This window comes from Planococcus citri, chromosome 2 (assembly GCF_950023065.1).
Source record: "Planococcus citri chromosome 2, ihPlaCitr1.1, whole genome shotgun sequence".
Taxonomy (NCBI): domain Eukaryota; kingdom Metazoa; phylum Arthropoda; class Insecta; order Hemiptera; family Pseudococcidae; genus Planococcus; species Planococcus citri.
In genome coordinates, this window is record NC_088678.1 from 41,826,678 (window position 1) to 41,941,581 (window position 114,904).

General features: G+C 33.6%; 7 protein-coding genes and 2 long non-coding RNA genes across 9 annotated transcripts; 4 read left to right on the plus strand and 5 right to left on the minus strand.

Annotated features, from left to right (window-relative positions):
- Positions 1-4,780: 4,780 nt before the first annotated feature.
- Positions 4,781-17,394, plus strand: LOC135835819 (uncharacterized). Its single transcript, XM_065350252.1, has 6 exons — positions 4,781-5,475; positions 12,506-12,846; positions 14,602-14,797; positions 16,066-16,244; positions 16,445-16,711; positions 16,856-17,394. Exons 1-6 carry the CDS (start codon positions 4,923-4,925, stop codon positions 17,012-17,014), a joined length of 1,695 nt encoding a protein of 564 aa, XP_065206324.1. The 5' UTR covers positions 4,781-4,922; the 3' UTR covers positions 17,015-17,394.
- A 6,566-nt stretch (positions 17,395-23,960) lies between these two features.
- Positions 23,961-31,094, plus strand: LOC135835822 (cytochrome P450 307a1-like). Its single transcript, XM_065350254.1, has 4 exons — positions 23,961-24,405; positions 24,680-25,474; positions 25,719-26,039; positions 31,054-31,094. The coding sequence occupies exons 1-4, from the start codon at positions 24,021-24,023 to the stop codon at positions 31,092-31,094; spliced, it is 1,542 nt and encodes a 513-aa protein (XP_065206326.1). The 5' UTR covers positions 23,961-24,020.
- On the minus strand, positions 26,737-29,190 carry LOC135835823 (tubulin gamma-2 chain-like). The gene is made up of 11 exons (XM_065350255.1): positions 29,021-29,190; positions 28,834-28,946; positions 28,673-28,762; positions 28,456-28,602; positions 28,249-28,385; positions 27,981-28,175; positions 27,794-27,905; positions 27,586-27,717; positions 27,326-27,508; positions 27,066-27,251; positions 26,737-26,990 (listed from the first exon to the last, which is right to left on the minus strand). The coding sequence occupies exons 1-11, from the start codon at positions 29,067-29,069 to the stop codon at positions 26,970-26,972; spliced, it is 1,365 nt and encodes a 454-aa protein (XP_065206327.1). The 5' UTR covers positions 29,070-29,190; the 3' UTR covers positions 26,737-26,969.
- On the minus strand, positions 29,665-32,824 carry LOC135835821 (uncharacterized). The gene is made up of 4 exons (XM_065350253.1): positions 32,507-32,824; positions 32,228-32,386; positions 31,733-32,071; positions 29,665-31,634 (listed from the first exon to the last, which is right to left on the minus strand). Exons 1-4 carry the CDS (start codon positions 32,607-32,609, stop codon positions 29,797-29,799), a joined length of 2,439 nt encoding a protein of 812 aa, XP_065206325.1. The 5' UTR covers positions 32,610-32,824; the 3' UTR covers positions 29,665-29,796.
- Positions 32,825-32,863: 39 nt separating this feature from the next.
- On the minus strand, positions 32,864-34,501 carry LOC135833775 (uncharacterized). Its single transcript, XR_010556544.1, has 3 exons — positions 34,057-34,501; positions 33,048-33,147; positions 32,864-32,922 (listed from the first exon to the last, which is right to left on the minus strand). It is a non-coding gene; the product is annotated as an uncharacterized LOC135833775 (long non-coding RNA).
- A 3,360-nt stretch (positions 34,502-37,861) lies between these two features.
- Positions 37,862-39,308, minus strand: LOC135835824 (uncharacterized). Its single transcript, XR_010556956.1, has 2 exons — positions 39,133-39,308; positions 37,862-38,825 (listed from the first exon to the last, which is right to left on the minus strand). It is a non-coding gene; the product is annotated as an uncharacterized LOC135835824 (long non-coding RNA).
- Positions 39,309-39,538: 230 nt separating this feature from the next.
- LOC135835825 (oocyte zinc finger protein XlCOF26-like) lies at positions 39,539-41,597 on the plus strand. Its single transcript, XM_065350257.1, has 2 exons — positions 39,539-39,691; positions 39,843-41,597. The coding sequence occupies exon 2, from the start codon at positions 39,882-39,884 to the stop codon at positions 40,854-40,856; it is 975 nt and encodes a 324-aa protein (XP_065206329.1). The 5' UTR covers positions 39,539-39,691; positions 39,843-39,881; the 3' UTR covers positions 40,857-41,597.
- Positions 41,598-47,609: 6,012 nt separating this feature from the next.
- Positions 47,610-98,493, plus strand: LOC135835826 (inhibin beta chain-like). The gene is made up of 4 exons (XM_065350258.1): positions 47,610-49,311; positions 58,201-58,578; positions 91,829-92,049; positions 95,503-98,493. Exons 1-4 carry the CDS (start codon positions 49,026-49,028, stop codon positions 96,112-96,114), a joined length of 1,497 nt encoding a protein of 498 aa, XP_065206330.1. The 5' UTR covers positions 47,610-49,025; the 3' UTR covers positions 96,115-98,493.
- A 1,209-nt stretch (positions 98,494-99,702) lies between these two features.
- Positions 99,703-102,150, minus strand: LOC135835827 (stearoyl-CoA desaturase 5-like). The gene has a single exon (XM_065350259.1). It carries the CDS (start codon positions 101,032-101,034, stop codon positions 99,943-99,945), a length of 1,092 nt encoding a protein of 363 aa, XP_065206331.1. The 5' UTR covers positions 101,035-102,150; the 3' UTR covers positions 99,703-99,942.
- Positions 102,151-114,904: the final 12,754 nt, after the last annotated feature.

The window sequence follows — 114,904 nt, forward strand, 5'->3', positions numbered from 1 at the left end:
CACTGGACACAGCCCAAATACACCTGAAAAAATGGAAGAAGGAGTGGAAACGACTGTTCTACCAGGAACGGTTCCTTTTTCAGAATACCCTTCAACGTCAAACCCTAGTACGCCACAGGCACCGATAAACACGACGCAAGGATCCACAGGATCATCGCCGAATAAGTCGCAAAATGCAGCAAACTTCCTTACTAGTACGCCGAAACCTCAACGCCAACAAGGCGAAGCGAATAGCAACAAAGATAGCGCAAACGCTACAATCAACCACGAAGATGCTGACATGCCAGAGAGCTAATACGATACAATCGTAAACACGACTTAGACACAGTCTAATACATAAAATCTGGTGAAAAATAACAACTACGTACGACTCAGAAAAGATAGAAATTTTGGCCATTTCTGAAATAATAATTTCAACTTCCAAATTGTAGGTACCTATCCGAATAAAAGTAGATACTGATAAATTCAAAAAAGGTTTGAACCTAGGGACCAATTTCACCAGAATTTTCATTAAAAAATCTTCCACTCGAAGTCTTATTTATTTTTTATAGTTGTGAACTTTGTTTAATTTTTCAAAATCGAGTGGACTAACGTAAAATTTCAAAAAATGAGTCGAACTACTTTCTTATCTATTCGCACAGCGGAAGAAATCGACATTTTGTAATAACTACCCACAGGGTACCTTATTAATCAACTTTCTCAACAGCAATCGTCGAAATATCATCGTAGTCGCCACTGACTTGGCATCATCGCAACCAAGGCGAGGTAACATTCCGCCAACGTTTTATTTCAACGTCGTTATCTGTATTCGAAGAAGTCAACTTTAACATCCGACGATAATCATCTGTATTTTGGTTCGATAATTCGATTTACTCCGCTACGTTGCATTTTTCGATTGATATATTGTGCTGATTGTTATAATTTGATTACATGTAAGTTTATTCGGTCACAGACTGATTAATTTTTATTTATCTATAATTTTGTTTTCGAAAGGACTGATTAGATTTAGTTTTATTTTGTAAGATTTGACAAATTTGTTTTTACGATGCGTATTTTTGGACAGTTGTTTTATTTTTAAGATTTGTATTCTTGACGCATCGATACAGTCCTATTTCTATGTATTTTGTAAAATGTTTTATTTTTAGAAGTTCTAAGTTTTTTGTAATTTTTTCACACTCGAGTTTCGACACGACTCACTACCACAGGTAGACGACAAGTACCTTCAACTTTGATGCACAGCATCCAACTTTCGGTTCGCTTGTTCGATTCTTGTCTCGTCTATCCTTTTCGATTTGGGAGTTTGAAAAAATTAGTAGAATAGGGAAAAAGTCTTTATTTTTGTATTCTGTCGCTAGATAGTACATACTTACCCGATGTTTTCAACTTCGTGTATTCTGTCCTTATTCGCTGCTCGTATCTTCGGATGCGACAGCGGGTGGTGCAGGGTCGCGAAGGGGAGCTTCGGGGGTATTGCTACGTGCACAGTGGGCTAAAATTGGATTTACTCTGCCTCGAATTTCCCGCAGTGGAACACCACGAGGGGCAGAGACTGCTCCCACAGGGACCAGCCTTACAGCTTCGACATATCTTTCTCTCTCTGATCCGTGCTTTCCACGACTGGTTATACTCATTGAGTAAAGCCACGAAGGGGCATATGATAGAGGGGAGATATGCCGGACCTGTAAGGGTTATATAGGATTAAGTATATGTGTTGGTAACACTGATCACGCGTCGCGACACAGGGCTACAAGCCCACGGAGCGGCGCTGCGGCCGATTGTTATATTGTTGAGGTACGTAGTGATCGGACGTGTCGACGCGGTATAATCTCGGTGGTGTATTATAGCCATAATTGGCAAGAAAGCGTATTATATTAGTTTTAATTGTGTTTAATTATAAGTGATTAGTGTTAAGTGTAAAGTATCGTGTTGATACTAAAAACCTTCTTCAAAGGTATTTAATTGTGTTTATTCTTTTACGTTTAATACAAAGTGTCTTACACGTGACTACATTTTACTTATTGTGTGATATAATTGGTATAGCCTCCAGCCGGGGTAAGTAATATTCTTTGAGTATTCAGCTTATGCAAGTATCATCTAGTGGTACTTAATATCATTATATTTACATTTTCTTTAAAAATTGTGCGGACTTGAACTTTTATCGTTTATGAATTTTCCAAGTAACGAAAAATGAAATTCAACATTTAAAAGCTTGCCAAGGCGAATTTTGGTTCGAAGTGCCTACATGTTTTAGTGTGGATAGAAAAAAAAACAATATTGAGAGAATTAAAAAAAATATAGGGTCATTCCACGTCAATTGGAACAAGAAGTGGTAGGGGGGTTCGGCGATTTTTTTGAAATTTTTCCTGTGGAAAGACCTACCATAGGGATGACCAATGGCGCAAATCGCAGCCCTCTAGCCCATATTTAAAGGCAGCCAGGGGGTGTCAAAGTTTTCAGTGAACCAAAAATACATATCATCCGTTTCAGCAGTGGATTACCTACTCGATAACCGCGATACCTATACCAAAATGGAACATTTTCACACAGTTAGGGGTTTTGAAAGGCTTTTTGGTGATAGTTTTCACATCGTTCCGACTCTCAAAACTTTTCATGCTGAACAACATATTAAAAAATTGGGATGGTAACATGTTGCAAAGTTGATTTAAAAAAATTTAAAGTTCGCGAAAAAATGCGATTTTTTGATTTAAAACATGAAAAAAAATTTTGATAGGTGAAGTTGACCCATTTGACCCCTATTCTTACGTATCTGTTGAAAAAGTTGAAAAAACCCTTTCACTCGATGAAATGAACTCCTCACAAAAAAATCAAAATTCGAAAAAATTCAAAAAATGAACGATTTTTTTGTTGTTGTCAGAGTAATTTTTATCAACTTTTTCATGAAATACGTCAGAAAGAAGTCAAAATAAGACAACTGCGTAAAAAACTTTTTTTGATGTTTGAAATTGAAAATTGAATTTTTTCGAATTTTGATTTTTTGTGAGGAGTTCATTTCATCGAGTGAAAGGGTTTTTTCAACTTTTTCAACAGATACGTAAAAATAGGGGTCAAATGGGTCAACTTCACCTATCATAAACTTTTTTTCATGTTTAAATCAAAAAATCGCATTTTTTCGAAAACTTTAAATTTTTTAAAATCAACTTTGCAACATGTTACCATCCCAATTTTTTTGTACGAAAAAAAGTGGCAACACTGATTTTTATTATATCACCAAAAAGCCTTTCAAACCCCCTAATTATGGGAAAATGTTTCATTTTGGTAGGTATTGCAGTTATCGAGTAATCCACTGCTGAATAGGATGATATTTTAGGTTCACTAAAAACATTGACACTCCCTGGCTGCATTTAAAAATGCCAAAAATGGGCTAGAGGGCTGCGAGTTGCGCCATTGGTCGTCCCTACGGAAGGTCTTTCCACAGGAAAAATTTCAAAAAAAATCGCCGAACCCCCCCCCACCACTTCTTGGTCTAATTGACGTGGAATGACCCTAAATGAAAAACAAAATCTCAAATGGTGTATAATTGTATATATAGTTAGGTACATATTTTAAAATTTTGTTGCATAGGTATAATTAAAAATTTTAGTTGGGTATTTCTCTCATTCTCCCGCTAAGTAAGAACCAGATGCTAAAAAAAATAATAATAATATCAAAAATATGTACTCGTACTAAACAGAATCACTTGATATCAGTGTGATTTGCTGGAATAATGCCTAAAATTAATGGCAACAAAATGCAAAAAAAAAACATTAAAAATCAAGTATTATGTATACACTCCTGACAGTGACGAGTCCTGACCAAATTTTTGACGCAGAATTTTATTTTTCATTTCCAATTTCTGAAGAATTTTTAACAAAATTAGAAATGCTGGCCAGCTGGCGTATTTTTCTTACTTACTAAAAATAAAATTAACTGGAGACCTAAATTGAGATAGGAAGCTTGAATTTACTTTTTTTTAATAAGGAGTGCAAAAATGTAATAAAGCATTTTGGTAGGTATCTCTTTCTATCTGGTAAAGGGACTAGGGAGACGAAATCATTCGAGACTGAGGACATTTTTTCAAAATTTGAAAACTGAGATGGTTCCAATAGGTCGTGTCTAAAAAATAAATTTCGAATTGAGCACCTTCATACCTATCAATCAAAATGGATGTCTTGTGTCACGAATAGAATATTTTGATCAAATTCAGTGGAGATCTTTATTTTGAGTCAAAAGTTTTCCGGAAAAAATTTCAATTCCGGAAGTGTCCCTGGAGAAGAGATATGGTGCCTCAAAGTTGGACCATTTATGGATAAATCTGTCCGTCGTGATACCCACAAAATCCACAAGGTGCACATCACTCAAGATACAAGGAACGTTCATGGCATCGGAGTGAAGCAAGTTGGTGTTACAAAATGAAAATTGAAAATTAGACGAGTTTCTTGCGTGCCCCCCTTCCCACCGCCTTCTAATTTTAGACCAAGTGATTTTTAAACAGATGGGGATATGAAACCATCCTAATGTGTTTGCGTTACCATCTTCTTCATGCATTATATGGTAAGTATTAGATACCTAGCATAGCACAACACCTGTGTAGTCCTCTTTCCATTCGATAAACCATAAATTTCCAACCTTCCCCATACCCTACCTCAACTAATCATCTATGATCTAGGCACTTTGTCATAAGTTGCAGATCCCAAGACGAAAATTTGTTTCGCTGCTCCGGAAGCCGCCTCATCGCGACACAGTTTCACTCGGACAGGTTTTTCGACTTTGGCTCCACCTCGTGTACCCGAGACGGTGTTTCTTTTAACGCGAGACGCTTTTATTTTGTCGCTATTCTCGAGAGCATTTGCATTGGTAGATCACCTTACACGGAGGGTTGTACCAAACCAGGAGAGGGAAACTGTACCCAGCACCCAGCTGTAATGATAGATCATTCGAAAAGCTCCACAATCAACATATTTCGTCCTTCGAGTTCGAACCGCAGTCCAGTTTCAGTTTTTACCTCACGTCCTTCGAGTTCTTCTTCGGTCTCGTTTACGTACGTAGATATCGCACTTCGAATCATGTATTCGTCTTTATCGATTTTATTTTTCGTGATTTTCTTCTGCTGCGTCGCAAATTCTTCGGCAGAAGCTCCCGATCCTGAAATTGTAATAGAGTCATGGGCCGAGCAAGCTTACAATTGGTTTATCGGGCAGAACTGCAGCCAGATCAATAACACTGTCCAGGAGACTTGCACTTCGATGAAATTAGTCAAGAAAATGAATTATCGTATTTATGGTACTACGCCTGTGTTGGGGCAGAAATTCGCGGCCGTGTATCCTGACGGTGATTCGAAAAATAAAACGTATTTTGATGGCGTTCTTGTCTTGGATCCGTTTCCGGAGGCTAGATTTGGACATCCGATTTTGGTATTCTACGTCAATATTTTCAACAGATCTGCAGGATGCGATGAAACGAAAGGAGTTCTTGTCGGTGAGTTGAGTTTTACTGGTACCTAATACGTATTTTAATGGTGTTGCTTAGACTATTAAATAGGTAGGTTGATTTATTTCAAATTATGTAAATAGGTATGTACTTACTAAATTGCTGAAATTATATGAAAAATGGTAGCAACAAAATAACAAAAATTGAAATACTATCCAGCTGATTTTTGACAGACTTTTAAGATTAGGTACATGTTATGATAAAATATACTTATTATCTTGAGGGGACATTCCCTTTCCTAAATTTAAACATATTCCATATAGGTACCTATACTTACTCTTTTTTTTTCTGAAAAACATGATTTGTATTTTCAGCTCCCAGCTAACGACCTATCATATGTAGAATATTTTTTTCATGCGCGTTAAGTCCCCCTCCACATCTCCTCCTGTATCTACTTCGTATAAGACTCACCGTTAAGCCTACTTACACGTGTGTTTGCTTGGCTGCCTGCGCCTGAATTTTTCCAATAAAATGTGAACATGAGTCTTCTTGATTTCTCTAACTCGAATGTGAATTTTTTTAATTTTTCCAACTTGTACCCTTCTATTTTTCAAAGAATTCAACAACAAAAAGATCTTATCACTAATCAAATTCATTCAAAGATCATCTTCCATCCCGCAGTCTCTCGCTCGACAAATCGTCACTTCATTATCATTTTTAAATTTTAACGTAGTTTTAACGTGTGCAGCTTTACAATTGTTCTGATTCTTACTCGGAGAGCAAACATTTTCTCAAAACGTAAAAATATTCAAAAAAAATCTCAATTTTTTGTGAAATTTGATCACAAATAAGTAGGTAGTTGGGAACTAAAGGTATTTTTGTGTTTTGTTTTTCAATTTAATTTTTAATTTGTAATTTTTCGAATTTTATGTACCTATAGATGTGGTCAAAAAATTATAGTGGTCGTTTATTTTTGCTTTTTTAGTGTCTATACTTTAAGATTCTGTTCCTCCAGATCTGTTCCATTGCGATCTCAATAAAAATTGCAGAAGTAGAAAAAGGGAAACGAAGGGGCTTTCGAAGTCCCATCAAAGACATAATTGTAAAATTTAATTACCTATTTAAAAAACAAGTGTTATTAATTTAGTATATTCGGCAAAATTTTATGTTCAGACGCAGAGAGAAAAAAAATGTCATGTGTTTCTTTTGTTCAGTGGATACTTTTATTGATCTAGGTACTTGGAGTTGGAATGAAAAAGTTGAAAGTTTGAATAAATTCAATGCGGTTTTTGACGACTACGAAGGAATTTGTTGATAATACAATTTTCTTTTCAAATGAAATAAATTTGGTTTTCCTCGTACAAAACTAGTGTTCCTTTTTCATCGAATCCCTCCAATTTTTATCAAAATTTGCCAAATATTTTCGAAGAAATTACATTTTAAAGTACCTAGGTAGTTAAAAACGAATTATAATCGTTCAATAATTTGTGGCCCTGCTTTTTAAAATGATTTATCCTTTTTATCTCAATTTCTTGATGAAATATGTCAAATAGGTAAATGTTATTGGTGGCTCCTTGTAGCCAGCCCCAAACATGGATTTGGTGGTACCTTTTTTAAAAATTATTCACTAAATTAATGAAGTGAGAAGAGAGGAAGAGTCAGCAGAATACCTACCTTTAAAAATAATCTCAAGTTTTGGGCTATAGAACTTTGAAAAAAATAAACTTGCGTCGCCTAAATAATTATTGAATAAATTATTATTTTTAGCTCCTTCAATTTCTTGATTTATGTAAAAGAATTTTAAATCCTCTTCTGAAATGACTGAATTGCATGTTGAACTTCCAAGTGCCCTGTTGGACTATCCTAGAAAACCTCATTTCTGGATTCTGGTCGCATTTGAATTATAATCACGTCTAGACACTCAGTTTTTTGGAATTTGTGAGCATTATGACTTTTTTTGGAAGCTCATTTAAAAAAAAAACCTTAAAGTCTGAAAATGTACGAATGGACAATTACAAGTCTATAGGAATTTTACCTTACTTCTACGAGATCATAAGTATATTCCAACTTCCAACGCGTTTTGAGAATCTTTTTCGACGTGGATAACAAAAAATAATGGATTTCTTTTTGGGCGCAAATTTTCCCAATGAAATGCTCTAAAATTTCAAAATGTGCCATTGGGCAGTTGTATCTCCAGGACCTTTTTAGCTACGTCACATTCTAAAACTACCGATGAATATTTTACAATACTTTTTGAAAAATTAAGGCCTCCTCAAAAATACCTATTTCTTCACTTATGTCAAAATTTTGCCTCTATAACCGCGATTTATTTTAGATTTGTCTATATAAATCAAAACTCAGTGGATGTGGGTAGAAGTTAGGGGTAGGTAGGTATACGTATTAACTAAAATTGTAGAAATGGAGAGTGTAAAATTTCCCAAAATAGTTAAGTATACTTAAGTCAATTTTTCAGCTCATATACATATTTTTTGAACCATATATAGGGAGAAAACAATTTTTTCTCGCAACATGGTCTCTTTCCACATGACGAGTCAAATTTAATTAGCCATTCCTTTTGTTATTCGAAACGAAGAACTTCAGATTATTCTATTTAAAAAAAAAAAAAAAAGTTTTCGTAAATATTGTCGAGGAAAAAAATTTCAACCATTCACCCCTGTTCCCCTTTAAAAAATCCGAAAAGATGATTTTTATCGAACAAATTGCTCGTAATTTCAAATACACCTATATGCTCAATGAATTTATATTCACCCCCTCCTTCTCACCGACACCCCTCACTTTGCCTCTCGAGTAAAAACACTCACCAAAATCGTGTCCATTAAACGGCGCAGTCTCAGTCATCACCATCAGCAAGCGATACACATAAAGCAGCAGAAAAAACAACGTATCAGAGACAAGAGAGAGAGAGAGAAAGAGTGAGAAAAAAAACTCGTCACCTAAAAAAATAGCTGCGAACAAGAACAGTGTCCAGCTTCTGTGTACGATTTTCGAGCTTGGCAATCATATCTGTAACATTAGTATAGTAGCGCATCTAACGATTTCAAATTACGGTGCGATTCTCTTTCAAGTTTGCCGCCGATTTGTCTCGGTACAGGTGTTGGTGAGACGAGCGATGAGCCTAAAGGTGCCACGAGCCAAGTTACTTTGATGTTCGCCGACGTTGTTTGAAGCGATGCCGACCAACGACAACTGGTATATAGCTTCTCTCTCTTCGCCGCTCGCGATTGAGACGTCATTATAAAGTCTTGCGTTCGTTTTACTTTGTGAGAGAATATTAGGCCGTGGCTGTGGGGGACAGGTAAACATTAAAAAGTTTGAAAAGGAAAAGAAAGTGCCGGTCTCTTTGGCGGTCGCTTTACAAAAAGACGAGTAAAAAACGCGTAAAAGATAAAATGCCGGTTCTTGTGGAAAACTCAACTCCTCGCTACTCGCTACGATCGCTTATTTCCTGTTTTCGATCTTTTTTAAAAGCTATTTTAGTCGGCGATGAGGCGCTGAGTCGAGAAAATGGCCGTTTTTTTCGGACCGATCACTCGGGCAGTGCGAATGGTTTATGGGTGTTGTAAAGTGTACTGTATACGCAGCATTTCGTCGTCTTCAAGGTTTTGGAGTAGGACTGGCGACGAAGATGATGGGGTTTGGGGTGATCGTCAGTCAGGTATTATGGACATTGCGAGTGACTCGACCAACTTAACGTTTTACGTGTCGATGAAGTTGCATAAGTAGAGTGCCGAAAATACTCGTAATGTGGGCAGATTTAGCGTTGCTTAAAATAGACAGTGTAGATACCTGTTGTTGTTGTTGTTTTTTTTTTTGGTACATAAAAGAAACTAAGAAATGGTCTTCTTGAATCCTGAACTTGATTCATCATTTTTATGAAGGAGAGGAGAGGATTTTAATGAATATGATTCAAATAGAAGCCTCCCCAACCACCCCAATCCAAAAACATTTCAAATAAAATTGGGTTTGACCTTATGAAATACAGACTTATGGTTATTAGCTACAAAATAGTCAGAAGCATACCTCGCAGATCCACATAAAAATGAACCCTGCCTATGAACCCAACACTTGTTTTTTCTGGAGCATGCCTCATCGGGAAATCTACATGGGACAAGTGTTCTGTTTTGGTGAAAAAGTTCTATAAAAAAAAAAAAAAAAAATGGTCCATTTCCATAATGATGAGAGTTATCGGCAATTGAATGAATTTTTTATTTATTTTTTTTCAATTTTTCAAAAGTTGAAATTTTGTGTTCTTTGAAATTGAATTTTACTTTAACTTTTTGGAGTATATACTTATACAAAAATGTTATTTTGTGAAATTCTGTACCTCAAAAAATTGAAGGAGCCAGGGACAATAAGTTGCACTAATGACTATGCAAATTGCAAGATACAGCATTAAAAATCTGTATGCTTATGGCTTCATCAATTTTAAAGATGGGATGATTTGAAAAAAAAATCAGTATAATTTGCCTTAAAAACTGTGCGAAGAATTAGAGTCAATAATTTAGTGTCTGAAAATTCAGAGACCTCTGCACAGTTTGTAGTTTTCAGATTAGGTATCTACATAAGTACCTATAAAAGAATTAAGGTACAAAAGAATTTAATTCTGGGAGGTGTATTCCCACCTCCCCTCCCAAGGGTTGGTCGTGTGGACTTTTTTTTGGAAAGGGAATTCAAAAAAAATGTTGGGGTACGTAATGTCAAAAGAATGTGGAAAGAATTAAAGCTCTGACTCTGACTCAAACTCCGATTTTTGAAAAAAAAATCCTGATGATGATTGAATCATATTATAATTAAGTATTAATTTCATAATTTGGAAGTTTAAAAATTTTTTTTAGTGGTTGATAATCATTTACACATAAAAATGCTTATTAGAACTATATTTATGTTCTGTAGAAGAAATGGAAAAATTTCAAAAACTGTTGTCTCTTCAAAAAACAACTTTTTTCAAATTTCAATTTCAAATTTGAAAATTTGAAACCCTTATGAATGAATTAAAAGTTTAAATTGGTGATCCAAAATTTTTCTCAGCATTTTGACATTATTCCATAACTTTAGTTTTTACATCCTTTTAAAATGATTAAAAGATGATCCACCTAATTCTGTTTTTTGTTTTCTTTTTTCTGACTACAAAAACAATTTACCTATCTGAAGTTTTAATTTGAACATTTTAAAACGAGAGTTGTACGTAGAGACTTCAATATATGTTTCGTCTGATCAAATTTGACCAGAACTGGATCTTATCAGATCAAAGTTTTGATCGAATAATCAGATCCTAGAGGATTAGATCTGGACATTCCGCAGATCTAATTAGATTTGACCAGATCCAATAATTTTCTCTTGCGATAAAATTGATGAACGTGGTCAAAATTCAGGTTGGACAGCTTAGTTGCATGAACATCTTTAACTGGCCATTTTTGGCGGGAAAAATCGTAAAAGCTCAAGTTTTTCCATCAATACCTATAAGAAAATTTGAAAAAATGTAAAAATATGTTGATAGGTACTTACATTTAGGTGAGGTACCTACATAAAATATAATTTTTTCATAATTACACCTCTGAAGGAACTTACCCAAAATACTGTTGAGAAACTAAAAACATTAATTTTGCAAGAAAGAAATGTTTGAAGAAATTTCCAAAAATTTTCATAAAAACCTTCGGTAGAGTTTAACTTAACAATTATGTACGTTTGAAAAAAATTAAATTAAAAATTGTTGAAGATACAAATTTTAAACAAAAATTAAAATTTCATCCTTTTAGAGGGGTTAGAGGATGAGGTGGCGATTTAAAAATGTTTTCACTAGAATTTTGGACCATTTGCCTTCGTTAGTGTTGTTTCTCCTGTACAGCTAGGAGATTGCATGCATCATACATTTGTCCAAATTATACAAATGCATCTTTTGGGTTCAAATATACCATTGTGTTGATAATTTTTCAAAAATATAGATGTCACCTTACTTTTAAAAAAAAATACAATGAAAACAGCATGAAAACTCGGAAAATATATGGCATTTTAATAAGCTCATTTTCTGCAAAACGGGTTAAAAACGAGAAAATTTCTAAGAAAAGCATTGTCGAGCGAAGATGTTTGTATCATATTCATTGATCATTTACAACAATCGAAATTTATCGTTGAAAATTTTGATAAATTTTGTACTTTTTTTAAAAAATTGACAAACTACAAAAAAATTTGGTACCTATGTATTTTCGAGCTGATTTTTGTAGGCATTATCGAGAATAACATTTCACCTGAATGAAATACCTAAAAAACACTCATAATTTTTTTTTACCTACTGACCAATCCATCTACTTCCTCTCTTAAATTTTTCATTTAAAAAATCGGTTAGGTATTAAACTTACATCTAGGTGCTAAAATTTGAATTTTTTCGAACCTATTCCACAATACACTTAACATCTGATTTTCTGAAATCGTTGAACGCGGTTGTAGTTACATTTAGATATCCTTCTAAAAACTTATTCTGCGCATAAATCGGAGGTAATTTCAGTGAAAAGAAAAAACACGAGAATGAAACAAAAAAAAAATAGTATATTTCCCATTTTCGAGTAAAATTACTGTGAATAATTATCTTATAGTGTGTAGTGTCGGAGTGGTCGTGTACCATTCACGGGCGAATAAATTACACAGCGCCTTTTGGTGGGAGGAGATTCCTTAATTGTTAAACCTGTAATCGATTCTTTGATGTTCGCCGACTCAAGTTCTCTTTGATCTTCGCCGCTCATATCGTTCGGTAGCTAATCCTATTTGAAATGACAGCTCCTGTTTTTTGATGTCCCGCAAAGAACAACCCTTTTATTGTTCATTTGGTAAAAAAAAACCTTCTTTTCGACAAAAGAAAAATAACGGTTATTTTGGAAACTCATTTAGGTACTTATATGGGCAATTTTGGTTTTCAGTTTGCTGTATACCTATACTTACCTATACGAGTAAATAAATACGCGATTGTCATCATCTTCTTAGCTTGTACCTATTTACAAGTATATCTATTCTTTTAAAAGTATTAGCCTAATTTCAAATGAAAATGTCTTCATTATCATTACAGATGATCAATATTGCCTGCAATTCTGGACGAGAAATCAATGCAATCGTACCGCACCTAAACGTGGAATTAGATACAAAGCAGGTGCAATTCTTGGACCAAATTGCGGTGAAATAGTGTTTTTACCAATGGTGCATTTGCAATCCGAACCAGCCATTCAAGCTAATAATAAATTACGATGTTTTTCAAACTTGAAAGAATTTAATCGACGTTGCCCTGATTTACGTGCCCACGATAGATCGATTCGAGTCGCGTGTCATCCGCTCTTAAATAACGATAAAAATTGCGGATTTTACGATAACACGTTCGATGGCAGATGCTCGACGTCTCAGACGTGTGATCACGTAAGTTTTTAAATATTTTTTGTTTCATCTAGAAAAAACATTTGTTTTGCTTGACCTGCGTATAAGCTAAGCCTGAGCTGTACAAAAAGATGTGTTAGTAGTATGTAGATGTACCTATGTTACATACGTATTTATAATTTTCCAGAGGCTTCAGGAGGGTTTAAAATCACCCCCCCCCTCCCTAATCATTTACGAAAATTTAAAATAGAAAAAAAATAAAATTTTAGCTTTCTACGTAGGTACCTCAATTTGATAAAATTTGCTGTTTATTTTCATGAGAATAGGTCTTTAAATTTTTTTAAAATCTCCAAAAATTAAATTTTCTGTTTTTGGCCAAGGGTGGTGTATTTTTGAATGTTTTTTTAATTTTTCTATGCCCAATTCAGGAAATCGAAAATATTCTATCCATCAGCAAAGTCAATTGATTAAATAAAAAAAAAAAAAAAAAAAAAGATAAAAGAATAATAATTTCTTTATGAACATACTCTTGCCCCTTCAACTCTCAGATAAGGCAAACATATTAACACGGGCTACAAAAATATCCTAGAAGTGGCAGGTTTGCGGGACAAAAAAGTGAATGACCGACTTTTCATACAGCCAACAAATTGATAGAAAACTAACATTTTGAATGTTTTTCAATGGCACAACGGGGAGGGGGCTGGGGTTTTGGAAACCGAATCCACATTTTTTCAAATTGATGTGGAATTTTTAAAAGCTTGATACTTTTTTTGAAGGCTCCTAAAAAATTGTAAAGCCCGAATCCAACCATAATTTAAAATTGTTTCAAACCATAAGATGCGACCCATCGAAATGAATTTAAATTTCACGACAAAATCAAAAAATGTTCACGAGTTTGCTTTTGGATCAGGCTTTTAAAAAATTTAAACCATGAACCATAGTACAAATTTTGAACTTTTTTAACGAAAATTTTAAATCTTGTAAGTCCAATACTTTTGAATTTTCTTTTAAAAACCAACATACGACCTATTGAAGTAGATTAAAATTTCACTATGAAAATGAAAATGTAGATAATTGATTTTTTATTCTGTGCTCTTCCAGAAAATTTAAACTCAAAAATATCTCTAGAGCTCGAAGTTTCTTAGAATGGGGGGGGGGGGGGTAAGTAGGTAGGTACTAGGTACCTCAATTTCACAAAAATGTTTAATTTTTTTGGGAGGAGAAAGAAAGTAGTTGTGCAATTTTTTTTACTTTCACTATTCTTACCTATTGATTTTTTTTTAAATTGCCATATTATTGAATTGAAATTTATTATTGGTCCACTTTAATGTATGATCTGAGATTTCTACATTGGAATCTAGTTTTAGTCTCAATTCGGTCATTCTCATTGTACGTATATGTATATGTAGATGTACATTCCCTGGTGGTGGATTTTTAGAGATAGTTACATATATTTGAATTCTCTTCATGGCATAACTTAGGTCTACTAAGTAATTTTCAATATAGGTTAATCACTGTGTACAGGGTGCCCAGAAATATCGAGTACCCTTAAAAAAGTTTTCTACTAAAATACTTTGGTTAGTCACAGTGAATGATAATAATGATAGCACATGATTGGTTGTTGGACTGGAGAGATAACATTCCACCAATCATATGCATCTATTTCACGTTGCCAACCTATATTTTTAATGAAAAACTTTCTTAGGGGTACTCGATATTTCTGGGCACCCTGTATGTACATTGTACTTACCTACTTACCTACCCACCTTATACTCAAAACACTACTTTTTTCACCAGGCTGTGCTCCTATCCGGCGGATGGAATCGACAATTCAGCGATGTATCGACCTGGAACAACGTCCAGAACGTTAAAAACCTACTCATGTCTCACGGATTTTTGGATAACAACATCGGAATATTTTTCGCAAACGGACCCAAACATTCGGGTAGAAAACACAGCCCGAATCGCTATAACAGCGACGAAGACAGCGATGGTAAATATTGTGTTTATCGGCTACTACATACCTATTTAACAAATTACTTTGTTTTTACTTTCATTCAATGACGTCAGTGAGGACTTCCTTCACATTATGGGATGTAAAAATACCACTGCATACCTGAGATTGAATCTAGGCAGCCTATCTGGTCTATTTTTAGATTGTGATTGTAATAAAATAGGTAACCACATTCGTCATAAATCTGATGATCGCAATATTTTATGTATTCTATTTTCATCTCACTTTCGATCGAAACTTGAATCAACTCTCAAAAATTTAGAAGGCAACAGAAAAAAATTGCAAGGGCGAGGGCAAAAAATTTGTATATTTATTATACTTTTCGAAGTTGAATTTGAATGAAGGGTGAATAAAGATTCACTAAAAAATCGTTTGAGTATTATTCGCCGAGGAAAAATTGCATCCACTAAATCATTTTGAAATTTCGTCGGTTTCCAATACAAGGGTGATATGTCCATTTTTTTCGTTTCTGAGGTTTTTAACGTTTCAGGTACGGTTATAGTAGGTCTTTGAGTAGGTACTCATCAAAAAACAAAAAGGTGGTTTGTCATGAACCACTTTTTTTTGTTTTTTTGATGAATACCTACTTGAAGACCTACTATAACCGTACCCAAAATGTTGAAAACATGAGAAAAAAATGATGGACATATCACCCTTGTATTGGAAATCGACGATTTGACGATACAATATTTCTTCGAAAAAATCCAAAAATAATTTTGAGCAAATAAAATAGGTACCTACCTATTTTATATTTTTGTTAAATAAAAAAATTGTTCCATAGATCAAGTTTTGCTGTTTTCTGAGTAGTGAGCAAAAAAAAGATTGAATATTGACTGTAAAATATAAAATATTGAAATCAACCACCTCTGTAATTTTTACTCTCCTCGCTCCCCTTCACTCCAGTTTATTCAGGATTAAGGAAACCTAAGCTGAATCTTGAAAGTAAAAGATGAAAAATTCAAATTCACTGCATAAGTATAAAATTTATACCCACACTTTAATTTGTCAAAACTCTGTGATTTTTTTTCAATTTTAAAAGTTGAATTAAATACCTACCTAATATATTTTTTTTAAAAATATGTATTAGTTTATACGTTCATTTTTTAATGGTCTACCTATCTTTGAAAAAAAATAATGTTCCACAATTTCTAGTGCAATATTTATGTTTAATAATTCTGTTTCCTTCATAGTTATTTAGTCACTGCAGTTTATAGTTTTAATTGGAATATTATGGTATTCTTTTACAGAAAGCGAAGAAATAGAAACCGAGAGATATTTTTCGTCATCATTGAAAGATAGACTGAGAAATCACATTAAGATTCTTTGTGATACCGAATACTGCGCTGATACATTGTTGATTTATTTGAATAGTCCAACTAGATCAGATGGTTCGTCATTATTATGGGATTACTTCGATGATGGAATGGTATGTATACCTACTTATTAAAAAAAATTAGCATCATTTAGGTTACATTAGTGAGTTAGCCTATTTCAAAACCACGAAGCAAAAGGGGATGATAAAACGATCGATAGATTACAAAAATTAATACATCTTGAATATATTTGTATGTACATGGAGTCAACTAACTACAACATGTTTCTAAAATCAACACAATTTTTTTACAGTATGCAGAAGAAGAATTATACACGCCTAAAGAACTATTCAGAGATATCTACAGGTGTAAAGCAAACAGAGTTGTAATCCTTGCCGATCAAAATTATGGAAATGCGCTGGTAACTGCAGCCGAAGCCAGATTTATTCATTTGCAGAATGTAATGATCTTCACTTCTTATGATGACTATAATCGTAATGCTGAAAAGAGCAAAGATCCATTAACCGAACAATTACTCAGAGAGAAATATTTTGACGTTTGCTTGAACGATTTCAGAAATGTAAGTACCTACCTATACCTACCTAATACCTATAAATGCTAGAAGCCTGACTTATATTGACCAACAGAGATGAATTCAACTTTATTATCATGATTATTACAATGGCAAACGATCAATTTTTATAGAATAATTTACGTTTTTCAGGTGTTCTATAAATCGCACAAATCATCTCAATTTATCGGATACAAAATGAATTTATTGAATTCGACTCTGGTAGGCGCTCCTTGTACTGCAAAAGCAACATCTCTGAATGATCCAGAAGCAAGAAAATACCGAGGATGCAGTCTAGCTCCGCTGGTCTGACTAATTTCATTTTTTTATAAATAAAAAATAAAGTCTTACTAACGGTCATCGAGTGATTGATTGATTGTTCCGTTATTATGACAAAATGTACAGTGTGCGAGTTACCGTATATATAATAAGAATTTATGCAAAACGTATTGTCTATTTTGGGTCTGCGATCTGTGTACCCATTTTATTAATTTTGTATTAGCCTAAGTAATTTTTTAACGTTTCAATAACGATGAATATTATATGATACAATTTATGAAACCAATGATAATTCTACGAAATCATAATCCTTTTACATTAATAAGGTTATTATAATAATAGACATTCCTAGTTGTAAATAATAATGTACATTAGCATTTTGTAAGTTGAAGATTAAAATTTTTTTGAACATACTGTGCACTGTGTGCTTGCTATAACGTTTCAATAATACTGAATGGCGATCTCGTAGACACATATATCATGACCTGTCATTTTTTTTTCTTTTGAGAAAATGAAGTGGAAGCAGGAAGCGTTGTAGGTAATATCAGTGATATGACGCTCTGTGTCTCCAACATAGATATAAAGGTGACCTTTAAATGCATTTTAAATAAGTTCTTTTATCGTGTCATCGTAAACGCCGAGTTTTCATACAGTTTTTATTCATTTTTTTTTCTTTTTTTCATGAAATTATTTACAAATCCGTTAAAATATGCTCATTCTAAGATGGTTGGTATATTACGTACACGCGTGTGGAATTAATTACGTATTTTTTTTGTCTTACTTTAAATAAATGTTTGAAAAGATAATGCAGTCGTTTGAAGATAGGTAGGTACATATTTAAATGTGCGAATACCAATGATGCAGTTTTATTTTTATTTTCTGCTTTCAATAGATTATAAACGTCAAGTCGTGTCAGAAAATAATTTTTTGGAAAAAAATTCACTTTTTTGTTTTGATAAAACGAATTAAAATGTAAAAATGCAACAAGATGCATAAATTATTTCATAAGTACCTAATAATAATATGGATAATAACAGCTCCATAAATCTTGAATGTCAATTTTGGAAATTGAAGGCTTAAAATGTGAAAATAACATTTGTTTCTAGAATAGGTTCCTACCTAACTAAATTTTATAAATTACCTACTTCTAATGTTGTCTTTAAAACTAATATTCTCTCAAAGGCTCTTTTTCCAAGCATGAGGTATCATTTTAGTATTATCAACAATGAAATAATGTAGGTACTGGCAGCCCAGAAAATTTTCTACAAAGTGTTGTCATTCCTCATCTTTTTGCCATTATTGTTTATGTTTTATATCAATTTTCATAGGTGGGTAATTTTTTGATTAATTTCAGGGTTATTGAAAGAGGACCTAAAAATACACCTCTGGCCAAAATTTCAGGTACTGAAATTCCTTTGTCAATTTTTGGCGAATTTCAGAAAATTAGAATTTTGGTCAAAAATGAAGAAAATTCAAAATTTTAGTAAATTGGCCTAGAAAGCTGAAATTTGGTTTGTAGGTACTCTATTTTTGACTTCCTGAGTTGATTAGTAATAGTTTCCAGCTGTTTTGGAGCTTCCAGCAGATTTTTGGATAATCCAGAAGTAGAGTGAAAATGAAATTCAGCATCTATGAACTCGTACTTTACTACTTTTGTGACTCATTCGATCACTTTAAGCACATCTTTTCAAAATATTTCGGTGCAGATTCAAATACAAAATTTTGTCCAGGTATTTTGGGGGGAAAATGAGAAAATCAAAATCCGCAGGAGGCTCCAGAACAGTTTGAAACCATCATCGATCGACCGAGGAGATTGAAAATGAGGTACAAACCATATATCAGCCTTTTTCGTTTACGTATTTGCCAACAAGGATTTCTTAATTTTTTTCAAAAATAATTATCATCAAAAAAATTTGGATTTGAACTTGAACAAAAATTTTTTGAAAATATGGACCTAAATCGATCGAAAGGGTCACAAAAGTGGTAAATACGAGTTTATAGGAGCTGATTTTTCATTTTCATCTTAGGTAGGTACCTACTTACAGCGTTTTTTCAAAAACTAAAGAATCCGAAAATCTGTTGGAAGCTCTTGAACGGTCCAATAACATCAATAGCCATAAATCTTTCGTTTGTTTTTTTTTTCAAAAATGATAACTGGGGAAAATTTTGGATTTGAACCAGCATAAAATCATCCAAATCAAATGGTGAATTCGAGTTCGAGTTGATAGGGGTGCTAAATTTCATTTTCAATGCAGCATTTTTTCAAAAACTGGAGAGAATTCAAAAATCCGCTGGAGGCTGCAGAACGGTTCAAAACCATCAACAATTCATTCGGGTGGTCAAAATTAGGGTACAAACCCAACTTCAGCTTTCTAGGTCAATTTGGTGAAATTTTGATTTTTTTATTTTTGACAAGTAGGTAGGTACGTACCTATTTGAATTTTTAAAAATCCGCCTAAAATCGAAAAATGAATTTCAGAAATTTTAGCTGCATGGTAGCACATTTTGGTTACTTTATGGATTCTTCTTTGTCTGGTTCAAAAAGTTTTGTGCTGGTTTGGATATTTTCCTTGTTGGGCAAACAATTCGGAAGGTACCAAAGGAATACGATTAGTGCAGATAGGTAGGTAGTTGGTTATTTTATTTCCAGATAAAAATCGTCAGGCCTTCTTACTTTTTTCAGATCTCGATTTTTTTCCCTGATGATGAATGAACAGGTAATTACTTACCTATTGACAACAAATATCAATGATTTTTCCAGTTGGAAAATTATAACCGAATGAAATAACATTATGAATCAACTGTAGGTAACAACCATGGTGGATAAAATGCATTAAGTAATGCATAATACATCAATATCGAGTGCATTCGCAGACATTCAAAGAATTATACAATGTAACAACTGACATTGCAATAAAAATAAAAACCATTTCAATTGCAGTTCTATTTTTAGAACTACCTAATACCATTTTTCTTAACGTGTTTTAAAAGTGACTTTATAAAAATAGTTCAGTCTGCCGGTCTGTATAAGAGGAAACCATTTTAACGGTTTACATAGATTATATTTTTTGGTAACTCGACGACGTCTCGAATTCTAAATACTTGGGTACCTTATATCAGATCAAATTATAATGTATTAGCAGGCAGACCATTGAAAAAGATGGCCACTTTGAGAGAATTTGCATTAGACAAGATCTATTGCCGAAAATTGTTACGTAAATGCACATCTCTGAGCGACATTGTAACATTGTATGGGAAAATATGAAATATCACTTTACACAGCTGTTAGTGGATTAAAATTTCAAACACGAGTATGTATATGGCTAGGTGATCTGTAATCTGTATCTATTTACATTTTGAATATGCTCGCCAAATTGATGATGAATCAGTGTAGGTATAATCTGGTGCAGAGAACATTTGCATGGACGTATAATAGGTACTCGTACTTTGGCATACGGGTACGCACGATGGTGATACTGATATACGTACGTATGAATGTAGATGTATGTATGTACCTTAATCTACCGGCAATGAATATGCTGAGGTCGCAGAAAGCAAAATGAAAAAATAAGCGAATCTGCTGCTAGGTAGGTATAGTAGAGGTACATAAAGTATACTTATGCAAAGGTAATTTATAACATCAAACAAAATGGAAAACAATACTCGAGTGCTCACTTTTATTCTATAAAAATATTCGATTTAACATAAAAACAAAACCGCGAAACAGCACGCAGCATGGGATGGGATAGGATGAGATGGGCTGGGATGATTTTCAAATCCGCATGCAAACACCCATATTACACATTTATACTTACGTTGGTGTTGTAGATAAATGCTAATTCTTGACGTCAAAGATATTTAAATTTTTTTGCCACTCTCCAGACACCCTGGAAACCTTGTTAATTCCTTATTTTAAAAAATTTCATTAACGTGTCAACAATATTTCAAAGATCAAGTTCAAAGGTTGTCATGGCGATGCTACGTTTATTTGAATTTTTTAGGCGTTTCTCCTCGTATATCTGATATCCATTTATAAGATAAGTACCTACCTACACTTGCAAATGCAACAAACGATGCATCATAAATGCACAAAATAGGAGTTACTAATGTCTGTAAATAGACGTCATTGAATAGTCAGATATTTGACTACGTGCAGAATATTTTTTTTTTCTTATTTTTTAACGGATAAATGTTTACAAACGTAATACACTCGAACGTCACTATAACCGATATTCAAGCATTCCTAAATTTTTTTAGTCTGGATGATTTTCTTTCACATTGTACTTTGGAGAAGAAATGAATGGAGGAGAGAAGAGATTTCGAAAGTGTTCTCGTTCTCGAGTAATTCAGCAAAGTTTATGAGAATCCTAATTCATAGAAATATCAATTAGGACAATTAGGTATGAGCGGTATAAAAAAGGAGAGGGATGGTTAGATGGTTTGAATGCAAAAGGTTTCGAAGATGCTGAAATTGATATTTAAATGAGTTCTTCTCTCAAGGACACGTAAAGATAAAAGCGGAGAAAAAAACATTTGGAATTTTGAAGACAAAGAAGGAGACTATCCAGAAAAACTTAGACCCTTCTGCCCCACGAAGACTGAGCCATCGGTCCTCAAAAAAGAGTCATTTTTTTAAACGTGATTTTTTGCCCCTCTTGTGTAGTCTCATGTGTAGGTATAAAATGAGATAGGTAATCGATACCACTTCTAGTCCTGTAGGGCTGTACTTGGCACTTGAAGATTGGCGGATTCCAAAATCCACGATTTCTCATCAACTTTACATACATTACTTTTTCAACCACTAGAAGTTCCGTTTGACAAAAAACCAACACCAGATTCGTACTAAGCAGATTAAAATAGGTCCTTGATAAACCCTTCTTTCTCGAATCTCCATTATTTTGATCAAATCCTAAGATTCAATTGATTTTTTTCATTATACCTCCTTGTGTCGGAGCTTAGGCTACTTTATTTACAGAAATGCATACATACATAAATCGTCTATGTATGAATACAACACAATAAAGTTTGTAACTGTGGAATAGGATTGTTTTAATTTCATTCCTTTCTACATACTAATGTGTATAGGTGTACTAGCTGCAGGGATGCGATGATACCGTATCGATACGGTATCGATACTTCTGAAAATATCATGATACGTATCGATAAATATCATGATACTTTTGTTTGTTTATTTTAGCTTAAAAAGTTGGCTGAAATGCCAAAAATTTCACAGATAAAAAAAAGCCAAAAACCAAAAAAATTCAAAAGCTCAGTATCAAGTTTGGATCGATACGTATCGATACAATACTGATCCGATACATATCGATAAGTATCATGATATATCGGGTATCATCGCATCCCTGACTAGCTGTAGCTAGGCTGAGAATAGAGTATACTGATTGAGCTACCCAGGCAATTTATCTATGTATTAGAAGAATTATCTCCCCTCTAAGGGAATAATTTTAAGACTCAATTGCACATCAGTCATTATTGTAATTTTCACTCTAGATCAGTTAGGGCACGTTCCCCCTATATCAACTTGTTCATTTTTTCCACGATTTTTTGAAATTTTCACCCCCCCCCGCCTTGAAATATGGGAGTTTTTTGAGAAAAAAATTCCACGTGCACTCTTGCCTATAGTGACTGTTTTTTGTGAACATTTTAAAAATTCCGGACTACCCCCTCCCCCCATTTCACTCAAGGTGGGGGGGAAGAGACATTTTTTGAGATGGTTTTACATCAAAACTGTTATTTTGGGTGAATTTCGCCCTAATTTGAAGAGAGTGCGAATTTCATCATCTTACCGTTAAAGGCTCTTTTTGACAAACTTGTAAATTCCAGAAAAAAATGAATGAAAACTATAGCAGGTTCTTGGGAAAATATTGCCTTCTAGCGAGTTTCCAAATTTCTGCAAACATTTCAAATCGCTTTAGGAGTACCTATCCAAAAATGAACGTTGCTAGGCTCCACCAAAATTCGAAAAAAATCGTTCGTTATTTAGCTTCATTGATTTTTTTCACTTTTTCTAGAATTTACAAATTGGCTAAAAATTCACTTTTGAAGTCGCACTCCTGGAATATCATAGTAACCACCTGAAATGGTCAAGAGGGTGCTCATTTGCCCAATAAGCACCGGGGCCAAAGTTGTAAGTTCCAAAGTTCATTTTTGAGTGATTTGAAATTTCTGGAGAAAATTGAAAATTTGGCGGAGGCTCCAGAATGGCTCAAAATTAGTACCTACCTAGTTGTTGACGTGTGAGAGTTGAATGGAAGGAGAATTATTCCCATTGGTTCACTTTGCTCGAAAAAATTTATATTTCATGAAAAAGTTTAGAAAATCGTCCTTGAACAATGTTTTTAAATTTATCAAGTTTTCAAAAATTCGTAAAAAGAATCCAAAAAGAACGTCACTTTAGAACTTGGAATTTTCGGTTACGAGAGTTACAGTGCATGATCTTTCAATCTGCCATGGTTTTGTTCAAATTGAAGAGTGCCAGTTCAAAATATTCTCTCGGAAGTGATGTTCGTCTCAGAGTTACAAAATGCAACGCTTAGAAATAGAGAGATAGGTACCTATCTACTAGTTGAAGTGGTAACCTATCCAGTCGATTTCATTTAATGAACTGTATAGGTACCTATAAAATAAATGTTTAGGAAAAGTTTTGTTTCCAAAAAAATCACAATTTTTTCGGCAAATTCGGAAGTACACGTCTTCTGACGCACGAGCACACTTCCTTATAAATAAATCCATTTCTAAGAAATTATGTATAGAAAGAGGTTACTCGAAATAATCTTCTTGCTCTATATTATAAATGTAAACGATACGAAGATGACGAAATGCTGGATGGGAGTATCTTATTTGGTAGTGAAATAGCTATAGCAATTCCACGATGTTATCTGAAGAATATAAATATATGCTGAAATATATTGGCGAAGGCATTTGGTGAATATATCCGGGAGTGTTACACCGTTTAGCCCTTTCATTCATAAATTTTTTTAGTCAAGTGCCTTCGCGAATTAACCGCCTACCTATTAAAAATATGTATTCGTTATTAGCTTTTACATCGACCACTTGGTTTCTCATAATTATTCTATGCGTAATGATCGGTTTGTTCGTTTTATTGGAAAATCGCGAAGTTAATCACGACGAGTGTGGCGAAGGCAAAGAATTAGATGGACCTGTTCCTTTGCCGGTAATCGGCTCTTTGCATTTACTGGCCGGATATAGTGTACCGTACAAAGCTTTTCGTATATTGGGCAACATTTATGGAGACGTATTTCGCATTAAATTGGGATCTGTGCCTTGTGTAGTGGTCAATGGATTGGATAATATAAGAGAAGTACTGATGGCCAAAGGAGATCATTTCGATGGAAGACCGAATTTTGCCAGATATAATTTAATTTTTGATGGAGATAAACGTAATTGTGAGTACAATTTAACTACCTATCTATCTATCTATATTAGCTACCTATCTTCTTTTTGTAATTGATTTTTTTCGGTTAAATTTTGCTTACCTACCTTCCTTACCTACCTACACAAAAAATTTAAAATCTTGTCAATCAATGCGTATTTAAATATTGTTTCGATCATTTTATCCAAAATCAGATGAATTTTACTTCCCGGTCAACTACTTTGATGATAATTCATTTCAAATTTCTGAAAAAAAATCCTAATGTATTATTTATTTTTTTCACACAGCTTTGGCCTTCTGCGACTGGTCAGAATTGCAAAAAACCAGAAGAGAATTGCTACGAATCCATACATTTCCTCAATCATTTTCAGCAAAATTCCAGCAACTCGACAAGTTCATAAGTTCTGAAACGAACTCGTTATTTGAACATTTATCAACTTACGACGGAAATCCAGTCGCATTCAAACCACTTCTGCTGCACACTTGCGCCAATATATTCATGTTGCACTTTTGCAGCAACAGATTCAAATACGGAAATGAACAATTTTCTCAAATGATACGTTACATTGATCAAATTTTTTACGAAGTGAATCAAGGATACGCGGGAGACTTCATGCCGTGGATGTTGCCATTCTATCAAAAACACTTCAACACTATTCACAAATGGACCAAGGAAATACGAAAATTCACCATGGAAATCGTCAACGAAAGATATGCGACTTGGCAATCTGGCAGATCCAGTGAAAGCTTCGATTACATTGATACCTTGATTGAATCTATTATAAAGGAAGATGATAAAGAAATGAATCTTGAAATAGCCATGTTTTCGTTGGAGGATATCATTTCGGGACACGCGGCTATTGCCAATTTTTTAATGAAAGTTTTAGCTTATATTGCTGTCAGACCACATGTCCAAGCCAAAATAAGAGATGAAATACGAAAAGTGACCAAAGGAAGTAGAGATGTTAGGTTATCAGATCGAAGGCGGATGCCATATACAGAAGCAGTGATATTAGAAACTATTAGATTAATAGCATCACCAATCGTTCCACACGTTGCTAGTCAAGACAGCTCTATTGCAGGTTGGTACATTGAATACTTTATCTTTATTTTAATATTTAATTAGAAGTCGAAAAACTTTTTAAATAATCATTATTTTATAGATAATAAACAAATAGGTTAAATATATAGAGTACCTACACTTGAATACCCTGTAGGTCTAGGTACCTTCCTATTTTGATTTAAAGAATTCGATTACGCTTAGTAAACAAATTTTCAATGCTGTTGCCAAATATCAAACTTGACCAATCTTTTTTTCTTCAACAGGATTCAAAGTAAAGAAAGGAACAATGATTTTCCTGAATAATTACGACTTGAATTACGGACCAGAACTATGGGAAAACCCGGAACAATTTTCACCCGAAAGATTTCTGAGCAAAGAAGGCCTTTTAGTCAAACCAGACCATTTTTTTCCATTCAGCACCGGCAGAAGATCATGCATGGGATACAAAATGGTTCAATATTTATCATTTTCCATTACCGCGTTAATTTTACAAAAATACCAAATCGAACCAGTCAAAGGTCTTTCTTACGATGTTCCAATAGGAGATTTAGCTTTACCGTATGAAACCTACAAATTTAGATTTATTAGCGACGTTGTAACTGCGTAATTTAACGAGCATAATTTTAATCGGTGTATCGGCCACTGATTAAAAATGTTTAAAATCTCATTTTCCAAGTATTTTATATACTTACTTACTTATTGTTAAAGTGAAAATGTGATAAAATTTAAATGCCAAAAAATTAATTTTTAGGAATATTCTTGAAATCCTGGCGTAGTAACGTTTCAAGTTCCTATTTTTTTTCTTCGTTGTTTTGTGATTTTTTTTTATAGTTTTTAATAACTGTACGATAAATTGTTAAGAAAATACGCATCTCTTTAGTTTTTAAGATAACGACTGATAATTGTAAGCGAAATGTAGTTTAAATATTTTCAAAATCGAATTCCTTCTGAGAAATACTATCGATCTGCGTTAATCATAATTTTAACCTAGTGATTCTACGATGTCATATTCGCGTCCTTTTTATAAAACGATTTTGTAATTTAATACTTGGCGAATAGTGAATTAGTGATTGTTAGTTTGTTTTGTTCCTTGTTAATTTAACATTATGTATTGTAAATTATTTTATATATTTTTTTTACTATTCTTCAGTTTTATTGTTAATATTGATCTTCTAATAAATGTTTTTTTAAAAATAAAATTTTAGAAAATAATGTTTTATAATTTGTATGAAATTAATTTTTAATCATTGATGGATTTTTATTTCAATAACTTTCGATAAATACGAGAAAACATTTAATGTTTCATCTAATCCATAGATTAAAAAAATAAGAACACGCACACAATAGCTATAAAACATTTTTAGGGAAATTTGTTCTCGAATATTAAAGCGTAATAATGAAAAAACTAAGAATAAAATATTAAAACGACAATTTAAATAGGTTAACGACTAAAAAATATAGAATTTATCGCAATCTTTCGAAAATAGATCGTCTTCAAGAGACAAAACGATGAATTATTTGGCACTGTCTGGTTTCTGAAAATTAAACGAAAAAATTAGCCTGATTTTTCATTCATTAAATAATTCTAATTCTCATCGAAGTATACGTACAAATTCCCAAGAACAATAATCTTTCGTGGTGGCTGCAACGTATTCATCGATTAGCTCTTGTACCACTTCTCTAGAATTATCGAGTTCGTCTAAATTATCTTGGAACATGGCCTCTTTTCGGAATTGTTCTAAGAAAGCTTCACGTTTCCTCAACTTATCATACTGTTCCAGCGCTCGTTGGAAGAGCTACAAAGTAAAATATTGTTAGAAATTTACGATGGAAGATATTCATCATGTTGCAAATTGCATGGCATACTAACCGATGATATATTAGTATTGTTTGCTAACATTAAACCAGAAACACGATGAGCTGTCTGAATATAAGGTGATTTTTTAGATAATACGACTTGTATACTGGCCGGACCCCAAGGTATCCATTGGACTAATTTTCTCTCCCCGATTCTCTTTAAAGCGTTGCTTACTTGAGATGGATCAGCGTCACCCTACAAGTATATTACATTATAGATGCAGAATATCTTGGAAAATACATGAGGGGGAGAAACAACGAACTATTACTAACTTGTATGATATTCAATATGGATAAGTAGCAATGAGCGGTGTTTCTTTCGTGTGCTGTTGATACCATCATGTTTTTCGGTTGCAGCAAACGTTTCATGACGTCAAACACGGTTGTTCTCCTGATGGATGACGCCTGTTAGAGAATCATATCATTAATATCACAACTGTTTACGAATTACGAATATCAAAAATATCGAATATGATCGTACTTCGTGATCATTGGTAAGTGGAGTATATCCAGTCATTAAGAAATGCAATCTTGGAGTTGGAATTAATGGAGCGATCAGTTCAACGAGATCATTATTCATGTAAGATGGAAATCTACGAAAGATATATCGAATTAAAAATTCCGATTTATAATGCAAAAACGACTTACAGGAGTATGCTTTTACTAACCTCAGCATTGCTGTTGATACAGACATTATAGTAGAAACTAGAGCATTTATTTGAGTTAAAGACGGTTTCTGAATACGCAAACGATCTGATGCTATTCTGTTCAAAGCTGTGTTATCTAATACGACAACACAATCTGCACATACAGTCAGTCTTTTGAGCGTCAACAAGGAATTGTAAGGATGAACGACTACATCGCTGAAAAAGTGAACGAAATACGAATTAAAATTCATCTTCAAGTACCCTAATTACTATGAAATGATTTAGTTACCTCATTTCATCTTGATTAGGAAAAACGCTATAAGTTTCAATCAACTTTTTCGGATATCTGTCAGTCAGTCTTTCTAACAAATAAGAGCCAACGCCTGAACCGGTACCACCAGATATCGAATGGCATAACATGAAACCCTGCAAAAATAAATATTTTTGAAAAATTGATCGATTTAAAAAAATGTTGATCTAATTGAATGCGACTAACTTCAAGACTATCACTTCCATCTGCTTCTCTATCGATAATATCGAATATTTCTTCTTGCAAAGTTTCTCCTTGATGATAACCAGAAGCCCAGTTATTACCAGCTCCTCCACCATCTTTAGATAAGTAGATATTTTCTGAATTGTACAACTGAAATTTACAAAATTTAGCATTACGTGAAAAAGAAACAACACCGAGGGAGATATTGTATGAAGACCACCTTGGAGTACGGCGAGTGTATGATGTGATTGATGACTCGAGGTTCCAAATCTAATAATATTGCGCGAGGGATATAATGCTCGTCATCAGCCTAGAAAAACCATTATCAGATTACTTTAATTCTAAATTCCAAACGGAAACACAATAAAATCAAACATTTACCTGATAGAAAAATACATCTTTACGATCGACACCATCGGTTGCGAATGGTTCCAATATACCTTCTGGATTTATACCATGCTCTTCACATAATTTTTTCCAGAATTCGAAACCAACTGCAATAATAACGGAGAATCAATATCAAATTTATTGGCGGTATAGCATAGCACCATGAGAATAAGAAACATACTTTGGTTGCCGCATTGGCCCAGCTGCAAAGTTATCATTTCACACGGCATCTTGGTGGTTTACGAGTCCAAATTCCGGATGAAATAATTACAAGTTATTATATTAAATTAATACTACAACTTGACGAAATTAAGAAAAGAACCTCATTTCTATGTAACGGCGGGAATAAATTATCACATCAATGCTTGCTGTAGAAAATTTACTATCTACTTCCCTGAATTTCTGAAGCTGTCAGACGAAGAATCGAGTTCCCTGACTAAGCAATGACTGAAGGCAGGATGGCTCTGGTTTTTTTTTTCATCGGTGACGTCACTGTTTCACGCTCTTTTTGCTTTATGACATCACTGCTCTTTCTGTGATGGTTTTTTTTTATCTTTTTCTGCTGTTTGGTGTTTGAAATTGAAAATCTACGTTATTGTAGTTTTGTATTTTTTTTGTTTTTTTTTTTTCGTAAATATTGAAGCAGTAAACTAAATATTAATAAGACTAACGATTAAAAAATTGGAACAACTCAGCACACTGGAAAATCGAATCAAGACTAAAATAAACGATCTAAAAGTGGAACAACTTAGCACACTAGTAATCGAATTAGACAAACATGAACGATTAAAAAATTGGAACAACTCAGCACACTGGAAAATCAAATTAAGACTAAAATAAACGATTCCAAAAGTGGAACAACTTAGCACACTAGTAATCGAATTAAACAAACATGAACGATTAAAAAATTAGAACAGCTTAGCACACTGGAAATCAAATTATTACGTACATAATTTTTTAGTTATCACTAGTGGTAGTGGAGTTGTGATAAACATGATCTAATTCATTGTGCACATGAACTACTTCATCTGTTCCTTGTTGAAAACCTTTTTGGATTAGTTCTCTTGCTGCAGTAGAGATTCGAGGAAACTTCTGTTTTGGCTTTGCTGTACTTTTTCGAGTTGGATAGAAGGTCTGCTTTTCTATTTTACCAGATTCAACACGCTTTTTAGCAAACGAATAGTCAGAATATGTGTTATACAAAGAAATTATTCTATCTTGTAATTTTATCATTTCTTCTCCCTTGTCAACGGGTAAATTGCGAATTATCAAGCCTTGTATCAATTCATTCTTCAAATGAATTTCATTTTTTATTTCGGCATCTGTTCTTAAACAAGAAGACTCCACCTGAACATCAGCTTCTAATTCTGCTTGAAATGGACCAATATTACGTTGTGATGAAGTAAGTTCAAGGTCTGGTTCAGTAAGTTCAAAATCGAGTTGAGATGGAGTGATGACAATTTCTTCAACTTCAATGACTTGATCTTCGTCTACTGCAGGTAGAGTGAAAAATTTTGCTGCACAGGCATGAATATGTTTACAGATATTGTAATCCACTGCATTATTGTAACATGAGCAAGTGAACATATGAACGCATATATTACAAGATTTACATATTCTTTGACAGCAAGCTGAAATAACATTTGTTATTCGATGAACTACGTATTTATTCTTGACAATCCAAGTATTTTCGTTGTTGTGGATCCGTATATCATCAATATTAGCACTGTTCTGGTGACTTTGAATGATTTTTGAAATATTTTTGTAAGGAGTTTTCTTCGTTTTTTTAATCACTCTTTGATAGTGTTTATCTCTAACAACAGACATTAACGCATAAAGCAGTTTATCAATGCGAGAACATTTTACTCCTCCGAGGTAATCATATTTCAAAGCTCTATGAAAAGCTTCAAGATTCATATTCGTTTGAATAGGTACATGTTTTCGAAAACATCTTGCCCATGAATGCATGTTGTTGTAATAAGCTCTTCGTATATAAGCGGCAAAAGCTACGGTGTCCGGATCATTCTCCAACTGCTTGATAAAGTTTTCGAATTCGTTTTTAAAATTTTCAGGGTCCAACTCCTCAGCAATTGCGGATAGATCTTTCATTACTTCTTTGCGTTTTTCTTTCTTTATTTTAGTTTTGTTAGTAGTCCAATTTTTGTGAACGTGCCATAAGCAAAGTAACTTTTGTTTAGGTTTTCCCATAACTTTGACCCAGGCATTATAGAAAGCTGAAGCATCATCACTCATGAATAATTCTGTACTGATATCTCCTACTTCACTTTTCAGAGATTCAAAAAAAATCTTGAAAAAGTCTTCATCTTCTCGGTTAGAAATAGCGAATGCCACAGGTATTCCTTCGTCCCATTCATCCAACACAATAATTGTATACAATTGAAATTTGTAACCATTTGTTCCGTGGGTACCATCTATACAAATTGCTTTATGGCCAAATTTTGTAAGCATTCTTCTTTGAAATTTTGAGCAGAAAACCAATGTGAAATCTTCATCTTTCAATACATCTGACGATTCTCCTTGCTTCTTATAGAAAAGAATGGGGTTACCTTCTTCCATCTTTTGCATTTTCAAACAAAATAGTTCAACGCTTTGAAAATCAATGCTGTGCTTTTGAAGCGGATTATTGATATCAAAACTTGTAGCTATATTTCGGATATCTTTTTTCGTTGTTAGATGCAGTCGAGTTAGCTTTTCATCTTCTTCAAAATTATCTGACGAACTATTACGAATATTTGCCAGTATGTGAGTAGCTGGAACACCAAGATTTAATTTTCCTGCACAGAAAAAGCAAGGTAACTTTTGAATCAAACTTGAAACAAACCAATGATTTTGTGAACTTTCAACTTTGAATACGAAAATGTGTAAAATTTACCTGCAATAGTATAACGATCATCAGAATGCAAACGCATTCGCTGTACTTCACATTCATGGCCAATGTGAGTTTTGTAAAATTCTACTATTAAATTGCCATCTTGTTTACGAATCAGTTTGAAGTGAGCTGGACTAGTAAAATTCAACTTATTTGTTCCGAGATTTTTAGTTTTCTTCTTAGTTGAAACAAATCCAGCCTTACGATGTAACCGAAAATTGAATGAACGATGGCAATGATACCAGCTTACTGAGTCACCGCTTTTCTGCTTCTTTGCTTGAAAATCTTTCACGAATTGAGACGCTGTTTCAGTTTCCTTACTTTTTTTCCAGGCTTCAAAACCTGACAAAAAGATATCGAAATGAATAATTTTATTGAATGAGATCAATACATATGATTTTTATTTTTCAACAGAATGTATCAATATATGTTTTCTCGTCACAATTTTACTGAAGAAAGACTGAATTGTAGAATATAGAAGTTAAAATGTTGACAAACCTTCTTCATTAGAGAATCTTTCTGTTTCTTTCTCAATGTTAATTTCATGGGCATCTCTGAGGTGTTCAAAATATTGACGAAAAAAATTGAATCGCTTATTGCAACATGCACAAATAATTCTGCTTTCCTTTTTCTTGTAGTTTTTATTAGCTCGATTACCTAAGAAAAATATTTTATTTATTATTTGACAATTGTTTCAGTTTATTAATTTCTAATCGTAATTTCATATGAGAACCATATGAGAACTATACGAGAGCAAGAGAAAAGAGTATTTTTTACCAGAGGAAACAGCGAGGTGCTGCTTCTTTATATGTTTCACTAAGCTATTTTTGAAGTGGTATTGTGAGCCGCAATCAGCACAGGAGAAAAAAACACGTTCCATCTCGATTTTCAAACATGTGAGATAAATTAATTACAGGTGTATGAGCACAGATCAGGTAAACAAGAACTAAGAAGATAACACAGGTGAAAAAAGTTTATGTCGTTATAGATAACAAGTCGAATAGCAACAACAGCAAAAAGAGCGTGAAACAGTGACGTCACCGATGAAAAAAAAAACCAGAGCCATCCTGCCTTCAGTCATTGCTCCTGACAAAGCTAAAGACAAAAATAAAGAACGAAATAGCCCGTTTGCAACTTGATAGGTCGACAAGTAGGTCGATACATTCGATGACGAAAGTACAAGATAAAACCATCTGAAAAAACGTTTTATTAAAAGAACACATAATAAATGGAAATGCAAAGAAGCAAATATACGAAATAGGTAAATTGAATGGTTATAAAAATAGGTGACAAATCATCACGAAACCTTTAAAATTACCTTTTAAAAGTAAAATGTACGTTGGAAAACTTTACGTATTTTCTACACGAGCCGCTTTTCCTCCGAACTACGATACTCGATAATTTCCATCAGTCTGAAACTAAAATAAAACGAAAGTCAAACCTACTGGTTTGAGTAATCACGAATATTCAAAACCTATCTAAATAAGCTCCTAAGAAGATATCCTATTTGGAAATATGAAATATAAAATAATTATGAACCTAAAAGACTTCCTAAATATTAAGATGAGAAATATGAATAAATTCATCGAATATGTAGAATTGAGTGCTCGGAGGATAACTAGATAGATTCTAACCTACCCAATTCACTCCTAAGCTTCTCAACTCGTCAATATGAATTAAGAATGAGGTAAAAGTACTTAGAGGATAACTAGATAGGTACGTACCTTCCCAGTTCACTCAAAGACTCTTCAATAAGATAAATATAAACCTAGAACGAAATAAAAAAGTACTCAGAAGATAACTAGGTAGGTACGTACCTACCCAGTTCATTCCAAGACTTGAATAACGAATGAAATATAATGAAATAAGACCCTAAATGACTACCTATCTATTAAGACGACGATATTCGAAGAAAGTAGAATAAAATTGGTACTTAGAGGATAACTAAGTAGGTACGTACCTTCCCAGTTCACTCCAAGAGACCTTACGAAATATTTACAAACAAATGAAAATTGAATAAAGTTCTCGGAGGATAACGAAGTAGGTACTAGCCTACTAAGTTCACTCCAAGGCCTTTGTTAGGTACTTTAAGGATAACGAGGTAGGTATGTACCTTCCCAGTTCATCCCAAGACCTTACGAAGATAAATATGACGAAATAATAAATTGTTTAAGATAACTAAGACAAGACACCTACCTACCTAGCTATATCGAATATGAGCATCAAAAATTGCCACTGCACATAGAATATAATATAAAAGCGAAGCAAAGCGAATACAAATAATGAAAATAAAATGGAATAAAAAATATGAATATTCTGAGACTTACGGATTGAAATATAATACCAACGTCACCATCATACTTCTCGCGAACCAACGAACATTATTCACAATTAGGAAAAATTAAATATAACCTTATTTCGCGATTAAATATTTGCAATTCGATTATTAAACAGTCGAAACCATCGCGAGTAATAAAATCGCAAATTCGCGTAATTAAAGATTAAATTAAAATGGTTGAAGTTAAAATCGCGTCGCAGAGAAATAAGCAATATTTGAAAGAGACGTTTTAAAGAATGATGTTTCCTTTACGAAATACGACGAATGAATATGAATAACAAAGGCAACAGCCACAGGCGAGAGAGAATCGAGAGCATTTCACTCGGTGGTGAAATTCAACAATTCCCCTACCTCTCTGTGCCTTATAAGTTTTAGTCTTACGATTTACGAAGACAAAGAATTAGCTGAGCTAGATGGTTTGTTGGGGGGTTGGAGATTCTTCTATTATTTGTTGAATCTCGCAACGCAAACGAACTCGTATTTGGAATAAAAAATAAAAACCTTATTATGACGTCATTCGCGCTGAACGAATGTTCGAGCGAACGACTGATTCAAAAGAATCGATGCTCTGTGATTTTTCACAGAGTCGAAATTTGTGAACTGTCGTTTCACAATTTTCGACACTTGCAATTTATTTATTTTTAAATTTTGCATCGAGTTGGACGAATAAAAATTATGCTGGATAGTGAATAGAAAAAAAATGATAAGGAAACGGAAACGAAATAACCTTAGAAAATAACGAAACTGTAACGAAACGTGAAAGTGAAACCAAAAACCGAAACGTACCCACCGAGACATTTTTTATTTTTTCTATGCACAATGCACAATCACATTGAACATTTTTTGCACATTGTACACAGTCACAAAAATTCATGAACATTTTTTTGTACTTGTACATACAAACAATTATTTTTAAAATTTATATGTTTTTGAAAATGTCGTTTGTTTTAAAATCGAACCCCTTTGAAAACTTGTAAAGTTGTAAACACCTTGTTTTCCATTTTTTTTTTTTTTTGAAAATTGCAATAATTCGCACTTCGCAGTAGAGTAGTAGGTAGGGATGGCATGCTCAAATGCGCGCAACAGCACGATGAGCATTTGCTCAAATGCGCGAGAACGCATTTTAGTAATTTGCTCGAGCACGAGCATTTTCAAGGAAAAAATAAGGTAATTTTCAAAAATTTCGGATATTTATTACTCATTTTCGATATTTTTGCCTGTTTTTTGGTAAATTTAATGCATTTTTCAACTTTTTGATCTTCATTGTGATTTGTGTATTAGATTACACTTATTTTATGTAATGACTTTCTACTAATGTGTATCAAGTAAGGGGATGCGTAATAGTAAAATATGCTCGCGTGCTCGAGCAAATGCGCGCATATGCGCGCATGCGCGCACGCAAAACAACATGCGCGAGCATTTCCCATCCCTAGTAGTAGGTAGTTGGAAATGCTGGAGTTGATTTTAGTTAGGTTGACTTGAATATCAGATTTTTTTGAATTGAAAAATCTAAAAATGATAATTACCTACTACTACTGGTACTACTGTACTACACTATACGAGTAATTTAATTACGTATCTAATCATTATCGAATATTAGGTAAAAAATTAAAAATGCAATTTCTCGAAGTTTCGTCCTCGCTTCGTTTCCCTCATCCCATCTCTCACTACGTTAGGTCAGGCTCAGGCACTGGAATCTTGATACCCACCTATCTAGGTACAGAAGACTTCCGCTTATCCGGACTAATTGGGGAATTTGGTTGTCCGGATAAGCAAAAATCCGGATAATACGGATTAATGTTATTTTGGTTAATTTGGTTGAATTTTTGAAAGAAAATGGCTGTTTTTTGATGATAATGGTGTATTTTTGCAATTTTTAATAAAAAAATGCAAGGGATGAATTTTATTTCTTCAAAAAATAGAGAAAAACAAATTAAAAACAAAGATGACAATTTTTTTTACTAAGTACTTGTAAGTAATTCGTGTATGCTTGTCCGGATAATCGAATAGTCCGGATAATAAGGAGAATTTTTTTTCGTCCGGATAATACGGCTGTCCGGATAAGCGGAAGCCGGATAAGCGGAAGCCGGATAAGCGGAAGTCTACTGTACTTTTTTTCAATGGAAAGTTTTTGAAAAAATCAAAAATGGTAGAAAATGAATACACCTACTTAGATTTATGAATAATTACGATTATGAATAAGGTATTTCATTTTAAAGTTTTGAGAGCCAATTTTTTAGAAAAGAGTGCACTTTCAACTCGAACGCTAGGGGGGTTCGAAACATCCTACAGCAATCTAACTACCTACAGAAAGCTTCATGGCTTCAGCTTCAGGACAACAGAAGTTACAGAAAACGAGAAAAATATACTGCATCATTGACAGTATTCAACTGACAGCTAAGAAAATTTATAGGTGACGAATAGGAATAATTGTACAGTCTAAAATTACAAACCGGAGAGTAGAACAGAACCCAAATTGCGAGAACCAAGAACTGTCTCTTGTCTTGCCTAGCTCTTCCCTCCCCCATAAAATCTTTAAAAATGTTAAACACTCCGACTCAAAAACGCACTGTTTTTCAAAAAAAAAAATTGGCTTTGAAAACTTGAAAATGAAATTCATAATCATTAATCATAATGTTATCTAGGTAAATATTTTATTTTCTTCTAGTCTCATTTTTTTTAAAAACCTATATTTTAAAAAAATATGTAGACGCGACGACGCGACGCGAGTAACGACAGTCGACAAGAGAGGACGAAATTTTGAAAAATGGTTCAAGGAGGGGCCGTATTCATAAACGTTCAATAGAGTGGGAGTAGGGATCACTTGGCTAAGTGGTGAATTTTGAAGAAATTTTTCCAGGTGTGGTGTGATTGAATTTTTGAAAAAATGTTTATTATTAAATTGAAAGATTGGACTCCGAACGTCCGAAGTATCGATTTATTAATTTAGAAAAGAAAAATATAAAATTTTTATTCGTTTACTTACGATAAAAAATTGAAAATTGAATCAAGTGATCTCTCAGTAACGTCTAACGTCTACATGGCCCCAAGTGGTACATAAGACATTACATACTACATAGGTACATAATTATTATAAATTTAAATCTCCAATTATTGAATAATTAGCGTTATTTTTAAATTTTTTCAAAATAATTTGAAATTTTGCCATGGATGGAGTTACCTACGGTTTAAAAAAATCAAAAATCCCAACTAGGAACTGCAAAAATTGTAATTTTCTAATTTTCAAAAAAAAAATGAATAAAATTTAAAATATGTAAATTAAAAGTTTTTCTTTATTAAAAACTTATAAAAAGAGGTGGTGTTGATGTTGAGTTGATTCCTTTGCGGCTCTGCTAGGTGGTGAATTTTAGTTTTGACAACAGTCAACAACAGTCAAGTTTCATCACTTTCAAGCTTCGTCATTCGTGTTTCATGTCATGTTCATGTTTGAATTTTGAACTTTTGAACTTTTCAAAAGATTCACATCACAATTTGTTTGATGATATGAAAAACAAAAAAAAAATGAAACTGAATCTGAAAGGGCAGGGCATCGTTACATTGTTATTTGTTTTATGTTTTCGTTAATTCGTTATTATTTCGTTTCTGCTATCGTTATCGCATTTAAGCATTCCTTACATACATTTCAGCAACGCTAAATTTTTCTCCACTCCGATTGGCTCTCGCGTTCTCGCACGATCCCACCCACCGAACTCTTATCATCGTTATCATTTTTGAACTTGGAAAATTTTTTAAGTTTCATGCGAACCTGTATCATGCTTTCAATACACAGACAATTTACGATCTAAATGACCATATTTTATTATGCAAAAGGTACAAAAACAAAAAAAATTATCGAATACATATGCCTTAGTGGCTTAGCTTAGATTAATCAACAAAATGAAATATTTTATAGTTATAATGCTTTTGGTAGCTTTTGGTTTTGCTCTCATTACAGTAAACAGTAACTTCATTCACTTAGGTACGAAATTTCATAAAATAATGACTCAGATTTACAACATAAACTAAATAATCACCAAAGTGACCAAAATCAACAAATAAAATATATTCCTTTATCGCGCATCGAATTTCGCATACAGCAACAACATTGGAAACGATAACACTATTGGGCGGTAAATCATCAGTTTTAATTTTGTGGCTGAAATATAATGGGCTCCATTTCTGCATTGTCTATTTCCGATGTAATTTGCGATAATCTGAAGGGTTTACAATGCTGCAGTTTCGATGTGAGCTTGAAAATTTTTGTAAGTTCAAAAATGGCAATGATGATAAGGAGTTCGGCGGGTGTCGGGTGAGATCGTGCATGAACGCGAGAGCCAATCAGAGTGGAGAAAAATTTAGCGTTGCTGAAATGTATGTAAGGAAACTAGACGTTAAAGTGCACTAGTTTTTTTTTCCGGTGCAAAAACTCGGAAGCCGTCGGGTATTGCCGGCGGTACTTCGTTCAACTTGTATTTATCATTTGATCGTCAGTTCGTCATCTTTCTGTTCTTCCCAGTTCCCGAAGGCTCCCAATGTTTTGTCAGTGTGATGATTTTATTATTTTTATTTGATGATAATCTTCCCGACACTAGTTTTTCAAATTCAAATTTTTGATGTCAAGTATTTTTCGGTTTCTTGATCCAAAACTAAAGCCTAATACTAATGATGTTCGTATGAACTTACTTGATAGTTGATGTGGATTGAAAAACCACTGTCACTACGTACAGAGGCGAAGATTATTGGCAAAATCACCGCGAACTGAGAAAGAAAATATGAAAAAACAGTAAACAAGTTGAATTAAGTAGATTATTACGTATTTCCGAGCTTTTGACAATTGTTTTTCAACTCATATATACCAAATTTGCGTACATAGTATGTTTCGTGGAGTATGATCAGTTCAGTTGATGAACGATAGTTATGTTTATGTATCAACACTATCAGGCTTAACTTTATTAAAAAAACACCTTGAAATGATGATAATTGATCCATATAACGATTAATATTATGGAAAATTCTGAATAAGTAATCATATTATGTAGTACATAATGTTATTTTATATTTTCACCTTTATAAAGCAGAACAGAGTTGGAGAGTTATCAGTTATCACACTAGAGAAATAGAACAAGTTGAACGAAGTACCGCCGACAATACCCGACGGCTTCCGAGTTTTTGCACCGGAAAAAAAAACTAGTGCACTTTAACGTCTAGTTGTAAGGAATGCTTAAATAGGTTTGTTCGTTTTTATTACTCGGTCTAACCGGGTCTACACTTTCCTTACTCTCCTTACTCCGCTCTCCACTTTTTACCCCTGATTTAACCAAAGACCTATAACAGGTCTCTGGATTTAACCTTACCCGGGTGAGAAACCTGGTTAAAAACGAACAAACCTAATGCATCGTTATCGATTTCCATCCAGTACCATCCAGAAAAGAAAAAACACCATGATATCTTTATTCTTATCAAAAAATTTGTTTATTTACGTTTTTTTCATTTTTATTTTTTTGAAAAAAATTTCGAAACTAAGAATAAGAAATGAGAATGCTGTTAAAGGATTATGTTATTAATTTCTAGTGAAACTTGATACATATTTGTGGTCGTTTCTGTTGACTCTTCATCAGGGAAAGGTAAGAAAACATTTTAGCGACTTTCAACTGAACTAAGAAAGTTATTCGTATTATCATACACTCATACCTTCAAACTTCCAGATACACAATTAAATGCAATAAAAATTGCTTTAAACAACATGTTTCCTAATTGAATTTATTTTTCTTTTAGATCCATATTACCTGAAAGGAAAGTCACACTACCTTTGCCATGAATTTCCGAAGTCAAGACAAGAAAAAAATCAGTACCATTCGCAGACAAGGAAAACTATGTTCTAATTGCTTTCAGTCATCTGTGTACTCGTTTTGCATTCATTGCGATCCCAATTCAATCAAATGCAGCGCCTGCTCTACAGAATTTGACAGTATCGAAAATTTTATTCATCACATAGATGAAATTCACTCAGATTTGGCTCATAAAAAATATCAAAAAAATATTGACAACAAACAAACAAGTTTACGTTTATGTATGACGATTAAAAAAAAGAAAAAATTGCTATTCATCTGTTCGACATGCAAATCTTTGTTTTCAACCGTTAAAGAATTGAAGATACACGTCGCCAGGGTACATTTAAAGAAGACCTTTCAATGCGCTCATTGCGAGAGAAAATTTGTCAACAAAATAACTTTGAGAAAACACGTTTTAGATCATCTTATCGAACCTTCGTTCACATGTAACATATGTAATTCAAATTTTAAAACTTTTTATACGCTGAAAAATCACATTCTTAGTCATGTAGGTAACAATAATTACAAGTGTTCCTTATGTGACAAAAAGTTCAACCATGTGCATAGTTTAATAAGACATGTTAAACAGCACTCAGCTACGAAATGCTTTTCTTGCGCAGAATGTGGTAAATCATTTTCGTTCAATTTTTCTCTAACGAGACATCTAAACACTCATTTTCAAAAACAACTGTATTCCTGCGATCTCTGTGGTAAGAAGTATAAATGGAAAACTGATTTGACTAAGCATATCGCAAGTCATCATTCTGAAAATCAATTTCGGTGTAAAATTTGTGATAAAACATTTTCCGTACGATCGTGTTTTACTCAGCACCAGCTTAAGCATAATGCTGCGAAACTGTACCATTGTTATTGTGGAAAATCGTTTAAATATCAATCTTGTTTGTCTCGACATAAAGCGTTCCACAGGAAGCAGCTGAAGCAAGCTCAGACTAATTAGATTATTAAATTTTTTTTTCAATTCGTCGTGATTTTTTTTTTGGTGTTATGTAGTATTATTCTGTGATTTCCTTTTAAGTTAATTTTTGTATTTTTTTTGTAATTTTATTTTTCATGACGCAGATTTTTGACGATTTTATTTAATGTTGTATCTAACACTGATACGAATCTACTTATTGATTTTGTAAAACTTCACAATTTTTTAATTTTATTATTGTAGTAGGTACCTACATTTTATGTATTTATTCTCACAATTTGAAGTTTTTATCATTTTATTTCTATGTTTAAAAAAATGTTGACAATAAAAACTTATCTGACGTATCCAGTTCAGATATTATTTTACAATGTAAACATACCTTTTATACTTTTTTCAACCACAAACATAATATGAATCGACTTGAGAAAAATTTCGATAAATACCTAGTTAGGTGATGTGGTCAATTTTTTTTATTCATGTACAGCTCAATAAAAATTAAAGCGGGTGTTTTTCTCAAGATATGAAAATAAGTATAACTCCTTGAGCGTTTGCTAATAATAAAATTCAAGAGATCACGCCAAGTTTTTTACGCTCCGAGAAATTTATTAAAGAATTATTTCACCATGTAAGTAATTGATTGTTTTTTAACCAAGTAGTTATAGCTGATTTATTAAACTGTCGCAGGTAATTTTTACATGATTTATCGTAGTTTTATTTTGTACATGTAAACTGGTTTAAGTGAAAATCGTTTCAAGGAGTTACGTTCGATAGTGAAGTACAAAAAAGTGCATTTTATGAAGCTAATGAGATTTGAATAAATTTTGCTGACGTATATATTTAATAGATGTGTTCTAATTAGCAATCGATGTAGAAGTCATATTTGGAAAGATTATAGGTACGCTTATGTTAGTACCTAATAAATAACACTATACTATGTCGATAGCTCGATACGTTTATTGTTTATCCGTATTTAAACTTCTTCATTAATCTGGCCGATAAATAAATCCCTGAAATTTTAAAGGTAGGTATAATTTAAAAACAAAGTATGCGAATAATGAAGGTTTTGGTGTGGTTGGTATTTTATTGCTTCATTATTTTGAATCCAGCTCGTAATTAGAATTTCTTTGCTATTTGGATACGATTTATGATAACACTTGAAATTGACAGCTTCGGCGTTTGCCTAAATAATATGTTTGAGCTGTCATCTGGAGGAAGGGAAGAGTTATTATTACGAGCAATCTTAATGTAGGCTATTAGGCGAACGATATGAGCAATCGTATGTTCATTAGCCATGAAATCAGTAACGTTTTTATCTAAATTCCACGACTTGGGCAAAATTTTTGAAAATTATGTGGGTCAATTTGCTTATGATAAATAAAAGAACTAAAATTAGAATTTTTTTCAGAAAAATCAGAAAAACATATGTACTGACTAAAAACCCAGCTACATACTATAGGAATCCAGATCGCAATTTTTATGCAAAATTTATATCGTTATTTTCAACAGGTATTTTCGAAACCACCTAACCCATTAGTTTTAAATTTATCCCTAGGGAAAATTCGCAATATAGAATTAATGAAAATTTACTTAATTCTATAATAAGATACCGGTCTAACTTATAATATTTGAGGCGATGGTATGCCCACACAGCGCATTATAGTGGCGTCTTACATATCAACATATCATACTACCTAGCTTATTATGTAAGGTAAATAACAAAAAAAGGACATGTGCAAGATGTAATTCTGTAACCTTAATACATTCTTTGCAACTAATAACATTTTACTAATAGGTACGAATTTTAAAAATAACATCTCTTTCGAACGTGTACAATAATAAAATACCTACCAAAAAAAAACCCTCACATTCTAACACTACCTAGGTATATCTACCTTACGTGTGTGGACCTTTACTCTTGTACATACCTACTTATAGATACATCCATCGAAAGGACAACATAATAATTTAGCTGGAACTTATCCAACTGCAGTAAAACATTATTAATATCGTGTAATCGACATTCTGCATAGTTGCAGAGGACCTCACACAAGGTTTTTATTCTTTCTCTTTACATCAGTGTGGCCGTTAGGTTTTTTTTTAGTGATTTCCAATACCACAATGCTAATCTAGTTCTAGTTTTATCAGTTTTCAAAAGGTGCCTTAATTTATTTTCATCGTAATGTACTCGAAGAAAGTGTCGTATATGACGCAAGCTCGCCGCAAGATATTCACGTATGTTCTAGAAAGTTAAAATGTCATTCAGAGGCATCTGTTCGCTGTTTATGACCGAAACCATATAGGCTACAGTTGCCTATAGTAATTGAATTTTTTGTTAACGCTTCGAGAATTAAATCACCTAAGGTCATCTTGCAATTTAACCGTTACACTTCGCGTATCTCCATACAATAAATTATACAAATGCAAAAAATAAAAGATGTCGCGGCGCTGTTGCTATATCTCGAATTTAATAAGTCACATCCATAGTGTACATTGGATGGAAAATTTTATATGCTGCTTGTCTTCATCGCGTAAAAGTAGGTGTTTATTGAGACAAAACAAGTGTCTTATAGACATTTTATACTCGCCGAGTATGTTATTGTGTATCTCTGTGAAGACGTACATTTAGAATATGCTTTACTTTAAACACTTCGGCGTTGACCGTTTTTTACTTTTATGCTAATAAGGTCTTATACCTATGTAAGGTAATGTGTAGTTAACGAGATCTGGTTTACCAATAATGTATTCATGAATGTTGGCGCCTTTATTTTGATTTACTACTAGTCTAAGAATTAATTACTTTTCGATTTAATGTTATTGTCGCCTTTTATATTTATGTTGGCTAAACGGACACGCCTCAATATTCAAGGTTGAAATTTGTATAAAAATTGATCGTTCTCATGGTATACTTAGTTTCTTTTAATCACGTACAAACTATATACTCATTTTAAACAGGTGGTGAAATTAGCTTTGAAAGTATGCGGAACGAGAAGTATACCAACGAAAGTTTCTTTTTTTTCACTACAGCTTTTGATTTATTGAATCGAAGATGATTTATTTATCCATCTTAAAAGCATCTATCAACGGATCAACTGATCAAGTATGCTTACGGTAGGTATGAAAAATTCACCCAAAGCCATGTACTTCAGCGATGAGATTTTCAATTTCTGTAAAAATTACGAACTACCTACCTATTCTATTATTTGCAGTAAACGAGATCGAGAATTGTTTTCAAAAATGATTTTTGAAATTAAAGCTCAATAAAAAAAATTTAAAAAAATATGTCATCTTTTTGGAAGTGTCACAGATGTCGCAAGTTCTGCAGCCCAGCTGGGCAGCTGCACTGCTGCAGGCCCTTTACCCCCTCCTACCTTCATTGCCTGACATGGCTACTGTTTAATGTTTGTAAACACGTGCTCCTCTTATCACTAAATGATTGATAATCGGGGAGTTTTGAATTTTTTTTCAAGTTTTGGAATAATTTTGGAATTTTTTCATTTGGAAGAAGAGCTCATGCAGTCAACGGAAGATTAGATTACCACTTGGCAGAATCAACATTTGAAACTTTTCGGTACGGTAATGGTCACAAAAGAGGATGAGAGGAGTAGGTATATATTTCTTTTCAATGAAGCCATTGAGAGCCATTCGGCGTTAACATCTCGTGGCGGCGCCACCATCGACTTGCTGAAAGGGGGACTTTTTGCAGAGAATCACATTCATTCGCATCTCGACAAGTCGTGTGTGCGCGAGTGTAAGCGTGCGTGAGTATGGAAATGTCCCCCTTTCAGCATGATAACATGTGTTTCATGCATTTCACCGCCAGAGTGCAACACATGTTCGTTGACTCCGAATTAGTAGGAACAGGAATACATAATACATTATTGGGGTCACTTGACGAATTTTTCATCGATGAAATTGCAATGTAGGTACATGTATTTCCTCCATCACCATTCACCATCACAAAAGTAATCAACGCATTCACTCACGATATACTTAATTTTATGTCGATTCATCTAGTGCACAATCGATGAGTTGGTCAATAACCCGACGATATGGATTATTGCAATCACACCGATGTTTTGTCTGCGTTCGTTACTTGGAAACTGGAAGTACCTTCTACAATAGATCTGAGCCGAACGAGTAAATACAGCAAGTAAGTACGTTTTTTGATTGTGCTAAATTCCTCTTCATGATTTCTAGAATTATGAAATGTATTATTAATTCAGAGCTTCGAAGAAATTGCAGTCCATTTGTAAACAAATGAATTCATTCTTAAGAGATGGACGAATGAAGTTACAGAACTTAGGTAATAGGTACCCAGTCACATTTCCAGGAATTCTGTAGGTATAAAAATATGAAGTGTCGGCAGTGTCGCGACTCTTAAGATTTTATGAAATCATACCTCGTTGGTAAAGCAGAAGAATTTGATATAAATTGGTGCTCATACGGCGCCTACGTTACTTACTACCTACCATATCCCTCAAGAAAATTATCTGAAATGTAGTATCAAGTATAAAGCAGTAGTGTTTTTATTTTAATAGGTGAAGAATTTCTCCGCATGAGTCCGACATGGTGTAAGATATATCTCGTCTAATCAACGTGAGTAATGAATAATGATTTAGAAGAAAGAGGTATCTTTTATGATTTTATCGGGTACACTATTGTCCGAGTTGTTTTTTTCCGGCACCGCTTTGCTACTCCGAACGGAATACTGCACAAACTACACGCTCTTCTCATTTGGTAGGTATAACTAGATGCTTTTAAAAATATGAAATAATAACAATACAGTTTCGTAATAAACAGTATGTAATATGTATGTAGTAGGTAGGTATACACTTACCAAAATGTTACAGTAGGAAAAAAAATGTGAATTTCATATCGTTAATCTCAAGAACTGATGCTCGTGCTTCGTGGTATTTGGTTTCAAGTTCAGCTTGATTTTAGGTTACATTGAGTGGCTTCTACATGTATTTGAGTAGCAAATATTTCAATGTTGAACTAGTTATGAATGATATGACTGTTGGAAAATATTTTAAACGAGTGGAAAGTTTTAAACTTGGCTGTCAATCTTCTTTGGTCAGTTGAATAACTCCATTTATTCTTATCCACTTGATCAGTCCTAAAAATATTTTTAATATATGTGTGCGGTTACTTAGCGAATACCTTTAACCTAATCCAGATTAAACTTCGGAGAAAATGACTATATTTTTAATGTTATCATACCTACTTATATAGTGGCTGGTTTCATAGGAACGTATAGTTATTTTCGTGGAAAATTCAGTCTTATTGCTGTTTTACTACCTGGCGCTATTTTAAAAGCAGCTCATCCGAGCTAATCTGCATTCGATTCCGTATTTGAGTGAAATTTGATTAACCGAGCTAGGTCGATATTTATCGCACATTCTATTTTTTTATTATAAAAATCTGTTGATAATTTCAAGCCAAAATCTGTAACATTTTTGAAAAACAATGATAATAAATTTGGTTAATTGTAACCTACTTTAAAGTTGGTATGTACCTATTAAAGTGGCACTGCTTTTGAAAGTCACATTCACATATTTGAGACAATAAAGAATAATCCACTCAAACTTTAGGGTAAAAACTTCATCGCATTATTTAACGTTATATTTCGTTTACTTTCGTTTTTTAACAAGTTCCATTACAACGATCGTGCCGCTCGTATTTGGCAAATTATTACAAGAATTGAAAGCAAAACGCAATACAATTTTATGGTTGCATTTTTCCATTCCACTTTTTAAAAAGTTTCTCAACGCAATAATACTTAGAAGAAAATATTACTCCAGCCAAACGTACGATAGTGTGTGGTAAAAACCACTAAGAAAAATTTTAATAACTTACATGCATAATTTTCAGACTAATTATCCAACGATTTTTTTCTCTTTTTTATGTAAGTATCTGTATTCTGTACTTTCGAACCCCAATATTATGTAAGCTTGGAAAACTTTTAAACTCGGTGATGATAACTATTTTAAAAAATTTTATTGGCCCTTGTCTATACTTCGCAAGGTCATGATAGGAAAAAAAATCAAAAGCGTACTGGAGATTGGCGCCATCGCAGATTTCTCTGTACTTGGAAATTCCCTTAGTAATTGTTCATTTTAGAATTTATTCGTGAATTACCCTGTATGTACTGATTATATCTGTTATTGTTTTAATGGGATGATTGTTGGGTAAATTTTGACTATAGATTGGTTAAATGAAGCAGGTGCTTGATTTTTGTCATGAGAGTTCATTTTTAGTTAGTAGGTAGGTCACGGAGTCAAGATGATGGCCGGTGTTGTGAAAAATTTCAACGGTCGACTCTCAGCTAAATTTTGGCTATGGGAGTTTCGGACTTTGTTTTTTTTTTTTTAAAGGCGAGTCTCACCCAAATCGAAGGCAATCACCTCGAAAACACTCCCTTGTAAGAATTTTTTTTTTCAAAGGCAGTTTCAAATTATTCGGCGGAGTGGGCATCATTTTTAGCCTCAAAATTAATTTAAAAAATATCACAGTTCAAATCTCTCGCAAGAAAAATTGAATGGATTTTTTTTTTTCAGTTTTCTAGTTCGAATCACATTTACCAGACGAATCCAGTTCTGCTCGATGAATATCAATCTCCAATTTCCATCGAATTTCATCAACAAGTTGGACAATTTGGAAGAGAAATGTCATCCTACATCCAGCCGTCGATATTTTTCATACAGACAATTTTGCTGCACATACGAGTACAACACATATCGAGTGAACCAACGAATTTCAATAAGAGTACCTATAGACATATACGTACTACGTAGGTATGTACCTATGAAGCAGCAACAGTTTGAACAATTTGTAAAAAGAACGAGTAATTACCACGAGGACTGGTGGAATGCGGCGTATTCAACCATAAAATACCCCAGCTTAACCTGCATTTAAAAAAACATAGACAAATGGTACAGTAATGGTTTTGATCGAGCTACGAATACAATACACGCGATATTCCTCATCCTCATCATACTCTCGTGCGCTACAATCGCTCATATACGAGTTGCCAGTCGCTGGATCGGATATGGAACAATGGAAAATATATTGTTCGCTATTCTCCGTATACAGCCAACGAACCAACGAACCAACGAACCATCCAACCAGTCGTCATTGGCGAAAATAAAAAATTAATAAATTTAAACGATAAAGCAGCGCAACGTCGGTCGCCAACATTTGTCCATTTTATATGTTAAACAATTCGCACTCGCAGAAGGGTTAATTAACGAAACAAACTGCTTTTTAATTGTCCGAAAAGTCAATTATACAAAACCACGTGGTGGTACGAATAATGCGAGAAACAATGCATCTTCAGCATCCTAGCCACACATACCAGCTGATTGTTGGTAGGACAGAGCATGCGCCTCGGCGATTCCACTATGTGTGTACCCGCGGTGATTGTGTCGGCTTTTATAATGCCGATATGTGATAGTAACTGATTATCCATGCTTCGGTATGTTCAAATATCCCATACAGTTACTTATACTATTATTTCGCGATCAGCATATGTCGACGAGCCGGTTAAATTGTACAGTATTTTTCGATATTTAATCATCCGATAGATATTTTTTTGTCGTTAATTTTTTTCTTCAATTTTTAGTGATTCGTGGTCATCGTCGTCGGTATATGGGAAAATTTTTCTGTGATATTTTGCGATATCTTGTATACTTGCCGCGAACGTCTCTCAATACGCGTGTTAATTATACCTATTAGAAAAATATTAATCATCGTCTGGTTCGAGTATAGATACATGGTCAATTCAACTCTTCAGTATATCAGTACCTATTTATGTAGTACATATACCTAATGTACTCGTATTTTCGATAATCGCGACTGAATTTTTGTAATTCCGTTCGCGAGGTGCGGAAATGTTCTATACCCACGACCGGAAACATCGAATACGAGATTCGCGGTGTTATTATAATTGATTGGTTCATTATTGGAACGTGTACACCTATACAGCTGTATCCATCCCAAGTGTAGGAACCTACTTGAAATCGAACTCATAATTATGTAAAAACGTAATCGACTTGCGATAATGATTACGTTGCATTTTTGGACATTCCGATACCCCGTTACGTACAAACATCGGGGCAAGAAGAAACCTGATTCCTTTGTAAGTTGAAGGAATTATAGAAGAAAAAATCAGGTTGAATGCATTATTAAAAAGGCATGAAGAAAAAATTCTGGGGGTTCCAAAGCTATTGGAAATGGTACGGATTAGCAATGACATTATTAGTGACAATTATTAACGCCGATAATTACGCGCATCATTTTCGTAATCATCACAACAATCAACGTAGCAAGAAATCGTCGCGTAGTAGCGATACGGATATTAGTCAGTCGGTATCAGCTAATATATCCATGGACGATTATACTATTGGATCTCAATTAGAAAGAGTACCTCCGATTCCGAATACTACCGAGTACCACTTCGAAAGAACCACCGAAAAGTATTGTAAGTATATTTTGAGTGTTTGCCTTAGGTACATATACAGGTACGAGTGCTTTAGATAGATATGCATATGGTTTAATTATACGTGTGCTTTTTTAAATGGCGTGTATAGCCAACGTCCACTGGTTAAATTGTTAAAAGATCGTTGTTTGAGACCAATTTTCCTGATGTTTGAATACCTGCTTCTTTACTTTAATATTACAGCATGGTTCTCAATAAACTCATGAACATACCTAAATAATTCTCAGAACCTATAGTACAATACAAATGAATATTTGAGTATGTTTTAAAGGCCATAAAATGCATAGTCTGACGTAATTTTACTATTTTGAAAAAGAGATGAAGTTGCATGAGAACATTATCAAATGGCTAGAATGAGTGATATTCAAAAATTTTAAGCCTCAGTATCACAAATACAGTACGTATCTAAACCTAAACAGAGTGTCTTATCAAATATCTGCCAAAAGTAGGATTTGAGTACCTACGTCCTACGTACGTATTTGGGTGGTATGTATAGTGAGCAAAACACTCAATTTTCTTGATGGGACAAATCTTTGTTACGAATATGTAGAAAACATTTAATTATGAATGTAGAATGTAAAAAAAAAAATTTAGCACATGCACATAATAGGAACGAAAGTTTTTGAGCAAGGCCAAATAAGCTGCAGGTGAATTCAAATCAATGTTTCAAAAATTGCAGTTCTTTTACAAATACATATTTATTTCAAAAATGAAGAAGGTATACCTATTTAAGAAAAAAAAGCTATCAACACAAACGATTGAAAATCCACTTCTCTACAACTTTGGTTCCTTCCAGTTTTATACTGATACTCGTCGTTTGTCTCCCTCTCCGCCCTCTCACCTGGAACGCCTAAAATGTTGATACTTAGTACATTTTCTCAATATTGCCTCAAGATTTAAAAAAATAATAATTGATGGAAAATGTTCATAAATTTTAATTTAAAATTTTTTTTTCTAATATCCAAACAGCATCATTTCAAAATCTATTATTCAGTGCTGTAGATATTCTTTCACAAAATATTATTTTGCTAAAAAAATTTGAAGCGACCCCTGGTAAGGTCGGCTGACTAATATGAAAAATATCACTTAGATTTTGACTACCTACTCTTACTATGCATTTGATGAACATTTTTATTTCTTACACTTACTTCAGTTTATACCATAATTGTGTGTCTTGATTGAAAATGCAAGTAGTACTTATACGTTTTTGGGGACACCCTGTATGTTTAAGAGCATGAATTATGCGAATTCAGCTTCAATTATTTCAATTTTTTCAACTCAAAATGAAGTTCAACAGCAAGTTATTCTCTCAAGCAGAGATGATTCAAACGTTTGGGGGGGGGGGAATTTGAAACGAAAAATCCGTATAAGAGTTCAAAAAATTAAATGATGTGTTTTGAACCAGAAATTAGCATTTTCCCAATTGATTTGGTTTCATTTTCAGAATTTCTCGAGTTGAGTATTCTCTGAAAATGTTGAAAATTAGAACATTTTTGCATGAACTTGAAATCAGTCACAGCGAAGCGAGGGCAAAAGCTTCGGAAAATTCATAATGCAAAAAAGTAAAATTAAGTACATTATAATACTTTTAATTCAATCTGTCTTTTAAAATTTTAAAAATCCGTATAAAAGTTGCTGGAAATTTCATAATGCTTAAAAGAAATTAGTACGAATGGAAAGATGACAAAAATGTCGAAAATTCATAATTTAACCCTACAAAAGTGTTTTTGATCCGAAAAGTCAATTTTTCAACTCTTGATATTTTTACAAATTAGAATAAAATATTTCCAAATCAAGATATTGTAATGATTCGTGAAAAAATATAGCAATTGATCCCAAGCGAAGGTGGGGGGGGGACAGATTTTGAAAATTCACAATTCAAATAGTAAAAGGAAAATATTATTGATGTTCAAAAATTAATTCCCCACGTCGTCGTCTCATGGAATTAGGTAGGTACATAGAGACTTGGTTGAAAAAGGAAGAAAGTATGTTGTAATTCTTTCCTGTTTCAGAATAGTAGAATCCATGTAAAAGTTGTACATTAATTTACGATTAGCTAGGAAGTAAATCATTTTTTTAGCTATAATTTTTCAAACAAAATGAAAACTTGGAAAATTGAGAAGAAAATGTCTAACAATAAGGATAGGTATATGTAGTTGTACGGCTTAGCCAACGCTTTTGGAATATACAGGGTGTCCATTTGGATACAACCACGATACCACTAAGAGAAAACTTTCTGTGAAGGTGTTGCCTGCCCTCTAAATTAGAGGTGCAAAATACGTTTTAAAAATCTTCGAGCCAAAATCCAATTTTGAACATGTGGGTCGGTTGTACCTACTTCATAAAATGAACGAAATTACCTCGTATCACGTCTTTTTGCCTAATTTGCAAATTGAAGGGGTTACAAATGAATTTTAATTTCAAAAATTCGTAACGAAGAAAAAATGGCAGAAATGAATCTTCGTCGAAAAATGAACAAATTTTGTTATGATCATTTTTTATAACTTACTCCAAAACTTAAAATGGTTTTGAAACTCAAAAATTTTCGATTTGCTAAAAATTTTATTGAGTATATTATTACCAATTTTTCAATTCCAAAAACTTTTTAAATTTTAGAGTAAGAAAAAAATGTTTATAACAAAATTTGTTAATTTTTCGTCGTACTTACCTACTATCCATTTCAGCCATTATTTTCTTTATCGCGATTTTTTGAAATTAAAATCCATTCGGAGCCCTTTCAACCGTTTTTTTATACATATTTTTTTGTGGTTCTAAATGAATTTTGAATTAATTCTTGTGATGGTGATTTTTAATTAATTTTTTTGGAATAGGTACCCAATCAAACTTTTTTATGATTGAATTTAGTTTTTGTTTTTTGATTGTTTTCTTAGGCTATAATTTTAAATGAATCTTTATTCGGTGATTTTTAGGATAAATTTTTTGACAGTGATTCAGAATTTGCATTTTTTTTCATTAGCTTTAGATTTTTTTTGGTGATTTCTGATTGAGTAATTGACTTTTGCTCCTTGATTTCAGATAAATTTTTTCAATGTTGATTTTTTTGTATTAAAAAAAAACACAAAAAAAACACTGCAATAAATTCTTACCCATCTACTTCATATAAGGGTGTCAATCAAAGTTATATATTAATCGTTGCAAAGAAGTTAAATTCCAACTTCTAATGTGCCTACATGTACACGTAAATCAGTGAAATCAAAGACATCTGAAGCGACTGGACATTTGAAAAGTACACTGATTCGTGTATTCGTGTTCATTCAAAGAATGATAAATTACTACTTACTTGTATTTTTTAATGTTCACCCACCCAAAAATTTGCTATGCCAACACAATAGTTTACGTTTTTCATAATTACAATGGGAAATTCGACAGAAAAATATGCACCGACCCGTAATGTAACCCAATCAACTCGCGAAAGAAAAACACAATCGAATATATACGCAATGCGGGTCATTCATGTAATAACGTGATAAGTAAAGTTTATGTATGTACGATTAAATAGGGAAGAACTTGCACATTTAAATAATGAAATGAGAACTTCGAAAAATTTTCAACGTTTCAATTCCTCACGTAATAAATACATTGTGGTAGCTTTATCGTATTTATGGATTGTACATATTATACATTGTGATGTAGATGTGCATTTTTTATCGTCTTACGGTCCTTTTGTTTCATTTCCGCGTGTTTTTGGTTTGGTTTTAATCGAGATTAATGTTTTAATTATGATTGATTTTTCAATTCGTACCTATTTTTTTTACGGGAACAGTTTTTGTCAAAATATCTGCAAAAAGTTTCAAAAAAAAAAAAAAAATCGTCACATACTTATATACTTTTTAAAAGATGATTTCTCTGTTTTCTTTTTGATTTGAACTTATCCTAGTGCGGGTGAACTTTGAATACTGGAATTCCCACTTCATGTTTTTGAAAACATTTTAAAACGTTGTATCCCTTTCTGCTCCTTCGATAAAATTGTAGGTAGGTAAGTATGTTTAGAGGGTGACATTTTGAAAAAATATTGACCATGACCATTAAGTCAAAATGCAGATTTTTCTAATCTCTTCTCCAGCTGCAGGTATATATTGAAAAAAAAAAACTTTACCCATATCCTTTTTAATGCACCTTGACTAATAACTTCCTTTTCATAGGTAAGTATTATACGCATAAAAAAATATATTTCTCTAAAAAGAAAAACTTGTAGAAGATCCAGCTTTAAAAATGAATATAGTGCAAGATATTTGGGGAATAACGAATAAGAAATTCGCCAAGTCGTTGGAAAAGTTTATATTTATGAACTAGCCATTTAAAGCGAATAATTTTCATGCTGATAATGCGGAAATGGTAAAAATGATAAATACTCAGTAAATAGGTAGATGATCCGAGACATCCTGATAAATTTCTGTAACGCTTAATACGAGAGTTGAATTATGTAAAAATTTACGAATGCAGGGGCGAAGTGTAAAGGGTATACAAAAGTATAAACAGTCCTTGTACCTTTTGACCTTTAATTTTTCCTTAAATTGTTACGTATAGATAAGTGTGTTACAAACTTGAAATTTATGAAGGTCATCAAAAGCTCTTTGTGTAATTTCAGTCTGGACGCGCTATAAGAAGAGGGCACTATAACGATCTTACAAACTACACTTGAGAACTACATCCTTACCGAAATTTATTAAAATAAAATTTCAATTAGAAACTCCCCTCGACTATTATGCACTTCTAAACAGTTGTCAGACGAATTTAAACGGCAGAAAAAATACGCCAGACGTTTTATTCAGTCTGGTTAAAAGTTTCATTTACGTAGCTGTGATTGATACCATAAAAGTTTAACCGATCTTTTGTACGCGATTTCTTTTATTGTGTTGGCAATTTTGGGTTGGAAAAATGTGTTCGAACGAAATACAAATTTAAACAGCATTTAGATACTTTTGTATTTATATACTGGTGGCGATTCAAATTTGAGAGCGAGAGCGTCCTTTTTTTGCCCCCTTTTTTTTCTGCACAAAAAGCTTCTTTTTATCGTTAAAACTTTTCATTGAAGAAAAACTTCAACTTATTTCGCATTGTATGAAAATCTTTTATTTAATTCTCGCCCATGTATTTGAGATTGACCATAAAAAGTTTACGGTTTGTCGAGAGTATATAGTAACTGATAAGGTCTCGTATAATTTCGATGCTTCATTGTACAAGCACGAAAATGCCGGTACCGTAGTAGTAAAAAATTATCCGACTCGAGTAATAGAGTAGAAAAACTTTGTGTGCTTTCATTTACAATCACCGATCGTTCTAAGCGCTTTGATCGTATGAGGTACATTTATCTTGAGAAATAGTTCGCGGTTCTCAAGAGTGTTTTGGTAATTTAGTCAACATTTTTTTTCCTGGAGGGATGGGACCTTTCAAAGGGGGGGGGGAGAGGTTGGGAAAATACCCATAAAATTATTTTTTTCGTTGTAAATCAATTTGGTCAAAATTGGAGGAAGATGCTGTTTTCTAAGTCCGTTTCTCTCTGCTTTGCTTGGTCCTGATTCAACTCTCAAACTAAAAAAAAAAAAAAAAAATTAGTTGAATTTCCATAGCTTATTTAGTTCAAGTGTTATCGAATTTCAGAATAAAAAAAGGGACATTCATGATTCAAATCACCGCGAAAGCAGTGAAAATGGTGGCGATTTGACTCACTCTAATGAAATGGTGGTCATTTTTAGAATTTCAAAATCGATTTTGGATCTCAGATGACCATAAATTTCAAACAGTTTGGTGCAGTTTGTGAGCGGAACATTCCAGAGCATAAAATAACAAATTTTCACTGGGTGGCAATAGCCACATAATTTTTCAACATCAAGCAATGCTTTTATGCACTGGAACATTCACTCGTGTGCCAAATGGTATCATGTAGATTGAGCTAAAAGTGTGAATATCCTGTGTTGTGAGGGCACTGTCGATTACCATCTCATTCACCAATGACCAAATGTTGAAAACTTCACTTAAGGCGATTTGCTTACCTTACCCTTTTGAAGTTTATTCATTTTATGTATAATTTTCACCTTACTGTTTACTTTACGTGAGCTCATATGAGCTCATATTTGAATTGGAGTCGTTTTAATATCTAAATTTAAAAAAAAGTGTTCACCTACCTATTTTTAAAAAAGAGAACTGTGGGAAAAGGAGAAAAATTTGATAGGGGGCTGACAATTTTACAAGTCGTATTTTATACTTTAGTTATAACATCTTTTTAAAAAAACGAATCCCAAAAAATACCATATCAAGACATTTTAATTTTTTCCCAAAATTCAACAATTTATTGAAATTCTTACATTTTCAGTTTAAAAAAATTGAAAAATCAGAAACTTTGGTAAAGGTAAGAGTTGAACCCCCCCCCCCCTCCTCATTCCTCTAGAAATGAAGGTGGAATTCTGGTAGTATTTAAATTTTATCCTTGTCTTTAATACTCAAAAAACGTCGTTCCTGGTCACATTTCTGCGAAAATCATGTTTTGAGAGTTGAGGCTCACTTTAGACGTGAGTAAGAAAAATTAAAATAGCATTTTTAGGAGCCCAATTTTTCAAAAAATTGCTATAAACTCTTGAAAACTGGGATTGGCCAACTGCTACTCTCAATATCTTGCATACTTATGATCATTATTATTCTACGTACCTACCTACATACGTATAATATGGCGTTTTGAGGGCCACAAATGTCCCTTATTGTGGTCTCAATTTTTCAGAAAATAGAATTCTGAGAATTTCTGATTCATGGAGAGCTTTTTCGACGTGAGTAAGAAAAAACATATTTTTAAAGGACCCAATTCTCCAAGACGAGATTTAAAATCTAGAATGTGGGATTGGGAGATTGAAGTCTTGGGATCGTTTGAGGATCATATCGAAAAAAAAAATGCAAATGAATAAGTTTAGTGATATTTTGTCAGACTTTTATTTTTATATGAAATTAAATCAACGCAAGCAAAAAACGTATCCATGATTTGAAACTTTCTTTGAAGTGGAGACGTTATCCCCATTTTTCATTTCTTTTCTAACATTCTTACATTTTAAGGCCCACTTTCAACATGAGTGAAATTGTACTTTTTCAAGGCTCATAATTTTGGAAAAAAGGTGAGAAGCTCATTGCAAAAATAGCCCTTGTCACTTTGAAAAAAAATGTGAGAGGTTCTTTTCTCCACTGCATTGTATGGATGCATCAGTGTGATAGCCCTCTAAAAGTTTTTCTAAGAGTAACAATCACTTTGAATACACTAGGTATACCAATTCATCAGGACTTTACAGTGGTTTTTTGTCTTGCTTGTTTTTTATTTTCATTCTGGACAAGAGCTATTTTTGCAATGAGCTCCTCAGTTATAAGATCTCAAAAAATCCGAATGTACAATCTTAAAGTATACTTTTGATGCGAGAGAGAAAAAAAGACACTTTTCCAAGTACATACGAATTCGAGCTCTGAAAATTCATTTTTTTTTATTAACGTTAAACGAAAAATGATTAATAAAAAAACATGGTTATTGTTTTTTTTTTACATTTTATTATACGATTATTGAACATAACAGAGTTTTAAAAATAAATCGAAATCGATCGCAGAACAAAATATGAAAATAGGCCAAGCCTTTACTGAGAAAGAAGTTTCGATTGCACTAGTCGATCTCGTCGCATGTTCTTTAGCTAAAAGTTGAATGAAAATCGCGAAAAAGGCGCCTTATTTTGATAGTCAATTGACCAAAAAATTGTAGTCCTTATACATAGCTAATCCAATTTTATGAAAATTCTTATAAAAATTTGAGGACCCTCAAAAATTGATACTTTTTTCTCACTCGTGTTCAAAGTGAGCCTCAAAATTAGTGCCGGATCGCAGATGATCAGAACCAATAAAATATTACCTACAAATCTTCTAACTGTTGAATCACGTGTATTTTTACAAAAAATTTGAACCTTCAAAAACACTATTTTTCTGACAGTGTGAGGTTCAAAATGAAATCGTGGTTGAAATATGACTAGTTAATGCAAGTTTTAATGGGCCATTTTGGAAAATTCAAAATGCTGCCTTAATAAATACGCAGTCCTTTTCCAAGCATCTACCTCCCCCCTTCTTCTCACCCAAATGGGAAAATAGATAAACTAGCACGTTCATCGAAATGACTTCAAAACGTCCGCTAAAAAAATCTCGAGACATGCCCTTTGAAAACCTTTAAAATTTCTTTCGTTCGCCAACACGTTCTCAAGAGCGAGCTGCGGAGTCTTTATTAGGTAAATGTATGTAAAAAAAAAAGAAAGAAAGAAAAAAATCATTAATAAAACTTTAGCAATAAAATAATTGATCCGAATACAAACACCCTTTTTTCAAATAAAAACAGTCGACGCTGTTCTTAATCTTAACCAACGGCCTTGTCGAGCGACGGAAAGATTTTAATACAAATCATTATCTTTGAGCTTGGCGAAAGTTGTTAATTTGTAAAGAGGAAAATCTCTATCGTACCGAATACCGATACTTGACCTTCCATCATTTAAACATTAAACGCATCCTGAAACTTGAGTTAGGTGCCTATTTTTTTTTCGGTTTTCTGCTCGATATACTTGTACGCGTATTTACGAATACATACATAACCTAGGTATTCAACAACTCGGATGTACCCATAAATTTACGATCGTCAATTTGCAAGTCTAATGACGATCAATTATAACTCGTAGTCAGGTATACTATCCTATGCGAAAAACACGTGGAAAATTTTAAAAGCTCTGGGTACTTTTTGTATGTACATAGATATAGTATATGTAGTATAGCATGTACCAATGTATTTACTTATAGTTTCCTATTGTAATAGAAATAGGTATTGTAGATTGTGTGTTTTTGTTTCAGATAGAGGCAGCAAATGTCCCAATTTAAGGAGATATCATCATCGTAGGCATAATCCGAATCAATATGATCATAATCACCATCATCAACGAAGTAATAAGAAAAGAAAAAGTCGCGATAAAAGGCACGATGTCAATTTAGATAGCCAAAGAATAGAAATCATCAAGCAACAAATATTAACTAAATTAGGTTTATCGAGTACGCCAAACGTTACGGCGGCTCGCTCAACTAAATTTTTATTAGATGCCTTATCGTTAGAACCAAGTCCTTTACTGATGGATGAAGGTAGTACGGCTGTCAGTAGGACGACTACGACGCTGGATTCTGAACCCGATGATTTCTACGGTCGAACGTCCGAAATTATTGGATTCGCCGAACCAGGTTTGTGTTTAAAAGTTTCATTATACAATATTATCAAATTATTATAACGTACATTACATTTCATTTTTTGAAAATTCGTACTTCGAATAGACCAAAATCGCCCTTGAAATATCTTTTTGAATCGACCCAGCCGCGCGAAAAATTACCAAAAACCATTAAAATCATCGAAAAGTATACATATAGCTACTCCGGTCACATTAAAGCAGATTAGTTTCGACCTTTTTTTTTTCACGATACGTTTCGAATGTGGAGTTGCGAAGCGTTTTCGAAAATTGTCAAATATCTGTTGGAGCGTATGAAAAACGATGATAGTTGAACAGCATAGCAACATTTTATTAAGGGCAGCTCTCTCTATTTCAACTTATCAGAAGAATTGCTTGAATAAATTTATGAGAGTTTTTAAAACTAGATTACAATTTCAGGGGAGAAAAAGTTTTTCTCAAAAATTATATGAAAATGGCTAGCAAAAAAAACAACAACAACAACACACACTTCTCTTATCGACCATCTCCGAGCCATTTAGAAATAAAGTATTATTTGATCGATTCGAACGTATAGATCGAGATTCTTGAAAGTCAAAATTTTATTCGATGTTATAATACGCGATGTCTGTGTGTTTTATACTCGTATTTAGTTTTATTGCCTTACATTTGGCGATGCTGCAGTCTACGTTACACGAGTTGTAAAAGTGTTGCCAATTTTGAGACTTGTAGGGGTATAAGAAGATGAGGCATTTGAGAATTGATTGAACGATGAAGATATCGCGTTATTGGTTGCCTATTCGAGTGACATCGGTGATTGAATATTGTGGCAACATTTTCAAATTATGGAAGATTTAGATATGTGTAGTTGATTTGGATGGAATAAAAAAGCAACGAATTTTGGCGCTCTAGTCTTGGATTTTTTCGAGTATAAAATTGTACATTTATGTAGAATGTTTCATATCGACGGCAACCAAAATTTCAGTCACAGGGATTGATTTTTTGAGAATTTAGAAATGAATAGGTAGAGGTATACTTAGTGTTGTTTTGATTTAAAAACACCATTTTTGCATAAAAATGACATTCTGCGAAAAACGTGAGTACCATTTTAAGCAGAAAATGTTATTTTTTGAACAAACGAAGTAGTTTTTTGCAGAATATGTTATTTCTGAAGCTAAATAGTAACTCTTTTGCATTGAGTATAGAAAAACATTTTTGAGTAAAAATTTTGAGCAAAAAATACCATTCTGAACAAGAAATGCTATTTTGAGCAAAAATGATTTAAATGACTTTTTTTGAGCAAAAAATGTCATTCTTAGACGTATGATCTCTGAGCAAAAATATTATTTTTGATCTGAAAGACAATGTATTTTTGATGATATTTTGAGTAAATTATCACATTTTGAGTAGAAATTTATTTTGAACAAAATGACTACTTTTGAGCCTAGAAAAGTTTGGAAAATTGATAAAAAATTGTTTTCTAGTTTTTCATAATAAGTATCTACCTACCTACCTACTTACCATCATTTGCTATTGATTTAAAAATGTATACTTACAGGCTGCTGAAAATTCAATTTCTATTTCCTTTGAAAATGCCCAACTCAAAAATTTACTGTAAAAGAAAATTCCAGCCAGACAATTAATTGATTTGATCCATTTTAAATCTTTTGACTTCTTTAAAATTTTAAATCTTGTCAAAAAATCATACTTGGGTTGGGTCACCTTGCTAAAATTTGCTACAAAATGAAGAAATTGAAAACTCACCGGAGGCTCCAAGTAGGCTGGTAAACACCGAAATTGGTTTTAGCTGAATAAATATCCTCTGGGAAACAATTTTTTTGTCAATGTTTAAAATTTTTAAAAATTTGCCTGCATCGAAAAATCAGTTTGAACTGCTATAAAAAATAGGTCACAATCAAAATTTCATAGAAAATGAAATGCATTGGACTAAAATTTGAATCGAATATCCCACTTCCTTAAAATCTCAAAAAATATATAATCATTATACGTACTTGAATGTTGAAGTCAATAAAAAATTAATTTTTGAGCAGTTCATTGAATTGGATTAGAGGATGCATTTTTTGGGGCCCTAATTAAGAAAAAAAATAGTTATAACTACAATCTCAAAAAGTGAGAATGTGCAGCCTGCTCTAACCCTGGGAATCTTCAATTTTCGTCATTTATTATTCCTACCTCACCAGCACAAAATTTCAGGTCCTGAAGTCCATTTCTGGCAAAAGTTACACATATAGGTAGTCGTTTTTAGTCATTCTGGAGCCTCAAGTATATTTTTGGAAAATTTTCATAAATCACATTTAAATTATTAAAAAAAAATAAGAGGTCACACCGACAGCAATAAATTTTGAAAAAATATGTATACCTAATCAAACCATTTTGAAGCGTTTTTAGAAAGTTATAATTTTCAAAAGAGTAGCTATAGATACTCCAGAACGACTTAAAAACGTCTGCAATTGATTTTATAGGTGGAAAATGTGGTTCATACGAGTACTAAATTCAAGATTTTTGTCATAGGATTATTTAGTTTCTTGAAAGAAGCAATTTTCAAGCTGCTGGAGGCTTTAGAATTCTTCAAAATGACCTCGAATTTGTTTTCAAATTGATTCCAATCGATTTTCGAGTTTGAAAATAGGGTAGTCCTAATGATCAAATTCAACTTTCTATATCTCAATTACTTAGGTAGATGATTTTTTTTCACTTCTGACCCAATTTTGATTTGTATTAATTTTCCAAAATTTGGAAAGTGAGCTTTAATACCTAAAACTTTGCGTCGTGTTTTCGTGGTGCTTTTGCATGCTCTTTCAATCTGGTTTTGTTTGGACCCAAAATTTTTCTGATAAGTATATTTAAAAAATTATTTTTAAAATTATTTTTGAGGAAAACTGTGTTTTTGGAGAGTTTGGCTCTTATTCCTGTGACCCTATCAAGTTTATTTTAGCCATTTTTTAAATTTTTGATTAAAATTTCTTGAGCTTAGAACTCCAAATTCATGCTTTTGAAAATCAACTAAAATTTTTTTCGCATTGTTTGTGAGCTAATTTTCAATTAATCATTTACCTATGTATGTACTTGGATAGATCCGAATTGAAAACTATCTATCTACGTGTTAGGTATATACTAATCAATCAATTTGAATCCCCAAGATTTTTTTTGCAAACATTTTTCATCGCCTGAGTAAATCTTATTACATAATTTATCTATTTGCACACGTTCTGTGTTCTTCTTTTCATATCCTTGTACACGAGGTACAAATCACAACTTACTTAAGAGTAAAATAAATTGCCTACATCATTTGTTTCCAACGCCGACAAATTCTGGCTAAAAGTAGGCAACTTATCTGCCCTTATGTTCTCACATTAAGGCGAATACTTCTACGAAACAATCTACTTCTCGTATCTACTCGTACTACTTACTTGGTTTGCAAAGTAAACGGAAACGCAGTAAGGCAATAAAAGTCACCATTATACTCCTTTCACCAAGTTGGTAAATTGATAAAATAAAAAGGGCGAATTAAATGCGATCTATTTAATCGCGCGATTTGTAAACTTTTATTAACCTGCGTGTAATTTTTCACATCCAAAGAAAACCCTCTACTCGTTCGTCGAATCTCGTACGTAGATAAGCAACCGTTCTGGCAAATTTTTTTGTCAAAGTTGTTTTATTAAGTGCTTTAAATTTTTAAAGTCGCGTTAAAAGTTCGTAACCAACAAGCGGCAAGTGTCGGGTGTTTTTATTTTCGTTTTATTCTCGAGCCGAAATCATTTCCTTCCGATACGTCTTCTCTTTCTTGCCAACGATGAAAAATCAAGTTTAACAAAGTTGTTGGTTTTTAACATTACGTTCAGGAAGTGCATTTTTCACGTCATTTCGATTCTTTCGCGTTTTCGTTTGTTTTGACTTTCGGGTGGGAATTCTCATGGTTTTATGACGCGGATTTTTTTTCTCAAAGTAGGTGTCTGAATTAAAACGACAATTTTTAATTTTAATTTTTCGATTTTGATATTTTTTTGGAAGAGAGGGCCCAGAAGGGTGTTTTTTCATAAATTTAATAATTTTCGATGTACGTAATTAGGACTTGTGGGGTGATAAGTCTTCAAAAATTACGAATTTATTCATTTTGAATTTAGAGAATTTGACAATGTTACTTTATTTGCTTTTGATTCCAAAGTAAAAAGGCTGCTTTCAGGAGAAAAATTTACCAGTTGGAATCTTTATAATAAATTGGACCAAAATAATAATTTAGGCGAAAATTCCTACTCTTTACAATTACTCTGTGGGAAAAATTTTCCTCGTCTCCCTCAAACTAGAGGGAACAAAAATCTAATTATGAAGTACCAAGAATTTTACATTTTTGAAAAAAGGCAAAAAAGTATCCAAAATTAGTACTTTTTTGGGGGAGGAGGAAAAGATTCCCATTTAAGAAAGTCTCAAAAGTTCAAAAATCCTTCCCCCACTTCCCTATCTTGAGCTAAGAATTTACATCCTACGAGATTAAAATTGGCTAATCCATTATTTTCAGAATTTCTTCATGGTTTTAACTTTTAAAAAAATAGATAAATGTAGATGGCCAACTTTAAACGGGTGTAACTTTTTTTATTCACAAGATCCCAGGCCGGGGAAGTTGCAATTTTCGGACTTTGGGCATTTATTCATTTGCGATCTTTTTTTCTGAAGCTGCGTATTCCATTTCAAAATGACACGGGTGAAGTAAAAATGTTAAAATTTACAATTTTCTGACGGGGTTTTGGGACTGAGTTCATTTTCCCACAATTTACATATGAAGCGTGAGCGTCATCTCTCAAGAGATCGAATCGAGTTTTTGACTTTAATGTTGATGAAAATCAAATTTTTTGAAGGAGTGAGCGGAATTCCAGCAGAACTTTCCAAGTTGAATCATTTTCAAACTGAACTTGAAAATTTTTGAAAATTTAAAAATTGATTCAAACACGTTTTTACTTTTTCAATTTTAAAACTGCCAACTAAAATCAGTGATAAAAGGTACACCATGATCCTAGGGCCATCTTTTCAACCACTTTGCGCCTGAATAATTCAATTCTCAGCGTTCTCCACATTAAACAGCAGCTTAAAGCATACCAATCCAAGCTACTTTATGTCCACTCTGGTCTAGTCAACATTTCACACATGTTAGTTTGCGCGCGTATAAATCAACACAGATCAAATTTATAGATCAACTGTGTAACTTCTAATTAATAAGGTATAAAAAATAATGAAAAAGTTACCTACCTTTTCATTTTGAACTCGTATTTGTAGATAAATTGATTTACGCGCCGCTTATAAAGAAGCCCAACATATGGTTGTATTTTCAATGAAATTAATACTGCTAATAGTAACATTTTTAATATTGCTGAAGGAGCTTGTAAACTTAATATTGTATTTTTTTTTCAAATAACCGTTCTAGTTCGAACTGGTTTTAGTTTCGCTTTAAGCGCCGCTACTTTAATGTTGTTCAATTCACGTCGTATAGCATCATAATACTAGTTACATAGGATTATCTATGTGAGAAAACGAATATCTTCTTCAATGTGCATCGAATAAGAACAGAACAGCCCTTAAAAATTTACCCAACTGGGGTAATTTTAACGATTGCTTTTACAATATGCATTTTACATACTTACTTATAGGTATCTCTGCGCAATGAAAATATTACCGCAATTTACGAGCTCTTCTATATGGTTTAAATTTAAATCGGAAACAAACGCGGATAATATTTGATAATAACAAACTATAAAATTTCTTATATCAAAAGTTTATAAACTTACTTAAAAGTTTAATCGTAAAAAGTTAAGATAGCCGTTGCACAAATTAGATAACGATATTTTAATACGAATGTCAATAAAATGATGTTATTATTTATTGATTTCCATTTAAAAACTTCCGCTTAAGTAGGTTATATAGGCTCGAGAATTGAATTTAATATTTCGTATGTTTACTTCTTAGGTTCCATCTGAGCCATTAAAATCGCCTAGATTAAATGTTATAGGCCTACATGTGTGGCAATCGAGTGAGAAACTTTGAATCAATCAATTTAACCAATTTTTACACCCGTGTTAGACAAGATACAGATCGTTAAACTGACGATGAATTCTGTGTTTCGATTTTACTTGTTTTTCCAACTAGAATTCACTATAGAGCGATACTTGTAATAATAGTGTAAAAAGTGCTGACTGGATTGGAATGCTTCTCTATGATTTATTAGAATTGAAAATTGATTCTTGATACGAATTTGGGGTGCTTTTGAACCTGCTCATCGATGTGGATGTGCGACCATTTTTCAGCTTTTTGAGTATATTATCTTTTCTTGCAATTTTTTCATCTGTTGTTTCAACCCCCTCCCCTTCCCCATATTTCCCTAATCGCCAAAGTCCAAAAATGAAGATGGTTAAAAATATTAGTTGACATCAAGTTTTGGAGAACTTCTTTTAAAATTTTTGAACATTTACTTTTAGTACCTACCTACTTCTTAGAGTTCCACTTCAGCTTTTACTGAATTCCATTTGCAAATTCTAAAAAAAATCAAAATATTCTCCTTACTCTATGAAGGAAAAACTGTTCATATTTGGACTCTTCTCACTCAGATTGAAAAATTGAGTAAAAAATGAAAATTACAAGTACCTAGTTTTTTTTGTTTTTTTTATCCGCACCAGGCGGTGGGGGTATTTTATATTTTATTAATAAAGAAAAAAACAATCTTAGACTAAGGGTTACTAGAATAAACATAAATGTCTAAATATAATTATAGCTTCACTCCAAGTCTAAGCAGGGAGGGGGAGGGGAGAGGGGGAGGTGAGACGGATTGTCCACCGCGACCCAAACCCCTAGGCAGTTGCCTAAGGCCCAGTTGTCACTTCCCCGGTTTCATTTTCACGCATACCTGTTCCGATCACAACTGAGCCCCAACCCATCTTGAAGTTTTAAGGGGGAGTGATTTCACCTAGGGGTGATCCCAACAAGTTAGGTCCCCTAGTTATTGCCATGAGGTTTATTTGGATTTTTGTGGTGCAGTCGGTGCACTTGCTTAGGGCTTCTCACCAACTGCCCACAAGAAAAGATTGTTTTCTATGTTATAAGTTTAGTATTTACAAGTATAGATAAGTTAAATATAGTAAAAGTCGCTTATTATTATAACGGTTAATGTTATAAATCACTTTATGTTATTAAAATTGTTTGGTCCCAAACTTTTATATCTTATTGTTACCTTAATGCCAAATCCAAGTATGTCCATCCAAAAAATTATCGTCTTTTTGTGTCACTGATAAGACTCTGGGATGCCCTGAATTGAAAAATTTTCATCCGAGTGCAGTAAAAGTGCAACACAGAAGATGCACGAAGCTAACCGATGTTCAATCCGAACTCAACGAACCCTTCCGAGCATATCCGAACCTTATCAGTGATGCGTAAAATCGTACTTTTTTTGATGGACATAATACTTGGATTTGGCATTAAGGTAACGTTATTACATTGAAATTTCATCAAAGCATCAGATAGTGTTATAAATATTTTAACTGACTTTAATGCGTTTTTTCGCATTTTTATTGAGTTTTTATATCACTTTTTCACCCAGTGTTTGCCTAATTTATTTTTCTGAAATTTTAAACATTTTTTGTGGTCAACATCACTTTTAATACCTACCTTTTTCATAACTTTTCAAAGTTTTAACCTATTTCCCTACTGACAAGAAAAACATGGTTAAACGCTTAAAACTGAGACCACGTTTTTTGGTGCGTTTATACCCGGCGTAATCATGTAAACGCCGCACAGTGGTCCGAAATGAAGAAGTAGCGGCCAAAAATCAAATTTTAAAGCAAAATCCGTAAAATTTCGGATATGGGGTTTTTTTTGGTCGCTGAAGTCGATTTTGGCATTTATTTTACCCCTAATCTCAAAATGGGCCCTCAGAGGGGGACAGGGGTGGTGCAAAATCGATGCAAAATCGAATTTCAGAGCAAAATTCGTAAAATTTTGGATATGGGGGTTTTTTAGGTCGCTGAAGTCGATTTTGGCATTTATTTCACCCCTAACCTCAAAATGAACCCTCAAAGGAGGGAGGGAGCGGTGCAAAACATGAAATTTTGATTAATTCGAGGTGGGCATTGAAATAATGTATTTTTTTTAGATCGCTATAGGATATGGGGGTTTTTTAGGTCGCTGAAGTCGATTTTGGCATTTATTTTACCCCCAACCTCAAAACGAGCCCTCAAAGGGGGGAGGGGGTGGTCTAAAACATGAAATTTTGAAAAATTCGTGATGGTATCGAAATATGTTTTTTTTGGGTGACTAAAGTCAATTTTAGTATTCATATTCCCGTAGTAATTTTTTACTTGAAAATGTTTTTAAAAAAATAAGAAAAACAGCATTTATGCAACTTTACATAGCAATTTTTTCAAATGGGGCAGGTTGGGGCAGCCAATTTTTCAGGGATGTTTTTCTTTACATGCCATAGTACCCCAGGGATGTGATATTTCACCTTGAGCTAGCTTGGGTTTTTTTTTAAAAAAACTTTTACCTTAAAAATAGCAAAAAAAATGAGTTTTTTGTGACGAGCATGCTAGAAACCAAAATATTTTTGAAAAAATGGAATCAACGATTTTTATACTCAAAAATGTCCATATTTTGATATAAACCCATAAAGTTTTGAAAAAAATTAAAATTGACATGTTTTACAGCATTTTGAAGTTAGCAGTTTTTTTGACTATTTTGAGGTACCTCAATTCATTCATTTCTGTAGGCAAGCAAAATAATGGAAAAGTGTTTGAAATCACAGAAAGGGACGTGGAATATAATGTAGAAAACCACTACATATTCGTAATCAACTTTCGAGACTTGTTCAATCTGAGGATTTTTTGAATTTTGGCCGCTACTTCTTCATTTCGGACCACTGTGCGCCGTGCATAATTGCTTTTATGAAAGACTCCCTGGAGTGTGAAATGGCATAAACGCAGTGCGGATGCAGTGGAAAAACGCGGTCTTCTTCAACAAACTGGTTTCAGGTAGAACATTGTGACAGCAGATTTTTAAAAAGCTAGCGGATTTGATAAAATGCGGGTGTAATAGCTGAAAAGTGAGACTAAAACGCGTATTTCTTGTCAATAGGGTTTCAGCATTTTTTTCTCACAATTTTTGCCAAATTTTAGTTCAATGACTACCAATGTATTTAGTATAAAATTGATCATGTAAAAATTTCTGACAAAAAATTCATTTTTTTCCAATCAGTTTGTGTTATAAGTCGCTTACTGTTATTAAATTGGGCTGGGACAAACGTTATAACATTAAGCGACTTTTACTGTATTATAGTAAATTTTAGGATTATCTCAAGATTCAGGTAAATTTGGTCCTGAGTATTTCATGTCTTGAATTTGGCTTGGGGCATAATTTTATTTATAGTTGACAATATTGGTTTTTGACGTCTTATTCAGGTGGTCACGCTAACATGTTTGGTTGGTCCAAACCGCACCCTAATCTAATCTTGGTACTGCGATTTTAGTTATGTTTAGCTTTACGCATTTGGCTGCCAGAGCTTTCGTTGTTTGCACAAAGTCTTCTATCGTTGGCTTGTCCTTGCCTCTTTCTATGATCTCCACTGATTAAGGGAATAGAAGAGATTTTTTTTGTTTAGAATTACTAAAGTAGGGCAAAACTGCTTGTTGGAGTAAATCCTGTTCAATAACCCACTCAATTGATTTAAAAACTCAATAACAATTTTATTACAACAACATTTTTTGGGTAATACAAATGAAAATCTAAAAATTTACTGGAGACTCCATGAAGCCCCATAACCACTATCAATTGATTCGGAAAATCAAAAATAAACCTAATTTCAAATTTTTGTCAAATTTTGAAGTTTTGATTCTTAATTAAGAAATGAACCTTTGAATCTTCAAAAATTCGCCGAAGATCAAAAAATCAAATCCAACATCTAAAATTTTGCCTGATGATGTCTTTTTGGATACTCTTTCAATTTCCTTTGTCGGATCCGAAAATATCTCCTTACTGATTGTAGAATACTTTCCTCGTTGAAATATTCCACGATCGACCTCATTCAGACATTCGTATCGCATTTGAAAAATGGAGACGAGGAAGGAGGTGTAAAAAAAATTCTTAAAAAATTGTCTCGTATGTCGATTAAGGCCTATATGGTTTTCAATGTTTTCAAGGATGTTGAAATTGAACCCGACGACGATATTTTCTTCACACTATGGAGTTGCGAAAACGAGATAAGTAGATTTGTCTAAACATTCTCGTATTGTTATTTTTTCATGGAGAAAAAAACCAGAGCTATTTATCTTTTTTCAGCGACTGGGCCTATTCGAGCAAATTTTTCAAAACTATTTTCCTCGTGTAGCGAATAAACGCGAAACATTTCGAAATTTTTTCGCAAATTTTTTCCGTCTACAACGTCGAGCGTAAAACCTCGACAAAAAATATTTATTTTTATATGCACCGAAATTATAGCCGAAAATGGGCGAATTTCATCCGGCTTGATTTTCGAATTTGAAAAAAAAAACACGCACACACAGGATGGGAAAAAATTCACAAAGCTTTTTAATCCTTCCGCTGGAAAATTTCGTATCTCTATAGCATGTAACGACATTAAACGGGGACAAAATGCATAAATTTCTTCGCAATGATGTACTGTGTTGCCCGGTGACCTGGTTATGTTTGTTGAATCGTTTAAAGGAGACTTGGCTATCCAATGAGGGACAAAGGTCCTGAATTTGCTTCATTTTTTTCGACGAAAATTCAAGTTATTATCTTTGGCGAATAGCCACGAAAATGCAAAAGTTTATTTTGTTGTTTTACTGTATGAATTGTAGCGTTTAGTGAGTGAGTTGTAGTGTTAGCTGTTTCTTCGTTTGATATTTCTTTGGCTTTAATCCTATTTGTTGGAAGAACTTCCGTTAAATTTCAGCTCCGTATGCGAAAGCTATCGGAGAATGCTTAAGCGTTTCTCGCCAATTTATAAATTTACTCGGATTGTTCTCTATATCGAAAAAAGTTTTTCGTGTAGGTATCGAAAGTCTCGTGTTTATTAATCAGCTTGTACGGGAGGAGCTGGTTTGAAAAATTATTTATTAATTTGTTAATTGCTATAGCTGTGCTTTGAGGTGTGTAATGAAAATGATCATTTTATAGTAGAGTCTTTTGCTGAGTTTCTCTGTCTGAGTTTGATAATGAAGATCCTCTCTAGATTGTACTGTATCTATAAGTGTGAATATTTCGCCTCCTAGCGCTAGAAAGAGTGGTTAGGGTGAGAAATTGCATGTTGTAGTCAAATTGGTGTTAAACAATTGCACTTATTAGAAAGATTTTCTACAACGGTTCTTGGTAAATAATTTTTTAATGCTTGAAAATATGTATTTCACCGAGGATAGTCAACGTTTTAGGTTAAATTCTGAAATTTTCCAAAAAAATTGTACGCATGCTCAATATTGAATCAATTTAGCTCCAAATATTCGACATTTGGCAAACCTTTTTCTATTTTTGCGATTATGGCTGCTGAATCGCTAATGTAAGGCGGTGAACCGTAACTGACATTCTATTGAATGGCACATTTTACTGAAAATTTAAACCAAATTCGGCGCTGATAATATATACGTGTAATGGTGGAGTCAGCCATTAAAATGGAACCGCATTGTAACGACTGTGGTAATATCCAGCAAATAAAATGTACAGAGACATTGCATTTCTACCGAATCAAATGGGATGGAATAGTGATGGGAAACACTGTCCTAGCCATTCTGCGCCAAAGGACTAGCTCGATTTGACGTTTCATTTTCTATCAATATTAAGGATTAACTTCGCAGTCGACTTTCTCTTTTGAAGACGCGATTAACATCTCTGTTGTAGATGAATTTGCACACGATAGATTGCCAGACAAATAAGATAAAGTTTTGTCTTAATGTTGTCGGGTTGTAAAATTGTCTTATGTATTTACATAGAAATCATTCATCGTTTTCTAAAATATATACGAGCTCTAAGTACCCCGAAAGATTAACATTCGCTAGTTTTGCAAGTTCCGTTTATTATTTTACTAGAGAGATGATGTGTTCTAGATTATTTTCTCGTTGTTGGCTGGATGGTTTTTTTTTCTCATCTAGTATGTTCGTATGGTTAAAGTTTTGGTTAAGTTTTGTAATTTTATATGTTCCTATTAAAAGTAATTTTTTTTCATCATTTTATTACGTGTCACTGTACGAATAATGTGTACGCAGATACGCCGAGACGTTATGTTGCACAAGTTTATTGCCATACTATGTAGAAACGTTGGTTCAAAGATGACACTTTGTCTTGATTTTCTTGCTGCTGGTGCTGTGCTGTGCTCCGCAGTTTGTCCTATAATCGTATTCGACGAGTTGACCTTCGAATAGTTTATTTTCGCGTTCGACTGTGATGGATAAGCTTACGTAAATTCTCTTTCTTTTATGAGAAAACTTTTTCAACTGTGGTACTCTTCTTTTTTAAATACCTACTTGATTTCATAAAGAGCAATGATACCGCAAGTGTTTGAACTTGTGATTCGTCGTTTATGATCACAATGGACGCAGCAACATAAATTGCACTGATGTAGGTTGGATTGCTGGCTCTGGAATTATTAGGAGGCAGTTCAATTGATTTGTTATGAAAGTCGAAAATTTCATTGTTATTCAGATTGATGGGATCGTATAAGAAAAAGTTGCGTGATTTTGACCGAATTTCGAAGAGATCATTTTGAATTAGAAGTCGTCTAGAAAATATTTCATACTCTGAGGTGTCCCTCCAAAAATACACCTTCGAATCAAATTTTAGGTGTTGGATTTCACTTTTTTGATTTTTGGAAAATTGTGAAATTTTTTTACAAAAAAATCAAAATTTGATAAAACGGAGATAGAAAACTGAAATTTAATTTACTTCCAATTTTTGATCTGCTGGATCGATAAGTAGTGGATTTGAGGCCTTGTGTGAAGTCTTCGGCAGATTTTTAGATTTCATTATTTTTGAAATTTACCAAAAAAAGAGAGAAAAAATGTTATTTGGCGTTTGTACATACAACATAGGAAAATTTAAAAATCTGTTCGAGGCTCTAAAAGACTCGAAACCTTTATCAATCGATTTAAGATGTCAAAACTAGGATGTGAATCAAATATCAATATTATTTGTCGATTTCATGATTGTTTTTTTCGTGAGAACTGGTCCAAACGCTGATTTTTAAAAAATTGCCAAAAATTTAAAAATGAATTACCTACCTACAGCTTCTGTATTATTTTGTGTCCTTTCAAAATGAGTGAAAAAAAATGTATTTTGAGGACCCGGTGCTGCACAATTGCAATTCTTGAAATTTTGTGCAATTTTTTTGAGAAATTTGAGTCATAAAAAACACACTTTTCCTCATTTTTACCGAAGGTGAACCCTTAATTTGCGATAGTACGGAGTAGGGATCAAAATTTTTCTGGCTCTCCAGGAAATCAGGGCCTGTGCAAATTACTCCCCTAGTTAGCCTACGTCTCGTCTCTATTCTCTACAGATTTATGTTAATTGGGTCACGTGATTTTCATGCATTTGTGATTTATTGTGAATGTGAAACTAACAAATTTTTAAAGCTCATATGCATTTCAAGACTGGTTAAATATCGAGAAAATTTGCTTTGCAGGAATCTAGAGTTGATAGATGGTGGATTAAAAAATTCGCAGTTAAATTTCAAAAAGCTCAAGAATTAAATTTTTTACAGAGTCGAGATAGCTGAGCTTTGCATAATACTTTCAATTATGAGAATTTATACGTTTAGGCAATTTTAACAAAAAAATGAGTCTTCCCTGCAACTTTGATAAAAAGAAGTATCTAACTATGGGATACTCGTATTTTCCAATTTTAGCAACCGAAAAGTAAGACTTTTAGGCAAATTATGACAAGAAAAAAACAGGTCATTTTAGGATTCTTTCCTACAATTCTTCGCTACTTTGGCAAAAAAATGTATTTTTTTGGTAGCTTTGATTAAAAACTAATTTTTTTTGCAATTTCGGCAAAAAATGCTGATTTTTTTGCGACAAAAAAAGGAAAACTTTCTAGAAAATTTGACTAAACAAAAGGGTGAGTTTTCTGCTATTTTACCAAAAAACAAGACTTTTTGAAAATTTTGATGAAAACCCCCGTTTTGAGTGCAATTTTGACGAAAACTAGGCATTTTCTACAATTTTTCATGTAATTTTGACAGAAATATAATTTTTTGGTAATTTTGATTAAAAAAAACTGATTTTTTAGCAATTTTTGACAAAAAATCTGGAAATTTTGACCAAAAAAAAAGTTTTTACTGCACTCTATTTTGGGCAAATACAAGGCTTTTGGCAATTTTGACGAAAAAGAACCTGTCATTTTGATAGTTCTGAAAAAAAAACCGTTTGGCAAAAAAACAAGATTTCTTGGGAAATTTGACCAAAAAAAAGTCTTTTCTGGAATTTTGGCAAAAAAAAAACTCTGAACTTTTGCCCATACTTTTGTGCATTCGGGATGAAAGGGTTTGGAGAAGGTTGGATTGGGAAAAATAGGCATGGGGAGAATATCCCGGAACCGTTTACAGGATTTTAACAACACCCTTTCGGACATAAGCGCCCACAAATATGACCAAAATTCAAAAAATTTCAAAAGATGAATGGCATTAATCTCAGACACTATAAGTATGTAGTACTCTCAACATGGTCACATCACATTTTCCAAGTTCAACTCTTTAGTGTCCAAATTTCATAATATGTACTAAGACATTTTTGAACAATTAAGGAAATGTAATGCGACATTATCTTTGCTTATTGGGTACCTACTTCATTCGAGAGACCTGGGTTGGAATAATTTTTTGGGTTCGAGCTAGCCTTCGATGTATCTCATGCAACTATCCAACTTCAAAAAGATCCAATATTGGTGGGGTTTTCCTCAACTTACTCCCAATTTTGTAAACTATGAAAGAAAAGTAAGATTATTGTAAGAAAATTTCAAGTGAACGGATTCAAATGCGTTAGAGAAAAAAGGTACTGTTGACTTGGGCCAATTAGGTATACAGTCCGACCTTGCTAAGTGGCACTTATGTAAGTGGAAAACCTCTATATGTGGAATAAAATTCGTTTCCCTAGAACTTCCCTATCTAAACCTATGTTAAAATAACCTTTATAAATGGAAACGGAACCTACATAAGTGGAATTTTGTTTTGAGAAGCAGAACCTCTGCAACTGAAATGTTACTTTCGTTTTGCCTCTATAAGTGAAATTCTTTTCCTTCTTACCTCAGTGGAATTTTGATTGGAGTAACAGAACCTCTGTAACCGAATGTTACGTTCGTTTTACCTCTATTAGTGAAATTCCTTTCCTTCTTATCTCTAAAGGTGCTGTTATGATAAATGCTTCAGTTGAAGAGATAAGAAGGAAAGGAATTTCACTAATAGAGGTAAAACGAACGTAACATTCAGTTACAGAGGTTCTGTTACTCCAATCAAAATTCCACTGAGGTAAGAAGGAAAAGAATTTCACTTATAGAGGCAAAACGAAAGTAACATTTCAGTTACAGAGGTTCTGCTACTCAAAACAAACAAAACCTCTATTACTGGAATTCCAATTTGTTCATCCTGTATAACTGAAACCTACTTTAATGGAAAACCTATATAAGTGGAAAAAAATCTGTTTCCCTTGGGCTTCCACTTAGCGAGGTCGGACTGTACCATTTGATTTTAAAATTTTCCAATGTTAAATCTTTTTCTTGGAAAAATTACAAAATAAAAATTGGCAAGGTGAAAACTCAACATGCGTGGCACTGGCACCATCATAATCCATAATAAATCGGCCTTATGTTCATCAAAATTCTACCAAAATTTCAACTTCTTCTTGCCAGCGACGACGACGCGACGAGTTAATTTCATTTTTTTCAAATCTCGATGACGAAAAAGAAACTGAACTGCACATACGTCGTACGTCAATTTCCCATTAATAGGCAGTGCAAAAAACGATTCTTTGTACGAAATAAGTCATTTTAATATCGTAATTTAGCCAGCATTATGTTTTGTAAAAATGCCCTGTCTCAGTGAAGCGAGAAATATTCTTATGGAATAAATCATCTATTATGGGTGGAAAGATTTCATTGCAAGTGCATCAATGACCGATTTAAGTAGCGTTAAACTTCTGTATATATTTTCTTATAAAATAACTCACTCGAAATTTGACGTCTTAACGATTTCCTTAATGACTAAGTCTGGAATATTCTGGAATTTTATTTTATGTAAGCGGCCGAATAATGGCTATATTCCGTATAATCTGTACTAAGTATATGCTTCAGTGGATCGGAAGCGGTACTCAGTATCGTTGAAATATTTAAGAACTCTAATATATGTAGTACTCGATTGCTGCTCACTATTCGAGTATGTGTATTGTATATATACTATACTCTTGTAGACTCGAAAAGGAGTAGACTATATGTGTGCACTATATACCAACACATACGTTTTCTCGACTCAAAAGCGGTTTTTAAATTTTTCATTCGATGTTGGAATTATACCAAATTGACAATTTTCACCAAACGGTTTAATTTATAGCGACAGTATGGAAAACTCGGCTGGAATTAATTTCCAGCCAGAGCCTACAACATACATATATTTATAATGTAGATGTATCTATGTACTAAGTCAATTCTATACGACTCGAGGGTGAGTTTTTCAACCCTCTTCTCTCATATGGTTTACAACCGAACAGAACAGTTGGATTTCAAACTGAAAGTTCTTAATTGTTGCGACGTTTTTATCATCCGCCCCGACAAAACTATACGTCCGAGTATCATTTCGACTCGTTAACGCTTATTGCCATATCCAAAACATTTTCAATTTTGATTCTGATTCGCGTCTTTATTCTACATTTTGAGACGCATTCATGCGAACAAGATGCTTATCGTAAATGGCAATATCTTGTCTGCGGTCTTAAATTAGATTAAATTTTTTATTACTCTTAAACGATATCCTAATAAGCGACGCCGACGTCGTGTAGGTGTGTGAAAAAATACATCGACCTTACACCGAAAAAATAAAATTTCACCAGTCTTTTATCGTCTGCTGGGATAATTTTTATTAGAAATAAATAAAATTTTATCGAACAATTCTCAAAATTTCACCAAAATTTCCCGTCGCGTCGTTGCTCGTATTTATTTCATTCTATTTATTTATTTATTTTCTACTTAGCTACGTACGAGGTTCGAAGGTGAATGTACTCGATAGAGGAATTTCATGTGTGTTGAATTGAACTGAAATTTCATTTTCGTCACATTGTTATGGGTATTCTTTCGCGTACCAAACACATCGTTATTATAACTGATGTTTAATTGACTTTCGCTTCATTAATATCGAGTTTGTATCGAATTGACAGTAAAGTTGATATTCTGCCAATAGAGTTTCATTTTTTGAAATTATCGTCCAGACGATCGTAGAAAGTGTGTTGAATGTTGCATGGTCTTTCCCCTTTCTTTTTCCATGTTTTGTCTGGAAAACATTATTATTCAAATATGCAATAAAAAACATAGAAGTTTCAGATGGGGGGAGGGGGCAGGGGTACCGTACCGAAAACCGAGAGACTTGCGTTTATTTATGATTTACGTATTTCTATAATATTGTTACTCGATTGTAAGCATAAAAATTGATAATTGAAGTTCAATGATAGAAGCTGAAAATGGAACTACTCGTATGAACATAATTATACATACGTATTATACTTAACTAGGGAGCTCCTCCCCCTGGCCGCTTCGCGGCCCAACCCCCATCACTTTTCGCCTGAAAAAAATTTTCGCAAAAAAAAATCAAGAAGTATTCATTCCTATTCCTAAAAATTACCTGAAAATCCCATTTTTGCGTGAAAAAATATCAATGGCTAAAAAATGTCTACCATTTTCAACGAAGATTGCGAAAAAGTATAATTTTTTTGTCCAATTATTATGAAAAATTCGTGCTTTCTTCCAAAAATAGTCAGTTTTGCTTTTTCTTTAAAATTGTAAAAATTCTCGGTTGCTTGCAAAAAATTCTAAAAATTTTTATTTTTTCAAAAAAATTGTCCAAAAGTCTTCTCTATTGCTGAAAGTTCTATCTTTTTCGCAGTTGAAAAGTCTCTATTTCCAACGTAGAATTCCCATAAATTTCAAAGTGAAAAATCTCACTTTTTGGAAATAAAATTGCGAAAAGGTGTACTTCATTTCTTATTTTCAAAAATTGCTCATTTTTCTAAAATTATCTAATTTTTGCTTTAAAATTTTTTTTCTTCAAAATTATCTAAAAGCTCAGCTTAGGTAAGTATTTTGCCAGAAATAAATTGCCAAAGTATCTTTTTTTGCCAATAATTCTCACAAAGTTCTTCTTTTTGCTAAAATTGTCAAAATTCTGCTGTTTACTAAAAATTGTAAAAATCATACATAAGTACCCAGTTGTTTTTATCAAATAATTTCGAATTTTTTATGTTTCTTTAAAAAATTGTTCAAATGCTCACTTTTCTGCCAGAAACTCTCAGAAAACCCCTTTTGTTAAAATTGTCAGTCTCGTTTTATTTTTCCTAGAATTGCCTTTTTCGTCAGAAATTGCCAAAATCCTTTTCTACTTTGCTGCCAAAAAATTGTCAAAAGGTCTCGATTTTTCGTCAAAAAGTTTTGAAATAGTTAGGTAAAGGTTATAGAGAGAACCGATAATAAAATATTTCAAACAATTATTTAAATAGGTAGATAAACAAAATCAAATTAAAAGGCCACATCTGCACTTTATTCAAAATTGCAATGTCAGAAATAATCGCGGTGCATATCTCGAGACTGATCTAACTTTAAGTACCTAAATCTGTCTCTGAAGTTTTCTATGGAGTAGGTGAATATGATGCTGAAGATTGATAATTGGCTAAAATTTTAAAAATGTAACTTCTCGTCATGATTAACAGAAGACTGAAACCTACCATTTGAAAATTTGAAAAAATTAAGACCCTTTTCTAGTCTATTTTCGACAAACTAATTTTCAAAATTGACTCTCAACATCCCCCCCCCCCCGAATGGACACAAGAGTCACAAAGTTTGATCAAATCTCATAATTACACAAAGTAAATCATTAAAATCGAGGTGTCTGCCTCTGCATCGATCTCAATTTTTAGAAAAAACATGGCCTGAAATCTCCATAACCAAAATTTTGACTTCTCAGAATGATTTAACGATTTTTGAAGATTTTTCGAAAATCCAAAATTGACCACTTTCGTTGATTTATGCTCGTTTAAAAAAATAATCGTACATATTCAGGTATTTATTAGGTAAAAATTATGAAGATTAGTCCCAAAACTAATACCAACTCCAACGAACCAAATTTACTCATTTTCGCTCATTCTGGAGCCTCCAGTTTCCTGAAGAAGACACAGAAATTAACTTGGACAGCTAAAAATCAAGTTGCGGCTTATTCTCAACCCAACCCCCATACTCGTGAAAAAGTGTAATTTATTGCCAATAATTCCCAAAATTGCCACTTTTTTTTCTTTTTAATAAATTCTCGCAATTGCTAAAGATTTTCACTTTTTTCTAAGAAGCCTCGCGTATTTTTCAAAAATTGCCAAAAAGTACAAATTTTTTGCCAATTGAGTTCGCGGAACACTGAGGGGGACAAGCTGCTCCCTAGACCCCCGAAGTTGATATTTCAGCCTACCGGGGCGATTTTTCGATTTTCACATTGAAATTTTGAAATATCGAAAAATCGCCCTGGAAGGCTGAAATATCAACTTCAGCAGCTGAAAATTTCACCGTGGCCTAGTCTTATCATATGTATTGAAATGTCCAAATAATATTGAAGGTTTTGGTATGCGACCTCTGCCGACTATTTTTGGCCAATTTTGGCATGTGAAAATCGAAAAGTAGCTCTAAAAAATCGAAATATCAACTTCAGCAGCTGAAAATTTCGTGGTAGACTATGTTCGATGTCCTCTATCCAATGGTGCAAGAATCATTAAAATTGGTGCATGTCACTTGGGGCACCTCCCTTGTCAGTACCTATGACTTTGTGTCAAAAAAAAAAAACAAAAAAAATCACACACACATAAAAAAGGTGCAAATTTTTGATTGTTGATTTCCGTATCAACCTTTAAATCATTATTTAGACATTTCTACTGAAATTACAAAGTCATTATTGCAGATTTATTTGCTCAATTGATAATTTCAAGGAGTGAGAGAGGGCGATTCATATTCATTGAATTGGGAAAAAATGAAAAGGTCCTATATCGTAAATAAATATGCCTAGAGCGACAGAAAAGCTTATAGTCCGGCATTGTGCAGTATAAATAGAGGTGTGAGGCAGGGGTATCCCATTTCATCAATACTCTTCAACAATTGGCAGATGAGATCATGATCATGAAAGAAGCGTAAATTGAAAATAACTATGGGTGTGAAAATGAACAGCAAAACAATAAGTGAGATGAGCTATGCTGATGACAATTTAGAAAATTTGAAGTAGAGTGATTTTGATAGCATCCTACGTGTATTTCCCACGTAATAAAACCTTCAAAAAACAAAAATAAATATTCTACTCTATAATTACATGAAAGTTGCAAATTGTGATGAAAATTTTGAAATTTCATCAAGTAGATTTCTCTTGAGCATTAAAGAGTTGAAAATAAACTTTTCAGAGTAGGTAATTCGTACCATATCAAATATAGATTACCATTATTTGACAAAATCGCAGAGCGCATTAAAAATTCGAAAATTCGCATCACCTATTCCATTTACAAAATGCTTTAAAATAATTGTGCTGTGCCGCAATCATCACTGTGCGTAAAAATAAACTAGGTAGGTGATCTATCACATCTGAAAATCTTTTTACAAAAAAGAAAAAAATACTTGTGAAACTCCGAGTCATTTCCCCAAAGTCATTTCACCCTTGCCTAATTTCAAATTTATTACATCAGAGCGTATAGTATACCGAAAAAAATCCTCCCCCTGTTCAATCGAGAATGTCGCTAGAATAAGTATATTTGAAGGAGAAAGTTGAAATCGAATCTATGTAGTAAATACTTAGTATAGTAGGTAACTGCGAGTATACAATACTAGTTACACTAACGTAGATGTATAAGCCTACTATTACAGTCGCGCAATGACCTACAAATACTATCCAGTCAAAATGCATTAAAAAATCGTCGTCGCAGAATGCGTACGTGCACGTATCTTCTCGTAGAAGAGCAAGCAGTCGAGTCGAGCACACGCATCCAGCGAAAATCCGGCTACGGCGGCGTGTCATTGGGAAAAGCATAGAAAGAGTGAGATAGCGAGGAGAAAAAAAAAGTCGCGGATCGTGGTCGGCTTTGCGCCTCGTCGAAGAAAAGTATATGGTACCGGAGACTGGAGCACGGAGGAATCATCTGCAAACGAAAGAGCAGCGTCTACGACGAATCGTTCACCGAAAAAGATTCAACATTACCGTAAAATGTGATCGTAGTAAAGTAAGAAAAGATTTAAGGGCGGCGAAATAAAGATAGTTGATACAATTTGAACTGCATAAAAGAAATAGCGGTTTAGGGAGGGGTCAGTCCGACAGACACTGGAGCCAGAATACATCGATCGCGTCTGTAACTTAAATATCGTATACGTATACGCACACAATCGCAGCAGCGAAAAGTTTATAAGCGAAACTTGGTTAAAGTGCGGTTCTTTTTTCGGCTTTCGGGCTTTCGTTCGTTAAAAAGCAGCCCTTCGTGGTACTCGTCGTACGTATACGTTACGAGTATTTCGTTCCTCTAACGAATTAACTCTGCTCTGCGCCGCTCATCCGGATTCGGCTTTACAAGGTACCACAGTATTTATCGCTTTTATGCGCCATAAACGAGTAATTTTTTTTCTTCGTACGTACGTATTAAGTAAATTTCACGCTGCGTGAATTTTTCCTCTGTTTCTTTATCGCGTAATTCGAGAATGCAACAAAAAATTGGCCATGTCGTAATTTTCATGCTGCACCCGGTACCCTTGGTCGTATCCATGTCTACTGGCGAGCGCTCCGCAGACAACACGAATTAAACCATTTTTACACTCCGCTCACTCGGTCAACTTCTTCGTGCATATTTTTCAGCGCGTTCGCAGTTTTCGGTTTGTCTGCATAAACCACAGATACACAGTCAGCTAGCCAATATATATTATGCACACAGTGCACAACATAGTAACGAGATTCACGTATTTCATTTTATCTAAGGTCAAAACTAGTTCATACAACGTGACAGTGAATTCTACACTATTGTAATTAAGATTAACGACGTTGTCTAAAAAACATGCTCTTTTGCCAAATAACTCTGTTTCTTATTTTTTTCACCCAAAAACTCCAGCGATTTTCTCGCTTATCTACTTACTTCCTTATCAAATCATTAGGGGAAATCGCAAATCGCACTGAAGGCTGCAGAATTGTAAGAAAAACTGATATTAGGGGGGGGGGGTTATGTTAGTTTCAAAACTATTTTTCGTCATTTTTACCCGTACTAAATGCATGCAGAATTGTTTTTCAAAGTTGCCATAATTTCGCTTAAAATGGTTAATTTTGGATTTTCAAAAATTCGTCAAAAATCGAAACGATCAAGTTGGCCAGCTGAAATTTTAGTTATGGGGGTTTCAGACTATGTTCTTTCTAATCAATGTAGAATTTTTAATGAACTCTCTCATTGCCCTACCTCCACACAGGGATGAGGTCCCGACCAGGACCAGGACTCGAACCCCGAAGAAGCCCCGATCATTTCCTTAAAGCCCTGGCCCAAAACCCAGAACGTTTTCCCCTGGGTCATTCGTCATTCCACGTCAATTGGACCAAGAAGTGGTAGGACTGCAGGGCTGGTGGAACGGAACAGAACGGAACAAATAAACGAAACAATAAACAAATCAGGAAAAAATCTTATTGAGAACGGAACAGAACAAAATGAATAAAACCAGAACAGAACAAATAAGATAACGAAGTGCTCTTGAACAGAACAGAACAAAACAGAAAAAAAATGGAACGGAACAGAACAGAACAAATTATGTACCTACAGTATTAGCCAACTCAGCAGGTTGCAATGAGGGGATAGTGTGAATTTCAGCTTTCCAAATTCCATCTTCATTTGGTAAAATTTAGTGGAAATTTTGATTCTCAAAACTCAAAAGGTCAAAAATCTGCTGGAAGGTTGCAGAAAGTACAGAATTGCTCAAAATGGCTGAAAATCATTTTCAATTGATTTGGCGGCCTGGCGGGACAAGATTATCTATAGCACATTCCAAATTTCGGGTTTTCTAGATGAATTTCGTAAAATTTTGATTTTTTTCTCATTTTGGGACCAAATTTGAGTTTAAAAAATTCATCAAAAAATTAGAAACAAAATGCACTTTAGTTCTTGAAATTTTCAGCATTTTTTTGGAAGGTGACGATGGTGTCAAATTTTGCATGTTAATTGTTAATTCGATGATTCGATCTAGCTTTGTCTAGTTCAAAATGTTTCTGCTAGGTGGGATTACCCCCCCCCCTCCTGGAACAGAACAAATGGAACAGAACAAAACAGAATGGAACAAAAAAATGATGAACAAAACGGAACAGAACAGTAAAAATGCAAAGTGATTTGTTCATGAACGGAACGGAACAAAACGATCGTTTTGGTCACCAGCCCTGGGTAGGAGGGTTCAGCGATTTTTTTGAAATTTTTCCTGTGGAAAGACCTTCCGAAGGGATGACCAATGGCGCAAATCGCAGCCCTCTAGCCCATTTTTAAAGGCAGCCAGGGGGTGTCAAAGTTTTCAGTGAACCTAAAATATCATCCATTTCAGCAGTGGATTACTCGATAACCGCGATACCTACCAAAATGGAATATTTTCCCATAGTTAGGGGTTTTGAAAGGTTTTTTGTTAGTTTTTTGGTGATATCATAAAAATCAGTGTTGCCACTTTTTTCGTACAAAAAATTGGCTCAAAGTTTCAAAGCATAGTTTTCACATCGTTCCGACTCTCAAAAATTCTGAAAAAAGTATATTATGGACAACTGTTCATGCTGAACAACATATTAAAAAATTGAGATGGTACCATGTTGCAAAGTTGATTTTAAAAAATTCAAAGTTTGCGAAAAAAATGCGATTTTTTGATTTAAAACATGAAAAAAAGTTTTGATAGGTAAAGTTGACTCATTTGACCCCTATTTTTACGTATCAGTTGAAAAAGTTGAAAACCCCTTTTCTTCGATAAAATGAACTTCTCACGAAAAAATCAAAATTCGAAAAAATTCAAAAATGAACGAATTTTCATTTTTTTGTTGTGAGTGTAATAATTTTTATCAACTTTTTCATGAAATACATCTGATAGAGGTCAAAATAAGACAACTGAATAAATTTAAACTTTTTTTGATGTTTGAAATTGAAAATTTGTTTTTATTTTTGTTTTGTTTTAAAACAATGAACTACCTATGTTTTTCTCGTTTTAAGACAATTGTTTTTTCCTTGTTTTAAACAAAAATTCATTTTTAAAAACTGAAAAAAGTGTTCAAAATTACCATTTCAGTCTGTAGATTCTGAGAGCTATGAACTGGAGGATTAAGCACATCGATAAAATCTCCCTAAAACCAATGTAAATTCAAGTTCTCTGGCCAGTTTGCTTACAAATTAGTCAAAAAAATATCCAAAAATTCGGAATCTGCTCTTAAAATATTTTTTTCCCAACAGAAAATTAAATAAAATTTTATTTTATTCTTCTTTAAAATTGCAATTTCAAGCTCTGAAAAGCCCCGGAAAGCCCTGAACACTTCATTCAAGCCTTGGACACTGAGCCCTGAAACCCAAACCCAGAATTCCCGGCCCCAATCCAAGCCCAAGACCTAATAAATTTTTGATTGAAAGCCCAAGCTCCACAACCCGGAACCCAAAAAAAATCGTTTCAACTTCGAGATGAGCTTTATGCATCGTTTAATTTTTAGTCAGTGGGCTAAAATCTTCAAGGATTTAAAAAAAAAATAAAAATCAACTATTTTAGAGAATGAAGGCAAAAAAAATGGGGAAAAATCAGTGGAGACTACCCCATACTTTTCATTCACTAGCCCCCCCCCCTCTGCATAGATATGTAGAACAGATGCTCTTAGTATTATAAATGCTGTTTTATCAATTTTGAACTATTGTTAACGAAAAGAGAATAATATGAATTTTTTCGGGGATTGTTTCTTATTCTTAACGGAAGCCTTCAATAAACTGGTATGACATTGCATACTTTTTTATCTTTTCTTTTCAATTCTGTCCCTGTCAAGGACTTTGCAGAAAAAAGTGATGCACCTGACTTCACCTACCTTAATTTTCTAACAAGAAAAAATTCGTTTTGCCTTGGAAATGCAGCCTCAGGAATCACTTCATTTTGAAAAAAACAGAGTGCATGATCTCACCTCTGTTATTGTGTTGACAAAATGGAGACGTTCGTTACAAAAATCACCAATGTGGTAAAAATTTGATTTTTGGGACTGCAAATAGTTCATCTTTGATCAAATTTCTCTGTAAAAATGTTGAAAATTACGAGTTTTTTACGAATCTAGGTAAAATGTGTTACTTTCAAAATTAGAAAAAATTGACGAAGACGTGTTTTTTTTTTTGAAAAAATGGTTTCAATAATATTTTTTCCTCGCATTTTCTTTCGAAAACAGTAAGTAAGGTAGCAAAAAATGTTTTGTAAATTTTCACATCGAGGATTTTTCAAACGAACACCTCAATTTCATACTCGTTATCAGTGCCATAAAATGACTTTCTCTATCTGTACTTTCAATTATTCTGGAGTGGTTCAAAGTTGAAATTGCCTCAATTTCCAGCGACCATAAGTTAGGCCCTTCAAATCCCACGCTAGGCAAACACACATACTGGTATTGTCGATGTTCGGGATATATTGCATTGAATCACTTGCTTGCCAGAGAATCTCATTTTTTGATGGGACACCTCTACATTTACTTTTAATAAAATGCAAAATGTTGGCATAGGTATAGATATCATTTCGTGTGCGTTGTGAAGAACAAAATATAACTGCTCTAATTCAAAATCGGTAAAAACATCCCCCTAGGCAATTTCAAAAAATAATAAATACGACAATAGACTATTATTATGCTATTTTTAATGAATTTAGCGTACCAGAGGAATTCCATGAAACTTCAGCGTCATCCATCGGCCCAGTTTATAAACCATCGGAGACACGAATGAAATTTAAAACGAGGTCGCTGAAAAAAGGCGCGAAAACGTGAATTTAGGTTTTGATGTTACGAAGGTGGTCACCTTGAGCGTCTGTGCCGACGAAATTTCACGTATCTAGGGTTCGGTTTGTTCTACTTATTCTCAAAGGGGATGAAAATGACTGTTCGTTTCGCTATTCTGTTTTCATATGTGCTTTCGTTTATGCTGAAATTTCATTTTTAAATTCGCCGTATCATACCCACCCAGGTAATTTAAATTTTACTGATGAAGGTTAAAAATAATTAGTAAGTGGGCCGAAATTGGAAAATATGTTTTTTGAAATTTTACGTCGTCAGATGTATAGGTGTAGGATTCGGTTTGTTCTACTTATCTATTCTCAAAGGAGATGAAAATGATGGTTCGTTTCCACTGAAATTTCATTTCAAATTCGTTTACAATACCTAGATACCCAGGTTGATTAAATTTCATTAATGAAGGTTAAAAATAATATTATGTAAGTAGGTCGAAATAGAAAAATGTGTTTTTGAAATTTCGCCATAGGATGTTTTCCCGAATGAATTTTATGAAAAAATATAACATTTTCTGATGAAATTTATTCTCAATTTATATGGTAATTTGATTTTCATTTTGATAATCGAAACGAAAAATTTAAAATTCCCTTTCAAATATAAATTCGTAATTTTGAAACGAAAATTAGAAATTAGATTACTTGTTTAATTTAAATTAGATATTATAGAGTTGGACCTTCACCTCTTTTTTTTCTTTTAACAAATACGTATGAAATTTTTGGAATCTTTTGTTCGTACGAAAACGAGATAGACCTTGAAAAATGCATTTTTACTGACGCTGAACTTTCGTGAAAATTATACAACGAATGCATCATTGACTAAGATGTGGCTCAGTTCGTTTCTGTTTTAATATCTATCATTAATTGGGTTACTGGTTTAAATTAAAAATGGTCGTTTTTAAAAATATACAAATGAACATTTCCGCTAGAGTTAATTTTATCGCAGTAATTACTTTTTAAAAGAGTACAAATGAGCCGAAAATGTCTTCTATGCAGATGCATTTTATCAATTTAACCGAATGATTTGTAGACACGATGTTTATCTTGGTGCTAGGAAATTGGGAATATGTGTAAACTAAAAAGTTACGTTATTTAGTTATAGTTTCGACTTTCGAATAAATAAAGACCGTTCTATTTATTTGATAAATGTAGATATATAGAAACGAAACCGCGAATATAATATAATATACAGTTTTTCCAGTAATTTAATCCTAATCTTTCGATAAAATTTTCGCCATCGTTTTAGCCGAAATTCTCTAAAAGTTACTCGCACAATGTCGCAAATCTTTAATATTGAGAAATTTTTCGCGGTTTTCAAAATGTTTACGACATGATTATCTTTTCTGATAGAACGTAAAGATTTTGTTGTTGTTTAAACGGATCCTCTTTGCCTGTTTCCGTTTAGGAAACTAGCGAGATTTAATATTTTCACAAGCATCGAGCATGGAATTTTGTCGGACTTTTATTTCACCGGAAAGTACCCCTTTGGAAGATTTTTTTCTAGGTGTTTTTCCTCCATTTCTTTCGTTTTGTTGAAATAAAAATCTAATTTCACGTTGTGTATTTCTCCCTTATACTGACTCGTAATATTCGAATTTATGAATTAATAAATTTATCGTATCCGCTCGAATTGTTTCGGGGATTTTTTTTTGGCTCGAATTTGGAAGTGGAAAAAATTTCGACTGAAACTGGTGTGGAATTAAATTTTGCATTATTTCGCAGGTAAAAAATTCTTTTTGTGTAACTCCTACGTGTGGAAAATTTACTCGTGTAAATATTTATCGAAATTTTCTCATGCAGCAACCTAGATCTACGAGTAGTACCTACGTAAGTTGATAAGTACTTGTAGAAACAACTACGCCAAACGTTAAACAAGAGGAAAAAAATCACCATAGATGTTTCACATGTACAAACACACATGAACAATTTGCTTGCGAATCCATTAAAAATGCAAAACTTTCGCAATTTCAGAGCATTTTACTTGATAGAATTTGAAACTAGGGAAAAAATTTCGTATTTGGTGCTCGTCGAAAATGGACGATAGGAAAAAAATTCCGTACAAAAAGGCAGACAAACGATTCGAGTATTGGTTAAGTTATTTCGCCTTGAATAATGCTCGTCCTTTGCGAAACGATATTTAAATTTTTAAAAATGACCCGAACGAGGTCCGACGACGACGGTGCTGAAATGACGTTTGGAAGTCGCACACATATTAAAGGAAACACATACTTAGTCTTTTTGGTAGGAATAAATCGTCCATGTAGGCGTTTAAATGTGAATCAATCCGTTCAATCGTCGCGCCTTACCAATGAAACGTAGACAAATTTGTATAATTTCTTGGCTTGCGTAAGGTAGATTGCGGTGGAAGGCGATTTCAGCGATGCTCTTCTGCCGGATAATGTATTTTTTGAGAAATAACTCATCTTTGCTCGACTCGTGGACCGGGCGGCGATATTCAATTCGTAAATTGAAAAGCCGGCTGAAATAACGATTCGTACCGGGAAAAAGGGCGTTATACTTGCAAGTCTGGACTCTAACTTGTTTTAAAATTTCGTTCGCGAAGTCGAGTCGAGTCGCGTCGAAACGTAGCCCATCTTATATATTTACTCCGAAGATTGCGTGGAAAATTATCTCGTACTTTTTGCTCGATTGGAAAAGTTCTTTTGTAATGGGTAAATTGTATTCTTATATCACCCCTAATTTTGCGTTTACTAGAACACGTGATCAGACACAGAAATGGTCGGAAAAGCTGATTAGTCTTTTTGAAACGTGCCTATGCAGGATATTAATACTTAAGGAGGACTGATGGATATTTCTTTTAGAAAACCTCAACTCGCTATCAGATTGAGGAAATGCACGTAGGTCGCCTTGATTTTCTTTTTGTGGCCATCTTAAAGCGAGATTCCAGCTTTATTATGTTTGAAATAGAGTACATAATGATATCAGTTCTGGAAATGGTGCACTTAATTTGTTTGCCTCACAAAATGGTTAAAAGGGCGCAATTTTGGGCTAAGAAATTCATCACGTCGTCCGAAAAGTTCTACAATCCTATATCGTATTTTTGAGCAATTATGGGGACAGCCACGTTTAATAATCGTTTATCTGTCGCCTTTTTTCAATTTAGAGGTTTCGATGGAGTTTCAATACGTAGGTACATTATATTATGTAGTGTGATGGTATCTACGTAATAGAAGGACGTCAATTTCACGTGGCTGAAAAAATGATTTCGTTAGCATTTTGGAAAAGTGCTTGCTCGAAGGTTTCCATAATTGTAGTCGTGTTGGTTTGAATTAGGAACATTTTTGGACCAAAATATAGAAAAATGGGAAAATCATTTTAAAAATAAAATAAAAATGTGATCAAATTGCGATAGAGAGCTGACATTTGAATGCTCTATTTTTTTACTTTACAAATCGATCGGTTGCCGTTTCGGGCCATTCTGGAAACTCAAGCACATTTTTGAGTTTTACATTTTTCAAAAAATTCTATAAAAAGGGCTCAAGTATAATTAAGTAGGTATCTAAAAAGTTGGATTAATCGTTTTGCTGATCGTCTACGAAATTTATTTCTGTCAGTTCCAAATTCATTTTGGTACCCACGTTTTTTTTTTTTGTTTTTTTTGAGAACTATGAAATTCAAAAAATTTTCCATACCTTACGCTTCAATTGAATTTTATTTGTTCACGTGAAATGAGTCAATTTGAATTTTCAGAAATTCCTTATATTATGTAATTTGAAGGTGAAATTTGGCATTTGAAATTTTTTTTCTTTTTGTATTCTTGGATGCTCTTTCAATTTTTCTCTGCCCCCCCCCCCCATTCCAAAAAATTCTCTGCTGCTTGATATGCCTCTCTCTTGAGAGGTAAATTTCAAGTTCTATGTAAAATTAGATGTTGATATTTTAGCAATCGATGCAGGCAAAAAAAATTATTTTTATCAAAAAAAACCTCGATTATGCCAAGATCTAAGAAAAGTTGAAAATGTAATATTTTGTTGAATACTTGCAAAAAAATGTAAATTCTTTCTTACTACGTACAAAAGTAATAATTCATTTTTCACGTTGCTTATATTTATTCACACCTTATTGAAATGGGCGAAAATCCCTTGTACGAGTAATAATGTTTCTACATATACCCAGTGGAAAATTAGTGGATCTGATCAGATCAGAGTTTTGATAGGATTACCTATAGGTATTTGTTCAGATTTCATCAGATCGTATCATTTTCCTTTAGATAAGTTTACTTACCTATCTACTTTGTTTTATTTGTCGATAAAAATCAGTTAAATAAAAATACAACCTATTTATAAATAAAATGGAACAATCTGACTAATATCTGAGAAAATTTTTAAAAGTTGTGAAAAATAATGGAAAACATTTTAGTAAAAATGGGATATATACATTTCTCAAATTTTCTGTTGGTTCAATAAAATTTTTAATCGATTGAAATGGTGGAAAATTTTTTATCAATAATGTTCTATTCAACTTGATGATTTTTTTTTATATTTGTTTAGGGAGGGGGAGGGGGTGTTTTCAATTAATAGATTATTACACCCGTCATTCGTAGGTTTATATGTGAAGTTCGCTAGGTTATATGTTTCTTGATGAAGGTGATGAATTTTTCTATTTCAGTATGGAATTGTCTGAAATGAAGGGAGAGCTTTCGTCTATTTCAAATTAAAAATTAAAAAAAAATTAGATGCTGCAGATTTTTCCTCAAAATGGAAAATATTTTGAATAATGATACTTATTGAATAGGATTTGGATGAAAAAAATTGAAAATTAAAAATAAATTGTAAATTAAAAATAAATGACGAGTAATTGATTTAATGCTAGGTACATTGTCATTTTTGCTTCGTAATTTCTCATTTTTATGAATAAAAATTGTCTGTAAAATTGTAAGAAAAATGGGCATTAAAACCTCAATAAACTAATGAAAATGAAACTTGTTTACTTGCCAGAGAATAATTACCTAAACTTTACTGTTGAAAAGAGTTATGGATATGATTTCCCAGGGGAATATGATGGACCGATGGGGTCTGATCAGGTCTGAACATATCTAATTCGATCTGGTCAGATTCAGTTGGATCCGAGGAATGTTCGGATCCGATCAGATCTGATCTGGTCTGATGAAGATTTGATCTATTCAAGTCTGGTCAAATCCAATTTGGCCTCTTTTATTGAATCTGTTCAGGTCTCAAACCTGAGATTTTTTTGATAGAATACATTTTCCTTATTTTCAACCCTATTTGTTGGATTTTCTTTTTAGAGGGAAGCCAGTGTCCCTTTGACTAGTAGGGTAGCCAGGATTTTCTCGATTGCGTAGCAAAACCAGATTTTTAGGCACGAAAAATCAAAATTAGAGGTAATTTTTGAAAACTTTTCGTGACGTATGATGATTTTATAAAAATGAAGGTAAAGTTACTGCTCGAGCGAAGCAAGAGTGAATATTTTTTGAAAAAATGGCTCCAAAAAAACTCACATGAAGGGGGAGGGGAGATGGCCCCATTTGCCCCCATTTGCCCTATTGGCTACGCCACTGCCTTAGACCACCCCAAAAAAATCCCTGATACTTGTATTCGTGGCGATAATTTTTTTTAATCGACAATAAATACCTTTCAATGCAAATTTCAAGCAAGTAAATTGACAAGATTGTTGTACATACAAGTTGCCTATTTTACTGAATTCTTACTTTGGTGAAAAATTTCCAAGGGACAGTTTAGGCAACCTATCCTACTTGACTGTGCATCCAATTGTGTGAATCTGATATATTTAGAACTATTGATTCTATTCTGAAATTGAGAGTAGGTAGGTAGGTACCTAGTGTAGTTATTTTCCAAACTATGGGTCCATAATTATGATGATACTTTTTATTCCTTCTGTAGAGTACCATATTTCACTTCATGATCTTTCGATTTTTGTTATTGTTAAATTTTTAGTTTTCTTCTTGTACACTATGTATTTTTTTTTAAATTTTAGTTTTTAAAATTTTAACATTTCTAAACATTCTCTCTCACTTGATTGATGTACAAATTTGCAAAATTCAAAATTGAACTAAGTACATACATGTAATGTAACCTAAACCTTTTATGGTACCTACCCCTACCCCCCGCTCGGGAGAACATTTTTGCTCCAAAACGAAACGTTTTTATCCAGCCAACGAGATGCAACATTTCGTACTAGCATCGTCGAGAATAAACAGACAGTACAGCAGGCAACCCCTCCATCGGCTCCGTTCCAGACACAGGCACAACGTATAGGCAACTTATTCGACTTGATTGCGTTGCTCGACCAAACAAATATCCCAGGCGTTATTTAGGCAACTTCTTCAACTCGAATGCATTTCAAGTAGTAAATTTCTTCGCGAAAGGCATCGAAAGACGTAAACGTCCGCATTAGCGAATATTATCCCATCAAGCTGCGTGATTTATCGTTATGGTAGTACGATAAATTGAAATACTCGCGAGTAAACTTTGTACATACAAAGGTTATTAGAGAACGCAGACGCAATGTGCATGTGTATTTGCACGATACAGCGTATTATCGAAAAACTGTAAAAATTATTCGTCTAGTTAATAGCGTTAAATGAACATATTACGATTCTCTTTACATTTATGTTCTTATCAATACGTACATTTGTGTTTACCATTTTGGCCCGAAGATTTTAGTACAAAACGCACATAAAATACACGAGAAAAACATAAAAATGGGTGTTGTGTTGCGTTAAAATTACAGACTGTCCGTTATAATAGGGCACACTTTATAGCTTGTAAGTGCGCTTCGAAATAGTTTACACGTTCGACGGAAAAGAAAGTTGGAAAGAATTTTCGAAATTATTTGTTAAAAGCGGTAGCTGGCACATGTAGCCGGCAAAGGGTCCATCCCGATCTATTTCTCTTCGCATCGTCTCGGAGACTTTTTAAATGTACGCTAATGCTTGCCTATCAATTGTTTCCTTGTTTTTTTCGTGTGTATTTTCTCCCCTACGAGTAATAATTTTCTTCGCCCTTGTTTGTTCGCAGGTTACACGTTAAATGGTCAAAAGTTACTAGAATTTTCGTGGTCGCAAGATATGGCCGCTGCTGATCTTAATGTTAAATCCGCCATGTTATGGGTTCGGTTGGAACTGAAACCAGATTCACCACACAGTATTAAACGATTACCGCCGAATTTAAATTTTACATTTTGGGTCTTTCAAGTTATAGCTAGTGGATTAAGAAATGCCACGTATTTAAGTGGTAAGGTATGTTGTAACTTGTAATATATTTCTATAAAATTATCTATCAGTTTTTATATTAATTTTAAACGTAGATACGTTATTATGCTTATACTACCTATTGTGTTAATATGAGATTTAATTCATCAATTTGTTTATTGGACACAAAAATACCCAAACAATGGAATCTGTTTCGCAACGGATCGAAAATGCGTAATAATCATTAGGCTCACCCCCCTCCCACTATTCTAAAGTGTCAGGGCACAAATTTCGACACATATGGTACCCGATCATCGAATGGAAGTCGTGAACAAATTTTGAGCAAATTCGAAAGATTTTTAAATGAAATGACATCACGCTCTCCAACCTCTTAAGGTGACAAGAGGCTTTCATTTCAACTAAAGTTTAACCCCTCTCCCCCTCTCTTGACTCACAAAATGATTGATGGATAAATTATCAAAGCAGGAAGACAATTTCGATAAATGAATCCGGTCGGGGTCGAAAATAAGAGTTTATTTTGTAGCCATGGCAAAGCATTACTTACCCTGTTCGTATTAATTAATAAAAAAATTCTGTTTTGATGGAATATTTACGCATCATTATACATTTGTTTTACGAGGAGCGCATAATGAGCCTATGAGGTTCGGAAAATATGACATACTTTAGTGATAAAATGCCTCATATTACGCGCTTTTTCTCCCTTTAATAGCCGAGCGATGAGTTGCCTCTCTCTATTTAATGCTCGTATTTATGGTTTGTTTCTTATTGTCGCGTATAAAACCATGAAATGGAAATTATTGAGATTTGCATTCGGAATAATAATGGTGCATCGTAGTGTAAATATCTGTCATAAAATATCGAGCCAGAGTGGCCTAAAGGTGTGGTACGAGGAGAGGGGGTAGTCTTTTTTTCGACTCTGAAAGGAGCCGTAATTCTTGTTGCTGCGATTTATCTGCGGTGTATTGGGAAGGATGATAGCGCAGTAGGAGACAATTTCTCTGCAGTATTGAATGAGTTAATTTATTGTAGTCGAATAAAAGAAGTATAATACTCGTAATGTAATACTTTTCTTCGGAGATTTATAAAAAATAAAAATAAATAAAAAGATACACATAAGGAAGGAAATGAAACGAAAATCAAATATTTTCGATCCGAAATCTGTAAAAAAAATCCTATTTTTCCCTTTTCTTAAACTGTATCATTAAAGAAATAGTACCTAATTAGTTCAATTTTTGTCAGATTTTATTCTAGCGAAACCATTTTTATCAGCTATGTAGGGGAAAAAACAAATCAGTAATAAGTAGGCTTTCATGTAAAATGATATAGGTAAATTAAATTTATAGCTCAAATTACATATTTTTAAAAAATTGAAATTTTACCTACTAGGTACAATGATTAAAAATGATTTTTTTTCAACACACTTATACAGTTTTGAAAAGTGTGATAACTTTTATAACCTCATTCGTTTAGTTGCAAAGGAAAAGTTATCCTTTTTATCGTAGATTTAGTAGGTCTTGAGGACGGATCCGATCACGAATGCAAATAATTAAGGAGGAGGAGAGGGTAAGAAATCAGAGTGGATACTTGTATGATTAAAAGCAATAAGTCGCAGTACGCCTGTATTTTGATTAGGGAAGTCGTGAACAAATTTTGAGCAAACTCGAAACGATTTTAAAAATATGGATTGACATAACCCCCTCCCCTGCCTCGCCATTGGTTTGGATTCTCAGATACAGTCGAAAATAATTTTTCTCTGACAAAGGAACCTCTTGAGGTGTTACACTCCGATTTGAACGGGACCGCGCTTTTTGGAAAGAGCATAGTCTAAAACCCCCAAAACCAAATTTTCAGCTGCCCAAGTTCATTTTTCGCTTTTTGGCGAATTTTTGAAAATTCAAAATTGACTGTTTTTGGCGATTTATGTTTTTTTTAAAAGTACGTACTTGATCAGTAAAAAATGGTCAAAATAAGTCCCAAAACTAATATTAATTACCCAAATCCAAATTTTACCATTTCCAGCCACTCTGGAGCCTCCAGCGCGATTTTTCAATTTCTCCAGAATTTTGAATTTGCTTCAGAAGGCGTGAATATGAAGTTGGGCTGCTAAAAATCGAGTTGCATATTACACTCGACCTGTTTAACGAGTTTATCCACATTTGAGCCAATTTTGAGAGTGACATCTCAAAAGTGGCTTTTTGACCAGCTTTTTTCAAAATTAAAAAATCCAAAAAATCAAAAGTTTCCCGTTTGTGAGGAAATTTTTGAAATTCACGCAAATCGCTGTGTTTTGTCCAAAACGAACCACCCAAATCCAAATTTCACAATTTCCAGCCATTCTGGAGCCTCCAGCGCGATTTTCAATTTCTCCAGAATTTTGAATTTGCTCCAAAAGGCGTGAATATGAAGTTGGGCTGCTAAAAATCGAGTTGTATATTACACTCGACCTGTTTAACGAGTTTATCCACATTTGAGCCGATTTTGAGAGTGACATCTCAAAAGTGGCTTTTTGACCAGCTTTTTTCAAAATTAAAAAATCAAAAAAATCGAAAGATGACCGTTTGTGAAGAAATTTTTGAAATTTGTGCGAAACACTGTATTTCTTCAAGAACTAACCCCCGGAGCGCAAATTTTACCATTTCCAGCCTTTTTGGAGCGAGAGTGGCACCTCAAAAAACCACTCTTGAGGTGTCTCTCTCAAAATCGGCTCAGATGTGGATAAACTCGTTAAAAAGGTCGAGTGTAATACACAACTCAATTTTTAGCTGCCCAACTTCATATTTACGCCTTTTGGAGCAAATTCAAAATTCTGGAGAAATTGAAAAATCGCGCTGGAGGCTCCAGAGTGGCTGGAAATGGTAAAATTTGGATTTGGGTAATTAATATTAGTTTTGAGACTTATTTTGACCATTTTTTACAGATCAAGTACGTACTTTAAGAAAAAGCATAAATCGCCAAAAACAGTCAATTTTGAATTTTCAAAAATTCGCCAAAAATCGAAAAATGAACTTGGCCAGCTGAAAATTTGGTTTTGGGGGTTTTAGACTATGCTCTTTCCAAAAATCGAGGTCGCGTTCAAATCGGAGTGTAACACCTCAAGAGGTTCCCTTGTGAGATGTTTTTTTTTGCGACAGACAAAAAAGGTTTAGCAATATTTTCTAGTTTCTTCAGTTTCCAACTTTTTCCTTTGAAATATTGAATTGCAAGATCCTGAAATTTTAGGGATAAGGTTAGATCGTTACATGAGAGAATTTTCTACTTTTCTCAAAAATTATACCTATTTATCAAAAGCTACCTACATTTAAAAAAATTCATTTTGTTGAATTTCAACCATTAGGTACACCCTTTCAATTTTTTAAGATAAAATAGAGAAAAATTGAGTGCATTAAGAGACTAAAAGTCATTTAGATCGGTAATGTACAATTTTGTAACCTATTCATGACATTTTCCTAACAGCAGCATTGTTTTTTCGTTTGTCCGCAGGAATTTGAAGAACATTCAAAACTTTCAGCTTCCTTACCAGTAACAATATCTAGTCTAGGTTGGAAAACATTCGACATCACGAATACAGTTCGCGAATGGTACGCATCACCTCAAAAAGACCGATTGCGACTACTGATAGATTGCACAGGGTGCAGCGATTACATAACACCAGTTCTGTTTGACGATCCGAGACAGGCGAACGAATGGGAAAAGCCATTCCTGATGATACATCCAGATCCAACGGTGACCAGAAGAGTACGCCGTAGAGCGATCGATTGCTCTTTAGCAAAACGCGACCAATGCTGCAAGCAGCAGTTCTATATCAGATTTCGTGATATCGGATGGCACACGTGGATCATCGCACCCAGTGGCTACTATGCCAATTATTGTCGTGGCGACTGCGGCGGATTCCACCGGACGCCGGATACGTTCTTAAATCCGCACTCATTCGCCATGGAAGACTACAAGAAAATCAATCAGTATTCGTTATTTGAACCGTGCTGTGCTCCAGTGAAATTTAAATCAATTTCATTGATCTATATAACCCCCGATAATAATATAATCAAACGAGATTTACCGAAAATGGTCGTAGACGAATGCGGATGTCCATAAACACAGCCTTTGCAGTCTCGCCACTGAACTGGTTTCTGTTTATAAATCGGATCGCGCAATGCGCCGATTTGGTCGAATTACTGAGTCAGCCACGCTGCTCGGCTCCTCCAAATGAATTTTCAACTGCATTGTGAGAGCAGTTTGGTTTGGTGACCTCGACTGAAGTCTGAAATATCGGTATATTATACAGCGAGATGTTAGCTACGCAATATTGTTGTATTTGTGATATTTATTGAGGTAATTCTGTTTTTCAAAAAATTTCATTTTGGAAATTTCTCTCGTACCTATTTACTTTTTTTTTTTTTCTTGAAATACGACGAGGATGACAACCACAGTGCAAATTATCGTGTGTGTATTTTTTCCCCCTTCATTTTGTGAGAATTGTGCATGGAAAATGATCGGTTTATAGTATGTGTGCTTGCCCTTTCTTGTACCGTTTTACTATTTGTTGAAGGTTTTTTGAATTTTACATTTGCATTTATGACTGTTCGGTATGTGGTAAAAATAATACATGTTCCAAGGACTATGCTGCGTTTATGATAATCGTGTGAACTGAAATTTTTTTCACGGCCTTTTCATTGCCGCTCTTAAACCCATTTTCATCTGCAACCAGAAAATTTACTCGTAATTTACTGCATTCTCTTCTTGAAAAGTAATCCCATTAAAACGCATTTATACCCATAACGAAATTGAAAATTTTCCCTTTCTTCGTCATTGTTGTAAATTTATCCGCTTGAAGAGTAATGTGAAATTGCACCGATAGATATTTACTCGAAAGTAAAGCGCAGATGAATTATTGTGGTACGATTTTTTATACCAAACCAATCTACTGTAATTCGCCATTCCCATTCGTGATAACACGTGCTAAACAATTATGTAATTTAATCTCACGTTATTGCTATTTTTGTATATGAATCATTTCTCATCCCACATTCCATATTATTACCTACACACCAAATCCTATATTCCATTACTCCAAGTAATTTTTTGTTTGTTTTCAAATTCATTAGTTAATAATATTGATTGTGAACGACCTAAGAGTAGTAGCAGTTAATAGGTACCAATACCTGCTCATACAGGGTGTGCAAAAATATCACGAATCCCAAAGAAAGTTTTTCATTAAAGTATAGGTTGGCAACGTGAAATAGATGCATTGATTGGTGGAATGTATAACACTTCAGTCCAACAACCAATCATGTGCTAAGCATCATTATCATCATTCGCTGTGACTAACTGAAATATTTAGCAGAAAACTTTTTTAGGGGTTCGCAATATTTCTGCGCACCCTGTATCTTTTTCAAAGCATCGCTTTCACGGCTGGTATTCGTGAAAATTGATAAATAAATGAAAAAACAGCTCGATATCAGTGTATATGTAGTAAAAATTTGTATTTTTTTATAGCTTTAGCAGCAAACTCGTTATCCATTAAGATAAATGCCACTTGTGCTTCATACCTATACCTACCCACCTACCCATCAACCCATCTGCATCTTATCCCAATGGATTTTTTTTAACCAACAAAAAAGTATCAGAATCATACGTAGCTGTATTATAAAAATATGTAAAAGAAATATCAAACGTATCGATTAATAATGTAAATCATCTGAAATTGTAAAAATTCATTTAGAAAGCAATAGTTGTAATTTTTTTCTAGATTATTTTTTATTTACTTTCCTACGTGGAAAACCGTGTTGCTCTACGTTTTAACGTTACCAAATATTTTTTTATACGGTAAACTAGGAACGCTTTTGAATTCTTACGAATTTGTTATTGTACATTGATTTTTTTCTTTTATTTATTTATTTTTTTTTTCATCTGACATATTCCCCGTTGGTCAGTAAAGTAAATTTTGTATTTAATTTACGGGTACGTGTATTATATCGAAATTATACATTCCGATCATTCATACATAAGTGGATAATACGTCACACAATATGTTATTTATTAATAGCGATTTTTTTTGTAACTGTGCGATTTAGAATTAATTAACTAAAATTTCAGTGTGTTTCATGACGTGAATTTATTGTTATAAATACAGAAAAATCATGTTGAAAAAGTTGCGTTTTTTATTTTGAATGCCTTCGATGGGTGGTGTTGATTGGATTAGGATTCAGCGAGAGAGTGGCATAATTTTTTTAGAGTAAATGACAACATGACGTGGATATTTTAAAGGATTAGCGTTTAGATAGTTAAGGATATTTGAAAATTGAAATTTAGAGCTTCATGAGTAAAATTGAAAAGTTTTGGTTTTTCCACTCTATCCTCCACACAGCTTGTTCGGGGGAAATGGCCCAGTTCCAAAACACAGAATTTGAGATTCCGTGTCAACCAAGGCTATTTCCATGAAAATTCAGACCAGCTTTAGGGTTTTAGTGAGCAGTTGAAAATTTTCAAATCGTTTATTTTTGGGTAAATTCTGGGTTTGAAAATGTCTTCTTCTCAATACCAAAAAATTGACCTCATAAAAATGTCAAAATGTGAAAGTTTCATTTTTTATAACTTTTTTACTTTTTTATGGGAGAAAGATCACTTTTTCATCATGTTAGAGGAGGGGATCAAAACTATCTAGTAATGATTTTCTGATAAAATGGATTAGATTCGAGAGTAGAAATGCAAAAATCTGAATATTTTGGATTTTTCATTTTTTTGAGAACGAGGAGATGAGAGGAGAGGAGAGGGATGATTCCCGGAAAGACTTTATTTTACTGAAATTTTCAGAGAACTTTTTTTCCATAATCATCAACAATTTTTGGGTGAGAAAGCAAAAATTTGCGAAATTTTTTTTCACAAGTGGTAAATTAGAGACCAGAGATGAGAGGCTAAAATTGACGTGTGAGTTGATTCAATTTTAAAACCTAGTAAGTACGGAAAAAATTGAAATGTAGTTTTGAAAATCTGGGCACTTAATATTTTTGATTTGTAAGGAAAGGGAAATCTAAGAATTTTTAATTAGAAACATGGAAATTCTTCCAAAATTGTAGGTATTAGAAAATTAAGGAAAATTCTGTTCTGATGTGGGAAGGTAAATAAAATTTCAGGTGCCTATATCCTTGCAGCTAAGAGGATAGGCAAACATACATACATAGACTTGATATGTGTTGCTTAGTTTCATGGTCGAAAATCTTACTCCAACTGTGATCTCCGTCGGCATTTTTGAAGTTGTTGATATAATACTGCCGACATCAGAAAATAAGCTTCCAAGCCTACGATTTTGTACGAATTCAAAAGTTGTGTGACAACGGTGTTCTCACTTTTAAATGGAGTAGAATACGTAAGTATGATTAATCAATACCAAAAAAATTCATTGGTTTTCAATGTAAATTTTAAAATTTGAAACTATATGATAGGAAAGTGATGGTTTAAGCAAAAGCATCCAAAATTTTTCATACAGTCTTTTGAGGCACCCAGCCACAACTTTTCATCGAATTCCTCCTCTAATTTTCCAACAAAAAAAAAAGAGTCAATTACCACCCATCCTACTCTTATAATACCTCTACTTGATTACTTACTTGTAAATATTCTGAATTGTACAACTGAGTACCTACCTAAGTTAATCTAAAGATGACCACGAAAAAAATAATTTACAAATTCAGTAAATCAATAGCACTTTATTTGAAATGATACATTTTATGCCATTTACAAAGTTCAGATCTATTTTACAATACACAAAGTGCCTAGATAAAAAATAATTTCATGGCAAGCAACAGCTCTTCGCAAATTTTGGGTGAATGCTTCTCGTATATCGTGTAGAACATCTTTCTACAGTTCGCCAACATTGTATTACATTCTTAAAAGTTTAATTTTTGAAGCTTCTGCGAATAAACTATTTCAATTTGTCTTCGTCTTCGCCTGATCAGATTTTGAACACCAATGAGAACCATCACCACGATTAAGTATAACAGCCCGAACAAGTTCTTCAGAAGGCTGTTTTAAATCGTAGGCCCATCCAATTTTAGCAAAAACATCGATCAATAACGTTGTTAGACTTATTCTAACTATGTAATTACCATATTCGGAAGCCTTGTAATCTGCAGGAAAAGTATGATGATAATTATGCCATCCTTCACCACCATTTGCCAACGTCATCATAATATTTTCCCTCGCTTCGATAGACCTGTTATAAGGACGATCTCCAAACATATGAGCGAAACTATTAACACCCCATGTGCAATTTAAAGAATAAGCGTAGCGCATAAAGAATTGCGATATAATCGCCCAATACAAATCTTCATTCCAAAAATAGATAGGAACGATGATTGGTAGGAAAAATCCGATAATTGCTCTCAATGTGTGAAAATACTTCTCACCGAATTGAACAACGGGATCAGAAAGTACATCACTCACGTCTATTACTTTTGCTTTTTCTAGAACAGCTGGATGTGGTTTCGTGACCAACCAACCTACGTGTGAGAACCAAAATCCGCGTCTTGGATCGACAGGATCGGCATTCGTATCTGAAAATTTATGATGAATTCGATGATCTTTTACCCAATTTAACATCGAGTACTGTCCCGATACCAAATGAAATATTAAATAGATTATTCTCAGAGGAAGTTTGGCTTTGTAAGTTTTGTGGCACCATAATCTATGTACACCTGCGGAAATTCCAAAATTAGCTACGATTACTAGAAACCAGCCCCAAATGAATGTCGATGTCTTCTTTCTGTATGGAAATGTTATAAAACCGTGTAAGGCTACGAGATGTAATGTTACAAAAAAACAAATTCTTTTCCAATCGATGTCTTGTCTCTTTAAAAAGGGTTGTTTTATCATATCTTCATATTCTTCGATGGCTTTTTCTTTTTCATTGTTTTCTCCATCGACTTTCGCAAGTTCTGGTGAGGGAATTTGCAACTCATTTAAAGCTATAAATTCTTCCATTTGATTTTGAGAACCAACAGTTGTTTCATTTGGATCCATTTGTTTAGTCAATTCGGTATTTTCAACTTAGCACATCACTATTATTACAGTAGGTAGGTACACTTCAACATTGCGAAACTTGTTTCGAGAAGAACACGTCACACGTCGAATTTTTAAAAACTATATAGTTTTTGATTTTTAGGTAGGTACCTATTCTTTAAAAAACACACACACAACACATGAGTATAAAGCAGATGATAGTGTACTGCGAATTCTCTAAGCATAGGTTCAATGAATTTGTCGTAATTATTCAATGAAAATTTTCACCTTATCGTTATCGCCAAGGGCAAAGCTACGCGTATGATCCGAAAGCAATTAAAGTAATTTCTTTCCTATATCGTTGCTAATCGCTATCACAAAATACCTTATGTAATTTCACCACAATTAATTGAAAAAACTGAACAAAGTTTCTGTCACGTAGGTACGTCTCCGTACTTCTCATAACTGATAGCAATGATATCATTGATATCATCATCATTTAAGTTATGGCTGATAAACCATTGAAAAAACAACTGTTGGTCAAGTTCATCAGTTATAATCTAGACCATAACAACTTAATGCTACTTACGTCGATTAGTTAGATTTAATGACGGAACCATTTTTGTTTTTTTTTCAACTCGTTGGACGAGGAAGACTTTTCACACAACCTTTTTTCAGGCGGAGAAGAAATAAAATCATCTAAGGTAATAACTTTAGGGGGGGTAGGTTGATTTTTGAATTTTCTAAAATTGAAATGCAAACTGGAAATACCTATTATAAGTTCTGAGAATCGATTGATCGGTCAATGATTTTGATTTGTCTGTTTGATTGTACTCGTGACCTCAAATCAAGTTCGAAGAGAGGAGATGCAAATTAGAAAATGAAAGTTTAAAGTAAATAAAAACCATAGTTAGTGTCATGGACTCACGTTTTTTTCTGCACCTTATCAAAGATTATGCCCTTGAAATTAATACTTACCTGTGTGGTAATAGTAGTACCTAACCTGTTTTCATTTTTTTTGACCCTCGATTAATTTTTTTCAAACAGAATTTAATCGACTTCCAGCAAATTTAGTTTTCCAAAGGAAAAAAACAAAGCTATAATAACTAATAACTTATACTACCCAGATCGTAGGTGCTCATATTTTGCCAAAAAAAAAAAAAAAATAGTTTGAATAAAACATTCTAAATTTTACGTTTTTTTTTTTTGCAATATTTAGGCAGGAAGGTACTTAGGTGTGCTTCAAAAATAACGCTATAAATACAGCTGAATTTATCAGAATGGCTCCTCTGACAGATAAGCATTAAGTATATGAGTTCCTCTACATTGTTCGATGCGTTTTCATAATTCATTATCATATATTTTGTCGAAGATTTAACTCCCTTGGTCTTCTTAGCAAAATAGACATAAATTGCGACAATAGATACCACACGTGTTGGAAAATCACCACTGTTTTTCTGCTCCCGAAATCCCGAATACTGCTAAAACGGATGCACGCTGCACAACGCGTGAAAAAACATTTTACGATGTTTACACTTAACGTGGACTCGAAGCTCGTTTCTAAATTGAGCCTTTGACCGAAAAAGCGCGTCCTCTAATCAAAAACACAACAATAGTGACACATCGATGGTCAGCCAGGAAAACTGGCGCAATAAGTTCGCAGAATATTTCAAATGGCGATTATTCTAGATTTTATCATTTTTCAAAAATTATATTTCTAATAAATACTTAGATAATCTTTCCGCACGTTGCTATCTCATGCCATCTCATTTAAGCTTTAACCTAAATTTTTCACTAAATTAGAACCAACGAAACGGTTCTGCCGTAGATTTTATATTACTCGTATCAAGGACGTAGTTTTTTCGTCTTGCTTTTCCTATCTTATTTACGTAAATAAAATCTAGTTTGGTTGTAAGTAGTACGTGTATATAATCAATTCTTATGTTGCCGTTGACTTTATAGCCAAACGAAGGCTTTTTCCGTGGAATGAAAGTGGTGGTATCTTATTATTAATACTTTACAAGATGGGGTGATTTTTTTTCTTCCTTTCTTCTCAAACGTTGTGTCAATATAACTAATGTTTCTTATTCTATACTCCCCTATTCCTCCGTTTCATTCATTGCATTAATAACGGAAATAACTGTTATTTCTTTCGCCTTAATGCTTATAAGCGTTTATTCTCGAACCATTTCATTCAGTACGAATGAAAATATTCCCTAAGACAAATGTACTACATTGATATACCACCGTTGCTAGTTGCTACAGTGCTATAGTATACTCGTGAACGTATATGAGAGATTTTCGACTTTTCACCCTTTGCTCGAAGCAAAACGCAGAGCATTAAGCACATATAGACATTTTTTTCCTTCTTTTTTTGGAATCAATTATCGGTCTGGTAAGTTTGTTTGGGTTAGGCATTGTGTTTGTGTATTGTGTACCTACGTTGGCCATTTGCTAGAAAATTAAGTCTGTGGCGACAGCTCATATTAATGACCGTTGTTTGATGTGAAAAGGAAAAAATGTATCAAGTGGAATGGAAAATTTCGGTTTTAAAGGCCGTTCAAAAGATGGAAACGAATTAGAAGACGGTTATTGTTTCTGAAAACATAGATTAACGCACCCAAGTACTTGATGGTTTACTAAAAGCATCGGATTAAAAGCAAAAAAATGTAAGTAACCGTATAGAAAGAGAAAAATTGTTTTGTTTCCTATCTGTAATGGAAAAAGAAGAAATTTTCCGAAGCTAGGATTATATACTTACTTATTCTTACACAATTTTTTAATGAAAAGATATCCGCTATTTTATGCGACCCTATTTATTATATAGGTCGTGAAAATTGCCCTCGAAAAAGCTTTCAACTTTTTTTTTGCGGCTGTTTGGGTATAGATACTTGTTTATTTATTCGATACCTATTTGTTTGTTTTGATGTCTTATTCTGGGAATAGATGAGTAATTCATTAAGTAGGTACCTACCTACATAGAATAATATTATGTATTTGCACTTTTGCAGGTGATGATTTATTCAATACTTGCCTAACCCTGGTAATTTGCCAGCTCGTATAGGTACGTAATAAATCATACTCAATCTTACAAGGGACCTCTTGAGGTGTCACACTCCGAGTTGAACAGGACCGCGATTTTTGGAAAAAGCATAGGTAGTCTAAAACCCCCAAAACCAAATTTTCAGCTGCCCAAGTTCATTTTTCGATTTTTGGCGAATTTTTGAAAATTCAAAATTGACTGTTTTTGGCGATTTATGTTTTTTTTAAAAGTACGTACTTGATCAGTAAAAATGGTCAAAATAAGTCCCTAAACTAATATTAATTACCCACCCAAAACAAAATTTTACCATTTCCAGGCATTCTGGAGCCTCCAGCGCGATTTTTCAATTTCTCCAGAATTTTGGATTTGCTCCAGAGGGCGTGAATATGAAGTTGGGTAGCTAAAAATCGAGTTGTATATTACACTCGACCTGTTTAACGAGTTTATCCACATTTGAACCGATTTTGAGAGTGACACCTCAAAAGAGGCTTTTTGACCAGCTTTTTTCAAAATTAAAAAATCCAAAAAATCAAAAGTTTCCCGTTTGTGTGGAAATTTTTGAAATTTGTACGAATCGCTGTATTTTTTCAAGAAATAACCCCCGGAGAGCAAATTCTACCATTTCCAGCCGTTTTGGAGCGAGAGTGACACCTCAAAAAGCCACTCTTGAGGTGTCTCTCCCAAAATCGGCTCAAATGTATATAAGCTCGTTAAACAGGTCGAGTATAATACACAACTCGATTTTTAGCTGTCCAACTGCATATTCACGCCTTCTGGGGCAAATTCAAAATTCTGGAGAAATTGAAAAATCGCGCTGGAGGCTCCAGAACGGCTGGAAATTGTCAAATTCGGATTGGGGGGGGGGGGGGGTTAGTTTTGGACAAAATACAGCGATTTGAGTGAATTTCAAAAATTTCCACACAAGCGGGAAACTTGATTTTTTGGATTTTTTAATTTTGAAAAAAGCTGGTCAAAAAGCCTCTTTTGTGGCGTCACTCTCAAAATCGGCTTAAATGTGGATAAACTCGTTAAACAGGTCGAGTGTAATATACAACTCGATTTTTAGTTGCCCAACTGCATATTCGCCTTCTGGAGCAAATTCAAAATTCTGGAGAAATTGAAAAATCGCGCTGGAGGCTCCAGAACGGCTGGAAATCGTCAAATTCGGATTTGGGGGGATTAGTTTTGGGCAAAATACAGCGATTCGAGTGAATTTCAAAAATTTCCACACAAACGGGAAACTTTTGATTTTTTTGATTTTTATAATTTTGAAAAAAGCTGATCAAAAAGCCACTTTTGAGGTGTCACTTTCAAAATCGGCTCAAATGTGGATAAACTCGTTAAACAGATCGAGTGTAATACACAACTCGATTTTTAGCTGCCCAACTTCATATTCACGCCTTCTGGAGCAAATTCAAAATTCTGGAGAAATTGAAAAATCGCGCTGGAGGCTCCAGAGTGGCTGGAAATGGTAAAATTTGGATTTGGGTAATTAATATTAGTTTTGAGACTTATTTTGACCATTTTTTACAGATCAAGTACATACTTTTAAAAAAAAGCATAAATCGCCAAAAACAGTCAATTTTGAATTTTCAAAAATTCGCCAAAAATCGAAAAATGAACTTGGGCAGCTGAAAATTTTGGTTTTGGGGGTTTTAGACTATGCTCTTTCCAAAAATCGCGGTTCCGTTCAAATCGGAGTGTGACACCTGAAGAGGTTCCCTTGTTAGTATGTATCTACCCTCCTCTAACCCGGAGAGGCGGGATATTGACCAAAGAAAATTCGAAACCGCAATATCTTCAAACCTAATTCTGGCACAAAACATTTTTTTTTCCTCTAAAAATACGTTCAGACGAGTACTATTTTTGGAAATTTTTTCAAATTTTTGCTTCAGGTAAGTCATCTTTAAAAACTCAAATACCTCTCAGAAATGTGTTTTTTTTTGGTTCATCAAACATTCTGAGGGCTTCTGCTCTGCGTCAAATGTTATTGCATGCAGGTACTCGTATGCTTGTGGTCAACATTTTATTCAAATTAATATAAAAAATTGTATCTGAAAAAAATCCGAACAAAATTTGGTCAATTTCGTTTAGTACCTACTCAAATGCTCATTGGTTCAATTTTTGTATCCAAATTTTAGAATAGGTATTGGCGAATACTGCATTTTTCGTGGAGATAGGTACTATTAGTTCCATGACTTTGACATTTTCCCACAAAGTAACCTTGGTAGGTAGTAGGTACTGCTTTTGTCCATGTTTAAGATTATAGGTAGGTAAGTATACTGTACATATCATATCGTAACATATTGCGAATTAAAAGTACCTACAGTACTAAAATATCATTTAATATCGTTATAAAATACTCGCTAATTTTATATATTATTTTCTCTCTAAACCAAACGCACCTGGGCGTGATAAATGAATTATCAATAACAATCAATTCGTCTGTAAGTAAAAGGTAACCATCTTCACGTTGCATTCCTAATCGATTGATTCAACAAAAAAAGGTATCCAAACATATATCTGCCCTGTCAATGGTAACAATGCGACATTACAACGGGATGTGCACATGTGACACGTAAAATAAATGATGAATAATGCTCGTTTCCAGCATTTCTAAACGCAGTGCAGCGCAACGCTTTCCTCGTCGAGAGAAGAAAAAATTAATCATTAAAATTTCGCCAAACTTAGCGAAAAGGTCGGTACGCGGTGCAATTTTTAATTTAATTAATTGATACGGTCAAGTTGAAAATCAGTACAAATCATATTTCTTGAAAATTTTGCTACATAAGCGAATTCTGCTCGCGCGGTAGCCGAAAACATATTTCAAAATCGAGGACATCTTTCATTTACGAGAGATTTTTAATCGAGTTGAAAATTCGGCTCGTTTATGCTTTTTGTGCAAAACGAGCGACGCGACGGGTCGAGTTAAATTTAATAAAATTCGTCAAGATGATTCTGCGCCGAAGAATTACAAGCTGCGGACATTAATAGAAGATTAATAAAGCGAAGAGTGAGACGAAATGATAGGGAGATTAATTTATCAGGGGTTCTCGGACTATTAAAGTTAAAGCTATTAAAAAAATTATTGCTCGCCGCAATTTTTATCAATAGGAAGAGTTTGATCGTTATAGGACTCGTACTCAAAGGGGGTGTTTTCAATCCTCATTTACTGAGTGCTCCGAAATGCTTTATAGGGTGATTTAGAGTTCATTTTGTGTCAAAATTGTAACAATAATACCATGTCTTATTCACATTTCTTTTCTACTTATGAGTTATAATGGTTGAATTTATGGTTTAATTTTCAACGTTTATTCGTTAGGGTACATTTCGTCGTGAGGTTAATCTGAAAATGTAATCTTGGCATTAAACTTATCAAGAATAGAATCATCGACAAAAAAAATACTGTCTGAAACGAAAAAAAAAAAAAACAACGAAAGAAAAAACTAAAAGGCATAATACATAAATATTAAGTCAATTTTAGACTCTCGCAAAAAAAAAGTACATTTATACTGACTGCATTTTTAACCATAGAAATTGAAGCGAAAAATTTTAAATCAACTTGCATGAGGTTTAGAGGTTTTTGCGAATAGTGCGAAATTTCCAACATTTTTACCATTTAATAATAAGCAAACTGAAAAACCACCTTATTATCAAAATATCAGGACAGACAGGGAGGAAAATAGTTTACTGGAGACGAGTTTCTGCCCGACCTTACTCGTGCATTCTATCCCCGTCATCGCGGTGAATCATTCCGCAGACTGAAATTAAGTTAATTTTCGAAAACTTTCTACGATTTACTTTAACAAAACTGTTTGTCGAAATAATAATCAAAACCGAACGCTATGTCTAAAAAATAAAGTCTCGTTGAAATTTCGGTCCTTGATTTAAAACTGCAAGATTAGAATTTTCATTAATTTTTTTGGCTGCATAGCGAGTTTATATTTGATAGGATTTTTATTCTTCTTACAAAATATGCTCGAGAAACATTGGCAGAATTTTAAATTAGATGTTTGCATTTGAATAACGAAATGGTAGAAGAATTTTTCTGCTATACTATACACGCTCTAAATATTTCGGTAAAGATTTATGTAGCATAGAAAACGACCCAGACTAAATTTTTTCTTTTTGTCGATAATAATCGACCTTGGTCGCGGAAAATAGGATTATGCTGAAAATTTTCTTGATCCTTTTTTGCAGCGGCGAATAAAAACGCAGAAAAAACTTACATCGGGAGGTATATTAAATTTTCCTTCCACTTTAAAACGTATTTATATTGCCTCTATATCAATTTTTTGAAACCATTTTCCAAATGTAAGTTTAATTTTTTTAATAACATTTGAAATTACGAAGGGTATAAGGAATCACGCGAACGATCGATTCATTGCTTTGCCAAGTATATTTTGCAATGTCAAATTTAAGCTCGTCTTGTTTTATTTTCTATCGCTGAGCAAATTGTATGAACTTTTCAAAATCGACGCATTTATAAATTTTATAATTTTTAATGTTCAGAATCATACTAACGATGAAAATGTGAATTGAAAAGTATTTGAATACCTATCTATTATTTTTTTTCAAATAAAAAATAAGTCGATCTGGGTATTCAGTTAGGTATAGGTAATTCTGTAGCATCATGAAAAGTATTTTCCATTCGTACCTCGGACCGTCGGATGGTAATCACATGATCGTCGCAGACTAAAGTTCGCACATCACCTTAAATCTACAAATCAAAATTGAAAAATGGAATACTAATTGAGGGAGTGAGAGAATATCAAAATCCAAAATTATGTTTGATTACATAAAACTTTACTTCTTATTGAAATTAATTACTTATGTACCTACCTATATCTAAATTCTAATGTAATGCATTATTAATCTTAATCGTTTACATTTTGTTTGGAATTTGATTGCGTTATTCAGTAATTTGAAGTGCGAGTCCAAATCAATTAAGTAAGTAAGTACAATCTTATGAAAATTTAATCACTCAATGTTCAATTCAATAAATAATCCAATTATTGGGTAGGATTATTTAAAATATACAGGGTGCCCAATAATATTGTGAACCCCAAAGAAAGTTTTTCATTAAAAATATGGGTTGGCGTGAATGATACATATGATTGGTGGAATGTTATTATCTCAGTCCAACAACCAATCATGTGCTATCATTATTATCATTCACTGTGACCAACCGAAATATTTGGAAGAAAACTTTGTTAGGTTAGGGATTCACATTCACGTTATTTCTGGGCACCTTGTATACCTATAGGTAGGCAGTTAGGCACCAGAGCAGTTCCAGATAGGTACATAGATTTGATTCATTTTCGAATATCATTAATATTATCAGCGACTCAGCGTGATGTGATCAACCGAAACATTTAGCGGAAAACTTTTTTAAGGGTTCACGTTATTTCATTTTCTGGGCATCCTGTACGTGTATAGCCTAATTTGCCTATTATTTTGTTTTCTTTTCTCTTCTCTTTATTTATCTTCAAAATTAAAAAAAAAAAACGACTTGACCTTGACCAGGAACTTGACAGAGGTGCGCCGCGCTAGTGTCGCCTTGTTTATGATTGGCTGATGAAAGGTCCCAGTATAAACATTGGAATGTAATGTTGTGAAAATTGAAGGAAAATTGTTGAAAATATCATTAACGGAAGCTGTTCAATAATTTCACGTAATTTTTGAAAACGCAACCATTCATCATCATCCTCATAGTGAAAGTGAATTAAGAATTAAAATTAAAAACCTGAAACGTGATAGATGAATTTCGACTGCTTCAAAGAATTACGAGTGAGAACTTTCAAATTTCAAAATTTTCGAGATTTTGTGAGAACACTGTACGTTTGACTCAGGATTCAGGATTTACACCCCCACCATACCATAATACGTTGCCGGTTGCTAGTATGACGAATTGAGATTGACGAAGAATGGAGATGTAGAGAATGATAAATTGATAATTGATGGTGAATTGGTGAAGCTTTAAGAAACTCGGAAGTCGAACATTATTTGTGTATTTTCGTGATTGATTGATTGATTAATTAATTGTAACTTAATTAGTGTAATGAAGGTTTACTTTACTTTCGGAAATACGTGTAGCTTATTCGATTTCAATTTCAATTCGTTGACTCTCGTCTCGTTTCAAAAATAACGCGATCGTTTTAATCTGGTGTTTCATAAAGTTATTCTTATTCCATTTCGTGTTTGTGGAGTTTGTTATACGTAGTTTATCCAATTCCAATTTTCAATGCATCCTTCGGAGTTCGAATCCGAAACAAATGAAACGGTAAGTAAGCAATATTTTTGCTCATTTTCAACTTGTATTTGGTGCTGTTAACGAAACATGCTTTGGAGTTAAAGAGTTCGAAAGTGAATTCCAAAATTCTGTATCTGTATAGGACTCAATTTTGATAGTGTGGTAGATTCATAATAATATGATGGTATACTTACTTTCAAACTTTGAATTAACTCTTGCACATGTCAAAAGCTGAAAACAATGGTTATATCTATCTACCTACGTATTATTAGGTATGTACAGATAGATATTTGATATTAATTCAACTTGAAGCGAAAGCGAAATGCATACTCGTAGTTGGTTAAGGTGAAATATCAGAAATATTCATGGTCACTTCACTTCACCTCTCAAAGACTCCATCTTCCATCAACGATGGAAATTTTCGTCTCAGTGGAAAGTGGAAACGCTGCAGTATCTAACTAACAATAAGTATTAGATGCAGCATTTTGAAATTCGAAATTGAGTACATTCGATGTAAAACTAACTGAAATTGTTATACAACTTCGAATCGTATGTAAGCTTGTGTACGATATAAAAACGAATAAATTCTCGTTTATTTTTCGGATACAATTTGTTAATAGCTTTGGTTTTGTATGAAAATGGCACTAAAATTCGACATTTGAAATAATTATTCTTTTATCATTTTCATTAGATATAATTTTTGTTAAACATATAAACCCTTCCTTACGCGATACTTGAAGAAAAAAAATTGGCGCGGGTACAATAAACAACATTAAATAAATGGCCGAAGAATCGAAACAGAACGACAATAAATAGCTGTAATAATTTTTTCGTTATAGCTAAATGTGCTAAGCTCTGTGCCTTTGATACTGGAGTAGACAGTGGTATCTCTTTAATATGATTTTTTTCCCTTCATTTTAGGCTGTAAGTTTATTGCTTACAGTCGACAGTCTTGCCAGGCAGACAGCGACAAAGTTGGCGTCAATACAGTCTATAAAATAGCGTGTAAAACTACTCGTTGTGGTAATTATTTTTAATTTTAATTTATTCTAATTCGCTGTCTTATCGAGTGAAGTGTTTGATTGGATGAGATGTCGATATGTACCAGACAGATACGTTACCTGCATTTTACAGAAGTATGCAGTATTATTCAAGTACCTACCTACCGCCACAATTAAAGACTGAAAATCATCTTTGAGAAAGTAATTTTGAAGATAGCCTTCATTTTTTCTCCAACAAGTTCGTCATTATAGCAAAAAATTTTAAGTGTTTTAAGGAAAGGTCGCATGAATGATATCATGCAGGAATTGCTATGAACTTTTTTTCGAAACATTTATACTCGTACTATCAAAGAATTTATTTTTTGCATCTGTTTCTTCAGAACAAGAGGTACCTATAGACAAAATGTCTCTTTGATTTGAAATTTTGCCGCAGAAATTTTTGCCTGCTAGAGAATAAGCTTCAAATTTTTTAGCTTTGAAGATCCAAAATCTCTGGCAGTACTTATAAGTAATTTCTGATCCAATGATGTGGAAATGGAAAATGATTTAGGCGATTGCTGATAAGGCTGTAGAAATTAGTGTTCTGTTCTAACTGCTTTTAAAGTACCTATTGTTTATGTAGATTGTAGGTATAGCTATTATGAAATCTGCAATTTCAGTAAATAACAACTGTATCATCTCACAAGGGAACCCTCCCACATGATAATCTCTGATTTGACTGAAACTTGGACTTCGACTGGTGGAAAGAGAATCTAAAAAAAAAAACCATCCGCCAATTTTCAGCTGCTGAGGTTCATTTTTCGATTTTTGACGAGCGTTTGAAGTTTTGTGTACACAGGTACCTGACTACCTACTACCTACCTAAAGCTGTTCAACTCAGAAAACGGGGTAAAATTACCATCTATCCGGGGTATCAACTTCCAGAGCTCAAATTTTGGTCAAATGCCGTCCTTTATATCTGATTGAACCATACCATCATTGGCCGGATCCGGCCGTCCGCTCAGAAAACAGAATTTTTTACTGTTTTTTCTCAAATTTTCTGTAAATTCGAAGAATGGTCGTTTCTCCACACCACATGAACTTCAGCAGCTGAAATTTTGGCCAAAGGGTCTATGCTTGATACCTAGTTGACTAATACTACTGCCTGCCGGATCAGGAATCATCATCAGAAATCGAATTTTTGTCCATCTGCTGGTTGCAAATTCAAACTTTTGGAAATTTTGGAAAACCAGTAAAATCAGCGCATCTAATGAACTTCAGGGGCTCAAATTTTGGTCAAACAGTCTGTGCCAAATACCAAATCGACTCATACCATCATTGGCCGGACCCGACCATCCGTTCAGAAAACAGGATTTTTTACTATTTTTTCTCATGTTACATGTGTGTGAATTCGAAAAAGGGACGTTTCTCCCCACCGCATGAACTTAAGCAGCTGAAATTCTGACTAAAGGGTCTATGCTTTATACCTAATCGATAAGTACTACCGTAGGCCAAATCTGGAATTATCAACAAAAATCGAATTTTTTAACATAACATGAAAAAAAGTAATAAAAAATACACAAAACTTCAAACGCTCGCCAAAAATCGAAAAATCAACTTCAGCAGATGAAAATTGGGGGATGGTGGTTTTTTGAGGTCCTCTTTCCACCAGTCCAAGTTTTTTTCAAATCGGAGATTATCATGTGGGAGGCTTTCTTTGTCAGTTTAAAGGTGCTGAATTTCATTTTTACCCTACTTTACAGCTCTTTTTTGAAAACTGGAAGTTCTAAAAATCTAAAAATCTGCTGGAGTCTTCAGAACGGTTTAATACCATCACCTATCGACTCGGACTCAGAAAGACGAAAAAAGGGTACAAACCAAATGTCTGTCTTTTATGTCAAATAGATCGAATTTTGATTTTTTTTCGCGATTAATGGGACGAATTTGAACTTTTTTAAAATCAAAAAGTAAATTTCTGCTCCTGAAATTTTCACTCATGCTGTACAATTTTAGTGCCGGTCTTATTTTTTTTTATTCATCTTGGGAGGAATTTCAAAAACGACTTTCTCGCCGCAAGTTGCGAGTTTTTAAGAATTTCTTGTCCTATACTCTCTAAATTTGAAACAGTGAAATTTCACTGTTTCAAATTTAGAGAGTAGGAATCGTCCTTTTTGATCAAAATTTCTTTACCACGATATTTCGACTCAGCAGAAATTAGGTATGATTCTTCAAATTTAAATATTTTTACAATGATTTAGCCTTTAAAAAATGTTTGTCCTCAACCTGATATCTACAATTTTCAAAATTTCATCAAAAAATCAAACTGAAAAACTGAGAAAATAATCGCAAGAATGGTGCGGTTTAGGACAGAATAACCCCCTGAGCATTCTCCTTGCTATTGAGTTGATATTTTGCTCAAAATTTGATTTTCCAGCCAAATTTTAGTAAATTTGTTTCAAAGGGATTTTTATTTTTCTTTCATGCCAAAGAATTATTATTTGTGATCATAATATGTCCGTTTGATGGTTTTTGCACGAGCTGGAGGGGAGGGGAGGGGAGGGGAGGGGGTAAACATTTTTGAGATGCACTGGAAATTTTCTTATTTGATCGACTTGTGCAGCTTGGAAAAATTCTGGAAAGAATCGCTGACTTGCGTGCATGGTTCTATGAGAAAACGGACCAAGCAATAAAAATTGAGATACCTGGCACGAATTGGAAAAGCAGATGGCACATTTGCAAGCATAGAGATTATCCCAACTAGAAAAGCTATACTTAAACTTGGACCTAAGGTTAAAATCTTGTAACTTGTGCAAACTCGAATACTTCAAACTCAGCAGAATTCTGCGAGGCTCTGAATTTCGCGATTGGACGGTCCCATCTAACTACATATCATGAGAATAACTTCATCTCGAGAAAGAAGTTTCGAGTAAAAATTGTTCAACTACAAGTTTCTGCGAACACTGAAGTCCCTTCATGTTCGTACCAGCTACTGCTTGCGAATGTTTGAAAGCTCACGCTTGAAACATATACTGCCATCTTCCGGCATTTGAGTCAGTTAACGGAAAATCTGCATAATTCGAGAACTGTGTCGTTCTCTGTTTCTACCATAACAATTTTTCTGGAAATTTCGATTGCAGATTTTTTTCCAAAATTTTTGTGCTTTCTATTTCTTTTACTTATATGTACTTTGAACGGCGGTATATATTTTCCCAAATGCATTTATTTGGAAAATTTTTTCTCGAAAAATTTCCACTCCGCAAATTTATCAAATATACAGCTCTTTATTTGTTTCCACGACAGAGTGTGGGGAAAAAACGAGAATATATCGGTATATTAATACATTGTTTTATCAGCCGAAAGAGACACAAAGTCATCACAAAGTATTGTAGTAAATATAAGTACCGAATACGAAAAGTCTGGCGACCTTGAAACGATGTGTATCGTATTCGTGGCGCGTTGAAATTTATAGACCATTTCGAGACGACAAGACTACACAGCTCGCAAAATTTTCACGGCGACCCGAAACGTTCGTTAACTGTCAAACGCGTGCGTTTGTATAGTACGCAAGTTGAAAATTTTTTTGCAAAATACTCTTTCAAAGTCGTATTATACACG

Excerpts from the sequence above, each read along its gene's own strand:
- LOC135835819 (XM_065350252.1), top strand. The coding sequence starts at position 4,923 with ATGATAGATCATTCGAAAAGCTCCACAATCAACATATTTCGTCCTTCG. Across the intron at positions 14,798-16,065 it reads CAGCGACGAAGACAGCGATG|AAAGCGAAGAAATAGAAACC; the intron begins GTAAATATTGTG and ends ATTCTTTTACAG. Across the intron at positions 16,245-16,444 it reads ATTACTTCGATGATGGAATG|TATGCAGAAGAAGAATTATA; the intron begins GTATGTATACCT and ends ATTTTTTTACAG.
- LOC135835826 (XM_065350258.1), top strand. The coding sequence starts at position 49,026 with ATGAAGAAAAAATTCTGGGGGTTCCAAAGCTATTGGAAATGGTACGGA. Across the intron at positions 49,312-58,200 it reads AAGAACCACCGAAAAGTATT|ATAGAGGCAGCAAATGTCCC; the intron begins GTAAGTATATTT and ends TTTTTGTTTCAG. Across the intron at positions 92,050-95,502 it reads CCACGTATTTAAGTGGTAAG|GAATTTGAAGAACATTCAAA; the intron begins GTATGTTGTAAC and ends GTTTGTCCGCAG.
- LOC135835822 (XM_065350254.1), top strand. The coding sequence starts at position 24,021 with ATGTATTCGTTATTAGCTTTTACATCGACCACTTGGTTTCTCATAATT. Across the intron at positions 24,406-24,679 it reads TGATGGAGATAAACGTAATT|CTTTGGCCTTCTGCGACTGG; the intron begins GTGAGTACAATT and ends TTTTTCACACAG. Across the intron at positions 25,475-25,718 it reads TCAAGACAGCTCTATTGCAG|GATTCAAAGTAAAGAAAGGA; the intron begins GTTGGTACATTG and ends TTTCTTCAACAG.
- LOC135835827 (XM_065350259.1), bottom strand. The coding sequence starts at position 101,034 with ATGGATCCAAATGAAACAACTGTTGGTTCTCAAAATCAAATGGAAGAA.
- LOC135835825 (XM_065350257.1), top strand. The coding sequence starts at position 39,882 with ATGAATTTCCGAAGTCAAGACAAGAAAAAAATCAGTACCATTCGCAGA.
- LOC135835823 (XM_065350255.1), bottom strand. The coding sequence starts at position 29,069 with ATGCCGTGTGAAATGATAACTTTGCAGCTGGGCCAATGCGGCAACCAA. Across the intron at positions 28,603-28,672 it reads TACACTCGCCGTACTCCAAG|TTGTACAATTCAGAAAATAT; the intron begins GTGGTCTTCATA and ends TGTAAATTTCAG. Across the intron at positions 27,718-27,793 it reads CACTTACCAATGATCACGAA|GCGTCATCCATCAGGAGAAC; the intron begins GTACGATCATAT and ends ATTCTCTAACAG.
- LOC135835821 (XM_065350253.1), bottom strand. The coding sequence starts at position 32,609 with ATGGAACGTGTTTTTTTCTCCTGTGCTGATTGCGGCTCACAATACCAC. Across the intron at positions 32,387-32,506 it reads GCACCTCGCTGTTTCCTCTG|GTAATCGAGCTAATAAAAAC; the intron begins GTAAAAAATACT and ends TATTTTTCTTAG. Across the intron at positions 32,072-32,227 it reads AAGATTCTCTAATGAAGAAG|GTTTTGAAGCCTGGAAAAAA; the intron begins GTTTGTCAACAT and ends TCTTTTTGTCAG.